The sequence below is a fragment of the Acipenser ruthenus genome, chromosome 13 (assembly GCF_902713425.1).
Source record: "Acipenser ruthenus chromosome 13, fAciRut3.2 maternal haplotype, whole genome shotgun sequence".
Lineage (NCBI taxonomy): Eukaryota > Metazoa > Chordata > Actinopteri > Acipenseriformes > Acipenseridae > Acipenser > Acipenser ruthenus.
In genome coordinates, this window is record NC_081201.1 from 35,803,407 (window position 1) to 35,927,876 (window position 124,470).

At 35.5% G+C, this 124,470-nt stretch overlaps 4 protein-coding genes across 20 annotated transcripts; 3 read left to right on the forward strand and 1 right to left on the reverse strand.

The window, feature by feature from the left end:
• Positions 1 to 38,160: 38,160 nt before the first annotated feature.
• LOC117418429 (serine/threonine-protein phosphatase 2A 55 kDa regulatory subunit B delta isoform-like) lies at positions 38,161 to 54,671 on the forward strand. Its single transcript, XM_034031479.3, has 10 exons — positions 38,161 to 38,362; positions 38,519 to 38,593; positions 47,948 to 48,045; positions 48,502 to 48,667; positions 50,125 to 50,237; positions 50,595 to 50,772; positions 51,444 to 51,608; positions 51,781 to 51,950; positions 52,212 to 52,303; positions 52,523 to 54,671. Exons 1-10 carry the CDS (start codon positions 38,356 to 38,358, stop codon positions 52,800 to 52,802), a joined length of 1,344 nt encoding a protein of 447 aa, XP_033887370.1. The 5' UTR covers positions 38,161 to 38,355; the 3' UTR covers positions 52,803 to 54,671.
• Positions 54,672 to 58,270: 3,599 nt separating this feature from the next.
• Positions 58,271 to 63,493, reverse strand: LOC117418430 (BCL2/adenovirus E1B 19 kDa protein-interacting protein 3-like). The gene is made up of 6 exons (XM_058985240.1): positions 63,266 to 63,493; positions 61,223 to 61,400; positions 60,282 to 60,360; positions 59,979 to 60,085; positions 58,830 to 58,979; positions 58,271 to 58,623 (listed from the first exon to the last, which is right to left on the reverse strand). Exons 1-6 carry the CDS (start codon positions 63,306 to 63,308, stop codon positions 58,578 to 58,580), a joined length of 603 nt encoding a protein of 200 aa, XP_058841223.1. The 5' UTR covers positions 63,309 to 63,493; the 3' UTR covers positions 58,271 to 58,577.
• Positions 63,494 to 65,847: 2,354 nt separating this feature from the next.
• On the forward strand, positions 65,848 to 103,086 carry jakmip3 (Janus kinase and microtubule interacting protein 3). 14 transcript variants are annotated; one of them, XM_058985232.1, is made up of 24 exons: positions 65,848 to 65,961; positions 74,466 to 74,695; positions 79,275 to 79,760; positions 85,262 to 85,477; positions 87,417 to 87,536; positions 89,397 to 89,543; positions 90,155 to 90,286; positions 90,678 to 90,713; positions 90,946 to 91,005; positions 91,221 to 91,340; positions 91,458 to 91,586; positions 91,838 to 91,921; positions 92,564 to 92,626; positions 92,779 to 92,877; positions 92,976 to 93,074; positions 93,164 to 93,223; positions 93,342 to 93,407; positions 93,833 to 93,901; positions 93,987 to 94,064; positions 94,523 to 94,726; positions 95,713 to 95,778; positions 96,427 to 96,468; positions 96,979 to 98,029; positions 100,951 to 103,086. In XM_058985232.1, exons 2-23 carry the CDS (start codon positions 74,561 to 74,563, stop codon positions 97,081 to 97,083), a joined length of 2,616 nt encoding a protein of 871 aa, XP_058841215.1. In that variant the 5' UTR covers positions 65,848 to 65,961; positions 74,466 to 74,560; the 3' UTR covers positions 97,084 to 98,029; positions 100,951 to 103,086. The 14 variants fall into 14 exon arrangements, with proteins under 14 accessions (XP_058841215.1, XP_058841214.1, XP_058841218.1 ...); XM_058985231.1 differs by lacking the exon at positions 65,848 to 65,961 and adding an exon at positions 66,015 to 66,299; XM_058985235.1 differs by lacking the exon at positions 65,848 to 65,961 and adding an exon at positions 66,015 to 66,299 and having other exon boundaries at positions 87,423 to 87,536.
• Positions 103,087 to 104,155: 1,069 nt separating this feature from the next.
• LOC117417657 (dihydropyrimidinase-related protein 2-like) lies at positions 104,156 to 121,504 on the forward strand. Of its 4 annotated transcripts, none has more exons than XM_034926130.2 (15): positions 104,156 to 104,625; positions 108,269 to 108,357; positions 109,266 to 109,450; positions 112,089 to 112,253; positions 113,385 to 113,446; positions 113,545 to 113,625; positions 114,375 to 114,443; positions 114,562 to 114,682; positions 115,032 to 115,188; positions 115,619 to 115,760; positions 117,115 to 117,285; positions 117,485 to 117,664; positions 118,578 to 118,749; positions 119,294 to 119,338; positions 119,990 to 121,504. In XM_034926130.2, exons 1-15 carry the CDS (start codon positions 104,260 to 104,262, stop codon positions 120,079 to 120,081), a joined length of 2,097 nt encoding a protein of 698 aa, XP_034782021.2. In that variant the 5' UTR covers positions 104,156 to 104,259; the 3' UTR covers positions 120,082 to 121,504. The 4 variants fall into 4 exon arrangements, with proteins under 4 accessions (XP_034782021.2, XP_058841224.1, XP_034782024.2 ...); XM_034926133.2 differs by lacking the exon at positions 104,156 to 104,625 and adding an exon at positions 106,377 to 106,701; XM_058985241.1 differs by lacking the exon at positions 119,294 to 119,338 and having other exon boundaries at positions 104,161 to 104,625.
• Positions 121,505 to 124,470: the final 2,966 nt, after the last annotated feature.

A 124,470-nucleotide genomic window follows, 5' to 3' on the forward strand; every position in this document is an offset into this window, starting at 1 on the left:
GAAGTTGTATATTGTAAGTTAAATATTTAAGCTTTATAGTTTCAACTTTACTGTTTTTGCAGGATAACTGAACCATATTTATAGTCCCACAGTCATATCTCATTATAGCACTACAGATAATAATATTTCTTATAAATAATTAAAACATGCAGCAAGGAAAACACATCTCTCAAAACAAATGGCTACTGCCCAATTCCTTATAGTGGAGATACATAACTTCATACATACATGTGGGAAAGCAAGGTAAATTGTGTAGATTATTTTTATTTAATTATATTATGCCCATAGTTTCCAGTTTGTCATATACCTTTTTGTAGTTCTCCCTGCCCTAATTGTGAAGTAATTATTATATGCTAATCCAAATTTTACATTCTCTAAATAATCAGTGTTGGGGAAGTTACTTTTAAAAATGAATCCATTACTTGAACAGTACCAGTAACTTATTGCTTTGAAAAAAATGTAAATAGTTACAGTTACTGTTACAAATAGTTACTTCTCAGGCTAATTTACATTTCACAGAGATATTTTTTCAGTTTGGTCAGTCTGCAACTTGAAATACTCTTTTAAGATTTTTCTAGCAAGATGATATGAAAAGCGTATTCATGTGATATGTATGGTTTGGCACGCACTATTAAAGTGCTTTCTAAATTTAACATCATGCATTAGCAGTAGTCCTATTTTTAAAAGTAACTAAAAGTTACTTTTTCACCTACAATGTAAAACATTACTACATTTTGTTATATGTCTGAAAAAGTAAGCATGACGGATTAGTGAAAAATGTTATCAGATTACCTAATGGGTTACATATAGGGGTAGATATAAGTATAGGCACAGTGCAAATAACTGCAGATGCAAAATTAAATATGCATTGCGGCCAGACAATTATTTTGCACTGCTTCCTATGTAAGCTTAAGAGCAATGCAAATTACTCAACACGCACAAATAATGATCCTCAATTACGATAATAAGAGTCAATGAGTGCATCAATCTATTTAGCAGCCACACTTGCAGCCCAGAGGTGACGGAGTTAGGTGTACAGAGAGCAGTAGGCGCTGCATGACATTCGTGGAGCATGAAATATGTCAGAGGAAGGGCAGCAAAGTCCGCTTGGCACACGGAAAAGAAAACACACGTTTTCTGAGAAGGAGTAGAGAGTCCTTAAGGCTGAAGTCACAGCAAGAAACGGAGTTTGGAAAAGCACAGAGGTGGGTGGGTGTACCACAGCAGCCATCCTGAAGCCAATGATAGGTCTCTGCACGGTGTGTGCTTTGATACAGCTCTTAATTACTCGCTTCTACAATGGTTTGCACCTTGTAAGAAGAGGTGTAAAGTTTTTGGATGGTCAGCAATTGCCTAAGTGGAAGGCAGAATCCTTACATCACATTATAATGTTTGCGCCCACTTAGTATCCTGCCCAATTCCATGCTCTTTTCTTCATTTGAATGCATTCCAATATAATTTTAATGGATTAATGATGGCAAAGTGAAAATTTAATAGCGGGTGGAGAATGCCAGGTGAACACCATTCTTTACACACACTGCATTTTTAGCTTCCGCAAAATCAGACTTTACAGCTGCTAAACACGATTTACAGTATCATTATGGGGGGTTTGCACCCGCAAATCACTTTGTGGGTATCCTGACATCTACCCCATAATGTGTTGCTCTCCAACGTATCAATGCTTCATTCACTGAAGTACCAGTCTGCATCATAGGGTAAATAGCTACAGGATAGCATACCAGTGAAAAAAAAAAGTTGCCTTATGTAGTTAAGGTTCTTTCTTGCCAGCAAAATACCTCATACTGCTGTGCAACTGTTAGGAAATGCTACAGGGCAAAGCTATGAACAGCATTTTTATTTTCTCTATGGTGTAAAATCTTTTTGAATGTATGAAGTTAGTGCCGTCTTTACTTTGAAAAAGTGACTGCTTTTTTATTATTTTTTTTGTTGGTGTAACTGCAAATATCTAAAATAATATGAATTTCTACACTGTGTACACTATCAAACATTTCTGAATATATTGTAACCCAACATTGAATGGTATACAGTATGTGATAATCAGTTATGAAACTTTCTGTCTTTTCAGTAGTTTTATATATAACTCTGTCCTTAAATGTATTTCATCCAGGCGTAGCTACAGTAGCTCTTGCCAATACAAAAGGTAGGAAGATAATATGCTTATTTTGTCTGCTCTCCACATATATTTGTAGTTTTTTGGGGGGTTTTTTTGCGTGAAAACCTGTATTAATTAAACAAAGTGGAAGACCCAGTAGTGGCAACCAATCTAGAAATTTGTGAAGAAAAAAAAGCAACAGCATGTATTTTGATATAAATAAAGGTTAAGTTACTAAGATAATGATACATGCAATTTTGGTAAATGGTTCCGTTTTTAAACTGCTGTATTATCAATCACGGTTTGAATTTGTATTTATAAATCAGAATGGTTTTCAAGAACGCCAGCACATTCTTAAAACACAGCTCCAGCCAAGAGCTTGATTCCTAAAATGGATTCCTCTTTGCAACTCGTGACCCAGATACAGGCAGTAATAAATGAACTTCATCAGTGTCTACAAGTGCAACATCTGTACAGGGCAGCTGGTGTGAAGTTAAACTCAATTACCACAGCTTTGTTTCATGTGCCTTATGCATTAAGACTGTAATTCATTAACACCTGAAGACTAAGGCAAAATATAAAGTAACAATTGATTCAGAACAAATGCTCATGTTACACACGTAGCCTTTCAAGTCTGGTTAATAAAAACTGTTTCACTGGCTGTTTATATTCATCCCTCGTGAAAGAATGACCTTCCCTTCAACATCTTTTCATGTTTCTGGCTAGCTATAGGACACTTGGACATTTCTAACTTTCACACAGAAAATGTAGATGACTCACATTCTAACAGTGACCAATGACCACGGCTCTTTTTTGGTCTCAAGCCAAGTCCTGTCAAACAACTGTGGATCAACAAGAATGTGTAAATGAAGCACTCTCTGGTCAAATTAAATCTCCCAGTGCTGATGGTGAGGGTGTCTAACTGGAATGTGAATACAACATTCATTAATTCTAGTAATACTCCTAAGGCACCCTGTGCATGTAACAGTGTAACATGTAACATATTCACACTATCTAAATAAAGCATGATCAGAACATTTTGAAATGTAATTAGGAATGAGTGAAGTGAGTAACAATCGTGTGGTTATTTTGGAAAGAATGTAATAAACTAGGAAGATATGCATTCAACAGATAGGCTGCCATATGAATTGTAATTGGCCCTCTAACTGTTAAAAGTAAAATAATAGAAAATGTACCATATGAAAGACATACTGGTAAATTGACTCACTGCAGAATAGATTGATCAGCCTTCAATAGAATCGAATGGCGAGATAGCTAGCAAGTAGACCGACACAGAATGAATCAACTGACTCAGAATGATGGATGACTTCCCATTGCAGGCTGATATAGTCTATTATCTAACCATAGCATACAACAGCTTGGTGACATTTTTTTAAAGATTATTATAATAGCCAGAAGAAAGTCTACATACTAGATTAACACAGTGGCCCTTTTAGATTTGGCAACAACAAAGATCAATGTTATATAGGAATATACATGATATATTGACACATCTGACAGATTAAGAACCAAGTGAAGTGTTTTATCCCTTACACTAAATGACTAAGAATAGGGTACACTGACAAGATGACCAAGTAAATTAACAAGCGATATATCAACAATATAGGCTGCTGACAGTCAGTATGAAACACTGACTAGACTGATGACAAATCAGACTCCATTACAGTCTGTGAAAGAAAATAATTTAATGCAAATCAAATCAAGTGCCTAAATATTTAGATACATATTGAGAGGGTTGCCATCAAATAAAATGTGGTTTCAAAAGGTATCCTTTCAATAAAAAAAAGAAAATAGTTATAAAATGAGTTTATCTAGAACTGTAAAACACTCAATCATAATATATGCAGACTTCTAGTCGAAACTTTAATCAAATATTTGTATTAGATTATTTTAGTATTTCTTAATTACTGCAGAGTGTTACCTACTTCAGAAACAGCTTTTACAATATAACGACACTTACTGTAACAGGCTGCTAAGAGATGAAACACCTGATTTGCATACCATATTGTAGTAATGAATAGATTTGTGGGTCTGAATGAGCAATTTAATAGAGTTCACAGCTTTATTGTAGAAATGTGTGCTGTCAAACTACACTGAATTTTTTTTATTGCTTTTACTTACAAGCTGTGTGCCAAGGAACAAAACAGTGTAAATGAAGATATACCTTATTATCCTGGGCAAGGATGAATTGAAGGCTTCCATAAATTACAAAAATGTGACTGTTCTGTAATGTACTGGAATCCATTTTCTTTACCTTACATTTGACTTTAGTATGTTCCAAAATCATTACTTCTTAGCAGAGTAAAGAAAACCTGCAAAGCCTGAGGTATTATGGAATTTGCAAGGGAATATGAACATCACTCAGTCCTGTTCTGAGCTGAATCAAAGACAGAGAAGAGAAAGGTTATTTAACTGAAATATTTCAAAGCACAAATAAATAAAAAAAATCCCTGATGATGAGTAGATACGAAAGCTAAGTAAAGGCAAGACAATGGCTTTAAAAATGTAGCCTTTAGAGTACCTATAATTCCTTTTGTATTAACACAAATTGTATGGGATTGTAACAAATACATGTGAAATCTGCGAGTTGTATGTTTCTTTCTGCATCAGCAGCTATAGACATTAAAAGAGTTGTTTGCTTTTCACATACATACTGTATACAGCATGACTCACTACTACAGCATACTGTGTGCTTTCATTTGTATGTGTATGAAGTAATTGCTATTCATCGTTATTATTTGTTTATTTAGCAGACGCCTTTATCCAAGGCGACTTACAGAGACTAGGGTGTGTGAACTATACATCAGCTGCAGAGTCACTTACAACTATGTCTCACCCGAAAGACGGAGCACAAGGAGGTTAAGTGACTTGCTCAGGGTCACACAATGAGTCAGTGGCTGAGGTGGGATTTGAACCGGGGACCTCCTGGTTACAAGTCCTTTTCTTTAACCACTGGACCACACAGCCTCCTATAGCGTTATCATTGTTTTCACTTAGAGTGAATAAGTGTAGTAAGTAAGAGTAAGTAGCGAGGTTTCAAAAAATATAGCATTATACACCCCCACGTGTTGATGCAACTGTTTAAAAAATATAGCGTTTACACCCCCATGTGAAAAAGTATTCACATTGCTTGAGTGTACAGCAAAAATAGCAATTTTGACTTCACTGTCCCAATAGTTATGGAGGGCACTGTATATATATATATATATATATATATATATATATATATATATATATATATATATATATATATATAGATAGATAGATAGATAGATAGATAGATAGATAGATAGATAGATAGACAGATAGATAATCATGTGCAAATAAACCTTGTGAAACAAAATGAATATGAGCAGTTTGGAATGTCACATTGCAGCTGGAGAAAAAACATATACTGCATACACATGTAATAATAATCTCTAATATAATACTGTATATGCCTATCTGTATAGAAAAAGATATCAACCATGTGATATGACCATATAGGCTTCAACATGCTCTCCATGGCTTGTACTGGTATGCCAGAAAATCCATCACTCAGCAAGGTACTGTACCCTGAGAGTCCTTGCCCCTGCACATATTTCAACTCTCAGAATCAATACTGTTTATCCACTTTTCTGTAGCTTACAAAAGAGACCTCAAACCTATCAAGATGCCTTTAGACTGTTAGTTAGACTGGAAATCAATTAAGAGGTAAATAGGTTCCATATGCTTCTGACCAAGTCTGCTTTCACAGTGCTCTCTGGACACAATCATTTTAAATACATCAGTGTGCAGGGCTTCGTCATTCACATCTCCCTGAATCTGCTGTAGAGAACCACCCCAGACAAAAGAACCAATGAACCACAGAAAAAAAAACACATGGTGGACAAAAACACTGGGATTGTAAATGCCCTGATTATAAAACAATGAACCATGTCTTGGTTTACATGCACTTGAAAATCTATTCTACTGTCATGACTCTGTGACGTTGTCACGCCAATACATTGTGAAACAGCAAAAGGATGTCCTTTTTGCAGCGCGACTTTAAGGGCAGGGTCAATCGCTTTCTCACGATTGAAAATAGCTGTAAAAACCCATGTAAAAGAAGCAGGAATCGTGCTTGTGGCTCACGAGATTTCACCTAAGTCTTCTGACTTAATATCACATAATCTGCAGCAGAAAGGCTGAATAAAACAGACCCCACCACCCCCACCCCCCTGTGTGTTGGAAAGATAACCAGACAAACAAGTAGCTAATACCCAGCATAATTCAGAATGTGCGTGACAACACGTGAATTAATTCCTCTTGTTAAATGTTTTTATCTTCAAAGCAAAATAAGCTCTATTTACAATATTCAGAGCCGTTCTTTTCTTACTTAGTAAGCAGACACGGACATTTAAATATCCCCAGCCCTAAATGACTATGAATAGAGTAATCTGCATTGATACGGCCGATTTTTTTCCTAAATCAGAACTGCATAGCAACGCATTTCCTGAAAAGTACAGCAAACCCGTTGTGAGGAAAACTGTCATGACTTATGCATGTAAATGCCGCCCATGATAGCCTTGTAAAAGAGATTGGTTAATGGTTAGTTGCACTTGAATGGAGTAACAGCTAAAGAGCTAAACTCTATTGATAATTAGTAAGATTACAAAAATAAACTGTAGTCCTAAGCCCATCTGGTATAAAAACCTGGCATAGAGGTAACATAGACAGAGAAGCCTCTAATACCTCCAGGACCATCGTGGACCATCAGTGAATCAGTCTGAGGGCTCTCTCCAGGGGTTGAGGTAACTTGATCAATTGCCTATTTCTGTTAATACTAGTGGCACATATTGTATCAAAATAATAATGTTAAATGAAGTTAAAATGTGAAATATGGTCTGGTCTTATCCTTCTAACATAACAAAGTAGTTAATTCCATGTTTACCTGAATTCATAAACATACACAAAATAACATATTTCCACAGTTCCGTAGATATCTACCACATACTGTATATAAAATGAGTACTCTATTCTTTAAAAATAAAAATAATAAAGATTTAACAGCCATAAATATAATGAAAAATGTTACACAACAGAGGCTGTTAACTGCAGTTTTATTGCCATCAATTTTGTTACAATAGCAAGCCTTGAGCCCAATAAAGGACAATATGTGCTTGCACATAGCTGTGGGACTTTGAGGCAGATTCCTGCACATATTTCTTCTTCCGTAATTTCTTTATCTTCTACACCATAACAGAAGACATGAGTTAAACATACAACGAGATCCTTATGATCTTATCTTTCAACACTACCTCATTATTATTATTATTATTATAATATTTTGTTCAGAAAAAAGATGATAAAAAGTATGACTTGACAAAAATATTTCTCCAGTTTCACATAAGTGACATCCTGGAAGACATACTTTATACACTCGGTGTGAGAATTATCCCCAACAGGCATGCAGAAGGCAGGCAAAAACAAAAGTACAAAGCTTTTCATTTTTTGGATGGACAGCTCAGGTGTCTTGGGTAGCTAAAGCTAGAATCTGTCACACAGTGTTTGATTGAAGAAAGACTATGTAAATATGTGGCCCAAGGCAGATCTGAATGTACCTCTTGCCCATCCTCCAACTCCCCCACACATACAATATAATATACAAGTGTCTACTCTCTTTTTCTAAAGCTGCACCATTTATCAAATAAGAAACTATATTTAATTATCAATATTGTACAGTACTATAAATATACAGTAGGCTCCCCCACCACAATAGGGTCATTATGGGCAGTCAACACTGGTTGGATGAATCTGCACGGTCTTTAAATGATTTCAGAGGGAAACTTTTCCTCAATGACTTTTATTATTTAGCAGACACCTTTATCCAAGGTGACTTACAGAGACTAGGGTGTGTAAACCATGCATCAGCTGCAGAGTCACTTACAACAATGTCTCACCTGAAAGATGGAGCACAAAGAGGTTAAGTGACTTGCTCAAGGTCACACAATGAGTCAATGGCTGAGCTGGGATTTGAGACTTCCTGGTTACAAGCCCATTTCTTTAACCACCAGACCACACAGACATCCACCTATAAAGCCTTAGATGAAGATTGAGTGGTAAAATATATACAGCACAATGTATTATTCAGAATGGTTAATTGTGAGGCATCAGTCATTGGTGCAGCACTGGATACGGACAGACCTGATAGCAGAGAATCCAAAAAAGATATAGTCTTAAATGTTTATAGATATTTATTTTGTAAATAAAGTTTTGTTAAATGTGTCAAGGTTGGGGTCAGAATTCGCCCCCTGCTAAAACATGTGTGGAATGTGGCCAGGTGCTAATTGATTCATTGATGATCATTAGACCTGCCCATGTGCTATAAAAACTCACTCACTCACTCACAGCGGATTCACACACTCTTTTTACAGATACCCTAAATAATTATTTTTGCATTGCTAAATCTTAAAACCTTCTCCTTTAAAAAAAAAACCTTACCTTGACTCCCCAGAGTTGTCTTCATTTCCAGGGGGAATTGGCATTCTTCATTCTGGGTTGTCTTGTTTTTGCAAGGTCGTGGCTTGGCAACAAACAAAGAAAAAGTAGCCTTAAGTATGAGGCCATGGGCAAAAAGTCTTCAATGTGATTTTTATGATTTGTAGCATCATTTTATATCACCAGGACGCAAATGTATAAATGCATCCTAAAAATGTGACAGCTTTTAATGCCAACGCAAAAGACAGAGCAGATATTCCAGCAAGTATGATAAAAGTCGATGTACAATCAGAATCAGGACATTTGCTTTAATAAAAAAGTTAATGGGTGACAGGGGATGACAGATGTTTTTTTTTTCTCTTCTGTTTTACAAATTGAACTTGTGGGACTTCAAATTCTAGCTGATTCCCTGAATCATCTACACACTGCTCTCCTTTCATATATCTAACCTACTTCACGGACTATGTATTTTCTTATTGTGCTGAAACTGTTAAACATAATTCAGCCTTTAACTATGAAATGAAGAATTGTAGAGTGTCATACGTGAATTGAAGCCAACAATTACATACACATTAATTGAAATGCTTATTATTATTATTATTATTATTATTATTATTATTATTATTATTATTAATTTGGCCTGGTAACAGTTTGTCTTAGCCATATTAGGAAGTGCAGGGAACTGTTAAGTTTAACATAGATATTTTCTTTGCTATTCATCTTTTAATTATGGGAAAATACAAGAGGGTTTATTTATTTACCATATATACAGTATAAACTAAAACATTTATATTCTCCTTGAGCACATAGCTGTGAACTGAAAACTGCTGTTATTGCTAATACCTGAAAGCATTTCCAGTAACAAGTAATTTCTGTGCAGTGTTTCCTAATAGAAGTTAATCAATAAGGTCAGTAACACAGGGAACTAAATCAGGATGTGTAGGGTAAGCAATAATGAGAAGTCTCAAAGGAGAACAGTGGGCAGAGACATTACATACAAGTATCTACACAAGCACAAATTATTAGAAAGCCGTTCTGTATTGCCAAGCACACATTATTAGAAAGCTGTTCTGCATTGGCAAGCGCAAATTATTAGGAAGGTATTCTGCATTGTGAAGGTCATTTTATTTTTAGGATTTTAAGGCACTTAGGACCACATACACTCACATATGCGGCTTTTAAAGGTGTACTAACCCAGACTTTTCAGTTTGTATGATGACATTCTCACAAATCCGTTATAGTTTTTACTACCACAAGTAAAAACAATTAGCAATACTCTTGGACTAGCCACTGTTCATTTAGGTAAGGCTACTTCAATTGCATCAGAAAATGCAGTCAACAGATTTAACTTTAAATAGGTGATGTTAAATAGATTAAATGTTGACACATGTTAGAGGCAATAATAAAAATAACAATATCCTAGCTTGTACTTTAACCTGTGATTGTAAAGGTAAAAATGTAAACTCCTCTCTTAGTGTGCATTGACTGTTATTAGGACAGAAAGTAGAAGAACAGACTAGTTTTAAAGCTACCATGACTATGTAAATGTCATCTGCTTCAGCAATATATTTTACAGCAAAATAAATAGAATTATGCAGTACAAAAGGATGAAGAGATGTAATTTATTCAATGAAAGCTGGAACACACTTAACTGTGGTTTCACAACTCATTCCAATTGTGAATGCTGGAAATTAATAGTAACAGCACACCGAATAAGACCTAATTGGTACAGCTGTGAATCTGTAGATAACAGCTTATTAAGCAAAACATCAACAACATTCAAAACAACAGATGTCCTTTACAGGTGACTTTTAAAATTGCAAGGTCAACAGAAAGCTTGTGTTTCATCTGCAATAGAAATTATTGTACAGAACCAGTTTTTGGAAATTCAATTTGGATATAGCTGGTGTTTCATGTTATAGTTTGAATCTGTTCAACAGAAAGCATCTAGGCTTACCGGAAAAACCTTCATTTTGTTCTATAAATCGGTATCTCCATGGTACATGCTTTTAATTAATGACCCATGTGAAATATGCTGCTTTTATATCATGCTAAGCATCTGGAGTTAACTTATTAATTATTTTGATTTATATTAGCAGTGGATTAATAAGTTGATATGTACAGTAAGACTGCAATCAAGACATTAAATGTCTGAAAAACACACAGAAATGCCTGCAATTTACCTAAGTAAAATAAAAAGGTGATGGCAGATTATTAGTTACATAGCGAAGTGTAGTATAGATGACATTGTTCGACCCTATTAGTTCTCTGCTTCAATGTAGGTGTAATGTAAAAAGACAAGTGACTGTGACTCCAATGGACTTTTCCTGACCTTGCTAAAACAAGCCTTTCCTTCTTTTTATTACAATGTCAAATCTGAGTTATCACCACTGGTTCACACATGGGTCATTTCATCAGTAAACTCAACTTGTTCAGGAAATAAATAAATAAAAAAAATAAAATAAAATAAAATAAAATAAAATAAAATAAACACAAAACTACAGGCTGCTGAGCCAATATAATGAAGTATCTGCAGTAGCTGACTTAAGTTGAGCATTTTAAAGATGCATCTGTCACTGCTGTATGCAAATGGAGCCCAGCTCTTTTGGCAAAGCATGCTTTGGTTACCGAATCTGAAGACAAAGATTCAATACTCAGGGTCCCCAAGTGGCTCCATAGTTTACAGTCATACAGTCAGGTGAGCGCAGGTTTGCCTCCTGGCTGGCACTCCCGCAGGTTTGGGAGACAAAACCATGCTACAGCGAATCCTACCGGCCAGGCCCATAGTGAGCTCAGGCTGGCCTTCATCCTCCAGAGGTCAGTAGCTTGTTGACATCTGCTCTCGAGTTCCTGGGTGTAAGAGGAAACTGGCTCGGTCGTGGAATCGGGGGACACCCACTGAACCTTCAGTTCTCCTCAGCTGTGAGATGAATTGCTGCGGAGAGGGGCAAAAAATAATTGGACATTCTAAATTGGGGAGAAAATGGTTTGGTCTAAGACATACCTTCCTAGCAGGTAATGTGTAGCTGTGGATGAAGGTAACTATTACATTCAACATAAAACTGTTTTCTCTTTTCTTTCTGTGCTACTGGGAAATAATTATCTCCATTTAAAACTTGTATGCAAATATACTGATTTCAAACAGAATGATGTTAGCTGTGCATACAATTATATGTTTCCAATTGAATTGAGTTGACTACATACACCCAAATGATGGTTATAACTAGGTGGCAGGGGGATAAAGCAGGTGGATGACACTGTTACTGATTTACAGAAAGGGAACTGCAGCAGTCAAACTTCAATTTTATAATGGTAACAATGAAAAGCAGCACCTGAGTTGTACATTCTAAACAGAAATAGATGGCAGCTGCTGTGTTTGACAGAATGAAAGCAAGCTGCTATTGACAAAATAAGTGAGTGAGGGGTGAATGGAAAAACATCATTTGCCATCTTTTCCATCTATTATTAAAAGCGAGCTGTTAATAATATTTAAAACAGAGGTATTTATGTTTGGATATATCTCTTTTAAAAGTATGGTAGGAATGGGATCTAATGTGCAAGTTGTGGGTTTCACTTTTCTAAACAAGGAATCCAGCTCTACTTCAGACTTCAAGGAAAAAAAACTCAAGGATCTGTTTCGGTTCAGTAACAGTAATTTTGTTTGCTGACAAGTCTCGATTTAATACAGAGTTACTAATCTGATTTCTAATGTCAGTCACTTTTTTGTTAAAGTGATTCATAAACTCATCACAGCTTACTGAGAGAGTATTCTGGGTGACACATTCCAATTGAGGAGTTGTTAATTTTGCTGTCGGCTCAAAGAGAAATCTTGGGTTATTCCTGTTTTTATCAATGAGATTTGATAGATAAACTGATCTAGCTTGAGACAGTGCAGCCCTATATTTAGAAACACTGTCTTTTCAATTAAGATCCAGTAGCTCTCCATCTACGTTCTGCTTTACGGCAAATATGTTTGTGTATGCGTGTTGTTTCATTAAACCAGGGAAAAAATCTTTTCGTTGATCATTTCTTAAGTTTATAAGGTGCAATACTATCGAGTGTATTTGTAAGAGTTGTGTTATAACTATCCACCAGCTCCCCAACTGCTCCTGAATGGGTGAACGCTGGAACAGTCAAAACTTCCGGGAACTTATCAGCTGTTGATGCATTCAGTTCTAGTTTTAACACAGCGTGGGGGCTGTTTTATCGATACTGGCAATAATATATCGAAGATAACAATGATCTGAAACTGTTAGATCCTTAATAGAAAGATTCCGGATAGTTAAATCACAAGATACCCAGGTCTAGAGTATGGCCATGAACATGAGTAGAACCCAGTGACATGCTGAGGAAAGCCAAACAATTCATGCACTCCCATATTACAATGCAACAGGATTGAAATATGAATCTTCATTTGTCATCTAAAATTAGTTTTTAAACTGTATTATACTTTATTAGATTTCAAAATGAAGGGAGACAATTACTTTCTTACAAAAGAAGTCCATGTCCTTCAGTTCCTTTTCACTGGATTTATACAAGAGAGAGGTTTGAATAATGTAATAAAAACAGGAGCTCGTAGGATTGTTATTCTCTTCTTCCCTAACAAGAGAAGAAAATAATCTTTATAAATGGTAACATTTTATAATGAAGGGGAATCTTCTATGTACTGTATTCTTCTTATACTGTACTTGTTTTTTTTTTTCTTTGGTGAGATTGGAAGTATGTTTATTACTGCCTTAAAATAACACTACCAACTGTCTCTTGTTATTAAATCCCCATCACCCTTGTTGCTATGATTTGCAGTGAAGAATACTATTTCCAAACACAATACCCATTTAATTCTGAAGATGCAGTTTGGCAGTCATGTCCTGACTAGTTCAATTCCTTCCGAAGAAGAAGTTTGAGTCATTGGCCCTGGTTTCCAAAACATTCAATCCCTCTCCCTCTTGTGTTTTTGTTCTTGTTTTGTAAGAGCAAGTGTGTACGGTGCAGATAATGGCTTGCTGTACTTTTACTGCACTGTTCTTGCCTTAACGCACAATACAATACTTCAGGCTTAATTCTGTAGAAATGCTACCTTTGGGGTGGCATTGATTAATTCAGGAGTCTGGGGAATCACTCCATATTCCTGTAATGCGAAGACAAATGGTAACGAGCCTAGCCTGAGGGAGGTCTCGCTACTGTATTAAAGCCTAGTGTGAAAACAACATGTATTTATTTTTTGCTTGTAGCTGCACCTATTAAATTAGTGTAAAGGTGTAATAAACTTTAAAGTCATTGAGGTAAGTGTGGGTTAAATAATACAATAAAGATGATTGTACCATTTAGTAACCTCAGTATCTGCCTTATGCCACAAATCCATCTGGTACTCTATTGATTCTTCTCGACAGCAGCAATGGCAGATCCTCAGTGAGTTCAGCCTGTTTTATGCATCTTTAAAGGCAGATCTGTGAGAATTTGTGTAAGAGGGCTTAGGCTTTCATTGCAGCAAATTTAATTAAAAAGATCAATTGAGTTGAGTTTGATCACCACAGCAGCTATGTCCTGGATGCTGACTTTATTATCCCTAAAACGCAGTGGTATCAAATATTTATGCCAAGAATATATCTTTAGTTTTCCTTAGTACTGCAGTAGATCTATAGAGAGTAGGTTGAGATTCATAAAGAAACTCACCAAGAAAACCCCCACCTAGCTGTGTAGGATTTTAAAGACACTGTTTAGTGGTCAGAAATGTTCTTTCTTTCTTTTTTTAATGCATTAAACATCACCACAGGCAATACATTCACTACAAAAGAAAATGTATCATAATATCAGAAAACTCATCTTGAATCAGAATTGCAGATTTTAAAGATTGCAAGTATTTACATTTGAATAATGAAGTAATTTAATCCCTAGACTCTTGCATTAATAAAGAGTCCACCAACACACCTCAGATTGGCATATTCTGTAGAACAGCATACACTATGTTTGATGCATTCTGTATGATAACAAAATGCAAAACACACTGTCTGGCATAAGTCATTTAAACCTATAACCCTAATTGTGAATTGTATTCATCATTATAACTGTGGATCAATAGCTTGTTCCTCATCAATGTCACATATAACTAGATCAATTTAAGCTGAAAGATCAAACTTCATAAGCTTTAAAAAGTTTAACTTGCATTTTCTGTTCTGTTATTTCAATTTGCCATATATACAATGTTGACACCTTCTCGTTTACATGTAGAAGGGTCATTAGTTTAATTTGGTACATTTGCTATATATAGTCTGTGCAGTTCATCTGTTGTGTTGCACAAACCTATTGTATACTATCATCATAGTGGAATATATTGAATCCTATATCCTATAATGCTGGTATACTGCACAGCTAATTTACAACCCATATACAACAAGTGCATGTACCTTGTTAATATACAGTACCATATCTAATGGTATGGTAATATTTAGATTTCTTAGTAATTGTAGTAGTAGTAGTATTCAATACTTTCTCACAATCTGAAGAGCTATTGGATTTTAGCCAGTTCGTGTAAATGTATGTTATATTGAATTATACTTGCTGAATTAACTATTTGACATCTTGTTAACTTCCATTCTCATTGTTCTTCTTTATATATATATATATATATATAAATATAAGTTGGCAATTTTAGACCTGAGAGGTTCAAGAGGTATAGATAATTGCAACATGTCATTAACTTGTAGAGAGGAAGTTGCTGACTCTGTTAAGTCTTTTAGAAAGTAAATCATCTGGGCATTACTTGCTGTGAGGATGGCAGCTGCAGATATAAAATGTGATAGATTTCTAACATTCATAAACAGTGAAAATAGAACACCTTCTATCAATTTCGTACACTTGGTTGAATAAGAAAATAGACTTTATTTATAAATTTGCTTAAAGTTTAGACGTATGAAGCAATAAAGTTTCCCTCATTGATAAGTTTTGTTCCGCAATCACTGATATGTGGTTGAAAAAAAGAATGATCTAAATCTACCAAGGTTATCTTAGGTATGCCCTACTTATTGTACTTAATTATTCCTTACAGAACTGCCTCATGCAACAAATGTGTGTTCTAAAGCAAGTCAGTGCAAAAGTTGATGGTAGTGTGTATGAATGCTATAAATTTGGGCATTCAGATTGTGCATAATGATGTCTCTTATAATTAATTAGTCATTTAGCAGATGCTTTTATCCAAAGCGATTTAGAGAGATTTGGGGATGAACTGTGCATCACAACTGCTGCTGCAAATTCACTTTCAATACAGAAAATTACTAAAATAAACAGGACAGAAATCAGGGAGAGAAAAAGTGTCTTTAAGGTAGCTGAAACAGACGAAATACAGTTAGTCAAAAGCATCACATCCAAATAATTACAGCAATTGTTTGCTTGTAGTCTTTAGTCTTATTTTGCTTGGTAAAAAAAAAAAAAAAAAGATCCACTTGTGCCACAAATCAAATATACTGTATAGATCATAAATCAATGTGACTTTTCAAAAATAAGCCAAAGCCTGGATCTTATTAAATAATTAAGCCCCTGCTGTCTAAAACAGGGAGACCCCAACAGGTAATCAGTGGATGGGCATCCCTTACCTAGGTTTTCTTAAAGCATGGGCTTTATTTCAGTAACCCAACTTACTGCACGTAGTAACTAATACATCTTATTGGATTACCTCGTCAGACAAATGCTGATACCCAAACAACCTAATGAACTATAAAGAAAAATAAATACAGTATTTACATTTTAACATGATCATTTTTTTCAAGGCCATAATATAACCTTCATGCAGTAAATACATTTTTGTACTGCACTGCAAGAAATCAAACTAATCAGGATATGACGGTTAACTTTTTACATCAATGACTCCAATCCAATACTGCATCTGTTTCCTTCAGTAATGATAGATCAGAATGGACAGAATTACTGGGCGCAGATCTTAGAGAACAATCTCTGTTCAGTGAAGCAAGTGGGCCTGCACTTGCATTTTAAATCTGCTAGCATGCATTTTCATATTGAATGATGAGCACAATCATTTTCTAAACACCAGCGATTAGCCTTTTCATCCATAAGGAAGAACATTAACGATGAGAAGATGAGATGTGTCTATATTGCATCACGTGTTAAATTCACATGTTCATTTTCTCCTGGAAGAATCTTGAATACATTTTCCTCTAGGGTATAACTGAACAAAGACAATGATTTGAAGTCTTCCCAACAAAGAGTTTGGGTTTGGAAATGCCATCTGCCACCCCATTCTTGAACAACTAACCAGAAGAGGATTAGTTAGAGGATTAGTTATGCTAATAGCTGTTAATCCCCACAGGAGGAATCAAACAGCCTAAAGATGTAGCAGAAAATCTGAATGCATCAAGTGTGGGATATAAACTTTAATTATAACAGTGTTGGAAGAACCTTTTTAGGTTATGATTAATGTTGTTTGAAACTGGCTTGCAAATCCAAATACATCACTGGTTATTGAACTTGCGTGGATTTTCTTGAATAATGTTTTTTTTTTTTTTTAATTCAAGACGATGCATAAAACATCATTCATCATCTAACCCTGTCAGCTCTTCTTTAAAGTTGCACTCCAGCATTAATGGTTTGTGGATGTCTGGCTTTGGAGTAGCACTTGCTCTCCACCTCATCATGTGTCCAGATGAGTTATCTGATAAAGGAAAATATGCACTAAAATAGATAGATGTGTCTTGAATTATATGTCCTGAGTGACAAAATTGTGAAAAAACAAAACCGCTTGAATAGGGGAAGATGTCACTTTACATCAGATGGTATGAAATAATTGTGAAGGGCAGCACTGTGCAAAATGCCAGGGGTAATAAAATACAGCAAGACACAGAATGGACAGTAACATTAAATCTGTGTTCATATAGCCACCATCATTTCACATTGATAACTCCAACTGATAATGAAAGCTAGTATGTTATCTTTCTTCTCCCTTGTTTAATGTGCATGTGTTCAGTAATGTCATATTGCAAACATATTATGTTCAGTTTTTGATGCTTGGCTTTGTATTTGTATATGTTCTAAATGTATGTAAATTACAGACCCCCTATCATATCATCCATGATATTAAGGATCAAGACATCCAGACAGGCAAATGATTACTAGAGAGTTTGCAAGTTGTTACTGTCCTTTAAATCAAAATTTGTATTGCTGATCAAAAAAAGATTTTCAATTATAATCTCCTTATTATTTCTATTTCAATTTCTCATCCTAATTAAAATGATATATTCATCTTTCATATCGTTCTACATGTCTGCATAAGAAATCTTTGTACCAGTACCTGGAATTTAAACATTTTGCTCTTAGATGTGTATGCCATCGTTTATGAAAAATGAATCAAAGATGTATTTGTTCTCTCTTTAGGTTTTGTTATATGAGCATGTTGTTGAGTATCTCACTTGTTGAGAGAGAAAGAGCTGGCAGATTCATCTGTGCTTATTAGGGGGTTAATTAGAATATACAATGGAGATTTCCTTTAAAGAGATAGAGGCAACTGAGAAAGAAAGAGTAAGGGGAAGTGATAGAAGTGCTAATTACCAATTATAAGATGTCGTTGACTTTGAATTTAAAAATGTAATTTCCACCAGAGGTAGTCATTTAAATACTTTAACTTCACGTCTGGTAAAGCACACCACATTATTATATTAAACAGCATAGGGAAAGAAAAGTAAACGGCACCAAAATGATGTTACATATAGTGCTGAATGTATTGTTTATCCAAGGGAAATGAAACACCTTTAGAAGAATATGGGAGATTTACGGTTGAATGCTAAGTTAAAAGCGAATGGTGATGTTTCTTCTGTATTTAGTATATTCATCATATATCTTGACTCATTTTTTTATTATCTTTCTTTATGTACCAGTGGTATTGATTTTCAAAATGCAGGCCATGGAATCATCATCCAGCTGCTGTGCTCTTGTATTCATCGTAATCATCTAAGGAGCTCTGATGAATAATAATTTCTGCATCATACACTATCAGCCAACAGGGATTGTCTGTGGTCTAGTAATATGGGTACTGCATCGAACAACTCTTGCATATATTCAACATTGGAAATACCATCTGGATACTGGCTTCAGACTTCTGCTGTATCCTAAGAGAACAAGACTTGGATGTAACTTTGATATGCTATTTCATATAAAGAAGTGTGATAATGATTGGCTTCAACCCTTCATTGGATGTGCATTGATTTGTTATAGTCGCTATACATGCAGTACATACAGCCTTATGCAATATATGGCACATATTGTTTGCAAGCAGAAATAAATACAGGATCAGCAAGTAAGACAAAGCATATCAGAATAGGATAGTTGTGCATTGATACCATGTTAATTATACTACCGGTAACTAACTAGAGTCACATGCTTTTTCTTAAGGGTTTCATAAAGGAGGAACAATTTCTCGCTTCAGTCAAAACATACCCTCATTATTTGATTAATAACCATTAATAAATATGTTCATTTTTAATATAGAACATGCATTTCACATTAACGTAGGTCCAGAAAATAATTAATTGCTGTAGAGGTATGGAGGACATGCTATAACCAAAAGGATGCCAGAAGATTCTGAAAATGAACCAAACAAATCCCTAATTGGCAAATAAAATTCATGTGCATTCATCTGAATAATGTATTCATTGTTCATATTTTTTTGCACTGTGAAGAGCTGGCAGGTGCTTGATTAGAAGAGTGATTTTACAACAGCCAAATGGATCCTCTTGTTTTGCATACTATAGCCATAGATTTTATATTTTTCATTAGAGAGGACTCTGAAAGGCACACTTGGAAGGTAATACATGCAGATATTTTTGGTTTCTTTGCCACTTGCAGTTTTATCCATAAGACATCAAGTTGATGAATGCTGTACAGATGAAATAAGGATTTTTTAAATAATACATACAGTTTGATATTCATGAAAATATCTGAGATTGTTGTTAAATTATTTGGTGCAAAAAAAATGTTTCTAGAATGTTTTAACAAGCATATCAGTGACATTCATCCCATCCCATACTGTAAATTCAAGATTAGAGCCATCCGAAGCATGAAAAGGGTTTATAGATTCTTATATTATATATATATATATTATATATATATATATATATATATATATATATATATATATATATATATATATATATATACACACACACATATACACACAGCTTCCTAGACAAGCTGGTGAGATGCATCAAATGGGGTAATTCATTCTTCAATGCCATATCAGCTAACTTCTGCAACATTGAATTCAGTTTGTTAAATATTTTAATCTACCTACACTGCATCCTTACTTTCATTATTTTTTCCTGCACTACTGCAGCATCCTGACTTAAAATATATATTTTTAGGATTTTCAAAGACCATGTAACTTACCTGGTTTGTTATAACTTATATATGCCCTTTAATGGGTTGCAGTCTGTCATCAATTTCCAGTGTTTATCACAATGCTAGGTATCAAAAAATGAAGCTGTATTCCACACAAACAGGTATTTAATCACAGCAATGCAAATGCTTGATTGTGAGTCTGATAACTAAGACTGAGAACTAATCTAATAAGAAAAAAATAAGGGGAAGCTGCTAAAAACACAAAATGCAGACAAACTGCCTTCAGATAACCAGTTATAAATCCCTCAAACCAGAAAGACAGGTCTTCTGCTCCCGTGAACAGCGGCATACAGATTCATTGCTGCTATCAGACCTACGTCTCTGTCCTTATCTTATAATGCCACACAGGCATGTGGGACAATGACAAAAAATAGTGAGACATAAATTTCATTGAATCGCTTACTCAGAAAAGAAGCAGTTATCTTGAATAATGTCACTCAAAATGCTTAGTATTCAGATCTAAAGACAGCCCCTGTCTTTTCTTCCATTCTCATTATGGTATGATAGTTATTGTCGATGCATTGCATATTGTTGCACAGTAAAGATAGTGTTGTTATTTTCATCCTTGTGACTAGGTTCCTTATTTAAAAGATTCAATGCAGTTTGTTGCTGCCCACCTTCTGAATCATATATTGCGGCATACTTCTGTGTAAGTCCCTTGTTATTGAAACAAAGAAAATAGAAATGTGACTGATACTGTACGTGGATGCTGAAAGTACTGTTAAATAAAAATAAACACAGATGGCTAGCCAAAATTGTACCAGGTTGTGTGTTACCTTTTTGATACAAGTAATTGTTCAATTGGGATTAATCTCTCCCAATGCATTACCCTTTTACTGCGAATGCATGCAGATAAAAAGCTTTTTTTCAGCTGTTCTTACAATATACTTGTACAGGTAAATGGTGTGGGTTTTTACAAATTATATATTTTAAATTTGTTTGGCAGGGATGAGGTTACATTTTCCGCAAACAATTACCTCAACAATTACCCAATAAATAAAATTACCCAATAAATAAAATGTTGACAATAGTTAGGATCATATTTTGAAGTCAGTGCAAAGGTAAAGGATCTCCACCAGTACCTCTTACTGTAATTTGTCTCTTTAAGAAACAGAAAACATGTGTGCTGCTTCCTCGTTAGCATACTGTTCCTCTATAGAACGTTAGGTGGCTGGGCTTTAAACCAAGGGTTTAAAATCCTTAGGGTTTTTGGTTTTTATCCTTTAATTCAGGATATACATCCATTTCAAATTCAGATCCATAGGTGAAAAGTTACTGATTCTTTCTGGTTCCTAATCACTCCTTGTGTTGTAGTTGAAAGTCAATCCAATTTCATTCATTTTGAACTTCTTAAAATATATATTCTCCTCAGTAAACACAGAATGTCTCATTTTATTTAATGCAGCAGATATAAACTGTGCAAATTCCATTTGTATCTTATATGTTTAAAGTTTTTAATGCAGTACATTTGATTCAAATGGAGACAGTCACAGCAGCCACCTTAGATACATATTCCCATCTGCAGCGGTGATAAAATGCGGAATGCGCCATGTTATAAAGCTAGGGACATTTAGATACTCTTTTGAGGACTAGCATTGTTTATACATTTAAAAGCCATAATTATTACTTTGGAAATAAAGTCAGTACAGAATAAAATAATAATAATTTAATTAGACCTGGGCACACATTTATCTTGATGAAGGTCCAGCTATTGAACAAAAGGGTCAGCTTATGTCTTAAAACTATTTGGCTGGATCACTGATTTAAAAAGATATGGCTGTACCAACAGCTTGCTTTGATGAGCGCAGATAAGTTATATAGGTACTTGCATGTGTATGTTGCAGAACATACATATAAATAAGGCAAAGGTAATGTATTTGTACTGCAATTATTGCCTCTCAATAAATTAACGGGACAGTAATGACCTGTTTCATTGTAATACTTGATTGGGTTTAAGGTTAGGGTCACAGATCAGGTGGGCTTTGATACAATTATAGAGCTGCTAGCCTTGGAAGCTCATGGAAATATATGGACTGTTCTGACTATTATTCAGAGGAAACAACAGTATATTGAGTTATCTTTTTGGCCTTTTTTTCTAACATTCTTTATAAATTATAAATTAAATGATGTAGTACACATTTTAAATGGTACAGTTTGTACATTTTCTTATGACTTTAATACATGCAGCTATAATAGCCTGACACAATGGAAAAACGCTGTCGGAAACAACAGGTTTGGGCTGTGCTAAGAGTGCTTAAGTGTTTCAGGTAATGCACAAAATGTTACCAATGTTATATAAATGTACTTTTATAGCTGTCCTTATCATGGTACAACGAGCAATTGTTGAGTTGGAAAATTTGTTTTCAGTCAATGCAGAGAATTATGAGTTAATTAAATATACAAGCACTGAACAAATAAATGCAATTACATTACAACAAGGCAATTTGGCTTCATTTTCCACTGTGCTGCAATGATAATTATAAAGTATTTTGAATTTAGTGGTGTCAATAATGTATGCTATAATCACACTAATTCCCTTATACTCTTAAATGATATTTAAATCACTTGAAAGATCATTCACATGTACTTGAAACCCCAGGTTAACAATACAATGATGTTTTTCTATGTTTCTATTTCCATGCAATTAAATATTCAAGTTAAAATACAGTTGTTTCACCCCCATTGCAAGTCTTATTTTATTGTTGTAGCCAATGCCCTGTATCAATTGTTCAAATCCAAACATAATTCCACTTGCAAGCCATTGACTTTTGATGTATTGACTGACAAATACTTCTACATAAACACGTACACATTTTATAAAAAAGACTCCAATCCCTGAATAGCAACATAAATCTGCTGTATGAAAGGGGAAAATGCAACAGCAGAAGGAAAAAGGGAATGGGAAATGCTACTGACTTGAAAAGCCACCGTGCAGCCAAAGAACTGCTCATAAAAGAGAAGATTACCATCTTCTTCAGTCTGGACTGCAAGTAAACAGCATCCCAGGCAGAAAACCATGAGCATTCAGGGGATGAGATGTGGCAGTATGATGCATCTGTTTGTCTGGGCAATTGCTCTTCTTCTTCATCGCTTAATATATTAATTCTGTAAAATAAACCGTTACTTCTCCAAGAGATACATTTGAGAGAGTGTCCAGATGAATATTACAATACATCTGTTATAATGGCCATATGTTAATCAACAAGACACAGCTTGCTGGCATCTCCTTTTTTTACACTAACACTTAAGAAATACTAAGTAAACAGGTAATTATGTTTTTTACACAAAATGTATGACACACACGCCCATAAAAAAACCTATGTAGGATGAAGATATTGTATTTACTTCCAATAACAGTGATACATTTTCTAACATGAAACAATAGATCCAGTCATTGGTAACACAGTACTACTAAATACCACATGCGTTTCTCATCTACTGGGAAAAAAAATGATATAGAAAAAACAATCAAATCATGTCTTGATGAGTGTGGCAAAGTGCCCCGCCCCTGTGTGCATTTGTGTGTTCTGTGTATGTATGTATGCGTGCGTATGTTAATGTCGGTGTATAGATTGGTACACGGGATATAAACGGGTCTGTGTTTCACGTGTATTTAAAAAGTGTAGATTTGTATGTAGGCACGAGGAGGGCACAAATCACTTCACGTGCTGGTTAAATGTAATATGTGAGCACGGGGTTGCACAGAATTAATTCACGTGCTGGGATTCAAGTGAATAATTAATTAGTAATTGAATCCCAGCACAACAGTATAAATATGCACATTTTCACTCAGTCGGGGTTGGGTGTTCGGAAGAGGAGAACGGGTGAGAGAGAGAGGAGAAACTAAATAGTGTTAAATCATAATTATAAGTGTTTTGTACTCACCGTGTTTGTTTGTCTCCGTGCACCGTTTGTTAAGTGTTTAGTCGTTTTGTCTGTCTGTTTATTTTGGCGTCAAGTGCCGTGTCCTGTTTTGTATTCCATTGTTTAAACCTTTTATTTGTTAATAAACGCTGAGTGCAGCCATTGCACTCAGCTCATCACAACCACCGTGTCTGTGTATTCCTTTTCTGGTCTGACGCCACCCACTCTGGCCGTCTTTGTGACAATGAGTTATCCACCATATTCAGTAGAGAAATATGCAGACATACTTTGCAAAGTAATATCATTTTTGAGAGTTTACAGTTCTTTAATACAATCAGGAGAAGATATGAACACTAATCAATATGTTTTTTTTTTCATGGCAGAAATATCCCCTCTAGCTATATAATTGCATATGCTTTTTGGATATGGATTTTCATGTATGATTGCTCATTTATATTTACAGATTGCTTCTGCAGTAATGTTTTTTTTCTTTCTTGTTGTTGCTCAAAGCAATGTGTACTCATACAGTATGCAATTTTCTACTATGATTGAAGTCCTCTACCTCTAAAATAAGACACATTTTAATCCAATTTTACGTTTAAAAATGTTGGGGATTCCGAGGGGAGCATTGAATTGGCTCTGGCGCTCCCGTGGGCTAGGGAGGCAAAACCAGCAGGGACTGTTTCTACTCATCACGCTACAGCAAACCCTGCTGGCCAGGCACCCAATGAACTCAAAGGTGGACACCTGCAGGGCTGGCCTTTGTCCTCCAGAGGTCGGTAGTTTGCTGACATCGACTCTCGAGTGTAAAGAGGAAACTGGCTTGGTTTTGGGATCAGAGGACGCCCACTGAACCTTCAGTTCTCCTGAGCTGTGTGGGGAATTGCTGCGGTGAGGGGAAAAAAAATATTGGACATTCCAAACTGGGGAGAAAATTGGGGGTAAAATAATTGGGCACACTAAATTAATATATAAAAAAAAAACCTACAATGTGTATAGTCCTTTTCAGCAAGGATGTCAAATATATGCAGTACACAGTAAGATGGTGCTATTGGGCTTTAATGCATTATAATAGTCATGACTTTTAATTTATCTTAAACTCTGTTCTTTTGTTGACTTTTTCCGCTGCATTTGTGTTGTTTTAACCGAGTGTAAGAAGCAGTTAAATAAATCACCGATCTGGAGCCAATGAGATTACAGTGAGGCAGCTGTGAGAGACGATCTGGAGCCAATGAGATTACAGTGAGGCAGCTGTGAGAGACGATCTGGAGCCAATGAGATTACACTGAGGCAGATGTGAGAGACGATCTGGAGCCAATGAGATTACACTGAGGCAGATGTGAGAGACGATCTGGAGCCAATGAGATTACACTGAGGCAGATGTGAGAGACGATCTGGAGCCAATGAGATTACACTGAGGCAGATGTGAGAGACGATTACAGTGAGGCAGATGTGAGAGACCCAATCAGAGTTTAGGATTATTTTGTTTGTTGTTTTACATTTTTGCAGTTTACTGGCCTATCAGTAGAAACATGTTTCAATAATCAAATACACAGGGAAATAAATATAAAACAGGAAATAAAATTCCTGGCTTACAAATCAATTATGAAATACAAAAAGTTTAAGTGAGTTTAACAAACCTGTGTTACAAACTCAAAGACAAAATTTTAAGTTTCATGCCGTAACAACTATATATGCTGTGTGTGAAAGGAAAAATAACAAAATCAAATCCGATCGAACCTGTCTGTCTCACACCCCAATACCATAAAGAGTTCATGTACACACTAGATAGCTATGGTTAATGACCTTGGTATGTTATTTTTATTGAGCATGATTACTATATTTAATGTATTTATTGTCTTCCCCTGTGCTAGGGGATAAGATGCTGACACAATTCTTCATCAAAATTTATGGATATGCACTTGCATAGCTTAGGTACCTAGAATAAAATTTATTTTGATTTTAGTGAGTCATTTTAAACGTTTTATGATAATGTCATTGTAGGTCAATTCATTAAACTTGGCTTTTAAGATGTACAATTAATATTTGATTCATGTGAGTTTAATGCATTTGTGCTTCCATGCTATCAATCAAAACTTTCCAGTGGGTTTGCCTTCAATGCCCTACTTGTAGCTATAAAAAACTAAACACAATACCATTTCACACACATATATATATATATATATATATATATATATAGACATACACCCTTTCCTTTCAGTATGTGTGGAGGTTGTCATGGCATTTACAGCCCACTGGGGTACAAGTTGGAAAGGTTGGCATCCACATAAAGCTGAGGCACCCAAATGAAGAAGAAATGAAAATGAATGCCTGGTGTTCTTCTGTAGCACATAAACAAAGATCCTGCCCAGTGTTGATATAGATAGATAGATAGATAGATAGATAGATAGATAGATAGATAGATAGATAGATAAATATATGCACACACACACACTGGCAGGGTGAAATTCACAACAAAAAAGTACAGGTACTCATATGCACAGCTGGGTGTAAACATTTTAAAAATTCAGACAATTTGAGTGCCAATGAATAAATACTTACTTAAATACAATACATTTATAAATACAAAATAAGCCATAAAAAGAACTGATCAATTATAACCAATTCACCATAAACAAAGAAGCTGAAAATACTGAAAGCGTTGTACCCTCTGCTTAAGTTAAACCTTAAATGGCAAGCATTAAGAAATATTACACTATGCAGTAACTGCTGTAGAGAGAGATATCCTAAAAAAGGGATGATGTTAGAAAAATGGTATAAAGAAACAACTGTGCTATGAAAACATTATACAAAAAAGTCTAAGTCAAATAATGCACAATAGGGGCTAAAATACCCCTCAAATGTATTATGTAACAGGCACTACTACTACTAATGATGTACTTGGCCATTTTAATCTCCATAGTATTCTTTGAAATCATCCCCATACTTTCCAGACCCTGGGTACTCACCTACAACAGGACATGGCCATGCTACAATAACAGCCTTGGATTAGAACATATATCCGTTTCATTTATTTATTTAGTACTTATTACGTATCATACAATAATATGTTCTGTGTGCTTCCCTGTTGTGTTTCTGTGTAGATTAATTACCATGATCTATTCCAGAAAAATTCAGGCAGAAACAGTATAAAAGTAGACTTTTTATTTTATTTTATCCCTAGCATTGTGGTTTCTGCACAAGAAACAAAGTGGCAAAATACACATTTTCATAAAGTAATATCATTACTGTTGTTTACTTTAATGAAAGCGCATTTGAGAAACGTTGCATTAGTGGACTGTGTGAGTGGATGGAATGCATCCGCGTTGGATGAAAGCAGATTAAATAAGTCCCGGTATCCAGTAACAGCATCAAAATAAGTCCCAGTACAGAGTACCGGTAGAATTTCACCCCTGTATATATAAATATATTTTTTTTTTTTTTTTTTTTAACTGAAGATGCTGATTATTTGCTTTGCACAAACTGCAGGTACTTTAACCCTTATATACTGAATATGTTCAGAAGTCCAAACGTTTTAATTTTGGAAGGGGGGGTGGTTTCTGGATCAGGGAACAGGTGTAACTTTTTTTGCTTGATCAACGTGAAATCCCAGAAGGCTCTACAGGTCATTTTAGGACTCTGTATAAGGTATACAGCAACATCAATGATTTTCCATTTTGTTAAGTATTACCAAAAAGGTGACATGCCCATTAAATGGTGTGCTATACAAACTCCCATAGGCCATTTGGTGTCAATGTTCTGTTTTGAAATAACTTCAATCATGTGAGAAAAAGCATAAAGCTTGCAATATTAAAGGGAAAAAAAGCTTTTTGCTGTGGTTTTGTTCTCAGAAATGTTAAGAGAGAGGTCTCTAGAGGACGTGTTACTTAATGATCCAGACAGCCAAACCATTTTATTCTCCTTCATGTTTTGAAGATGTACTTTCTTAATAGAACAGCCCTCATGGACTGCAAACTGCCTTCATCACTTGTTTTATACTTCTCTTAATGATCATTGTGTTTCTTAAGCCTCTTCTGGAGGTGGTTTACTTGACTTCCAGAATGTCCAGAGACCTGCGTCATACATCTGCTTGATGTGGCTTAAATATGTGTTTACTTTGCAAGAAGGAGGTTTGATGCTATGCTACTATTTGACTTATAAAAACAAAGTTCCAACAATCCATTCTAGTACAATCATCTTGCAGAAAGAATTGCTCAGTTTTCCTTTTTAATCAATTCCAGCCATATCAGCAACATTATTCATGGTTTTGCCAACAGTTCAAAAGCAATGAAAGACAAACATAAATCACATAACTTTTTTTGGCAGCCAGGGAACTGGCTTTTATACAGTATCAACACATGTGCGATATTCTTCTTTTTTAACATATTGAGCTAGATTCTGAATGATATTTCCTGCAAATCATTTATTTGAAATGACCGAAATGATTTAGGTTGTTTATTTCAGTAACTTTATTGAATGGGATTTTCCTTTCACAATGAAATGCACTAACATGATTTGGATTAAAGAGTGTTGTGAATCTAGCCCATGGTGAATGTAGGTTAACTTTTTGCCAAATACAAATATTTCTCTGAAAATGATAGCTGTACAGTAAAAAATAAAAATAAAAAACAACATTATCTTTCAGAGAGAGAGATAAAATGGAGCAAGAAAATATTCCTGACACCCTAATGCAAGTTGGGTTAAAGCTCATTTTATTTGATAATGATCCCTTACAAAATCTGGGCATCAGTTTCAAGAACATGACAAATGACATTAAGTGCTGTTCATATTTGCACCACATACTGTTCTTAATGGCTCCAGTAGTAAACAAATTGGCTAGAACCCAGCAGCCCCTAAATGATTTACAGAATCGAAGATTTGTGTGATTAGTTCTTAATTGTATCTTTAACGATAATGTAGATAGAAACTCAATCATGATGAAGAGGCCTTGATTAGACTGCAAGGCAAAAGAGTATTAAAAGCAGCTTTCTGCCCTCGAACCATTGGTTACATAGCCTTGAACACATTTACCATGATACAGCAGACCGGACAGACCTGACCAATCAGACCTGGCGAAACAGTTCCATGTTCCATCCCTGGAAGGCGTTCCCCTTATTTGGATGAACATTCCTGTCTACTCAATGAGCAATCCTGAATCGAGAACCTGTGAATTTAGTTAATCTAAGGTATGAGCTATGAGGAGAAGTAAAAAATAAAAGTAATTTGTATTAAAACCACGGATTAAAATCTAAAAATACTAGTGTATAGCTGCCATGTCAAGTTACTACTTCAGATTCTTCAGAGAGTACTCAGTTAGAGGGTAATGTTTTCACTCTGGTAATAATAAATGCGTGGATCAGGGAGGACTGTAGGGTTCAGACACTGGGTTCATGTAAGAAGCAATTAAATTTTATTCTGATCAAAATGATGAACTGTAAAGGAATGAGCTTTCATAGGCCGTGGCCTCTCCTCATTCCCAGCATTTCTTATGTTATGTACCCTACGGCTCATTTTCTGAAGGTGTACCAAAGGAGTATGGCAAAGTCTACTAACATGGATACTTATACCATGTATATATCATCACATTTGGTAAAATAACACTTAATAATGCTGCACAAGGTTTCAAACTCAACTTCTTTTTTAAATGCTACACTAGTGTAATAGTGGAATTGATCATTTGACATAACACTATATTCATTTGGACTTTGGTAAAGCCCATTTATACCAACCAATAAATTAATGTTAGAAAACAATCAGTTTGCTATATTGTTCTATTGCAATGCACCGTTTGTTTCAATACCAGTGCACACATGGGGCTAGTTGCCTGGACCTTGACTTGAAGATGCCATTAACCATTAAGCATTTTCAAATACATAATAATAGTTTAACATGTACTGTACTGGATGTTTAAACTTACACTATACTGTACCATAGAGTATTGAAGCCTTGGTTATTAAGTACAGCAGTAGCATGAACAAATGTGTCCCAAGTAATGCACTGCACTACAATACAATGCACTTTAAAAATGTACAGTATATGCAATTGTGTAGCATAGCATTAGAGTGTAACATTACAAATCACTTCAAGCTGTATGAATTGCATTTATTTACAATCAGAAACTGGAAAACAAAAAGGGTACTTGAAGCCACTCACAACATTAGTTCATGCTGGACAATGGTAGTGATTCTTCTTAAAGTTAGATCACCACTGTCAAAACATGTTACTTAAAAACGACTGTGCTCTGGATACCATCCTGAAGTGGGGCACCGGTCCGGATGCACATTCATCATGTCACTTCAGTTTCCTGAATGTGCTTTCAGGCTACAACTTCTATTTTTAGCTTATTTTTTGTCTAAACCAGATAAGTCATTATTGAATGATTACACATGCCACAGCATATTTTCACACGTTACACAATCACTGCAATTGCATGGTGGCATCTGATGTAGATGCTAGTTGTCCTGATTACTGTCAAGTGTAAATCGTGAATGATCACCATCCAGTTCTGTTGTTTGCCAGATTATCTGGTGCAAGTCAGAGCTTGAAGTGAAGCACACAGCTCGCAAATTAGCAGCCAAGATTTTACTTACAAATCCTGAGCATTTTTTGTCAGGAGTCAGGAACATAAGAAAAATGTTGCTGGTGGTTAGACGTTGCTGTCTGATTGATCAGCCATCCGTGTCCACATAGCGAGACTTGAAAGCAGGTTCCTAGCCAGTCTCTAATGATGGAGTTTGGTACCAAGGCACCAGCTATCATATTGGATGTGTATACTGTACTACCAGTCCCAGGTGAAAAAAATACAGAAATGAGACACTTCAATAATGAGCTACAGTATATTCCAAAAAACTATTGCATTAAAAAAAACAAGCATTTTACTTTGAGAATGTATTTGTTATTGCTTTCACACTTTTTAACACCTGCAGTAAAAAGCTTTGTAAAAAAAAAAAATACAGTATATGATTGAGTTGTTCTACAGTAAATAAGGAAGTATGGAAGTCTATGTAATATATATATATATATATATATATATATATATATTGTCTTTTTTTGGACAGATTTTCGATTAGATTCAAAGACAGCGACAGACCAATTCCAACCATTGTCAGCCTTGGGATCAATGTTGGCATTCTCTACCCTTTTAGGCTAATAACTTGAATCAAAATGGGATTGTTTATTGCAAATTAACATGAACGCATGGTATTCAGCTGGGTTATATTTCAAATGTAGAGTTTTGTGGTTGAACTCTTGCTCCTCCCACACTCAAGATTCCATATAATGTATCTGCTTTATAGGAGCTATTCATTGCAAACACCCCCTCTTGTCATTCAAGCCTCTTCAACCTCCACCATACGCACACTGTTACCAGTAAGGTGTTGTTTTTTTTTTGGTCAGGACAGTTTGCCCATCAGTTAATATTCACAACATTTAAATGTACAGAGAGCATGGGGGTGATGTTGATACACATAAACTGTACAAATGCATAAAGGACCCTTCCAGTTGCAAACACTCACTGCTGAATACTAATGAGTATCAATATAATGTGTTATACTGCAACAGACATTTTAAAGTCTAGACATTTCTAATCTCCCATCACTTCTCAGAGCAAGAAATTTAATTTGCATTTTTCTTCTCATTATATATTTCAATATACACCCGTCTCTTTTAATATCTTCACTTCATATTTCCATCATGATTAAGGACCATGTATTCTATTGTAATGGCATATTTATTTACTTTATATAGTGAATATTCGTTAATATTTCTGCTTGTTTCTCCTATTGCACTGTCATTACAGAAACACAAGGTTTATTTCATTATTCAGTAGGGAATGTATTGGGCTTTTAGGAAAAAAATGCAAGTTGCAAGTTGTATAAATAATTAATCAAGCAAACAAACTCCTGCATAAATATGCCTATCAGTGTAAATAACAATTATGTGAAGCTGTTGTCATAATTCTTTATCATAGAAATACAGATTAAACTTTGTCACCTTCAAACATGCCTTTTGAGGAAATATATTTAAACTACAACTGCGTTGATAGTTGAAGTTCTAAGAAAAACTCATTGTGGTCTGTAAAGAAGCAACCGACAGAATTGAAAGGTGTGTTTTACACCAGATAGTTCCATTTTTGTCTCAATACTGCCATCTGTTGTTAACATTTTGTCTTTTTTTTTACTTTGCAAATGTGTGCAAATTTGGATTTTATGTTTTTGTGGAGATTACTGTTATTATTGATAGTATTTAGTAGATTTTTAAATGTGTCTACAAAAATAATATTTCCTTTATAAATACATCAATTCACTATTTTTCTTTAGATACTTTCCAGAGAGTTCTGATGTTTCAACACTTTATTATTATTATTATATGTTTTGCATATCAACTGATGTCTACTGAGAGCACAGTTGAGACCATGCTGTACAAGAGTCTCAAACTAGTCCTCACTTGAGACCTAAACTGGATTTAAACCCAAGTGGTGATGGACTAGTACATTAATGCAGTTCCCCACCCAGCCCACTCTGCCCTTAGGGCTAAATTCAATAAAAAATAAGAATGTGGTCATATAATATTCTTATTAGGGAGTCACATTCCCTTAGCTACAACTTAATTTAGGATGAAATTGTGGCTTGTAAACTCCCAAAAATGTTGACTTTGTACAATTCCACATTAGATGTACACAGTTGAATCTGTTACTGAACAGAACAGGGTCTCTTTGCTGCTCATCATTGACATCTAGTGGTCATAAACAATGTAGTTACTTTATCAAAAATGGCAGTCGTGATCTGCTGCAGATTATGGGGCTGATGTAAGGATACCTGCAAAATGACTTGCGGCTGCAAAACACCCATATTGCGGCCAAAATCAAACGCAAACCGTGTTTAGCTGCTGTAAAGTGGGACTTTAGCGGCCACTAAAAAAGCAGCGTATGTAAAGAATGGTTTTCACCTCCGTTCTGCACCTTCTATCAAATTAGCATTTAGGCATTATTAATCCATTTAAATGATTTTGAAATGCATTCAAATGAAGAAAAGAGCATTGAATTGGGCGGGGATCTGGAATAATAAGCGGGTACAAACTTTCTAATGAGATGTAAGAATTTTGCCTTGCACTTGGGCAATTGCTGACCCTCCAAAAACTTTGCACCTCCTCTTACAAGGTGCAAACCATTGTAGAAGCGAGTAATTAAGAGCTGTATAACAAAACACACCTTCAGAGACCTGTCATTGGCCTCAGGATGGCTGCTGTGCTACACTTCCTGGTGTGACGACGGGCAGGAAAACCATCGGAGGAGAAGGGCAAGAAGGAGAAGACCCTGCATATTCAAACTCAGGGTCACTTTATTTGGGATGCCGGAGGTAAAGCATTATCATCTCACTCCGCAGGTCATCCTAGACCTAATAGCTGAATTTCACCTTTCAATCACCTGCTTGACTGTCCTCCTGGTAACACCGACATCATTGAGTTTCTCCTCTTTGGTAGCATAACTGATGTTGGCTGAGGCTTTTCCAAATTTCATGCTGAGCGACCTCAGTCGTAAGGACTCTTCTTTTCCGTGCGTCAAGAGGACTTTACTGCCCTTCCTCTTACACATTTTTTTTGCTTGCTTTGATTTTTGTACTCCACAAATCTCATACAGCACCTACTGCTCTCTGTACTCCTAATTCACCTCACCTCTGGACTGTAAGTGTGGCGGCTGAATACCCAGATGCACAGCCGGCGCTCATTGCAACCCTCATCATGATTGCAGATCTTTATTTGTGCATGTTGAGTAATTTGCATTGCTCTTAAGCTTACACAGACCGCAGTGCAAAATAATTGTCTGGCCGCTAGGCAATTTGAATTTTGCAGCCGCAATTGTTTGCACTACGCCTATACTTGCATCCACCCCTATATGATCATTGAAATCGCTGTGACAGTCACTTTCATTTGGGTCCAAAAGGATAAACACAATACAGTACAGTCCATTGATATCAAAGAAAAAGGAGCCTGTCACTGAATGACTGCATGACTGATTCACAAAGATGAAGCAGTGACCTTAAAAAAAAATGACTTCTCATATACAGTAGTAACATCTATAACTAGAGGATGCATTTAGTATATTTGGAGACAACTGTCTCTCTCACCAATATAACATCCTTAATGTTGACTATCGCCATTTGGCTCTTTAAGAAATTCTAATAACAAAAACAGCTGGATATTAGATCATTTCCCAATCAATGTAAGATGCTGTGTTGTGAATTTTCATAAGGAATGACTTCTGCTATATGGATTTACATCATTAATTTTTACAATAAAACCAAGTGCTGGGAAGAAAGACGAAAAATATATGCAGCAGTCATAACTCTCCCCCTGAGAAAGACAAGAAAAATAATGCAGCAATTTATTCCAATAATTAGGAACATTCATTATTTAAACTGCATTCTAAAATGTAGAACTTGGTTCTACCAGACCTGTGATTTTGCATAGACGAGAGGAGAGAAAGCCTTGAATACATTGTTTAACCCCATGTGAAGACTATTTATAAGAAGTTTTTTGACACATATCAAAAATCACCAGGGTTAAAGAAGGAGCTGTTACAAATACAATAGTTATTTAGTTGTATAATGCTCTCACTGAGAAGCATAAAAGGTCATCCCAATAGGACAACTACAATTTTCTGCCAACATGGCCTAATTGTTAGTCAACCAAACTTGTAAATTATTGAATCATCATGTACACCAGCCATGGCTCAAAGGACATTCTTCTGGACTGTCATACTTTGCTTGCCAATTCGTCAAAGACATTTTGTTTTTGTTTTATAGCTAATATTTTACATTGGAGCCAAAAGATGTACAATATGTACCGTAAAGCCACAATTACATGATCTATTTAAACATGTGTTACCTTACAAGACAGCCAATGAACTTAGCAAAATACAAAACACATTTTCTGACTTTGCTTTGGAAAAAAAAGGTCTTTACAATAAAACACAAGCCTTAACTGACCATCTGTTCATAAGTGGAGAAAAAAAAAACATAACAGATTGCACTGAAATACTAGATAGTAAATCAATGTTCCTTTAACTTGATAAACTTTATTGGGCTTCCTTTACCAATTTAGTTTGTTGTTTGCCCAAAGCCAGTACATCTTTAAGGCTGTCGTTGGTCATCCTGGTAATGCGTTTTGATTTACGGGGTTAGCAGTGTGGAGTAGTGGTTAGGGTTCTGAACTCCTGACCGGAGGCTCGTTGGTTCAATCCCAGGTGGGGGACACTGCTGCTGTACCCTTGAGCAAAGTACTTTGCCTAGATTGCTCCAATAAAAACCCAACTGTAATGGGTAATTGTATGTAAAAAAAACTAATAATGTGATATAATTGTAACAATTGTAAGTCGCCCTGAATAAGGGTGTCTGCTAAGAAATTAATAATAATAATGTAGTGTGGCAGACTTGGTGGAGGAGGAGAGAAAATGTAGTCCAGGAGGGGCTAAAGGACTCCATGCCACAGGAGGGAGCCAGGATGAGGTTCACCTGGCTCAAAGATTTAATGATTATCACCTGCCTGTGATTTGCAGGCAGGCATATAAACAGGAGAAATGTTCGTTCAGGGCAGTCTGTGGGAAGGCAAGAGGCTGTGTTATAGTAGCTAAAGAAGACAGTAATATAATGAATGAAACACACAGCACATAAAATCCATCCATATATATAAAAAATGGATGAAAGCAGATTAAATAACGAGCTTCGATGTGTTAGCAACCAGGCCTTACTGAATGAACCTATTGCCAGCAGGTAAATGTGGTGGAAATTAAAAGTGTATGCAATTAACATGCATTTCCCTCTATGTACAGTATTTCTCAGGTGGAAAGTTAATTGAACTGAACAAATCAGGCCCTATTTCAAAGCCAGTACAAAGACAAGTGAGGCTATTCTATGAAAATGTAATGTTTGTTACATTGTGTAAGTCCTCAAAATCAAACTACAGGCAAGCGCACAACTTCGTGATGAATATAAATGTCTGTCAGGGCCGACCCATCAATCGTTACATGGCAAGTAAACACCCAATAGAGTGCTACATTCAGAAATACAAAACACACAAAAGGAATTAAGAAATATTTTGGCTAGAAGTGGTTTTCAATGTCTTCAAAGACACTGAAAATACATGTAGTCAAAACATTGGTCATTCAATTTATTGAGTTTCTTCTTGTATTTCTTGACGTATCGGGGTAACAGATACACCATTTTCAAGGAAAGGCCCAAAGGCAGGTTTAATCTGTTTTAAAAAAAAAAAACAGCCTATTCCTCTTTAAAATGTGACTTTTCAGTGCACAAAAAGACATAAGATATAATAAACAATCTTAAAACAGAGGGGGTAACATCAGTTTATTCTGAGGTTGCTACATTATAACACACAGCCATCAGTGCATCAATACACATTGCTTAATGCTGGGGAAAGTGTAAACATCAGTTGACTATTGCAATCTGAAGTAAAGATCATATTCCCGTGTCAGTGGATTATTTTGAAGCTTTCCGTGATAGAAAATCACAAAATTAAACTATTCAAGAGAACAATTCTCATTTAGATTATTTTATTTGTATCTCAATTGTATTTTCTAGTTCATTTGAGACCAAAGATACAAATGTAATACCCAAAAGAGACAGATCATGTTCTTTTGAATGTTAAGGTCTGACAGTCAAAATGAAATGCGGTTTATTCTGGTGGAACAAGAAAGGCTCATTTACTTACACACTATTTAGTCAAAAATAAATTGTCCTGACTTTTTTCATAAATTCACAGTTATGCTAGTGATTACATTTTCAGATTTTTATTGTTAGGTTTGTATTAATATATTTAAAAACAGGAGGGGTTGGTGTTCTATCCCCCAGCCTTGATTGACTTTTGACAGTTGCTGTCAGTCTTGGCTGCAGGAGCCAGAAGGCACAACCTGTCTAGTATTGTAGCATGCAAATACTAAACTCAAATGAAAATACACTCACCCATAACAAGCACAATAAGTCATAAACAAGTCATTTCATTCACTACGATTAGTTCCTTAATTTCCTCTTACAGGTGTATCATTATTTTTAAAAGGTAAATTAAAAAATGTATCGGTGACTTTATAAACTGACCGCATTACCTCTGACAGAGCATAGCAAACACAGATATTAGAAATGAGAAAAAATCATCTTTCAACTGACCTGAGAAACAAAATTGCTGAAATGTTAAAATTAAAATGCTTTCAATAATAAACAGTTGTTGCTTGCCATCTTGATGGTTTGAATCAAGTATAGTCAGAGAGAAAGACAATATAATGAGGGTTTAAAATACATTCTTGTGCTGTGTGTGGGTCACATTTAATTCAATGGTGTAGCTGCATCTGAAGGTGCCACCCCACACACATGAACATTATTCATTTGAAGGAACTTTAATAATATCCTTTATTCCTGAAGTAATTTGTTTCTAAAGCCAAACTCACTGTTACTTACCAGCACTCGTACAAATCCAGATATATTAGTACGCAAGTCCAACAGAACTGTATGATGCATAAATAAGAGGACGTTCCTTTACGTTCCAAACAAAACAATAAAAGACACCCTTCAAATTTTAAATAAATGACAATTACTGTTTGTTTTTTTTGTTTTGTTTTGTTTTGTTTTTGTTTTTTTGTATCTAAGATTACGAAAAACAGTAAATATTAGTTCTGAACTCATGTTGGCCGCAGCGTTAATTTGGAAACAGGAAAGAATAAGCTCATTAAACTTTTATTGTCAGTCCAATCCACCAGAGGGCGCAATTGCATCATGCGATGCAAGCCAATGTTTCAGTTTTCTAAAATTTACAAAACCAAATATACTGTACTTTGAAACACTTCACCAATAGGTATAAATCGCCTCATGATCAAGACCCAAAGATTCTAGGTATTTTGCTCTGCTGTTTATTCTTTTTTTGTGGCACCAAAAGTCCAAAAGCATAGCACATGTATGCAACTTTATTTTACTTTATTTTTTAAAAACTGTATAAATGCATTTTTTGCATGTCGGGTACATAAAACAGGTTTATTATTCAGGTGAGTACTGAGGTAGCAAAGGTTCCGCTTACATCTTTAGAAAATAATAATAATAATAATAATAATAATAATAATAATAATAATAATAATACCTAGTGTATTTTATTGAGTTGATATTATTTAAAGGTATATTTGGTCAAAAGTCATTGTCACATACCAAATATATATTATAATAATCTTACGACTCTGCCTTCCCACACACACAGCTTTCCTGTTGTCTCACTAGGCATAATTTTTTTGAAGCAGGCTTTTAAAATGACGTCATCGTATCATGTCGACTTGCAATGTGCGCCATTTTGAAAAAAAAAAATCACAGACAGCTCCATCGGCTCTGATTCCTGGCTCTTTAAACGCTTTCCCCTGCAGCGCCAGCCCTGTTGCAAGCTCAAAGTAAACACCTAAATACAGTTCCACTGAACCCCTAGCGTCGCCAAATCTGCTCCCGGAGGAAGCAATGGCAGGTAAGCGATTAACTTTAACACCCGAGCGGGAAAGGCCTCTTGCTGTTTGCAGGGCCTAACAGCAGCGCTCTCAGTGTACACGGGGAGAGATCTGCAAGGAGGCTGTGTTACGAAACAGTATCCTAATCTGTATAATTCCCATTACTTGTATTTTAGGAGTCGGAGGAGGGAATGATTTACAGTGGTGTTTCGCACAAGTGAAAGGTGCCATAGACGAAGATGTGGCAGAAGGTAAGCTTTGTGTTTTTTCAGACATATCGTCAGTGTTACCTTTGCTGTTGAATTAGGGCAGTGGCGTGGTGCTGATGGTGGGACAGGGTCACTGTCACGTGAGGTTGGGTGTGGGTTGCAGAGGGTCAGATTTTTGCAAATTCCTGAACTCTTGGTGTTCCGTTGCAGATTGCATCCCTTGGATAAATGCCAATGCTAGCTTTGGCAGATATATTATAACCATGGCAAGTTTCTCGTAATTCTCGTGACGTCTAAGTGCTGCGTCCATTCTGTGAAATGAAGCACACAACATGACTAAGCTCGTAACTGTAACTTTTCTGTATGTTGTTTTAAAGCAAAGGTATAGGCATTGTTTTCTAACGTGTGATGAAAAGGTGTTTTTTGTTTTTGTTTTTTTTTTAAATAAAAAAAAACGTATGTTTGGAGAAAAGGTCCTTAATTTTTACAAGATGTGCACAGCATTTTAGTTTGGCCAACTACTGTTGTAACCTGCTTTCGTTTCTGTTACCAGCCAGTGGCCCTATAGTATCTCGTATACTTATATTAGTTTAGTATTGTTTGTTGCATGGATTGGAAAGGCCACAACAGAGGAAACGGTGTGGTAAAATGTGAGGTTACCATTTGTAATATATTACTGTTCATCACGTTAGCGGGTAGTAAACAATTCAATCAATTAAAAACGAACATTGAGGAAGGACGACGACGACACCTTTGTAATTTGAACAAACGATAATAGAGGATGTCAATGTTCTTGGTTGAAAATGGCTTCTATCCAATACTGTATACAGTATGAACCTTTGCTATCTATTTCCAACCCCAAACTAAGCATGAAAGAATTAAGTTGGTAAAAATGAGAAATGCTGCACAACACACTTTGCACTTAGCAGTCACAATCCTTGCAACCCGACTGTCTAGTATGAAAGCCCTACGCTGTTAAGTAATGCTGTGACAGATGTTTTAAGTTCTGCACATTATGCCAGTTACAGTGATGCTGTCATGCTGTATTCTAGTGCAACGTTTCTCAAATGCGCCACCGCTTGATGTTGTAAGAACACAGCAGCTCCCATGTAGCCCACCATCAACTCCTTAATCCAAAGGTGCGCAACCAAACTTTTGTCATGGCCGGATATCCAGAAAACTAGTTTAACCTAATGTGTATAGCGGGCCGCACGTTACTAAAGAATAATCCGAGTTTAACCCTTAGCTGCAATATACATATAGGCAATTTCCCCTTAGAATTACTGTTAATTTTATTTCGTACTGCAGGATACAAATCACAAACAAATATATCAATTAAAAACAACACATTAACATCGTACTGTTACCATATACACATGCATTGCAAATAACACAAAGCAAATTAATTATCTACGTGCTGAAGTGGTTTTTATTGTAGCCAACACGTTGTTCACAAAAGGCACAGGGCAGTGACGTCACCTCCCTACCAACAAGCCTCCTATGTTGGGAATGGGTTCTTTTAATGCAGCGGGTTTGTGCATTTGAGGAAGACTTGTGAAATTATTTGGAGACAAGCTGATGAGAAGCAATTACCCTCTGCAGTACGAATTAAAATGGTGTGCTGCTTTATGCGAAAAATTAGAAAAAGCAAGTCAACAAAGTTTAGAAAAATATTTACGATATATTCTGAAATGGAATTAACACACTGAGCCGCAGTCAGACGATAAACTGGCCGCGGGTTGTGTGTCCCTGCCTTAATCAGCGCTGCTGTGCTGCACATGAAGGTAAAATCGTACCGTGAGATCTGTTCTGCAGTGCATACAATACTCAGTAGCTGCACATAATACAGTGTAGTGCTGTGTTTTCTCATGGTGTCTTTTAACGTGTACAAGAGGTAGCCAGAACCTGGGTCCGGACCCGGGTACGAGTGCCGGTGTGAAAGGGGCTTTAGTTGAGCCTGCAGACTTTCCATTTAAAGAATGCTTAACCTTTGCAAGTAGCGAGTCAGATCCACACGCAGTTCACTAACAACTTTTGGCACTATTTCATGGGGGTATACAATTAATTACTATAGCATATTTATTTATCGTATACAACTTGCATCGTTTGTTTTCTATCCAATATATTGCAGTTCTGAACGTTTTAATCTCGAGACCCATTGTGAAATGTGTAGGTTATGTTTTTCAAGATAGTTTCTGGGGTGTTAAGTGATCACAGGCAGAATTTTTTTTAAAATCTGAAAAGTGTGTTATACTAACTCTGGCTGTTCTTTTTTACTGTGCAAGTTTTGTGCAAAAAAAGTATTTGTAAATGTCAAAGTTTTAGAAAGGTTTAGGTTACTATTAGTTTTTTGTTAGGTTCTTTGTTGCTATATTTCTGTGTGAGCCAGTAATTCTGGGCTTGTTTGCATATTTCTATGCCCTTGTTTAGAAGGGCATAGAAATAATTGTTATGGAGTTATGCAAAAGCATTTTTCAGTTTAGCTCTGAAATATGCAATAAGTGATTTGATTGTTTTATTTTGTCTGCTGACAGACACCCACGTTTTACCTGTTGTCAGTGCAATAATAATACAGCATGAAGCTTGCAGTACCTGTTTTACATCTCCAGTTTATTGTTAGAAGGGTCTTAGAATTAAGATCCAGTAGAGAGGGAGTGTTGTAATTTAGCTTTATTACAGAAATGATTGAAAACTATGTAGATGTGCTTATGTCTACATATTCTGTATTTTATTAATCGATTAACTCATTATATATAGGAACAATTTGCAGTGGGGCCACCAAATTGTTAGAACCGCTGTTCTATTGACCACTTTAATGACCAGCTGGGAGAGTTGGTGGCCTGGAGGCAGTCAGTGATATGTTTCCCTGCCCTCTGCCAGGGTTGTTTGTTATTATTTAGATTGTCTTAAATAAATAAATAAATAAATAAATAAAATAAAAAAAATAACCCCCTTTCAAACGATTTGACCTTTTCTTTTATGAGCAAATGCTTTGAATCATGTGTTTAGTACAGGGCATTTCTAGAGATGTAACGACTTGTAACTCAGTAACTATTGAAATTGTTTTACTTTTAAAACTGTCCACTTTAATACACAGTACAGTATATAAAACACATTCAGTTTGTGGTTTGTGTTACTGCTTTTGTGTACAAATGTGCTACAGAGATGTCTGTGTTTATTGATATCTGGATCTGATCGGAATTGAGCACTGGTATTGTATTGAATCTAAGGTTGTTTGACTGTCAGATTTGCCTTTTTGCATGCCATTTTAGAGTTCTGTGTAATTTACTCTCCAATTATTTAAACACTGTGTGTAAAATGTATTTTACCGTGGTCACGTGTACTTCCAATAAATACAGTACATACTCTTGGGCATTGACTACAGCTTTACATTAACTGTAATGTTACTTTGAACTACTGTACAAAAAAGTGGGTCTTACAATAAAAACGTCCCTTTCCCTTTTCCACTTTTAATAAAATAAAAATAAAAGAATCAAACAATGTCTTTTCGTAGCTTTTTAGTCCTGCCTCTCGATTGTAATTAGCTACTGCGTTCACAGTCTTCTCCTGTTAGTACTAGGCTGTTAGTTGTTTTTGTTTTCTGTAAATCTTCCTTTCTCTGTCTCCTTGTGCTCTCCCTTTCCAAGTCGAAAGACATGCTCCATAAAATTTAACAAAAATCTATTTTTGTTTATTAATTGAAAACCCGATCTTACTGGCAATTCTCAGGCAAGCTGCAATTAGCTGTCCAGCATTTGTTTGATCCATTCTCGAGATACCACTTGCAGTACTTTAATAAATGGCCATTGAGATGCCGGGAACCAGCGAAGTACAAGAAGCTTGATAACTTGCAAACTCAAGCTGTGCATATTCTTTGAGCATTAAATGTAAATATCGTGCGTAAAATGATATTTTTTTAGTGGAGCACTGGATGTAACTACATCTACACATTTCTTTCAGTATCTTTTATTTATTCTATGTCCTCCACTGGTTTTACAATCAGGATTTAAATCTGATTGTTAAGCTAAATATTTCAAGTTCTGCTAGAGTTTTTGATGTTTATCTTTTTAGGAGCACACACAATACTAAATAGATCACTCACCTTTTACATTATTTTGAATGTATCACTCTGCATAATAGGCAATGATATCCAGGTGTAATAAGTTGGATGAAAAAAAAAAACCACCCAACACTTATTGTCTATCATTAGCTTTTGACTTCAGTTCTCCAATATTCATGTTATGTAATTAATACATTCAATATATTTTACTATTTTTTGTTATTAATACTGAATAGTCCAGTACAGATTTGTCTGATGTACAGAAAATGTATAGTAGTACTGTTGTGTAAAAGTATAAATGTGTATACAAGTATGAACACACTGTGTCTTTTTTATTTCTCAGACCTTAGTATCTATATTGAAAATATATGTATTTGATTATCTGTAAAAAAAAATAAAAAAATACACACACACACACACACACACAAAGATTGGCATGATCTTGTCATTATAAGCCAATAAAAAGCATACATCCTAGTTGTCACTGTATGCTGTGAGAGAAATAATTGATTTCTGCAGTGCGGTTTGGAGAACGATGTACAGATGGCTTGAAATGTCCAGCTAGCTTCTGAGGAACGGCAGGTGCTGCATATGGATAAGGCTATTTCTAATTCAAGCTTTCTTGCTCAAAAATGACAGCAACTAAAACTGTCGTGGGGGGGAAGGGCAACAACACTAAGGATTCGTTTTAAGAAAATGGATTGCTTCCTTTGTAGGAATGACCTATAGTAATGCCTTCTGTGAACTTCATGCATAAATTGTGTGATGTCACAGTACAGCTAAATGCAGCCTGCCAAGCCTATAGCTGCACTGTTTTTTTTCCAAGTGTGATTTATTGGCAGAGAATTGGCTAGCTAGCTAGCTCAGATCAGTGTACGCTCTTTGTATCAGTATCATGGGAATAGCGGTATGGACTGACACACCACTGTCAATGTAAAATTCAGCCTTGCCATGCCCTTTCTTTCTGGTCTGGAACATTTATTTGGTACAGTTTGCCTAGATGCCTGCACACCGTGGAGCAGAAGGAAATCTCACAAAAGAAAGGGCTGCTGGGCCACCCATATTGTGGCTTTATCAAATGAGGAAATCCGGACTACGTTTGCATTCTGCAGAAGATGAAATGCTTTCCCTGCAGTTTCTCGCTGGCATTTAAATCTTCCACTGCTGGTGCTAGCACGCTGATGTCAGCCTCATCTTTTGACCAAGGTACGAGAAACTGAATGGCACGAAGATGAAGTATTGGAAAATAAAATTATGGAAATATTATCCAATTTTTTTAAGCATGTTTTCTTTTATTTTATTTAACAATTAACTTAAAATAAGACCAATATTAAATTCGATTTAACAATATTTTGGGTAGATTTGTTTATGAATATTGATTTTTTTTTGTTTTTCAGCCGATTGTATTACCAATGAACATTTCATAAATGACTGCCAATAGCAGCGACTGCTTAATGTAGGGGTTAATGTTTGTGTGGCCTTGTAATTTGTGCAGTTGCTGTAGCTTTCTGTTAGAATTCCCTACGTTTAGCTTTTTTTAATTTTTTATTTAACCAGTAAAATTATTTTACACATTTATTTGCAGTGTTCACATTCATGTATTTATTTAGCCTATTTGCTTTATTTACTGGTCGTCTTGAATTTTTTGCACACACTCACACTGATCTTTATAAACCAACACCCCTCAACCCTAGTAGGCGAGCATTCAAAACTACAAGTGGTTTTCTGTCTGTTGTTCAACCCTACTGTTTTAAACCCAGGTTAGTGTATCCACATTATTTACAGAATGTGTTATCAGTTGCAGTAATGGGTGGATGTCAATTTTTAATTACCCCCCTGTGAGGAGAGATTATATAATAATAATTCTACCGCTGCCACTGTACGTCAACTGGTAATATGTTGTAAACCATTAGATCAAGATCATGATCTTGACCCGGTAGTCGTGTGACTTTTTGGTGTCCTGGTGATAAAGACCGAATATTGGATAATATTATTATGTATTTATTAGCAGACGCCCTTATACTCCTCACACAAGTGTGTTCTTTGAATCTCTTGGTAATTGTTTTACGGAGTCCTCGCATGTCCCAGGGCTGATCAGCTTATTTTGCAATTCCTAAAGCAGAAGCCACTACCGTTATGAAACATTTGGAGGTCCTATCAGTATATGAATAATAATTTCTCAAACAAACACTTGTATGCATAAGAATTTTAAACCTACATTTTTAGCTTAGACGCATAACTTAATTTGATAAGATGTTGTTTGCACAAGAAGTTCTTCCATAATTTGTGAATGTGATCTACTTTTTTCTCTGTAGTGACAACCGATTGGCTAAACCAATAAGGTGTATGCATGGGATTGTAATATTTATATGAACATATTCTTGGTGTGGGGGGTATACTGTTAGAACCTATTTTAAGTAGATATTTCACAAAGCAGCAATTGTGCTTGTTTTTGTCTTTTTTTTTTTTTTTTCCCCTGAACTTTCCCATGCTTGATGTGTTTTCAAGCATTTTAGCACTTTTGTTGCATACAATAGAAGGCAAAAATTAAAAAATGAGGGGCCTGTTGTAAGTATATTTATAATAATAATAATAATAATAATATCTACAGTGTAGTAATCTACGAAATGAGGACATGGAGGTCAATATTGGTGACAAATGCTTATATTCTCAGCTTCACAACTCCCTCCCTCCCTCCCTCCTTACTGTATAGTACACTCACTGATTTATGATCTACCTGGGGCTATTTTGTTTCTGAAAAAAGTAAAATACTCGGAAAATGAGAAAGTAAACTGCAGTATCAAACAACTGTCTAGCTTGATTAATGCTTAACACAAAACTATTGAAGAAAAATGACAAATAAGAAAGTATTTTACTTCGGAGCTGCAGACGTTTTATTTTAGAATGGGTCATATTGGCGGTGTGTGGATAAAACTTGCATACATTAGGTGAAGTTAGACTGACCGTTGTCTTATAAAATTAAATGGAAGTGTGTTTTATTGGTGCTGTCGTATGAGTTTTTCGTTGTCATATTTTAGAAATTGACCGTGGACGCCATACTGTACATATTGGAGAAGGACAGAGAAGAATCTTTCATCTTTTGTGTTTCCTACTAGTGTTATAAATCGAACCCTGACGTTGACATCATCGTGCAAATCCTAACGACGATTATCAATCCTTATCGAGTTAAAATGCTTAAAAAAATAAAAAAATAAATTAAAAAAACTTCCCTCACAGTAACAGTTTAAAGGAACAGTAAGTCCTCTTTTTTGTATAGAGCATGGTATAAAAAACTTATTCAAACAAATCCTGATGTTTTAAGACACGTTTGATAAATACATTAGCATTTAAATATAGTACTCTCCAGTTTTCATATTCCTGTCGTCACTAGCCTTTACCTTGTTTTGTGTAAAATCTGTAGAGCTGTATTAGAAGGTTCGAAGGTTTGTTCGCTAGCCAGGAATTCGAAGATTGTTTTCACACATTAAATGTCACTCGCATGCACAATTCGATCTTTTGATTTGTATAATGCATATTACTTAAACAAAAGTTGTTGTATTAAAATCCAACCAAATCTTTATACGTAGCAACTCTATAGCAGGGTATATTATCCAAAGCACTGGGGCGGTACCTATAGCGGTTTAGTGCTTCAGTAAAATATGTACTGAAGTGTACAAGACAGTGTAAGAGAAGTGCTATGGTAGAGTATGTTTGAAATATACAAAATATACACTGATACTAATAATTTTAATTTTGAAAAAACTGAGCACCGTCTGTCCCTCCCCCCTCCAGCTCATGTTAACCTGCGGCAAATTTCTTCATTCACCATCTCGACAGCAAAGCGCTGTATAGTGTAAGCTGTATTGAAAGAAATGTCTCGAAACCGCTGCTGTTTGGGATTTTTTATATTAAATGCCCAGTCGACCAAAAAAAAGTTGAATGCAAACTGTGCAAGCGACTGTTGATGTATCATGGAGGCACATCCAACCTCCGGGGTCACAATCGTAAATTCATATTATTATTATTATTATTATTATCATTATTATTATTATTATTATTATTATTAATAATAATAATAATAATAATAATAATAATAATAATAATAATAATAATATTTAGTAGTAGTAAAATGTGACTGTGACTGATAACCTGCTTGGAACGATGACTGTTAAATTAAGTTTGTTTTGCCTAAATCAGCTGCAGTTCGTGCTGCTGCAATGCAAGCTTACTTGCAAGCAGCATCAATTACGTGTAAATAAATAACGTGTATTTCTTTTTATTTAAATTATAAAAACATGATTACTGTTATATATAAAGCATTTTTAAACTACAGAATGTTTTATTCCATTTATATGGCTTACCTGTAAAATAATAAGGTTTTCAATCAAATATAAACAAGTAGCTATGGTGACGTCACCAGTAAATTATGCAAATTAGTACCATCGAAGGTTCGAACCATCCTTTGGTAATGTGTTCCAAACCTTCGAAGTTCAAAATGTACCCTTCGTTGCAGCCCAAAAATCTGACAAATTTCCATTGTAAACAAGGTTTGAAAACTACATTAACATTATGGCTTATTCATATGGAAATAATTTAATCTCTCATTTTTTGTAAAATTTGCTGTTGGTTACAGTCCCTTCCAGTGCGCCGTGGCTGCTGAGATGCATTTCACTTTTTGCTGTCATATTTTAATCAAAACTTGACTTGACTTTGCATAGCCACTTAAATTTGTATTATCTTCAGAGAATACAACTATATTGTCATTTTTCCAAATAGTACATTAGAGGTAGCTTACCCTTTTCTGCAGCAGAACTTTCGACAGTGACAACTGTGGTTGATAATTTTATTTTGCATGTCCATACTTGAATATGTATAATATCTTTCATACATGTATGTGGATTTATTATTAATTGATTTACTGCCCACATCGCAACTAAGATATGTAGACTCTTTCATACATGTATAGGTCTGTCTAGATATCTGAGTGTACTGCAGATATTGTACATTTTTGTGAAGTCCATACCAATAAAAAAAGCTTTAAATGTCACCAAAACTGATGCAAAGTTTTTACCCTATATTTGACTTTTTATGAATGGTCTTTTTTCCCCACTTGTTACATCTCAAGAAGAACAAATTATAAACAGGAACATAAATAACGGAAGCTGTTCAGTAAATTACTGCATTGCTTGGTATTGGTATCGGTGGGGTTGGATTGGAATATTGCACCTGATTTTGATTTCCCTAAATGAAAAGAAGTGTAATTTTTCAGTCACAGGAATGCTTTGTTTAATCCATTTTAATAGTATATTGATATACTTGTTTGTTTCTTTTTACAGCTGATATTATTTCAACAGTTGAATTCAACTACTCTGGAGACCTGCTTGCAACTGGAGACAAAGGTGGTAGAGTTGTCATATTTCAAAGAGAACAGGAGGTTAGTATTCCATGAAGGTACTGTACCCTACATCTAGTCAGAGCATGATCTGGGTTTAGGGTTGTGTGTGTTTTTTTTTTTTTTTTTGCACAAGCGAATTAATTAAAAAATATGTATGGCCCAGTGTAGTGCCTAAAATTAACTTTGTAAATTTAGACAAGGCTTTATCGTCTATTTGCATTGTGTTTTTGAGCAGATTTATATCATTGATGTGGCCTCCCTATGGTGATTCGTTAATATTCCAGTAACAGTCCCATTGGGGGAAAAAAAGTGTAGTTTTAGCGCATGTATAATTTGACCTCTTGATGTTTCATAGTGTTTAGCCTGTGTGGTCACACAGGCAGATACAAAGTAAAAGGTAAGGAAATAGTAAAACGATAATAAAGTGATACTATATAGGTATTTTTCTCTGTGGTGTGTTTTTTTTTTTTTACCAATATGTATTTTGTCTTGTAGAGTAAAAACCGTCCTCATTCCAGAGGTGAATACAATGTTTACAGCACTTTCCAGAGTCATGAACCTGAATTTGACTATTTGAAAAGTCTAGAAATTGAGGAAAAAATTAATAAAATTAGGTGGTTACCCCAACAAAATGCTGCTCACTCCCTGCTGTCTACTAATGGTAAGAGATTTTAACTTGTGTTATTTAATTTTGTCTTGATATTTGGGTTTTTAGTACTGTCTAATTCTTCAAAACATTGATACATTTGGACAGTACTGAATAATAATAATAATCCTTGATGAAATAAACCACGGTTGTTTTACAACTTCTTAGTTAACATAATTATTTTGCACCCAATTATGTAGACCCACATTAGGAGCATGTTTCTGTCCATCTCCACACCCCATGTGGCATATAGTTTGGGCTGTCATATATGTCTAATGATGTCAGTTTTAGTTCTCTTAAATTGTTTAATATCTAGTGTATGTCAGTGATTACAACAATAGCACATGCATTCGTTGTGGACATTTTAAATTAAGGATTCTACTACTGAGTGTGTGTGTGTCTAATATATATAAAAATATATATGTCGTCTCCAGCTAAGAGAACACCCCTCAGGAAGCAAGCAAACTTTTCTCTGAGCCAAAGTGTTCTTTAAGACGGAGTTGACCACCAGACACAATATGAGTGAATAAATACATATGTATTGCATGTCATGACGTACGTGCATCAACATATGAAATGAGCAGAATAAGTAAGAGAAAAGCAGTAGGCAAGTGTATGTTAATAAACTATAATAATAAAGTAACAGACAAACTAATGTTAATGAACTTAACTGTCAAACCTAAATTAACACAGCACCTCTACTAGGGATGTCACAGTATTACATTTTTACAGTATGATAACCGTCAAATATACCACGGTTATCGTTGTACCGCGGTATAATGTCATTTTTTTGTAATCCATTTTTTAAATGGCTATTTAAAGAAATACACTCAAGTCAAGTCATTTTTAACTCCAGCTCACACAGGCTCAGCAAAATAATGTTACTTTTTTATTTCAAATTACTGCCCACTGATCTCTCAGCAGAGTGCAAAATTGTGGTTTTGTGGTTTATATTAAATATGACGTCACTTATTTAATAGCCTACTCAGATAATCTCATGCATGGCAGCTTTCAGAACTTGAGATGTCTGTTCATTAGTTAATGAAAAAAACACGCCCATACAAAACGAGGCAATGATATGATGGCAGTTCTGGAAAGATTGAATAAACCAATCACAATGCCTGAAGACACTGGCGATAAGTCAGATTTAAAACGATTTAATAAACAAAACATTTGAATTTAAGTTTATTGCGACGATGAGTTTTCAGGTTACAAAACAGTAGTGTATCAGTTGTGAATGAATCGCTAGCGGTTCCAAAAAGGTCTTTTAAACGAAGTTCCTTTAGGTGGAGCATTTACAATGGGGAAAATTCAGTTTCACCACGAGGGTGTTCTCTTAGGAGATGTTCCTATATGCGGAGACTACTATATATATATATATATATATATATATATATATATATATATATATATATATATACATATACACACACACACACACACACTTTGAGCTGGAAAATTTCTTTTTTCAGATAAAACTATTAAATTGTGGAAAATCAGTGAAAGGGACAAAAAGGCAGAGGGTTATAACTTGAAAGAGGAAGATGGCAGACTTAGAGATCCCTTTAGAATTACATCACTACGGGTAAGTCCATGTTTTGTTTTACCAGGCGAAACAATACTGTACAACATGACCACGGATACAGTTAGTCTAAAGACATTGAAAAGTACTTTTTAGTTATGGATGATATATCTACATGTTCAAAATAGTTTTACCTTCTTGTGTTTTTTTCTTTTTACGCTCATAAAATGTTACTATGTATTGACATACAGCACTGGGATTTTGTGGAGAAGCCCATAGGGAAGTATGTATGTCATAGATACTTACCTACAGATGGTGGTGGATGTAGGCCATAGTGATCTACTTATTCATGTTTTTTCTGCCGTGACTAGAGTGTATGTTACTAACATACTTTTTCCTTTTTTTTTTTTTTTGTTGCAGGTGCCTGTTTTACAGCCGATGGACTTGATGGTAGAAGCAAGTCCCCGAAGAATATTTGCAAATGCGCACACATATCATATTAACTCGATTTCAGTAAATAGTGATCATGAAACTTACCTTTCTGCAGATGACCTAAGAATAAACCTATGGCACTTAGAAATCACAGATCGAAGTTTTAGTATCCTTTTCTGGTTAAACAATTTTAAATGTTGTTTTTTTTGTTTTGTTTTTTTTAGCTAATAATGTGTGATTTAGAAATAAATGCTCATTGATTTCTTCTGAGATACAGGAAGAGGTAGAGATTTCCCTGAAACTGATGTACTTTGTAGTAGAAATTGTATAATATAGACCTCTCTATGATAAATAGAAAATAAGCACAAATAAAAATGATTTATCTTATGTATGTTATATAAAGTAACATTTATGAATATGTATTTATTTATTTATTTATTTATTTAACTTTTTATATGTCTGGAATCATTTGTCTGAGATTTTCTAACTGTGAATACCTCTAGGGTGGTGGTGTTCTCCATTAGCCACCTAGTGGGGAAACTTGGAGCTAAAAAAGGATTCTGTCTTCTAATAAAGGAGAGCAGTTTACATTTTTAAAAGAAAGTGAACATTTGGGATGTGTGGGAGTTTTGGTATCCAAGTGCTAGATGTAATGGTTTAATAGGTTTTTGCTGAATGTACTTTCACAGTACATATTTAATTTAGTATACTATGAACACTACCGATATCTGAACATGTATCGGAGTATTCAACGTTGCTGTATTCATATATATTGTGTATTTTAAAAAGGAAACTTGAGTTCTTGAATAGTTTTTATCCTTACAGCGTGACCTTTAGACATTGTAGATATTAAGCCTGCCAACATGGAAGAATTGACAGAAGTCATAACGGCAGCAGAGTGTCACCCGAATCAATGCAATGTATTTGTCTACAGCAGTAGCAAGGGAACTATACGACTGTGTGACATGCGTGCAGCAGCCCTCTGTGACAGGCATACAAAATGTAAGTGTTTGGAAGCCTAACGTTCCTTGGTTTTGTCTTGTAAAATTGTTTATTCTTTGATCTTAAAGCACTGGGTTACAATGCTATCTATTTGCTGTTTTACCATGTTACTGTATGTGTAGAATACAGTGATAGAAATAAAAATGTATAACATTTTTTTTTTTTATTTTAGTTTTTGAGGAACCAGAAGATCCAAGCAGCAGATCATTCTTTTCTGAAATCATCTCATCAATATCTGATGTAAAGTTCAGTCATAGTGGCCGATACATGATGACAAGAGACTATCTCTCGGTCAAGGTGTGGGATCTGAACATGGAAAATAGACCAGTAGAAACATACCAGGTAGGATTATTTTAATAAATACTCAACTGTCATCTGTCTATGTATGTTTCAGTATTCTCTGGTAAAGTTGTTCATGCTGAAAACAAGTTTACTTCTATAATTGTATTTCTCATTTTGAAATATTGTAAGCCGTATGTATTCAGTTGTACTTAATGATATTTTATTTTGCTCTGAAGACACTTTACTTTTATAATTAATTAGAAGTATTTTAAAACAAGTGTTTTTTTTTGTTTTTTTTACACCATGATTGTATTGTTACAGGTCCACGAATACCTTCGCAGCAAACTCTGTTCATTGTATGAAAACGACTGCATTTTTGACAAATTTGAATGCTGTTGGAATGGAACCGATAGGTAAGAAAAAAAAAGAGAGAAAAAACAATACACAGTATATTCCTGTGAGTCATAGTGGAACACTATATAAACCCTTTAATTGTTTTTTTTTTTTTGTGTGTGTTGGAAGTTTTACTATACATTACACATTTTGAAGACATTTGCACATTGATGGGCATAGCTAAAATTACCTCAAAATCTCAATTATGTGTTCTAATCTTTTTTTTTTTGTTCTTTTAGTGCTATTATGACTGGCTCTTACAATAACTTCTTCAGAATGTTTGATAGAAACACCAGGAGGGATATCACTCTTGAGGCATCCCGAGAGAGCAGCAAACCCCGCGGCATCTTGAAGCCACGCAAAGTGTGTACTGGTGGCAAGAGGAAGAAGGATGAGATAAGTGTTGACAGTCTGGACTTCAACAAGAAGATCCTCCACACAGCCTGGCACCCTAAAGAAAATGTCATTGCTGTAGCTGCCACCAACAACCTGTATATATTCCAGGATAAAATTAATTAAAATTGGCTTGGAAAGTCATGAGGGCACAGTTTCGTTCTTGCATAGTTAAGCCTATTTGTTTATCTAAAAGAAAAGGCCATCTTGTCCTCCTAGTGAAGAATTCGACGCACTCATCTCCTTTTGTAGCTAATGGAGAAAAGCTGGCCTGATTCTTTGAGTCAGTGGTGTATTTCTGCCTTCAGTGGAGGACATAATTGTGTTCTCTAAACAGGAGAGGCCCAACAGAAGCAGAATTGATGGACAGTACTCGAAAGAGGTAAAAAAAATAATAATAATAATAATAAAATAATAATGTATTTATTCAAGTCTGAGCCTTTTTGTGATTTACAGACCAAATTATGAAACGCCCAAGGAATGACATTTTATTGTCAAAAGTGTAGTCTCTTTACTGTAATTATGGGCCTTTCTAAAACTTGAGTTGTACTTGATGTCGTCTGTTAACATTCCTCCTCTGGTTTTCCTTATTTTAAGCACTTCAGACAGATCTCCAGTTTGGTCAGTGGACAGGTTTTTTTTTTGTTTTTATATATATATATATATATATATATATATATATATATATATATATATATATATATATATATATATATATATATATATATATATATATATATACACACTCATTGACTATCTATAACCACACCATCTGGTGTAAACCACTTAATAAAAATAACAGAAACTATAATGAGATGTGTTTTTAAATTTTTTTAAAAAAATATTACATTCTTACATCTATTTTATTTCTTTGCATGTGTTGACATTGTGGATGCAAATTTCAATGGGGGAAAACAATAAAAAAAGTTACCCTACGCTGTCTATTTCGGTAGCATGTAGGATAGTCATATAATGAACTACTTGAAGCTGCAGTTGCGCCATTATAAGCTGATTGTTAGTTTAAGTGTAAATAATAACAATAATTGCTTATCCATACATATAAATCTAGGTGGAGGCTGAATGAGCTGTAGAAAACAATAGGTAGTAACAAAAAGGGAATCAGCAGCCTTAATGCCTACATATGGGTCTATTTTAATGATCTGAAAAGTGGAAGACACTAATATGGTCTCAAATTTGTAAACACTTTTTTGTGAACCCCATTAACCTTTTATTTTTAACTATATAATGGTGTTAATAAGCTGCTTTAAAACAAAAAATGGAAAAACACTAGTGAGATTAATAAAGGGGTGGCAATATTTAACTTCACTGCATTTAGATTATTAAAATAGACTCCATACAACCGAATAGGTAAAATAATTTGTAAGGCTACCATAATTAAACAGTTAAATGTCCAAGTTGCCACTTAAATGTTTGACTATGTGACATACCTTATGTGCATTATTTGTATACATTATTTTTTTTCTTTTTAATAAACTATTTTTGTTTCCTCTCCAGAACATTGAACTGTTGCTATTAGTGGCTCTTCAACAGGCAGTCTATTTACAAATTTAAGAGTTAAGTGTTGAGTGCCTCCCTTTTCAAAGAAGTTGTGAAAATAATACAATTTCATTTACAAAATAGTGGTAGCCTTTATGATGACTAATTTGAAATGGAATATTGCTAGTAATGAACACTATGTGCCCCTTAATTGTTGCCAGTAGGGTGCCACTGTGGTTAACATTGTGCTTTGCAAGTGCACATTTTTAGGTTTTTAAAATTTAGTTATTTGAGGGTACAAAAAAGTTGTCAATATATTGTATATTGGTTGTGACACTATTTTTTAAATCTAAATTCAGGAAGTTTTTGGTCAATTAAGCATTCTCATTGACCTTGTTCCCGGATTTAATAATGATGCTCAACTAACATGGTGAAATTGTATACTTGTTTTTATTATTTTGACCAAAGTTTAAATAAATTTGATTGTGTTTACTTGAACTTAGAACTGTTTATTTGAACTTGTCTACTTAACTAGGACTTAACAGTAGTATTTGGATACCAGCAGTAAATGAGTAAATTCTTCTTTTTTTTTTTGTTCTGGACTCCACAGAAAGTGTGTAGAGTATGCTGACAAAGAATGTGACTTGTAAATTTGGAATGTCATTTTATAACAGAAAGCCATTAAAATATTAAGCCATCTGTTTACTGTTAACTTATTTCAATACTGAAGCTGTTAACTATATGCTTGTGGAGGGCTCATCAGTGGTGGTATTACCTCTTCTCGATGAAAATTAATTAAAGCATTTACCATAAAATACTGGCTAGCTGATGCTGCACATACTGGGACAAAAAAAAAAAACTTAAATGAAGACAAAGGCAGGAAAAAAACACAAAAACGTTGTGTATTCATACTGGAATGATGTCATGTAGGCATTTCTTATTGCAACGTGTTCAGTTGAATGTGTTCCCATGCTGAAATCAGGTTATCTAGAGCGCCTTTCACACTGGCACTTCTACCTGGGTTGTGGCTACCCAGGTCACAATCCTGCATAGTGTGAAACCACGTACCTGGGTTGTACCCAGGTCACAGCGACCCACCTCAGGATGCGGGTTGACATGCTTTGACCCGGGTTGAGCGAGACAAAATGCATGACGGCCGATGAAATAACAAACAGCCACGCCTGCGTGAAGGTTTCATTTCCGCAAGGAACGTTTTTGTTTATTCTGTTTAGCCATATTTTAGTTGCTTGAGACACACCATGAGCCAGATTGCAGCAGTAGTAAAGAAACATTTGGGCCAACGGTTCAATCCAGAGAAGCTTGGCTGGAAGCGTCTGCAACAAGCTGCTTCCGATGCATTGATCCACATATTGTTTACTTGCGTCTGTCACCCAAATCAACCCTACTTTATCAAAAGCAGTATGAAATCACATAGCTGACCTGCATGACACCGGGTCCTGATCCGGGTAGAGCATGCCAGTGTGAAAGGGGCTTAGTACTGCTTTGGAATATTACTATGAATAGGATTCCAGAGCAGCGGAATGGAGATTGAGTATTGATTGGAGCACATCCCCATTGTGAGGAGTGTGGGCATGCAACATGAACACTAGTCTTCTCATCCACAGCATTCTGCACTAAATGCACTACGGTAGCATTGTGTGTTGTCATTTTTTGCATATAATACTACTTTATAGAAAGAGCCATGGCATGTCTCCGGGGGATTATTGTGCTGGGGTTCATGTAGATCTTATAATGTTTGCAATCTCCCAAAGACGACCAGAAGGCTGTACAACCTGCCTGATGTGAATCATGTTAATTATTTTATTTGGTTGCATCTTCATTTTTAAGTGTTTCTGTTGTTTCAGGGGAAAGGTCCACAACTCCCATTGCCACTGCTGCTGAAAATGGTAATATAATATAATGATAATGGTAGCAAACATTTAAGAACATGCCTTAAAAAATTATAATTATAAAGAATTTGGTAACAAAATCAGGACATTATATTAAGATTAATATTATCAAAATGGTTGTGATTATTACCTTTCTATGTCCCCTATAGTTCATCCATAAGCAGTTAACTGAAAAATATAAATTAAAGCCAATAAATAAGTCAATTGAATTCAATTAACACATCATCAATAATTTGCTGAATTCAGATAAAACCGCTACACATTCTGTGTGAATTATATTGCATTAAGGTGGAAACCACTCATTATTGTGCTGTGAATAACTCCTCCTGATTAGTCAAACTATCAAAAGCTACACCTTGGGACACACCTTTAATAGGTCAGTTGTCATTTATGCCTTGTAACATAATTGAAATTAGTCACATGATAAAAATGAAGACTATATTACTGTCCAGTCTATCAGTACAGCATAGTGCTGACCAAGTTGCTGAATGTGGTACTACTGTATTTCTATGTGATGCACAAACTGTATGTTATGCCATCTTGTGGCTCCATAGTGAACAGTTCTTAACTTACGTCAAGAATGTACTTGTTTAAGATTAATGGTATATTTCTTGTATATGATATAAATAAGTATTTTCAATTACAAATACAAGTATCAGTATCCAACTTGGTTGTGTTTTTGTACTAACAGTTGTAAGCAGATGGTGTTAAATTGTTATAATTTCTAATAAGCATTGGAACAACGAAGCAGTCCTTGTCATAAAATACTAAAAACTGACTATAAATGCATTTTAGTCCAGTATTCTTCAGATTAAATTGATATAATAACATTGAAATAAATGTAGCTTGCTGTCCTTTTTGGAAAGCCAAAGGACTAGCAGTCTGGTTGCAGAACAATGTGTATATTTGTATATTACTCAAATAAGGCAATCATTCTGTAAATGTCTCACAAACAAGAATATTATTTGTATCTGTCAACAGCAAAGTGATATTTAAATCTAAATGCCTTGCTCTTATCTTTTTTTGGTTTAACTTTATATGTAATAGCTCACATTGGGCCTGGTTTTTAAACCCCTTTGTTTAATAGCATAATTGTCAACATCAGACATAACAATTAGCTGTTGAAAACGAATGTGTAAAACACATTTTAAAGGAAGTAACTCATTAGAAAATATGCAGTTTAAAGGTAGGTATATTTGCTTTTATAAATAAAAATGTACATTTGGCAAAAGGCCTTCAAAATTATTGTTATCTTTGACTTTATTTGTATATTTCATAAGTCAGTAACTTCCCTTTCTGACTGATCTTTTAAAAAAAAAAAAAAATCTAAACTTAACAAGATCAATTTTAATGCACAATGCATGTCAGGAGTTTTAGATATGTACAGATATGTACTTCTGCTTAATTGAAATTATGATCATCTTTTTTTTTTTTTTACTTTTTTATATTTTAATAGATACATAAACATGGCAACAGTCACCAAGCTACAGTTCTGGTTCTGGGGGGGAAAAAATATTCAAACAAACATTACATTGTATTTTTAAACTAGGTGGATATGGATGTAGAAAATCTCACTTTCAATGCTGGACTCCAAGTATCTCACAATTACATTGTATTCTTATATTGTGTGGATATGGATGTAGGAAATCTCACTTTCAACGCTGGACTCCAAGTATCTCACAATATTTTTGTTCCTTCAATGCGTCTGTTTAAGTATACATTCTGTAGTCAAGTTAATGCTAACTGTTGGTACTGTAATATTTATAAAACTGGTAAAACCAAAATCTGAGTAAATAATAAAGCATTATAACAGCCAGTATTTAGTTGCACATCTGGTCAGACATGGTTGAATTGCACGGTTTTAAGTCACAGCATTGTTCATTTGTGAGAAATAAAACATTTTAAAAAAAATGCAACATTAAATACTTGCCCTTGTTTTGGGTCCTCCCTTGTCATTGTTTTTTTTTTTTTTAGGCCTACAAAATGAACAGCCTGAATACATGCTTGGCAAGATACACGCACACCCCCCTTTGATTTTTCACCTGTATTAAAATAAATAATAAATGGTTGTAATGATGACAGAGCTTGCACAGTCACCAACACCCAGCACAATTAACACTATGTAAATACCTCCGTGCTTAACATTTGCACTAATTTATTAAATGAGATCATTATTAAAATACGTGCTCCAATAAACAAGGTGTTTAATAGACCAAGGATTGCAAGAGCTTGCAAATAACGTACGATATATATATAGGTCATGATGTTCACAGTGACAATTAAAGATGTATCAAATGGACATCAATTGAGTCCAGATGTTAGGCTAATAATTAGTAAATAACATTCATGAAGGAACACAAGCAGTGCAGCAGTCCATAAGAACATTTCTGTAATTCACAGGACCACTTGTACCCATGTCTACAAAGCGTTACATGAAGGCATGCCAAGCTTTCAGTGGTAAATGAAGTCAGATGCAGCTGACAACAGGTCACATTTAGAAGGCACTGGTGGAGGTTCTTAAACGTCTCCCAATGAAGATCCTTTATAAAAAATAAAAAAAAGGTAAAACATCAATTTAATTTGATCATTTCATTGCAAGATTAATTTCATAACTCTTCGTTTTTGATCTTTTCAAAATATGCAATGTAAAAGGTAAAAACCTATTTAAATAAAGAAACAGCTGCACATTCTTTCTCTATTCACAAATAAGTGTGGAGTAATACATGACTTTTGAATTTTTACTTACCCCAGGCCGACAGCAAGTATGTGAGAAATAATTAAAGAAGGAAGGAACACCTTCAAAAATTCTGCAGAAAAAATTCCTCCTTTCTTCATAACACTGGTGTTCCTCATACTCAAGGTCACTGGGCGTTTTGGATGTTTGAACAGAAATTCCCTTTTTTTTATGGAGAGAAATCAGAAAAGTAAAGTTGTATTTTCTCTCTCTCATTTTAAATACTGTAATAACTGAAACATCGTGTAACCTGTAAACTACTCTAAAATGTCCAGCTTGTTTCTCATACTCTGATTGACACTAAACCATCTTACCGGGAGTAACATTAAGCAGTCATGATTAGAACTGGGGTTATGTGAAAGGAGTTGTTAATGTGATAACTTTCAATGTATTGCCCTTAACCGATCAGCTGTATTAACACGGCCTGAATTCAAGAAAGATGGATGCCAGTCATGTTACAACCTCCCTTATCTGAAAAATTCTCAAACAAGAGCCTTAAGATGAATGCTTATCTACCTTAAAGCAAATCTGAAAAACCTGTAGCTGTAGTACCAAATGTACATTATAGGCAGGTCCTCATTTGAGAAGTGTGGTAATCATGCAAGCATGGTCATGTGCCTTCAGAACAATTTACACCATGCAGGTGTCATCACATTAGATCAGTCCAATCCTGGGTGCCCAGTGGCATGCACCCTATTGACAATATAGGTTACTTGTTTCTATTTTATTGTCCAATCCCTGTATATGATTATTCCTCTGCTGCCATCAACAGGACATTTCTGGAATTATCAAATTTAGAGAAATATATCTAAAGATAAACTGAACACATTTTTCACCAAAATATGTTTACTTTAAATTGTACAAGCTTTTTTTTCTGAAAGGAAAAACAAAAATTGCAACATTAGCTTCACAGACCCCCGATTAGAACTGGACTACCTAATGTTACCCTCTTAGTCAAGGTAGTCCAATACTAGTTACAACTAGTACAGTTACAGTGCAAAACTAGCCATGAAACAAATAAGACACAACTTGGTTTATTTTGGTGCATTGTTCCTTTCTGAAAAGAAAATATTGCTAATAACAATTTTGAGAATCGAGTCTAATTTGTTAAAAGCAGGGGGTCCTTTTTTTCCCCCCAGGAAACACTGATAAGCAACTTACTTTGGTGGAATGTTTTCTGGTCGGCTTGACCAGTCCCAAATCCAATCAGCATTTTTCTTCATAAGATTGTCTACTTCTCTTCTTCTTTCAAGATAATCCTCTTCGGACTGACGCAAAGTAAAATCTTTCAGTATTTTATAAGAATAACAGTAATACCTCTTCTGCATATATATTTTGTAATAATTCGAGACTGTTTTATTACGTATTATGTGTAAATTGAAAACAAATACCCCTGTAAGAACAATGACAATGATATATCAACAGACTTGACCCAACACAATATATTAGCTATTCTTTTTCTACCTGAGAGCTGTTCTTTTCTCCACTGCTGGGCACCTCTGAACCTCTGCGCCGGTGGAGTGGAGTCTGTGATCTTGGCGGACTTAATAAATAAAAAAAAAAGATTACTCTAAATATTTAATTCAAGGAAATCTACATATTATGCAAAGCTACTTGTACAGATAATACTATTCAGATACTATGTAGAGAAGATGCAAAGTGGACATGTCCTTTTCTCCCAAATACTTCACTTTGGTTATTTAATTAAATATTGCTTGAAGTCCAATTTGATATTGACAGGGTAAATCTTCAAACCCTAAAAAGCAGCATCTAGAATAATACAAACTGGTAAAGGGACAACTTCAATTAGGCATAACATTATTTGCAGTCTTTGAGAACTGTAATATCTTGGACTGGCTTCAAGAGTTTACTGTGCATGTGTGGTAGCATAGCAAAGTGAAAGTCCTGAAAAACATGTAGGGAAGTGGCTGGAGCCGTGAATTGAATAAGTGATTAAATGATGAATTAAGGTTCCAGCCACAGGTGTATAAATAGGGTGATCATTGGTGTTAGTTTAGGTAGTGATGGTGAAGGTACTGTGTTTGTTGTTTTATGATGTATAATGTAAATAAATGCGCTCAAGCGCTTAAACTACAGTGTTTCTGGTCTCTGAGTCTCCTTGCCAACGCATCCCGTCATAGTATGCTGTTGGTGTTTCTTGTTGACTAATTTTATAACTGTCCTTGTTATATATCATCTCTGCTTTAGGCAGCAATGTACGAGCACCTGTCTAAATAAGTTCACAGTAAAACCTGGATTTCTGGAATGGTATAAGCTTTTATGTAATGTGAATCTACATGCCATCACCTGTTATGTAATCTCAGTTACAAAGACAATGATATATGTATCATGAAATCTTTGCACTCTACCCTTTTGCATACAAAACATTATGACTGCTGTTGTACCTGTCACTGTGAGAGCTCCCTCTGGAACTGCTTCTGCCAGATTCATGCTGGGCATCTAGAAGCATTTTTTCCAGATCACCATTGTGAATGGAAGCCTGCACCTGTTCCTGCCCTCCATTTTGTGCAGGGCTGCCATTGCCATTGGCATTTCCACTGAAGTGCAGTTCCACCCAAGAGCCTGTTTGAACATGAAAACAACACCAGTAATACAAGATGCTGTTGCACACTTACACAGCTTGTAAAAGAATGTATCGGTTACCCAGTTTTTACAGCACAACCCTAAAAAAACCTTGCAATAACAGGTACACCCCTTTACAATGAATATATGAAGAGGTTGCTATGAATGTGTTAACTACTGCATATTGTACATAAAGCATGGCTGGGGTAAATCAAAACCTGTTTACTTGTGATATGATTTTTTGTAAATTATTTGCTACCTCTGTGTGCATTTAAACTGATCTGACAATCACATGCCTTTCTACATCAAGGCACTCTGATAACCAACGGGGAAGAGAAATGGAAACCACTCCCACCTAGTATTACATCTTCATAAACACCCTGCTGGAGAGATAAAGGCCGAGGTTATTTTTGTTCTGCATCAAATAGGAAACGTATGGAAGCCCATTCCCGCCACAAAATGAAACAAAAAAATAAAACTCTCACAATTCTGAATTAGTATCTCAAAATTCTGATTTAGTAAGTCAGAATTCTGACTTAGTAAGTCAGTTTTTTTTTTTTTTTTAATTATTTTTATTTTGTGGCGGGAATGGGCTTCCATAGAAACGAGCTAGAATTTGCAAGGTCAAAACAAGCTTGTGTGCTTTGCTGATCCTTCATACAAAAATACATTTGCCAAAACTGTAAATAACACAGCACATTATAAAAATAAGAATGTTGTTTTCCTATATAGAGCACTTTTACTAACTATGTACCAAAGTAATAAAATTACATTACATAAGCCATCATAACATTGTCTAAAACACTGGCGGCAGCGTGTCGTGGGTTCTCGTGCTGCGCGTAAGCAACTCTAGTGACACCGACTGTATTTAAAAATACTTTTAAAAAAACACACACACTTTAAAACAACAAACTTAAGTTCTTCTCAGTAACTATCACGTGAAATGAAAACTATATTCTAAACATCTTTAGATTAAATAAATGGTTACTACTTGCATTTAATCAAGAAAGTAACGACTGAAACAGTTAAACGCTATTCTGTAGGGAAACTAGTTAAGAGTGGTCATGCAATAACTGCACACTCCGGTGCTTACCCTGCAATTTCAGAACACTGTTTCGTAATCAGAGTATTATTGGCAGTGTTTATCTAAAGCCCCCTCTAAAGAAAAGCACTGGTCTTCAATCTGCATCAATCTGTCCATGACTGCAGCAGTCTGCTTAAAGATATAATCCCATGCTGGGGTGTTAAAAATACCACCGGGGTATCCAGTAATGTGTTATATATAAAAGCGTGCATTGAACAACTTTTTGCAGGAACAGGTATTGTTCTCGTTTCTACATATTTTTCATACCGTCAAAATGTCATTCAAACTTGTCCTTCAATAGGGCTCTAATCCTTTATGTTGCTGCAGTAATGAAGTCAAAGATTCCAATGAAAAATATGAATGTGCTACAGGTATTACACACGATACGACTTCGTAATGTAATTGTACATTCTTAAACATGGTTTATTTTAAACAAGGACTTGACTTGTAATTTAATAAATACTTAAAATATAGTAGGTTAAAATGTTTCCAGATTGAATACATTAACTCGTGTGATCTCCTGAATAAACCCATATAATGCATACAACCCAAATAAATCGAAAGGTTTTCATGCTTTCATGATCACACACAGAGGCACAAATATATGCGACAAATTATATTTAATTTCTTAAAAAAAAAAAAAAAAAACATTCTGTTTTCATTAAAACGTGTCATTAAACAATCGAATATGTTCATACTGCAGCTCGAGGCCTCATCTGTTCTGTAAACAAAACAGTGCGCGAGCATGAAAAGGGAACAGCTGCCAGCTCACTTCACTTACCCTGCAAACTCTCCTCCTGGTTACTTGGCTTGTCCGTAGACATGTTTATATATGACTTTCGTACAATTTAGAAGAAATATTAATAATAACAATATTAATTAAAGAATGGAGAAGCGACACATAAATATCAATAATAATAATAATGATAATAACGTCAACCTTTCTCTAGAAGAAATCACAAAGGAAGGCTCAACGTAAACACAGTGATGCAGTTACTGTTGACATCAGGAAACGCGTGTTTTGATTGGCCCAGGAAGAGTTTCGTCACGCATGGGTTGTCCTTCCAAAACATTCTCAACAGCAAAGGGAGTGATTTGAAATCCAGGTGGCAGTCTAGATTACAATTAGGAAATGTACAAGATGCAACCAACCACGCATTTAGAATAGACAAGAAGGCAGAAGGCATAGGACGAGACAGAAATAGCTTGACTTTTTCGCAAGTCATTATGTGGCCTTAGATAATTAGATTCAAATGTATGTCACTGATCTACAGTAGATACCATTTGAAATTGACACACAATTCATCTTTTGGACTACAGTAGCATTAGTGTATTTATTGAGCTATTCCAGATATAGCCGCTGCAACAGTAGCCCATTGTTTAATGTTGACCATGTCAGATGATCAAAACAGTGAGGTAATGGTGGAAAACAGTACAAAAACCATGTTGATGGAATAACATTATAACTGTAGTATTGTTTTATGAGTAAAAAAAAAAACTGTTATATTCATTTGTATTATTCTACCGACTATGCGTGAATTTGGTAGCAATCGAGGCCAGTTGTGTGACCACCAAGTATTGTGCTAACACTGACATATTTAAAACACGTTCTGATCTTGTCTGATTAGAAATATAGTGAGACGTTACGTAAAGATGTTTTTTGTTTGGTTTGTTTTTCAACGCAAAATAACTCCAGTTCACTCATAGTTGGGCAGTATGATAGTTGTAATCAGGGGTGCAAATAGGTTTGGAAATTGGTGCTAAACTGTTTTGAAAGTTTAGCACCAGAGAATATTCTGGTTGAGCACCAGTGATTCTATCTGGGCTTTACAGTTCTTACCTATGCTTTATCTTGCTTTCACTATGTTTTTACGATGGGAAACTTTTATAAGGACGTACAAAACCGTACAATAAAATACAAAACACACTTTGTATTTTATTGCATAGAAGAAGCTAGTGTAATCTATATTAGTGACCTAGCATCTCAACCAAATGCATTGTTCCATTGCACAGACATTTATCTGAATATCCTTCAAATTGCTTCAGGAATAAACAGTGACATGTATGATTTAATTACACAAGACTGCACGAAAATGAAAATCCATATATTCTGTGTAATAACATTTTAAAACATTTCATGTATGTATTTCTAAATATAGTCAAATGTAATTCAGCCTTGAGCATGACGTGGCAGGTAAAAGCTATGCAGAACATGATCAAGATGAGAATGAAAGAAACTGAAAGGGGTCTGCACGCTAGAGCCACCAAATACAACAGAGAAAGATGGCAGTGACAGAGAACAGAGGCCAAGGCTGAAGAGAGAAGTCAAATCTCTTTCACGTGCCAGTAGTCAATGTGAAGAGCAGGTAGAGAAAAGCTGGTCTCATGGTGTGTCCTTTACCATGTGACAACATGACTACCTGTAGCTGTAAAGCATTACAGATGTTGTTTGAAGTCATTGTGAGTTGAGAGAGCAAGTTTTAGAGGTCAGCATTCTTGCAGTGAGTTATGCAGGACCTGATATTCTGTGATATCTAGTGTATCAATTGCATTACATTGTAGAGCACATGGTGATGTACACTATTGTGTTCTACAGACACAGAAGCGTTAAATATTTTCCTTCTTAAAGCACCATGCTTCAAACATAATCACACAAAGGGTTAAGTGGATTGTTACCACTCTTCTGTGTGTCATTAGACATTATGTTATCTACCAGACAGTCATAAAGATGTATATCTCTGCTTGCAAATTGTATCTAATTCTGAATCTGAGAACTGTAATTACTGTACATTCTTATTAATAGTAAAGTGTCTGCCTCTTCCTAGTGCATATCTATACAATGTAACAAAGGGTTATTCTTTATAATGATTCCCAATATCAGAAGACTACAAATAAATGGTATATATATATATATATATATATATATATATATATATATATATATATATATATATATATATATATATATATATATATATATATATAAATACATTTTTTAAATCACATTAATGCACTTAATAATATTAATAATAATATTGCAATAGCATGGTAGCACTGTGTATGATGTGACACATATCCAAGCCAGACACCGGCACAGTCTCATGTATATTAAAATATTCTGCTCATCCACTTGAATGGAGATGATAAGCCTCATTTTTCTCATGTATGACATTCTCAAGATTCCCCAAATCCTGGTTATCTGTGGTATCAGACTTTGTTTTTTTTTTTTTTTTTTTTCTTGCTGGGTGGATCTCCAGTGTGCTCTTCTGATGGCGTGCCTGCACTCAGCTGCTAGCTGCAGTGACACTGCAATGGCTGAGGAGCGGCTGTTGCTCATTCTGCAATGAGCTCATTCTCCCAGGAGGGAGCAGGGCTCACAGCGCATCACTGGCAAACTGCAGCCTGTGCGTGAAATACGTCCTCAGTCTGTCTCCGCTTCTGCTGGCCTGATTCTTTACTTTTGGGGGTGTGTACATGGTAAGCAGATTATCCGGTTTGGTTGATTTTAAATGGTACCCTGGGCTGTTTTTTTTTTTGATGAATCATTATCCAGTCCTTGCATTATTCAAGCAATTTGAAATGCAGCATTAGATTTCATGCTGCTGTAATGGATTGTTTTATTTGCAATGTGATGATTGTTGTGAATGGTAAAGTCCCTTTAAACGTATCTGGTAGGAACAGCCTACGGGTTTTTTTTGGTTTTTTTTAGAATGTATATTACTGCATACAACAAATGGCACTACTTCAAATATTAGAACAGCTCCCCAGATAAAGCAGGCAGACAGCATACAGCATAACAGGATCATGGCTTTAAGGTTGGTCTTTGCATTTTTGGTTTTCAGAAAAGAATAAAAAAAAAAGGATTTTGCATGTTAAATGTTTTAAAAATGTCCAAATGATGTTGCTGATTTAATCTGAGACGTCTCGTCTGCAGTGCATTGAAAACCTGTTACGGATCCAGGCCTTTCTATGTATTATTATACCTGGCTGAATCAGCTACAGCATCTTCTACTGTAAATATTCTTTAAGCATTAAAACACTGGTTTTATGTGTTATAGCATAAACTGTATTTCATGTTTATTTTAGATTAGTAATTGATAAACAGAAAAACACTTTTATATATATATATATATATATATATATATATATATATATATATATATATATATATATAGAAAGACAGCATTTGCATGTGTAGGTTAGTAGTTAGCAAATCTTTAACCTGTTACATTCAAGGGAAAGTGTCCGTGTTGCAGCTGTGTTCTCCCTCGCAGTCTATAAGTGTCATTTATTGTCATTAAGCTTCATTTTCTTGCAAATGTATGTAGATGGCCGCCAAAGTGCAGACTGCAGCCTTGCAAAAGGAAACATTAGACCACAAATAGAGCATGTGTGCTCAGTCATGTCTCTGAACTATATTGCTGTGCTATGCCATCAGTTTAACTGCATATAATACTTTATTTGAATCATATTTATATAATGCTTTATTTGAATCATATAAGTAATTAGTGGATAATGCACAATGCACATTCATTGCAATGTGTTTATTTTGTGTTCTGTTCAAGTCATATTGTTATTATTTTATTATTATTATTTTATTTCTTAGCAGGCACCCTTATCCAGGGCGACATACAGTCGTAGACAAAAAAACATTTCAAGAATTGTTCAGTATGTTCAGTTTTGTAAGAGTGCAATCAGGATTTATATGTAAAATGATTTTGTTTTTACTGATGAAAATCTGCATGAAAATCCATACATACAATTGAGTTTTCTTTTTTTAATATAGAACATGGCCTACCTTTAAATATTATCTGTCATAGGTTGCATAAGTTTGCATCTTAGTTACTTGCAGTTTGCATACAACTTCTTAAGAACAAAATATAAATATATAATTGTGGGCAGAAGCTCTCAGGGTTGGTACAGAATTCACATTAATGAGATGGGTAGTTGTTCGCTGCTTCTTCAGCAGAAACAAGACTTGAATGTTGCCATTGAGAACTCATCTCATCTACAGGGCAGCTGTAACAGTTAGTGACTCCCAATGAAAGTCACCAGGGAATAATGGGGAGGAATAATGGGGAAGAATCAGTCTTTTACTTGACACAGTAAGTATTGCCAGAGACTGTATTATGTTCCAGTCATGCTGAACATGAAAAACTCTTACAGGCCATAGAAAGAGCTGCTTGTCCATCAGAATGGATATTCTGTAGATACTGAGGAGTAAAGTAAATCTAAATCTGCAGTGTTATATGTTGTTGGTACTGTATTGTGTCATGAATGTATTCATTTATTCTTGAGCAATATCATATTTTTAAAAAATATTTAACTCATTTATTTGTAAACATACAACGGGTACTGTCTTATTGGTGTTTAGTTTTTTGTACTGAACTTTTTAGAAAGCCTCTGGCAACGCTACTCACTTGTGGTTCTCTAGTCCATTCTAATCCAGGACCTTGTTCCAACAGGTCCTTAAATACTTAATTTAACACTTAGGTTAATTAAACTATGAAAGTTATTTGGAACAAAGCTGAATTCTCAATATGCCTGGAACATTATTAGAGTATGACATGTTAACCAAAACATTATAAAAGATTAATATTAAATATGAATATTATAATATGTATTTTTTCCAATACTAATAGTACAGCTATATGTTTGAAATAGCATTAGATTGAACAAAAGTGAAGATAAAAGGAATGTAATTAATTTCCAGTTACATACTATAAACTGAAGCTCAGAATACATACTGCATCAGTAACCTCCTTCCTGTGAAACAATGAAGAACAGAAGCCATTACTCTGTGGTATGCAAGCATGTCATGTGACACTCTGATTGATGTTGGATTACAGCTTTAATTTGTAATCGGCAACACTGAGCATACATTAGCACCAGAGAAGATGCAGATGAGAGCATTGGATAGATTATGGCATGTTTGGACCTGTTATCACTCCATGTCAAACATTGGCTTGTATATGATTATATCAAAATAATAATAATAATAATAATAATAATAATAATAATAATAATAATATACTCTATACAGCACTCCTGTTTCCCAAGACCCAGTTTGGTTTAATTAGATTTAGGATAGTGGGTCAGTCAGCCCATATCAGACAATTACTGCTTTATTTTGAACTGCCTAAAAATTGATGGTTTGAAATGGGTTTAAAACTACTTCTGTAGTTATCTTGATCAAATAATGCCTTTGAACACATTATAGTCTATTTTAATGATCTGACACCCTCCCTCCCCTCCACCACTTATTAATGAGTTTCAGAACGGCAGTATCTAGATCTGCCACTGTTTCGATAATGAAAAGAAGATGCAATCATCTTCTTAAGGCTTCTTGGCTGCTGGACTTTGCCAACTTTGTATGGTTCATTTTACCTAATTATTTAAAATTTTTACGCTATGTAATTTAATTTGTTATTGCTTGTTAAAAAAAAAACATACAAAATATTATTTTCAACTGATACATGATACTTATAAATTCTGTTATTAGTTTTTTTTTTTCATAAATCAACCTTATTATATTTTAGTAGAGTTTGCATAATTAAACATCAACATGTAATGACAAAAATAATGGTCATTATCTGATATTGTCCGTACAGTGATATTGCTAATTGACAGGAAAGCACCAAAACCCATAAACCAAATAGTCTGAATATGTTTATTCATCTACCATGAACAATGCCATGCCTGTTGTACTTCTGTATACCAATGCAATTAAACACTGTGTCCTTACCCTACAGTAAGTAAAGACCCAGTAATTTATTATTTATAACACATTACTATATACTTACTGTATGTGTTACATAGCTGAATCAAAGACTGGAGTCTTTAATTTGTTATTACTGTATTAGTAGTAGTAGTAGTAGTAGTAGTAGTAGTAGTAGTAGTAGTAGTAGTAGTAGTAGTATTGTATTTTATTCATATAAGATCAAACTCTGATTGTAGAGTTGTTTTGGGGGCAATACAATGCACAATGTCACATTTCATAAATGTTTTTGATAGAGATGCAACTTCATGGTGCATTATACCTTAGCAGTTTTACTGGCCAGTTCCACACTGCAATTCAATTCTCTGTTTAATATTCTAGAATGGCTACTGTGAAGGAGGCTGAAATCAGACATAATTGTCCTGCCTCCCAAAGTCGGTTCTGTTATAACAGGTTTGGGAAAATTTATTTTTTTCCCCTCTAATTAAAGGATGAGTATTACTATAAAGATTTTTAATCAAAACATCAAACTTGACTTTATTTTCCAGCTTTATAGATCTGCTTATATGGTCTGTGGTAAACAAAATCCATAAAAAATAAATTATTTCTTATGCAGCTATTTCTGTTAAGCCTGTCATTTTCAATTATTCTTTTTTGGTAATGTGTTCTGTCTAGACAATAGATACTTAGAGGCTATTTGCAAACTGGAAATACTGTGCAGTACACAATAATTAAGATGTTATAATATGTTCCTAAACATATTTTATTTCACGCAATGCTCAGGAGTTCAATATCAGTTTGATCAGTTGAACTATTTTTAAAAAATCTTTTCAGGGCTTGAAATATCTCAAGCGACACTAAGCTGAAGATCAAGCCAGTAGATATTACTGTAAAACGTTTGATGGACACTTAGACTTCAATGCTCTAAGTGTCGACTCTCAACCATGTTTGCATACCCTGTAGCAAAAGTTGAACCATGCAAGAAAAATAGAAAGTACAAGGAGGACCAAATCAGTGGACCATGTAATCAAATTTCCAATATCTAAACCTTAACGTTAATCACATGTGGACTATATAAATGGAACTAGTGTGTATATAAAAAGCTCTGTCCACATTTACAAATCCACATTAGTACAGTAGCCTGTTGCTGCTTTTATAACTTGATTACATAACTGGACATAGAAAAGGAGCATGGTTTTATTTGTATTTCATTTTAAGTATCGTTTAAGTATTGTTTAAGTGTTGTCATTCTTTGAGTCAGTGTACCTGAAAAAACTGAACAAGATCATTTCATGCCCCAGACTTGCACTACATACTGTAAGAATTGTTCTCCATATATATCCTGTGGTAAAACATTTCAATATGAAACCCACTTTTAGATTATCATTTTTTTAAGCAGTTTTGACTGTTATGTCATTGTTGTTGTATGAGTCAATTTGGGTACATAAATGGTTTAATCTCAGTTTGTAAAAAAAGATTATTTACAGGCAAGCTATAGTACAACATATAACTACTACTTTTCACAAGCACTGTATCCATTAGACTGTTGTCATGTATGATATATACTGTAAATTATATATCATAGTTACTTTAGAAATGCACAATAAACATACAGTATAACGAAATTATCTAAAACCAGTTCTGATTCTAAAAAAAAGGCTTTGCCTTTATATTGCAATATGTTTAACCAAATGGAATGCATAATGAATGCATAATGAAACCACTAAAATAGTGATTGTCATTTTAATAGCCGTGATTGTCATTTTAATATTTAGCATTAGATTGACTTTTCACGCTTCTAAATTAGGATGGCAATCAATTCTTTTCAATCAATCAAGTGTTTTAATATGGTCAAGGTAGACAAATTGTTCCAGTTAGTATCAAATAATTAATTTTATTACCAAACCATTTTTTCTAAATGGAAGACTATTGTCTATCGAAGAATATGGTTAGGCTTGACTGAATGCATTTTTATTTATTAGTTCTTTACGTTAGAGATCATTATACTTGATTGAGACAGTCTACTTCCTCTTTTACTGTTAATGCTGTTCACAATTTCTATGGCAATGATAGCTTTTGTGAGAAGAATGTACTATAAACTCTAGATGTTTGAAGGTGTGTGGGCATGTATGAACACAGTGAATATGACACAACTAAGAAACTTCTCACTGCTGCTGTGGGAAAACCATTTAGTAATGAAGCTTGTCAGGTGGAGGCACCAAATGATAGCCATAGGTTATAGAGTGCATACTAACTGACATCTATATGTGTTATTGTGTTACCTTCTTAATAATACCACCTGATACCAACTCATAGACCGCTGCAGATGCCAGCTTTATATGCTGTGTGAAGTGTTGTGGAAACTCCTCCAACAACATTTTTATAGACAGTTTGAGAGCTTGTCAACGGCATGTCATGGTTACACAGTAATGCGGTCCCTGGTTTGGCATGTTGGTTTTGCTCATCCATAATATATTGCTTGAATTGCTTTGTGAATGAGGTGATATTTTTGGTAATTTGTGGGGCTGCATCTTAGCCAAGTCGCTCTGGAAAAGAGGTTTCAATTTCAATATTTTTTTTAACTTCACTTTTTCCATTAGTGTTAGAGTGGAGTGAATTCACAGTCTACAAAAGGATAAAGAATATTAAGATAAAAATATGTACTTAGTATTGATGTTATTTTGGACCAACAACAAATATTTTGTTATATATCCATGCTTTGCTGTGTTTGTTTGTTTGTTTTGCACATTTGGGCGTGTTTTTTTTTTTTTTTTTTTGCATTTGGTGCAATAGCCTGAAATGGATCAAATGTCCTGCAGCACTGGAGGTGCATCAAGGTAACATTAAAGAGACATGTGTACTGTTCAAATCTGGCATTATATTTCACCAGCTGTGAAATGGTAGAAGAATTTAAAAGGTAAAATGAAATGTTAAAAGGAATGAGACCTTTCAAGACAATAATTGTATTAAAATATGTGCTGATGTGGACATAGCCAGCACAAACCCCCCAAGCCCTGCATTTTAAAATGAAAGTACTGCAGTAGTTGCAGAAATCAAAATGAATGCAAGGGTGTCATCAATGACATTTAAATCTAATTGTACTCCTAATGTGATAGATGCCAGGTGTATTCTGCCAAAAAACACATTTGCTTTAGAATGTTTAACAGCACAGTAACATCTCACAGTGTCCAATTTACTTTGCCAGTCATTTGTGCAAGTCATTAATTACCGCAGTGATAATATCTGCGTATAATTATCAAGAAACAATAGCTCAGTCCTAGGCAAATATAAAGGGGTATTAGGAGGGAATCTGAAAAAAACACAACCTGGTAATCAGTTATCGGAACCATTTGCCATTGAATTAGATATACAGTAGTTATTTATACACATAGCTTGCATAGACTTTACTTATGACATTGAATAATAATATTAATTTTGTTCTAACTGTTGATTTTGTGGAGTTTAACAAATAGACCTACAGAAATGGTGACAGAACTAAATACTACTGGCATTTAAATGTTTAAAAAGGACCCTCACTGAGATTTTACTGTATATATTTCTACTAGCACCAGACCCTCACACTGTTAGTTCTTTTAGAGCCTAACACAGACTAACAATAATGTCAGAAGGACAACACAGCCCTCCTAAAGCACAGTACCTCTATACACTATAATGGGGCATTGTGTCCCTGACTGAGCCACCAACCATACCTCCAGTGACACAATGATTTTTCTTTGAGAATATACATCAAGGCTGTTTATGACTACAGGCTAATAATGGTAAAATGACATCCAAGTTTAGGCTATACTTTATAGCTAACTTTAACAGATAACCATATTCATTGTAGAGCACTCTAGCACTCTGGTAAAGAACCAGGGGAGTTGGAGTACAGTAGTCTATAGTTATCAGTCACTCTGTTCAGCAAATTCCCAGAAAGGCGTCAGTCCCTATACATAAAGATCAGTCCATGAATGCATAGCAGACGTGCTACACTGTTACCTTGGGGAGCCTACAGATCTGTGTGTTTTAAAGAGGTGCACTTTTATAAAGGTCTTGGTAACAGGGTGAAAGCAGCAACAGGAATGATTGCATTTAAGAGCTGAGCTGTAACACTGTATCAGTGGTGGACTTGTGTCAGACTTCTTTTGTAAGGAGGGGCCTAGGTAACAAATACATTTGCTTTACATAACCATAACCTCAGCCATGCATGTTTAGAGTACAAAAAAGTTTTGCCAATTTATTATTTTTTTCAAGGTAATCTGTGCCAATTGTAACTTGTAACTCGGTAAATCATTAGGTAATTTACATTCTCAGTACAAACTTTTTTTTTTCTTTTAACAACACATTTTTTAATTAACAGTTTTATAATTGAAAGCATATTTTCAAGTGCATGGATTTAACAGACCTACTTAGATGTTTGGCTTTTAAAATCTGTAAATTAATATTATCTACATGCAAAGTTACAATCTGAATTGCTGTGTAATCAATTATAAAATAATTAAACTGTTAAACACAATATAATTTAGTACTGCAGTACTGCAAAGTTATTTTTAGATGTTACCATTAATGTGCAACCCACATCTACTCAGTTTTTTTTTTTTAATTATTTTTCTTGTCAAAGGTCAGGGTTTGAAAAAGAAAAGTGATATCTGCTATGTGTAGAGGGATGGTTACACTCCACTCACAAGACTGACAAGATATTGAGAATTTATTACAAATTGCCCTGCCAAGATAAAATGCCAGGTCTATTGCACTCCAAGATTTAAGTTCTCAATAACACTCAGAAAAGCTTATACGTTTGATTGTTTATACAATTTAGTAATTTAAATAGGCCAATTTATATATATATATATATATATATATATATATATATATATATATATATATATATTATCACAATTACTTCTGTTTGTTATGATTTAGTTTGCAAATCTTCTATCTTTCCAATTAAAGTTCACAGACAATTCTCAGATAGAACCTGGTGATCAATCTGCCAGTGGCTCTTTTACCTTTTACCTCGTGACTTCTTTTCTATCACATATCTATCTGCTTGCATTGAACAAGGCCTGGCCATTTGGATTCATTTCAAAGCCACATTGATTGTCTTTGGTATAAAATGTGTTGCAAGTAGTGAGTAGACTTTCCTAACCGCTAGTACCATATATACTGTATATATATATATATATAAAACCACTGCACTCATTAGCATGTCCATAGGTAGTTAATTGCTAATCCCTGTGATTTTATCCCTGCTGTGATTTAGGTGGGAAAGAAAATGTAGATGAAAAGCAGCAGGGAAGAGAAACCTCAAGCCTCAGAACGGAGGGCTCTCTCTGCTGGGGATCACACCATCTCACAATGTCAAAGAAAGGTGCAGGCAGCCGAGCTAAGGGAGACAAACCTGATGCCTTAGCCGCTTTACAAGCTGCCAATGAAGAGCTCAGGGCCAAACTGACAGACATTCAAATCGAACTCCAGCAAGAAAAGAGTAAGGTGCGCATCTTTTTCTTTTTATTCCACTCTGCTTACTAAAGACGTAGCTCTGCTTTGATCTGCTGACGTACCACCTGTTATAAGCCAGACTTTCTGTTTGCTTTAAAGTGAAGGATAAAAGACCAGCAATGAAGATGTAACTAAAGTATACTGGAAAGGTATAGACAATACCTCCTTAAAAAGTATGTTTTTATAATTTCTAGTGCAAGATAAAGCTGTGTATATCTTTACAAAGGTTTAAATGTCATCCATAGCTACCATCACAAGTCAGGACATGCTTTACAGATGCTGTGATCCCTCTCAATCTTATAACAACGGATAATCCCATGGGAATAAAATATGCATGGTAAAAAATGGAGGGCTATCATGAGCCTGTCTGTCTACAACTGGCACATTGTTTTGTTTAACAAGCCTGCTTTGGTAGCTGCTTTATAAATGAAAGGCTTTCCACATTCAAATACCTTTCCCCTTATCATACACAGCCACCAAAGACTTTATGTGCAGAACTGTATTGAACTATACTCTAGTTTTTACAGATTAGGCCCTTCATTGCGCTGTGGTTCCCAATGGATGGAAGTGGGATTTATGTTCGTATTTGTGACAGTGGAAAAATACATACCTGTGCAGTTCTCCCTGATTATTATTTATTTATTTATTTTTTTATTTTTTATTTTTATTTTTTTTAATTTAGTCGTTGCCAATTATTTTTATTATTTTCTCCCAATTTGGAATGGCCAATTATTTTATGATCCTCAGCTCACCGCTACCACCCCTGTCCTCCGAAGCGTGTGCCGTCAGCCGACCGCTTTTTTTCACGCTGCGGACTCACCATGCAGCCACCCAAGATCTACAGCGTCGGAGGACAACGCAGCTCTCGGGCAGCTTACAGGCAAGCCCGCAGGCGCCCGGCCAGACTACAGGGGTCGCTGGTGAGCGGTGTGCCGAGGACACCCTGGCCGACCTAACCCTCCCTCCCCCCCGGGCGATGCTTGGCCAATTGAGTGCCGCCCCCTGGGAGCTCCCGTCCTCGGTCGGCAAAGGAATAGCCTTGAACTCGAACTCGCGACCTGATTATTATTATTATTGCAATTCGATAATTCACGGATTTGTTTAATTCACACCACGGCCATGTTGACAGTAAATTGGCTTCACCAATTTGCTGTTTTCACTGTTTGTCTTTTTTTCTTTTACAAAAAGCACTTTATATTATACTACCACAAATGCAAACAGTCCTAATTTGTAATTTTGGACCTCCATCAAAGTAATAAAGTAATTCGCTTTAAACAAATCAGCTCAATTAGATATTATATTACCCCAACATTACATGAGCAATACATTATTATAAACCCCTTCAGGGGTTCTGGGGTTATTTAACAATCCTCATTTGTGAAATAACTACAGTATTCTATGAACATTCGAGGGGTAAGCTTTGTGTAATGATAAAGAAAATCTCTCAGTGCCACATATATATATATTATTCCAGAGTCATTTAAATGTAAACTGGTCCCAAGTTAACTGATTTATGAAATATCTATTAATTGAAAGTAGAAATAAGGATTGCTTGCACAGTGATAAGAAATTAAACTGAATTTCAATTTCAGAAGGAGTAGCATAGAGTTCTTCAGCTGAAAACAAGTTGTAATGTCTAATGGGGCATTTTTTTTATAAGAATACAACATTCATTGCATTAATTTCCAGCCTCTCACATCAAACTTGCTTTACAAGTGACTTACAGGGGACATCATTTAGACATGGCATAGTAGTTAATGTTGCCCTATAGACTTACTTCTACAGTTTGACTGTCTTTACGCTGCAGTAAAATGGTCAATTACTTGTGACATCCATTGTTCTATTGTACCAGCAAATAGCATTAGATTACACTAGTGTATTAAATGTATTTTTTTGTACACCTCCCACTTTTCAATCATGCTGTGGAGAAGAAATGTTCACGTGTCATAATTTCATGTTCCATTGATAAATCATCTGACTATCCATAAAGGGGAAGCAATGTTTTCATTTTTGTTGAAGGTAGTCCGGTAAGTTACAAATACACATTTGATCTGAATGTAATACATGAATCAATAGTTTTAAAATGGTGCTGTAAACATGTTGCTATACTCTCCAAAACACACACACACACATACACACACACACACACATCCATTATTGAAATATCAGTTTAACCCTTTTGAGGCTGCAGGTTGAATAGGTCATCTGTTAATAAATGATAAAAGTGAAAGTTTCAAATCAATATTCCACAAGCAACTATCCTTGATCTAGGGGGATGGAGATTTTGAAATTCAGAGAGATTTTAAGCAAGACCTTTATTTTTGAATTGACAGCAAGTATCATATGTTAGGTCAGTTGAATTACACCACTTATTAAGTATACAATATATTGATCACCAATTGAGTTTTATTGGCTACATTTTAATTGAGGTTAGTAAAGATCATCATAATGTAGCACAGATACAACTTTTCTACATCACTTTTTTTTTCCACTCTCAAGAGGAATATTAACACACGTAGTAATTAAAATGAATGCTCACTTGAAATATCCTGCAATATTCACACTCAAGTGCAGTTTGTTTTGGAACCCAGTTTGTTTGGTTAGCAGTTAGCAGAGGATTACATTCTAGGCTTGTTCAGCCCAGCCAAACACTTGTTCATGCATGAAACATTCACAATGAATTTGTCCAAGATCAATATGTTATGATTATAAAGAATGCCTTTATAATCAAGAACGCATCGTAACATTTACAATTATGTCTCTAAGGGTTTAGACACTTGCATTGCTGCACAGCACCTCAACAGAGCAACTTGTTTTGTATTCAGTAGACATCCTGGGCAGATTCCCTGTGGCAATAGACAAACTGCAGAGGCTGAATCAGATTAATATTCACAAGCTGTTTCTTGAGGCTCCAAACCAAAATCTTGAATAAAATCTTAACAAAATATAGATGTGAAACTGATACTTTACGTAAACTATACCTGCCTAAATTGTAGTACATATACAGGGGTGAATAAATATGTACTTTGTTGTCATCTGTCGGTGAGCTAGAAGAGGCTGACGCACAGCACACTTGATCAAAAGTACTGCTGATATCCATGATTTACAACCATTTTGTGACAAGTTACTGTAATATTTCAATGGACAGTGACAAGCAATCAAAACTCCCTAGAACTACAGAGCGTTCCAGGACTAAATTAGAACTCTGATGGGTAGCAAAGCAAGGATGAGTGATGCAGGAAACAAGCAGTAAAGTCACACAAGCCAGCACTAGCTTCATATCAGACTCTGAAGATTTTATATGGCACCTTTTTTACAGTAATGACTTTCTTTTAGACATTTGAAAATCTGTTGTTTCCACTGTACTCAGGAGATAATCCTGGTAAAACTAACAAATGTTTTTAATGGAGTGATGGAGAAGGATTTACAATCTATTGTATTTTTCTTCTTATTTTGTAGCATGAACTACCTTATCACAAGTCCCTTTTTATTGTGATTTCTTTCCTTTTTATAATTAAGTTTTATTCAGGATACTCAGTTTATTCATACACTATAGATAAAAAAAAAAGTCTCTTAACAACTAAGCTTAGAACTTAACTTCTAATTAAAGTTTCAGTGAAAGTTTCAGAATTTAAATATAGTTATTTAAGCAAGGTAGCCACATGTTCATGAATGCTGTATAATCCCTTGGAGCATTGTAACAAAATGCATTAAAAAGGATAAGGAATTCATGAAACACAAACACAAAGGGATGAATTTGACATATGTTGTTCCCTGCTGCTGAATTATGCTGAATTATTTTATTTTTCTAACCCTATTTAATCAAAAGTATACATGTTTTTTTAGGTTTTTTTTTTTTTTTTAGAACTAAGTACTGTATCAGAAAGATGTATTTTAATATTGTAATGATTGTTTGTAAAAGAATTACAACAACAGCCCCAAACAGCAATGTTAAGATTAAAAACATTTTTAGAACTGAAGCTGTAAATGTATTCTGGGCAGGCAACAAGTAGGAAGCAATACAAGTATAGAATGGAAAGAGGGATTGGCTGTTGACTTACAAAGTAAAGCCCCTGTATTGTTTCTACATTTTTTTCTACATTGTTTTTACGCAGTGCAACTCTTGACATGAGATACGCTCCATTGTGTGTATATCCTAACTTGGCAATGTGTAACTTCATATGTACATCTACAGAGCTCAGTTGAACTGGTTGAGACAAATGCCATATCATTGGTATATATTATATGTACACAATGAAAGGTTTAGTGGAATATACATGGATGTTTACAGTACATTGAGACGATAGTTTCTTTATGTGTTTCATGATCAAAACTAACCACGTATTATGTTGGACTGATTTCACAGTTCTGGATCTGCACCACCCTGTATAACAATACTCACTGTTTCTTAGTGTAGACCTCATGATACTGTGTGAAAGATCCTAACACTGAACAATGTAGTAACTTAAATTGCAGTTAAATTGCAGTTTAACTGCAGGTCATAATTCTTTTAACATGGCTACGTACATAAATGCACTTGTCATGCTTATTATAATGTTTAATCTTTTAGGTGAGCAAGTTGGAAAGAGATAAAACACAGGAAGTGAAGCACGAGCAACACAAGTCCACAGTGGTGGTGACGGAACTCAAAGCCAAACTTCACGAAGAGAAAATGAAGGAGCTGTACTCTGTGAGAGAGACGCTGTTAAGGCAGCATGAATCTGAGCTTCTCCGGGTCATCAAAATCAAGGACAGCGAGATCCAGCGGCTGCAGGCCCTTGTCAACGCCATACGGGATGGAACCACTGACAAGGTGAAAACAGTGCTGTTCATCGAAGCTAAGGAGGAGGCCAAGAAGGTATTTGAGTTTGAGAAGATTCGAATGCAACAGGAGATTTCTGAGCTCAAGGGAGTTAAGAAACAAATGGAGGAGACTTTAACTCTGGCTATTCAAGCTGACAAAATGAAGGCTGTAGAGATAAGGAGTGTCTACCATCTGCACCAGGAGGAGATCTCCAGAATCAAAAGGGAATGTGAAAGGGAAATCCGGAGACTGGTATGTGTTGATTTCTTTACTTTAGTTCATGTACTTTAGCAGGTTGTGTTTTAGATAACATTAGATACGATTACTCATCCCTCCACACTCACTCTTAAATGTTCTGTCATATCGCACAAGCCAGGCTAACTACCCATCCCTTTAGTTATGTCTGCTCTGAAGTATTATTGTAACTTCTGCAGTACATATTGATTTGCTTTTTACAATAGCTATTTGGGTTACAGGCAAGACAATTTAATTAAATCCAGGGAAAAATAAGAGTGAAGTAGTCTCTGGAGACTGGCAATGAAAAAAACAAAATTGCAATACACACAATATGTTTGAATGCCTTTTTAACCAGTCTGGGCTTCTCTACACATTGTTAACTTTAAACATTGTTTAATGCATTGTAACTATTCAGAAAGTGTTATGGTATATAAACACCATTTAAAATAATCTATGCATTCAAATGTTTACTTCAGTAAAGTTTCACAGAACGTCGATTTGCAGAAGGGAAGACTCAAACAGCACAGATAATTGCTGCTCTGTGCAATACACGATTACCAGGGCTAATAAACATCCCAGCTTGTTTTATTCTTTATATTTTATAAAATGAAGACTACCTGCTATGAGAGGTTACACCCCTGTATCCCCTATGCAAAGTTAATATCATATTCCATACTACTGACAAAACACCTTAGTATAGTCAGGTATCGTCTTTCATATATATTTTGTAAAGCCCTGATTGCATTCTGTTAGCTGTACTGTGTTATTTTCCACTGCACTATCGACCCTGAACTGCTAGAGAGAACTGCTGAGCATGAAGTGCTGTAGTGTGCACAGCAGAGGATAATTTATAGTGGTATAGATGCAGTAAAACCCCTGAAATAAGATCTGCTGCCTGGATTTTAAAAGCTCCTGGATTATTTTTGTATTTATTGTTTGAAAGAATCATTGATCTTGTCAAGTGCTTTCTGTTTGGTCAAGACATCGGTTCTATGTCTGCAGTGACATCCTTTTTTATTTCAGAAATGATATTAGTTCAGTAGAACACACAAACCTCTTTGGGGCATTTTCAGGCACACAGTAATCCATGTGGTTTATCACAATTTGCTAATATAGGACTGGATAAATGAATGGGGTTCATTCTTAAGAAATTCCATAATTCAGCATACAATTTTTAAAAATCAATTTATTAATAATAATAATAATAATAATAATAATAATAATAATAATAATAATAATAATAATAATAATAATAATAATAATAATAATAATTTTTCAAATAGCCCGGCAGGGCGTTCTATTGGCATGGGGCTAAAGAGCAGAAAGCCTGATCACCCACAGTGCGCAGATGAGTCCTAGGCACAGACAAAAGAACATTGTTACCAGATCTCAATTTTCATTTAGGTATGTGGTACTGAAGGACATCCCTAAAACAGGCAGGGCCTTGAGAATGTAAGGATTTATAAGTTAGTAATAAAACCTTAACATCAATCCTATATTTGGCTGGCAAGGAAAGCAAGGACTGGATATATATATATATGCTCATGTTTCTTGGTCTTAGTGAGAATACGGGCAGCACTATTTTGAACGTGTTGTGACCTGTTGATAACCTTAGAGGAGATGCCTGCAAAAAGAGCATTACAGTAATCCAATCTTGATGAAATAAAGGCACGTGCAAGCTTTTCTGCGTCAGTCATAGATAATGAGGATCTAAGTCTAGCAGTGTTCCTAAGGTAGAAGAAAGACACTTTGCAGACATTCTTAATATGATCCTCAACATAGGGTCAAATCTCACACCAAGATTGGTAACCAATGAAGTGGGACTGATCTCATGTTCATCAATTTCAAGGCTAAAATCAGCTACCGTTGAGATCTGATGCAGCGAACCCACTAACATTACCTTATTATAGCTTTAAGAAGCTTGTTCATTCTTATTATTCAGTGTCTTTTATAAAGAAGACCTTATAAACCCCGCACTGAAGAATTTAAAGATCTCATTAATTGTACAGTTTTTCCTTTTTTAACTTCTAATGGTTCATAGTACTGTAATGTATGTACCAACATGTTAATTAAAGAGATCTGGACATTAATTGTGCAAATCAAGTCTGACTGTGACTGATGAATATAAAATACTTGGATCCATGCTATCCATTTCTAATGTATAATCTATTTCTAAATGTAAATGATTTTTGTCTGATGTTATATCTAGGTGTTTTGAATATATATATATATATATATATATATATATATATATATATATATATATATATATATATATATATATATATATCCAAGTCCACCCACGTTCTCCAGCATGACATTATCCCACTGAAATACATGAATGACAGTCCAGAGTGTCATTAATTATATTAGCACGTTAACTGCATCAAGCCTTACACTTAAGATATGAACCTTAACTGGGTTACTTGAACTGATAAATAGGCTAAATTACAAGTGCATGCATCTCTTGATGAGCCCATTGTACTGTCTACTGATTTTGTTAAATTAAAAACAAATGGGTTAGTGGACCACAGAATAAGGACAATTACATCTGATTAACATTACAGTATATTCTGTTTTATCTCACACCTTTCTACATCGCTCATTAATTCATTCAACTTACAATAACCATACATAAATGTATGTCATCAAATATAAAAATTTCACTGAAAGCACTTACTATTCAAGAAAGCCTGCTAAGGGATCACACATCATGACTCCAGTGTGAAAATCTAGTACATTTTTATTAACTGGCAGAAAGCTTAGGCAACATGGTGGAGACTAACTGTTTTTTGTGGATAGAGTGCCTAATATACAGTATTCTGTATCATTGCATGTTCAAGAAGCAAAACACAGTACACTTGAACAAACCCTGGGATAATCTGCAAGATAACAACTGGAGCAAAGATCCAGTGTCTATGATGACAGATTTCTATAGAAAAGCTTTTAAGAAGTAATCTGCTGATAATGAAAGGTTCAGCTGGATTTGCTGTGAGGCTTTTGTCTCTGAACTATCACAAATAGGTTAAATTCGAAACTGAAAACAAACAGCACTCAAACATTGGATCCATAAATGCAATAAATATGCAGAGATGGAAATAAGACTCCTATTGCATAGCAGTTTCACCCATTCCAGGTTTTAGTATGAGCTTGATTAGCCACAGTGTGTAGGTAACAAGCTCAGGGGTGTCTTATTAAACTCATACTAAAACCAGGATTGGAGCAAACTGCTATGCAATGGGAGTCTTATTTCCATCTCTGCATATGCCATGACATTAAGTCAAGGACAGATTTATGTTAATAACACTAGACCAGTTGAGTGGGCCTGGTCTTGGGGCCCCTATATAATTGTTATATGTACTGTGAGACACTGAAAGTATTTAAGTAGTTTACATGTTGCAAAGTTAATTAAAAAAAGATAAAGCTGTAGAAAAAGTAGGAACAACACAGTTGAAACTGTGGTTAAGAAGGAACACACCAGAACAAATGAACAACATTACTTAACCATTTTAATACGGCATTTGGTAGAAGTGCAAATAATAAAAGTGAAAAGAAAAAGAGAAAACAAGTGGAAATGTAGTGAACACGAAGAAGAAGAAGAAGAAGAAGAAGAAGAAGACGAAGAAGAAGAAGAAGAAGAAGACAAAAGCTCTTCTCTATAATTACACTTTTGGTTTGGTAGCACCTTCCCTCTCGTGCCTTGGCACCTGAACATCAAAAAGCTTTATATACTGTAAGTGGTGACACATTGCTTATAATGGAGTGAGAAATTTCACTTCGATGGGTGAGTGACATTCTTTTTCCATTAATATTAATTATAATTGATGCTACAAGAGTGTTGCTTTTTGTGCTGAATGAACTGTCTTCTTTGTTTTAGGGAATTTGTACACATGATACAGTACATGTCACGTTGACTGGTTTGGATATTTACTCAAATGCTGAGCTGAATATTTAAGTGGGCATTTTATTCTTGTAAAATGAATGAATTGTGTTATATGAAAAAGTCAGTACTTCTGTTTTACTGTCTTTTTGTGTTTTTAAAGAACTAAACCTTTTCTAAATGTAAATGGCAGGATTTCTAATGACATTGGGATTAAAACAATGAAGGTTTCACTAAAATTTGTTTTTACAAAATGCTTTTGAATCATCAATATGTTGTAATATTTTGTCTTCTCTGGAATCATTACATGTAATTTTCTAGAACTCCCTTTCAATAAATTTAAGGTAACATTTACTGTAAGTTTTTAAGCATGTTTTTAAAATGTCATCGCTGCCTTCACTTCACCTACCTTCTAATGAATGCACTTGTGAATCTCTGAAACAATCAAAACAGAGATGAAAAGATTACAAGTGATTGTTTCAAGTGTTGGGTCAATAGACTGCCTTTCAACAGTAGACAGTCAGATTTAAATGTAAAAAAATCTTTTTGTGCAGTTCCTGGAATGTGATAATTGCTTGTTCCAACCAGAATTCCAAATTGAATTTCTATTCACTGAAAGCATTTTCAATTCATAAGAAAGGAAGGGTGAAAGAAAATACTTTTGATGAAAGTATGTCAGGATGTTTTTATGAGCACTCTGTTGCTTGTTTATGATGGAGAGCTGATTACATTTGAAAGTGAACAGCTGTGAACAGATCCAGTAGCTTTAGGGTATAATTTTGTGAATGCAGCTCAATATAGGAGTCCTTTGAGCTATTTCTAATGTATAAAGTACAGTTGCTCAAGAAAGAAGTACTGGCACCCATTCAGGGTATGTAATGCAATGTGGATTTATTACAGCTTCTAGACAACAAACAGTAGCACACATAAGCTTACACAGATGTTGTGGATACATTTTGTCTCCATTCTTAATAGATCAGTTTCAGCAGCTCAAAATAGGTGTTTACACATACACCCATTTCCTTCCAATAGTTTTCAGAATTAAGGCTGTGATTGAATTGTATTGACCATACAATTACAATGCAGTCATTTAGTAATATTATGTGTGTCAGTAAGTTTCCCATGATAGCAGTGTGACACTTTATTATTGATGTCTGGAGATTCCATTTTTTAGACTAATCCCTGCTTAGTTTTACATGAACCAAAGGCCAATACAAGTGAAAATAGATTGTTTGTTAAAATATACCAACATGGTGTTAAACTGCATAGAGCTGTTTCTTTTTATTGAAGAGACAATTGTAACCATTGCAGAATTGAAAGTTTCCTTTCACTTCATCCCCATCTTCATATGTCTAGAACCAGAACTAGCATGAGGAGTGCTGACCAGCTTCGTGCTGGCCTTCAGTGACACATATCCAACACAGTATATCTTTCCTTATCCAAACCATTCACTGCCCACCATTCCTTACTATAGAATAATAATGTTTTTCTATACATGCTTCAGAACTGTATAGATAGAAGGTGTTACTATCTTTAGCATTGTGGTCTACAGTAGTATGCTTACCTCTGGTTTCCATGGTAACTGTAAGATGTTTACAGTGCACGCGTGTGTGATTGTGTTCTGTTCTCCTTATAGATGGATGAGATTAAATTAAAAGACAGAGCAGTCTACGTGCTGGAAAAAGAGTTGGGGGTTCAAGCTGGGCAAGCTCAGAGACTCCAGCTCCAAAAAGAGGCTTTAGATGAACAACTTGTCCAATTCAAAGAGGCTGATCGACATCTGAGTAGCCCGAAACGAGAGGTTCCTTATACAAGTGGTGCAGGAGACGCCTCAGATCACTCAGGAAGTCCTGTAAGCACTTTCATCTGATCTTCCACTAAACCAGCAGCAAAAATCTTGATGAGGAGGAGCCAGCAAAGCTAGATAATTTATCTTACAATAAAACGGCAAGGGAAGACTAACCTTATCATGCTTTTTTCAGTTTTATTGCATTTTGTAATCATACTAATTCAGTTGTAGAATAATGTTAAATCTGCTAAGTGCTTTATTAATAATACTGCTCAGGGCTCCATTATCAGATTCTAATACATGTTCAATGTAAACCCCCCATGTGTTGAATAGTCAGGTTTTGATATTGTCTGTAAGTGCAGGTAGGCAGTCAGCATTGCTATGTTGTTGGGGATCTACGATAGCCATGTCTGTCACCTGATCTGAATCCCTGTAACTTTTCCAATGGGAATGTGAAGTTATTCAACAATGGGATGGTAAAATTGAACATGTCATTTTAGAATCTACCAAAGCTTTGTTGCCATGTTAAGCATCGTTATTGGTTATTGAAGAGCTTTCAAAAATAAATTAATTAATTAAAAAAATAAATTGTGCTTATAATTGTTTAGAAATAACTTTCACTAGCCATTTCCTGCTGTTTCAGTCCTGGGGATTAGTTAAATTGTTCAATGAAGAGGTTTAGTAAAAAAAAAAAAAATTACTTGGCAATTTATACAGACTTACATTATGGTCATATGTCTTTTTTCTTTAATCCAATACTTTTGGGACCTGGTGTTTATTTTTATTATTATTTTTTTTTACAATCCATTTACAGTAAAAAAAAAAAAAAAAAAAAAAGTCTCAGTTCACAAAACTGTTGCGATTAAACACCAAGGCAGACAAGCTCCAGTAAAGTGTATTATTATTCAAAGACACATCCTGGTCTGTAGAAAAGCTATGTTTAACTATGCCATATTGCTGCTTCTGCATTAATTTGCTGCTACTATAAAAATCGCTTTCGTTTTTTAACTAACACTCATATGTCTGTGACATATGATAACTTTTCTCATTGTTGCCTCATCAAGATATATTTTCCAATGGCAATTTTTTTTTCTTAATGAATTAGACAAGCTTAATTATTGATAAAAACCTCTCCTGCACCTGTTGAATAAGGACTTTTTTTTGTATGATTATTATTTTTATTTATTTATTAGGATCATAGCTTTACTTATTAGTTATTTTCATTTTTTTAGACTACAGCAGCTCAAACAAAATGTATATTTTTGAAAGTAAATATGCCATTTGTCACTCTTTAAACATAGTAGCATTAAATCAGTAAGCTGAATTTGCACTCTGAATCTACGCTCTGTCATGCCTTCAGTATAAGACATTATTTAAATGTAATCGGTGGCCTTTTACTGTACTTAAGTTCACCAAGCCTTTCATTAATTTGATTTATGTTTGCTGCAAATGTTAATGATTAGAATACAGAAATATTTCTATAACAAAAAGAACTGCATGATCACATTGGCAGTAGGTGGAATTTGTATCTCATAACTTATAGTCTTTTCCAGACTTGCTAAGCACGTTTATATATTTTAAAAGCAGGCCTAGTCACACATCTAGTGTTAGCCCCCCAATATGCGAATAACAAGAACAAAAATACATTGTCACAGAAAATCATGACAGAGCACATTTTAACAAGATATTTCTACAATTTAAAATAGTTTGTGTAGCAGTGACATCTGGGCAGGCCTACCATACTGGGTGCATTCATTTTTAAGTTTATTAAATTAGTTCACATGTCATTTTTGCATTTCTGTTCATGCACATTCTTTCTTTCTTTTCTCTTTTGTTCACAAAACCATCAAATAAAGGCATAGTTAACATTTGACTATGTCAAATGCTTACATAGGGCTGTACAGACACGGACTAGTACTGCAGTCTCTTTGGTCGTGGTCAATGGACAGTCCATTGGAAAACGAACCGATGCTCAGTTATTTGCAGTTGATCTTTGTTTCAGGAACAGCAGTTGGATGAAAAAGATGCACGGAGATTCCAGCTTAAAATTGCTGAATTGAGCTCAATCATCAGAAAGCTGGAAGACCGAAACACACTGCTGTCGGAGGAAAGAAATGAACTCGTAAGCATTCTGCCCTTCAATGACATTCATTGTGTTTCCAATCTACCTGTGATTTGCTAAACAGTCCTCCAATACTGGACGATTTTAAAGACAGCTTGAAGGAAACCAACTGCCATGATGTATTGTGTGTCCCCTTGAGTATGTTCTTCACAATGGAAACCTTCCATGAGACATATGGTGCCCTTACTAGGCAGTTAATATAGTGGCACTTAGAAAGGAGCTGCAGGACCCTCTGTTTTTAAAATGAATTTTATTTTATTATGAAACTGGTGGTTTCAAAGTATAGCATATACAAATATATAGCCTTTCACATGTGGTTAAGTGTGTTGGTGAAAAATGCTTTTTGGCACTGAGCTTGCAATGTTCAATGCCTTCTGCATAATGATTTAAAAAGGTTAATGGACATGTTTTTTTTTTCTTTGGAATTAACACACTTGTTGAATATATTCTTAATTAAACTGAATGTATTATTTCCTCTTAAATTAATTACAAGAAAGCCCAGACATTTGAGGCATCATCTGCCTTTTATTTAGTGTTGTAATAATGACACCATCATGGGTAGCTATCTGCTCCAACCAAAATCAATTCAATATATTTTTCTTTAAAAATGTTTCCTGTAACATGGCCACAAATGCTGAATAGCCCATTTGAATAGTAATGTGTGTTTAATGTTTCAATCAGCTCATAGAATATGTACAGTATATCTAACACATCTCTGTGACCTTTTCATTCTCTAACAAAAATGTCAGCGTTAGATTAAAAAGTTACAAATAAAAATGATGTTCTGAATAATTGAAATATAATAATCGTCGCTTTACTTTAAGGTGAGCATATTCTTGCCCTTGGGTGATATGGCTAATATCATTATTATACCGAATTGGGACATGTCTTCATTTGCATTCAAACCTAAGGGGGGATATTTAATCTGCCTATGTATTTTTTTGCAAAATCAGAGAGTGAAAGTATAAGTGGAAAATGATTACTGGTGTTTATGTATTTTAAATATACAGGTTCCTGATATGGTTGCCCTTATAAAAGTTTACCACAGTACATTAAGTACACAGTACACAGTACATTACATATGTTAAGAAATAAATAATAATTTGCTCAGTATTTTTGCAGTGTTCCCATTCTTTTTCAATGGTTAGACTATGCATTTACCATAGCTTACCATGTTTTTAAAAAAATTACTTTAGCATACCTCTTTGGGCTTTACAATTACCTACACTATGCTTTACTATGCTTTCACTATGCTTTATTACACTTTGCTATACTTCTACTATAGGAAACTTTTAGAAGGGCATACAGGAACGTTTGACCAGGAGTAATGGCAGTTTGAATAGGGGCTTTCTGGTCACTTGGTGTGATTACATGGTGTGTCGCATTTCATACTAGCTCAGACCAACCTTTATAAAACTGCAGCAAGTGTGAAATTATACAGCAGCATGATATAATGTCTATGAAATCAACCTGGTGGTAATATGACACAGCCATTAAAATATTGCAGTGGTACAGTAGTTCTGAAGAAACATATTCTGTGTTCAAAAATTATTTTATGGAGGACCATTTCCTGATAAAATGTGCAAAAACCATTTAAAAACTTTCTTTGCTGCGTAAGATAATAGAATGTTTAAAAGTGAATACATAAGGAAATATAACAGTAGCTATAAACTGTATGATTATGATTGATGCAGATACAATAAACATTTTTGTTTTGAATACTGCATCTCAAAAGAATATTTCCTGGCAGTCAGTGTATGTATTTATATGTATCACAAGGAACTGCAGGTTCATTTCTGTTCTGTTCTGAGCTGAGCTGCTGCCTCTGTGTTCATTCCTAACTCTTTGTTGATGTTTCAGCTCAAACGGTTACGGGAAGCAGAGAGTCAATACAAGCCGATCCTGGATAAAAACAAACGACTCAGCAGAAAGAATGAAGAGTTCACCCATGCCTTACGTCGTGTGGAGAACAAACTGAAATTTGTCACCCAGGAGAATATGGAAATGGTAAGCTGACTGGCTGCAAATAGGGCCAAAGCTGCAGGATTTTGTTTTTTTCACAGAAGTGATTTAGTTATTCACACGGCACAGTACTAAGCTGCAGGATTTTGTTTTTTTCACAGAAGTGATTTAGTTATTCACACGGCACAGTACTAAGCTGCAGGATTTTGTTTTTTTCACAGAAGTGATTTAGTTATTCACACGGCACAGTACTAAGCTGCAGTCATTTCCACACTTTTCTATTTTTAGGTTGCAGGCCTACATGTAGTATGTAGATCAAAAAATAAAATGGCTCACCTGAGCCAATGTAAGTTATGGTATATGGCTAGCACTGACAGAAGCATTTGTTCTTGTGGGCTATATACAGTATACTTGGGAAATGTATGTGTGTTTGTGTTTGTGTTTGTGTTTAGCAGTTGCTCATTTTGTATCATGAAAACTAAGTGTTAGCTTTAATCACGTGTCACATTACCCACCTAGAGTACTGATTTCTTTAGAATGACTGCCTATCCACTTTAATAAATATATAGTGATACTGCATTCAAAAGCATACTGTGATAATGGAGCAAACATTATGTGAATGGATTTATAATGCAATGGTTTGTTTACCTGTCCAGAGGGAAAGAGCAGGAACGATTAGACGTCCAAGCTCTTTGAATGACCTCGATCAAAGTCAAGAAGAGCAAGAGATTGAATTTCTGAGGCTGCAGGTTATTGAGCAGCAGAATATCATTGATGATCTTTCTAAGGTATCTAAATGACATGACTTATTATTTATTGCCTTTTAATATTATTCTTATTCTTCCTTACTTGATTGAAGTGCAGCTATAGATCAATACATATTGAAGATGGAATAAAACCTAACTGCAAAACGAATGACTTGAATTCCTGTGTAAACTAATTGCAATTACAGTGTACACTGCACATTCTGTTTGTGCATGCATGATAGGACACATCACCCAAACTGAATACAAAAGTCTGCTTCGCAAAATATTATTGTGATATCTTTTAGAAAACTACATCTCTCACTGTGAAACTATTTACAGCTGCAAGGCAGATGGGAATATTAAAACTCATCTGATATTTAAATGAGGGAGATTTTTAATTCATAAAGCTCAATTTTGTTTGAATTTCTTTCAGGCAATGGAAACTGCTGGCTATGTCAAGAGTGTCATAGTAAGTTTGAATTGTATCACCAAAGATCTGTATTTATAAAGTAACAACACGTAATTGATCAACCAATAAACATAAGCAAATATGAGTGTCCGGGTGTTGGTCTCAGTGACCTCACGCTCTACACCTGCATTGTGTTACTTGTGTTTCCATCTGTTATACATTGAAAACTGTCTAAGCATGACCTTTTAGATTGTTATTCTGAATGTCTTAAGAGCATCATATTCCATTATAGGAGCGAGACAAGCTACTGAGGTACCGAAGACAGAGAAAGAAAATTGTAAAGCCATTTAAGGTGAGAGGAAATTGTCCATATGTTAGAAAATAAATATGGTACCAGATTTTTTTAAAAAATCTACATGAATGATAGTGTTAAATAAAAGCGCACAACTTTGACCCTTAACAAAATGGAAACTAAAAACTAATTGAAACCAAATATTTTTACAGTTAGCACTAGTTGATGTGAGAACACTAACTGCCAAAGCCACTAACTTTCTCTGTTGCCCTAAGAAGCCAGTGGTTGAGACATTCTTTGGGTATGATGAAGACGCCTCCTTGGATTCTGATGGTTCTTCAATCTCATATCAAACCGACAGGACACCCTGTACTCCTGATGATGACATGGAAGAAGTAATAGCTCTCACTATGTTACATCTATTACATCCATACTGTGACGTAATTGTAATACTTTTAGGTCTTTAATATTTTCACGAGATCTGCAGCCTCTGTTTCTGTTCAATATGACAGGGCATGGCCAAAGAAGAAACTGAACTGCGTTTCCGCCAGTTGACTATGGAGTACCAGGCTCTGCAGCGAGCATATGCACTATTGCAAGAACAGGTTGGAGGAACATTAGATGCAGAAAGAGAAGTTAAGGTAACTTAACTTACTGTGTTTCAACCTAGGTGGAGGAGTTAGCTGTATCCCTCCTCCTTAGATATGTATACACGTTTTTGTTTCCAGATGTCACCAATCTTAGTGTCCTAGGTTCTCAAATTGAAAAAAAAGTGAGATAGCAGGGTATAAAGCATGCTTGTTCATTTCTATTCTGTAACCATGTATGTATCTGTCTATTCAAGTTACATAGTCATACCGTAATTCATAAATCTTTCCTTTTTGTCTATAAGACACGCGAACAACTTCAAGCTGAAATAGTTCGATTTCAAACCAAAATAGAAGATCTTGAGAAAACGCTGGCAGAGCAAGGGCAGGTAATGCATTTTTAAATCTTTTTTTTTGTTTTAAAGCTTGAACTATTAAGAATGTATGTCTAGTCAAAATAGATGATCATTTAAATAAAATAAAATGATACAGTAGCACACTTCGTAGCCAAATACATTATAGATTGCTGGTCACTGATAGTGTAAGGATTATTGCCCACATTGTCAAACAGGTAACACAGCAATAACAGTCCATGATGAGGTACGGAACAAAAAAGCCAGAGCACTTGTTGTTATGTTTTTTTGTCTTTTTTATTGTTCTTCCTGCGGTTTAGAGGACAGATCTCAAACCCCAGTGCACTAGAGCGGCCATTTTGAAAAGAGCTTTGAAACAGACTTTAAAGTTATAAGTGTAAAACTTTGCCAGGATGTTAACAATAAAAAGAAAAATGATATGTACGTTATTTTACCAGTTGTAGCATCACATGTGGACGTAAAACGCTATATTTTTCGGAACCCGCTATTATTCTGTGTCATCTCCTCTTTTAATCACTTTGAAATACATTATAATTGTTCTCTTTTCATATATTCATATTCATTGCAATGACCAAGAATTAAGGTCATTGCATACCAGACCCGTTATTCAAGAAATTCATATATTAATTAACAAACATGTGCATTTGTTATTTAAAGGACATGAAATGGATTGAGGAGAAGCAAGCTTTGTATCAGAGAAATCAAGAGCTTGTGGAGAAGGTCAGTCACAGTAATGTTAAGAATGTATTGTCTTACAGTACATTATTAATTCCTTTACAAGTTAAAGCAGTGGTATTTTGAACCATGACATTATGTGCTATAGCAGTACTTTGACTGGTGCTGATCTTCTTTTCTTTCTCTTTTATTTATAGATTAAGCAAACAGAGACAAAGGAGACTCGCCTAAAACATGACATCCAGGATGTTAAAGACCAAAATGAACTTTTAGAGTTCCGTATCCTTGAACTTGAAGTAAGATAAAGACACTGTTCTTTCATAATCCTTAATTTAAAATTGTTTTATTTGTACTGGAGGTCACATCCATCCTGCAATTCAACATTTTATTATAGGAACGAGAGAGAAGATCACCTGGGATCAACTTTCACCATATTCCATTCACAGAGGGGAGGAGTCCACTCCAGGTGTACTGTGAGGCAGAGGGGGTCACGGTAAGTGAGTAATGTCAGTATCGGCTATTAAAAAATAAATGTTTAAATGAAATACAGAAGTAAGATTCTTTTTTTCTCTCTTCTATTAGGATATTGTAGTAGCTGATCTGATGAAAAAGTTGGATATTTTAGGAGATAACGCCGTAAGTGTATGTTGCATTTATAAATTGTGCATGTTTATAACAGTAGGCAGTATTTTTATGAATATATTTAATATAGCATATGTTTAAATTGATCATGTGTAATATTTTTGCACCTTACATGCAGAACTTGACCAATGAAGAGCAAGTAGTCGTCATTCAAGCAAGAACGATCCTGACCTTAGCGGAAAAGGTAACAGTCATTTTAATCATTTCAGTTTCAATTCAATTTCAATATGTATGGCATGATTGGGATTTAAAATGCAAAGAAAAAGAAACTACTGGGAAATTTAAAATGAACTGTCTCACTACTGTCCGTAACGTATTTTGTATTTAGTTGTTTAAGGAAAGTCATGTGAGAACTTTTTTTTAATTAATTTAGAAGACATTTCAGTTAATCACAATTAATGTTGTTTTACACATTTGAGACCATCTTGTTTGGAAAATATAGAAGCGTGTTTTCCTCTTCAATATTTTTAAATTAAAAAGTAGAAACAATATAAGCCCTTCAAACAGTTTAGTCAGTTTGCTTGGGGGTATTCGTTTACACATTGCTGATAAGGCTTTGAAAAGATTAATCCTCTGGTTTTATTTATTTATTTTCTTCTTTTTTTGTAGTGGCTCCAACAAATAGAAGTCATTAAATCGGCTTTACAACAAAAAATGCTGGATCTTGAAAATGAAAAGGTAATTGACTGTAAAATCCTTATCTTCATTCACTTTTGTTCTTAATTTGAATTAGTAAGCAATTGAATTATTTTTCATTTGTAAGGAGCTCTTCAGTAAACAGAAAGGATATTTGGACGAAGAACTTGACTACAGGAAGCAATCGATGGATCAGGCTCACAAGGTGAAGAAAATATTATAAGCATTTTTCCCAATTTGTGTTGTCTTTTAATAGGCTTCATTTATTCCCATTTGTGTTCATTTAATTCACTGAGTTTAGATAATTGCTGAAGCTTCGTTTGTATGTATACACATAAACTCTTCCTGGCAAGGTACAGTGTAGTTATGAAATGCATTCCTACTGCTTTACTAGACTTTTTTTCCTTGGTCGCACTGTACAAATATGCCACATAGATCAGAGCAGTATTTTTAGAGAGTCCTGGTGGACATTAGACATTCTTAACTTATGACAAAGTGATCTGAGTCTGCATGCTTAACAAAGAAACAAGTTTACATTTACAATTTAAACACTCTGGTTTACAATAAGTGGCTATGCTTTTTATGTGATAATGAATAAGATGATAGAGATGCCAGACACTTACAGTTTTTGTGTTTTTTATCGTTCAATGAATGCTGTGTTAGCGGATCCTTGAGTTGGAGGCCATGCTGTTTGATGCACTGCAGCAGGAGGATGGTGCTAAGATGTCTGAGATCCTGTCCGAAGAGGAGAGGGGGACTCTGAAAAGAGCGGTGAAGCAGTGGAAGCGGCAGGTCATGAGTGAGCTGAGAGAGCAGGACGCTCAGATCCTGAGGGAGAGGATGGAGCTGGTTCATCACGCACAAAAGGTGCTCTTCCCCTGTCATCGTACCTTACATACGATTAGATTGCAACATTCCAGGATCATAACTTTGCAATTGCATTCATCGATCTGCTGATACCCTCTCTGAACCTTGTTTGAATCTTTTTTGGGGGTCCTACCATCGTTCTGAATTTCTGAATGGAGTCCTGAAGTTTGTAAGATGAAATGACACCTGGTGCTGCCTCCCTGGAGGTTATTGTCAGTTTCAGGACCACAGCATCTATGTTAGAATGTTGACCCTCCACTTTGACAGCGTTCTTTTGTTCTGATAAACACTGATAACACCACAAGGCCATAGAGAGTTCCTCTGACTGGTACCAGCTCTCTGTAATAACTACATTATTTAAGATTTTCACTCCCGTTCCCACTACTATTCCACCCACAGACTTTGCCTATCAATGTCTGTTTCATTTCAGCAGCATACAGTGCAAGGACCATACATAATCCATACAGCCATCACCCCTGTGGCGAAAGAAAGAAAGACAGACGCCTCCTGTCCCAGACCGATCAATCTCACACATTGAGAAGACAATGCTTTCTGTCAGAACAACCTTGTGTTAAATAACCACCTTTATTTATAATACAATCTTACAGATTTCCAAAAACATTAAATCCAAACAATGGTTGAAGAAAAAAAAGTTTAATAAAAATGGAGCATCCAATAAACAATAAAATAATAAATCTATGAAGTGTTCATACCGATGAACAAAAATATTAGGCAGAGGAGCATCGTATACCCATTTGGTGGTAACTTGTAGTATAAATAACACAAGGGAGTTTGTAGTAAGGACTCAAAACAGTGTTTATTTAAATACGTGATGAATGTCACCTTAAGTACTGTGTAGCCTTCTAAAAGTCCAAAATTAGAGAGATCAGATAAATAAGATTAATAAAATAGGTACGATGTCTGTAAGTAACCTCCCCGCTCTCTGAATAACCGAAATAAAAAGTACCTTTGTTAACATTTTGCAGAGAATTAAAGAACTTGAAGAAAGAATAGAAGCACAGAAACGACAGATAAAGGAACTGGAAGAAAAGGTAGACATATTACACTGATTAAAAAGCATATTTGTAAATACCAAAATGTTGCTGAGTACCACCCTTCACTTTTCACGTGTGTAGTTGATGGAATGGAATGGTTTCATCTATTATGAATCCAGACCCTTTCAACTCATGTTGGCTCTTGAATACAGTAATGAAAGTCTTTTATCTTGTATATGTCTGCACATCAGCTTTGTTTGTAACTTTGAAAAATAAGATGTGAGAAGAATAATCTACAGTGCTAAATGGGGTGGGAGTAGAATGTAATAAACTACCTGGGTAGTGTGACAGATGATATAAATTAAATATACTGCATACTACGATTTTTAACAAGGTAGTTACAGTGTTATATTAGCATTTTTTTAAATATGTTTAAATATATATATATTGAGAAATACAGCAGTAATTATAGTTTTATATGTGCAACATGCAATAAAATTGTGATTTTAAAAATGTAAGAATTTAAAAAGAATAAAACGTGAAGTTGACTTACTACCACATCAATGTTTAACTATCCCTCTGTAAATAGTCTTTTTAATCAAGTCTTTTACTTCCTTTACTAAACTCTTATTTTCTCTCTGTTTTTTCCTTTCATTTTTCCATTCATTTTTCAGTTTTTATTTTTATTTTTGTTTTTTTCTTTAGCTTTCATTCTTTGGTCATAGTTCTTCCACACTGCCAGAGAAGGTATGTCTTCCTTTTCTAAAAGAACACATTACTGGTACTTCATAGTGGATTAAAGATGAAGTTATCAGATTCAGATATTAACTCAGTGTCATCCCTCTACAGCAGAGCTTCCCTGCCCACTGCAGGGTTTTAGTGTAGGTCTGTCGCATCAAGCCCCCAAGGAAGTTTACTGTATGTTAGTAGATTTGACCATTCCTCAATGGTTCTTGCTGTCAGAATCCTTTAGAGCAGTTGAGGGTGGAACTCTGTTCTCAGGAATAGCCCAGAGAGGACCTTTCCTTATTAAATATCAGTATTGGTACAGCTTCCACCAGCAAGCCCCTTGCTGTCTTGTTTATTATGACAAGCAACAGGGTGTTGCAGCTTGTATGTATTACAGAACACATGTCAGTTAGACAATTTGCATAACAAATCAACCAGTCATGTGAGGGACGGTCCATTTTCACATGCAAAGTAAGAGTATGCTACATATGTATCTGTTTGTATTAAAGCAGTGTTTTTGTTTTTTAGCCAACAGGTGAACATAGACATGTGTGTCTCTTATTAAAGTTGGCACTAGTTGGCCAAGGCAAGAAAATAAAAGAAAAATATAAAAAATTGGAAAGACACTTGTGATCTTCAAAGAAGAAAAATCAGACAGACCGAAGCCAAGAGAGCCATGGAGCTTTTTTGTTACCCCTACAAAAGAACTGGCCAAGTCTGTAAACACAGCAACAACGCTGGAGTGTGCGTTTACCTTGCAAAACAACTGTGGCTTTGGAAGAGAAGAAGCTGATGCAAATGATATTGTGATGAAACATTTTCTAAAATCAAAGACCAGGAAAGCAGTAACAGTATAAAGGTGCTGATTAAAAAATCTTGGATTTTAGTGAATGCAATTTAAGAACTCTTAAATTGATGATTTTCCCTGCTGAGCAGGTTAGTAAGCACAACTGCTTTTGTATAGAAGCATGAACAAATAAAAGAGACTACTTCCAACCTGTTTACTCAGAATATTCTCAGTAAACATGTAAAGCTAATGATGACAGCCTTCCTCAGCTTGAAAACACAGTCAATTTTATTGAAAGAATGACAAGATGAATAAGTCATCTAAGCAAGTTTCTTTCATCTGACAATAAGCCAACCAACAGTCAAAGTACAGCTGGAAAAACAGGATATTGAACATGTTTTTAATAAATATATCAGAAGATTTTTATCAAGGGGCTGTATGTGTTCCTCTGAGTGACTGTGCAGCAGCATTTCACAGTATTCTGAAGCAGAGAAGGCTCAATATGTAGATGTTTACATCAATTGTGTGGTGTTTCTGAAACTAAGATCAAAGAACTAGCAAAAGGAAATCAGTTAGCTCTCTCTTATCGACAAAAGGCAAGGGCCTCCAGTTGAGAACAATTTAAATGATGAAATCAGGACTGTAACTGAATTTATATGTAATATAAATCAGATCAGAAGAATGACATTTCTACTGAAACCAAATCATGGAGACTTTGTGCTCATAACCGGATAACTGTCTGTGGTAGAACTTAGTGATATAAGTACACCTGACAGAAGAATGTCCTTCAAGGTAAGATACAATACAGCCGCTCTTTACATCTATTTAATCCTGCTTGGTTTTTGCCCCACTTATTATTAACCACATACAGTGAATTTATACATGTTTATACAGTGGATTTATACATGTTAGGACGGTGGGATTTATATCATCCACTGTTTCATTAATTTAAAAAAATAAGAAAGGAAATATGTGCAAATTCTGCCAGATTCACATTGCTTACAGAGGGTAGGCTCATACATGGGAGGTTGAAGTCTTTCAGTATTTTCCACCAGGTGGAGCTCCTGCATTAGACTGGTATGTGATTGCAGACACATATACTCACAACAAACACATTCAATAAATATACATTTAAGTCATTTTATTAAAGGCTTGTCAGCAGCTGTAGCATAAAATCAAGTACCTTAACACCAACATATTTACATTATTATTATTATTATTATTATTATTATTATTATTATTATTATTATGGAATGGGTCGCTTTAAGTTGCTTGGAATTTAGGTTTCTGTTTAAAGTGTGTGTTCGAGGCCATCTTCAGTAGGTTAACACAGCTCTACTTAGAAGCTGATTGACTAAGACACTCCTTGAATTCAATTTTTTTTTTCAGTCCTAAAATATTGAGGATAATGTGTTTGAGGCACTTACTATTCATTGTGATGAAATATGATAGGACAGGAACACTTCCAATCTGTGAAGAAAAGTACCAGTAGAATATACCCATAAAAAGATACTGGTATGTTAACTAGTCAGGTATACAGTATTTAAATTATTATGCTATCCAATATAAGGGAAAAAATATTCTTAAAGCTTTTTACTTCAAATGGTTATCAGTTACAACCAATTATAAAATCTGAAAAAAAAAACTGTTGCAATTGTAAAATGAAGAAGATTTTGTGATTTTGTGTTTGGGTGCCTTACTAACCATTCAGGGTTAAACACTGTTATTAACATAAAAAAATACATTTCTATTCAGTCCTTGACAGCTGTTGTGTTTAGAGCAGTGTCACATTTACTGAAGGAGAATTGATTGATCCCATCTGCCTGTGACTCTCAATACTGTCTATACTGAGATTCAATATTGTCAACTTGAAGTATTCACTTGAGCTCCTTTGAAGTAGATATGCTATAAAAGTTATAAAGGCATCAAAGTTTAACAGCAAATGGGATTTTGTTTTCCTATAGTAACAACTGTCATAGAAACCTAGACATAGAAGTCCTGTATTCCCAATCACATATCTGGTAATACCTTCTGCAAAAATGCAAAAGTCTCCCACTTTCATAATTAGAAAGAATTAGTGGTAGATAGCTTTTTACAGTCACATCAGCATGACCCAAAAACATTGAAACAGAATAGATACAAGTAATTAAGAGGACAAGCCCTTGATATAGTCATGGACTAATTTAACATAACAACTTGCTTGAGGGTGTAACTCAAAACAGTATTCAGTATTGCAATTGCAGATGACATCATAAGCCTGGAAGACCAGGCACAAACTGGAGAAAAGAACATACTACCTCCATATATATATATATATATATATATATATATATATATATATATATATATATATATATATATATATACTGGTATTCACTTTATTGCATGTTCAGAATGTTATTGCTTGGTGAAGGTTGATTTTGCTGATATCACAGTTTTAAAAACATATCTATGAATCATTTGTTGGATGTCTACATCTGATGCCATTGAAAGGAGGCCAGTATGTCTGATGATGCTATGTGCCCATCTATCCTCATTTTATTGCAGTTCGGCAGCAAACTGTAAATCTAAGAAACTGTTAAGGTCTGATTTTTTATTTTTTATTATTAGCTTCATTTATTCACAGGCACTATCCTAGCAGAACTGCAGCTGGTTTGCTGCTTTGCAGAACATTTCCTGAAAATAGTGCCACAGCTTATTTCAAAAGTTTGATGTCTTCATTCTCTGAAACAGAATTAGATAACGTACAATGAAACCACTCTTAATTTCCTCCCAAAAGACGTGCTGGCAATGCCTGTGGCTCAGAGCCATATGGTGATAAAGTCATATGGCCCAGTAAAGTGTCAGCAGAATGGACACAGATGGACTATGACAGCCAGTCCATTCCCATCTGCTGAATGTGAATATGTGAATGGGAAATTGCATTGACAGTGCTTGATGCATTATAGATTATCCACTACAGGAGCCTAATGGTGGAATACTGTATAAATTGCAATGTGAAATGTAATCTCTCTGACAAAATGACATGTTCTATAGCAGTGTAGTGTTACAGCTCTCTTAATGGTGGGGTCAGTCCTTTGGTGGACTACCAAGAGCTGAATCAGCAGAGAGGAAATTTAGAAAATAATATACTATACAAAATACATCTTGACCAGTGCATGCAGATTACTTATCATAATGCTTTTTAACAATTTGAATTTGAACATGCTAAAGTTGAAACTTAATTAATATGTGATTGGACTGTAGAGGGATTTCACTGTTATTATATGCAATACGTTGTTCTTGTTCAATCAGAATCTATATATTTCTAATTTCATTATAGTGAAACATTACTATAGCTCCTCAAATTGTACTCATAAAGCTGAGGATTTTAATCAAGCACTGATCTCCAACCACATCCACTGAAATGTATGAGAAGTGTAATCCTGCTCCCCAGGGCACAGCGGGCAACTGAAGTTTTCTCTTCAGCAAAAATTACACCACAAGGAGGCAATAGTTTTCATTCCACATATAAGGACTTTCAGTAAATTTAGCTCGAGTGTGGCAAATGACAGATTGATAGATCTGCAATCAATTAACTTTAAGTTCAGTTAAATTCAGCAAGAATATTTACAGCTGAGAAAAAAGTAACATATAATGTGGCTTATTAGATCATTTTAATATACATATCCTAGTGCATCATGTAATTCTCTGTGTGACATTGTTTCTTCTAGGGAGAATACAACTTTAGAGCGATCTGCTGTCTTACTTTCTTACCAGCTGTGTAAAACTGCCAGTTCACCCATCAACACTGAAATCTTACCAACCAGATCATTCACTGGGTTTGATTATATCGTCTTTTGTTAATAACCTACAATAACAAACTTGTCATGGACTGCTAATTCAACGGTGAGGATTACCATCTCTCTAAGAAGCATTATCAGTCTGAAGCAGCGGGCTCTTATGTGCTGTTCCAGCCCCAACAGTCTCAACCAATCACTTGAGAACATAAAAGTAAGAATGTCCAAAAGAGGGTTGTAATGAAACCTACCATGGTCTGGTAAATCATACTTGTGATGTCTCTGTGGGTATAATTTGTAATCAGATGGCCATATAGTCCAATTAAAAGAATACTCATTTAGTAAATTGTGTACTTTTATTATAAACACATTTATTTACAGTGGCTATGTTGTTTTAAAATATGGTACCTGAATTTGGTTTAATTTTTCTCATTGCATTATTATTTGCAGATGTATCATACTTTGTCTTATAGGCTGTGATACATGTCCATGTGTCTGTTTGTCAAATAACACAATGTTTGGGTTTGGTTGCCTTCAAACATGTACTCTATGTGTGCTCTATAATCTAGCTGTTTAATAGAGTGATTGAATGTATGATGCAGGCACTTCTAAAACTTAATTTAAATTTTTCTCATGGGGACCTTAAGTTATTGGCCTGCTTGGAAAAAAACTAACAGTGCTGCAAATTGTATGACATGTTTTTGCACGATATACTTCAGCACAGGGTGCATTTTTATATGCACAATATGATGAGAAGGCAAGTAATATAAAGGTAACACATTTCATTTAATACTCAGGCCATGCTTTTGCATGTTGTATGTATGTGTATATCATGGTGTCATTCAACAGTATTTTGCACAGAACAAAATGAACGTTCTTGACTACACAGTTGAATAATCATTTGATTGAGGAGAAAAAACTGTAAAGAAATAAAAAATACAGGCATGTAACATGAAGTGGTGATCGGTACAGAAATATGTTTATTTGTATACAAGATGATATTTGTATAGAGATAATTTAAAGGCCAAATGTGTTGTTTTCCATCATTTCCACTAGTCATGTGGCACTCACAAGCACCAAATGTGTTCTAAAGATGACTGAAGAGTCTAGTGAAACTGCATCACATCCACGTGTGGATTTGATTTACCAAAAAAGGGTTGTTTAGATTCCATGTACTGCGTTCGGTGTAAGTAACTTAAAATTGATATTAAACATAAATCTAAATCTAAGATTTTGTCTCTCTCTTTGCGGCTGTTGTTGTAAATGTACAACGTCAAAGTCATCATTTAGAACGTAAATATAAGTGTGGCTCTGAGTGTGTCTAAATTAAAATCCATTTGAGCTTCAGACTCCAATAGCTGACATCTGGCATGTACTCAATGGTGTGTGTTGGTAAACATATTGTTGAAACATATTGTTGAAGCTGTTAAAGGACAGAAGCTGTTATTTGAAGTATTCTAAACAATAATTAAAAGCCTTCACTAAACCCCCCGAGTGCCTTACACAGCTTGAGAACAAAAACATTCAACTTTCTTTAATAAACCTTTTGACTTGCAAAACATGCTGTGGTGCCAGATCCCCTGCATGCTTTGGTCAAAGGAAGCCACACTTTGACAACGCAGTGTCAGCACTTAAAAGGTTAATTTACATGCTACATTTTTATGGATTTAGTTTAGACTCAGGAAACCATATTGTGAATATTTTTTTATTAAATCATATTTATTTCTTGTACATTTTATAAAAAGGGCCTATTGTAAATTTATGCAAGAGTTATATACATAACAAAGAAATGTTCACTTTTGGCCAAAACAGGCCAGAAGTAATGTGTTTAGGTGATATACATATATATTATAACCTCTTAATACTCCTTAATCCAAAATATGTAATGTATGGTTAAGTGATAAACCAGTAATTTGCAGCCCTAAAACCAGGATTATTTGTTGATCAGATACAAATTTTACACATATTTTTGTATTGTGATCCATGTATATTAGCTCTTTCTATTCATTTGTAAAATACATATATTATTGTACATTTTTAATAAAGCATAATTGTTTTATTGCTTCATGACACCTTGGATGTATTTCAGTGTTTTATTTAAAGCATGTGTTTTTGTTTGTTTGTTTTATTTTTTAAATATTGTTAATATGAAAGTAAAATGATAGTATTTATGTTAAATCATCAGCTCAGTGTTTGCCATTGCAAAGTGTACAGTATATTGAATACTGGAGTCAGTACTGGCAAGTAATCTTTACAAAGTAAACAGATGCACCCTAGCTACATTATTTGTATTGTTCTCAGACAGTTATGTTACCAAGCATTCCTATATCTGCACAATAACAGTGTAGCAGTGTTAAAAGCATGCTGGTAAAGGCACTTGAACACAATTACATTTAAGATGTTATTATACTTTTTCAAAGACTGCATTACACTTGTATTACAGTTATCTTTTAACAGAACAATGATTAATGTTTGATACTGTTATGAAGGAGCAGTCAACGCAGAAAGTACTTCATAAGAGTCCACGACCTGGAACAATGTCAGTGTACATCTATGTTAACTTTTTATTTGTACTGTACAGTATAACGTGTTTTCAGTATGAAGTGTTATTGTATTTAGTTCAAAAACGGTGTGCCTAGACATTTTTATGTGAATGTCTTTCAACAAAGAATATTACTTTACAATCTCAGCAGAAACTTCATTATTCGGGACTATTCATTTATCCTATTTTTCATGTATTGCTTTTTTTATACCGCGATGTTGCTCACTGAGACTGAATAGTACATTTTCAGGTGGCTCCGGGTGATCAGATTGTAATGAACTGTTAAGAAACAACGTTAATCTAAAATCTATTTGTAAACAATTGATCAACCTGTTAAAAGGTGTTCGTTTTATTTTTACTGTTTTCGTGTCTCACTTTGGTAAGAAAGTGATAACACGTTGGATGATTCCTTAAACATTACTTTAAAAAGACAACAGGTTTTATTCGTATAACAAATTCAATAAACTTTTCTCGACTGTATTGTGCACACGACCTTACGCCCCGCCCTGATATTCGGGACAGCTCTCTCTCGAGAATTCCGAGTAGAGTGGTTTCAGCACCACACCACATGGACAGCTCATCCCCAGCTCTTTTAAGGAAGGCGTCATCTGCGTCTTAATAGAAGATACTGTACATGCTCGCCGCTTTAAATCAAATTAATCCAACGCACAGGGAAACTTATCAAACACCCCAACAAGAAAATGGCAGAAAGAAAGCCTAAAGCAAGAGAAGACGATGTATCATTGTTGTCAAAACTTGGGACCAGCAGTCCAAAACCAAGAGTTAAATTTGGTGGCATGTTCTGTAACGTGGAGGGAGCTTTTGAGAACAAAACCATCGACTTTGATTCGTTTAGTGTCGGGAGAAGAGGTGCCAAGAAACTTCATCGTAAGAACAACAACCAAGTATCTTCCATAGAGACGGATGCTGTGTGTGAAACTGGCAGTGGTGTCAGTGAGGTTTCCAGCTTCAGTGAATCTCCAGGTCGAGTTGAACCAGTCCTAACCCCCGAGGGACAAACGCACACTTCACCGGGAAATGGTGTTATAGGGAGTGGAGGAGATCAGGTAAGTTTCGCGTGAAACAAGTGCTGTATGTCTAAGAAGAGGTGCACAGGTCAGTAAAAATATATGCAATTCTCCCGAAACGTTTTATATACCAGCTGAGTTTAAAATGGTGTAATATATCATATAAATGTACACATTTAAAAAAAAAGCATGTACAATGTTTTATTTAGGAGTTGATGTGAAGTAAAGAGCAATACAACTAATTAATCTAGGGCTGGATGTCCACGTACTCTATGATTGTGTTATCACTGATGTCTTACAGAAGCCAGTATGAGAAGCAGATCAGATGGCTGTTTATTAACTTTTGAGCCAAATGGGAATTGAATAGGCTCGATAGCTTCTTGGGTGTTATCTACAATTTACTGTATGTTACCAGTCTAGCCAAATTCCATGTGTATAGATATTTGTCGAATCAATTATTTGTATTAGAAAATGAATGAATTAATCATAAAGGTGAAATATTTATTGCATACCAAACACATATATACACATTTTAACTGTTATTATTGAACACTACATGTTTTAAAAACACCACGTTAATGCCACGTTATGCCTCATTATTCCACTCAGCTAATTGAAGCCTGGTCTACATGTATGTAAACAGTGACATGTTGCTGCAAGTGAACCCGCGTGTTGATTAAAATAAGTTGCAGAAATATACAAATTAAAGAAAGTTGTACATCTGCTGGTTCTTCCATAACTATAAACATCCAATAGTGTTGGATTAAGAAATGCAAAAACTCAATTCAACGACAAACATTTCGACTAGAGGTATTTTTCAGTGTTTCCAAGTTTGTCATTACATTTGTGTTCCTCATAGAATGTCTTTACATCTGGTCGCAAGACGTTGTTCAAATTCACCGCCTATGCCTACCTGTTTCCGCTAACCATAAATTATTCCTTTCACATCGAATCGTAATCCTCAAAACTTTGCATCTCTTCACCTGAGTACAGAATACAGATGACACCCTCATCACCGACTAACCGTCAGCTGCCCTGTCCAGTCTGGTTCCCCTGTCTCATGCAAATGTTTGTTCTTTAGCTAATAATCACAGCCAGATACAGTACCTAGCAGAAGATCTTAAGTTTGCCCTATGGCTCCCTCTACATGGCTTCAAATGATACCACAGTCTGCTGCCTGCTATTGAAATACAGATTCTGGAACATGAATGATTATGCAGAGGAATACTGGAGTATCCCTATGATCACCCTAATGGAAGCATAACCAATAGAGTCAATGCATTTGATTGGTCTTGCTTTTTGTGGCCAATACTATTTGCCTTAATAAATGGTTCATAATAAAACATCAGCAGGTGAGATTATTATTACAATTATGAAGATCTAATCTTGGTCAGGGGATAGTGTATGTAAAGTGCATTCCTCTGTATTTTATAATAGTAAGAAGAATAAGAGGAAAAGGGCCTTGTTCATCTCACACTTGGAGTACACTGAAAACTATATATACAAATGCATGAATCTGCTGAGCTGCAATAATAATAATAATAATAATAATAATAATAATAATAATAATAATAATAATAATAATAACATGAATAATAATAATAATAATAATGTGCAATTGCTACCACATAAAGGAACATACTTAATCATGACGCCATATGATTTGATGTTCGAATGGATAATGGTATATAGCCCTAGATTTGGCTTTGTTTGAGAAAAGTCTCGGACCTTCCTTTTGTTTGCAGTTAGCTAAAAGAAAATCCATGTGAAAGGCCTGGCTGCCTGTTATTAACCGCTGGGGCGAGTCTGGAATGTTAATCAGACAGATGGTAAGCGAGCCAGCATTGTGAGAAGAGGGGGAGCTCAGAACCATTTACTCACAAGCTGCAACAGAACATACTGTATATAAAATCGCAAATTCGGCGAGCAGACGAAGAACACGAAAAACTAAGCAATATTGTAGCCGATATATCGCGTCATACTCATTTTATATACACAATATAAACGGTGTTGTTGTCTTATATTTACTAAATCTCTGATACTGAAATCGGTGTTGTTGTTCCCTAACCGACTGGCATGTCTTACCAAGGAAAGAAGAACATTCCTCGGATAACGGTAAGAAGCCATTGAAAACACAGTGACAGCCATGATTTAGGGATTTAATACGGAGATGTGTTACTCTTTATTCTTGGTCAAGATATCCTTATACCAGATTGAAGATAGACTGATATGAGTGTCATTGTATAAGATTGCCCTCAATAATGTTATGTAATTGTTCATGTACAGTAAGCATGTTTTTTGTACTGAATACTTTATACTAAGACGTGGGATGGTCGGATGTGATTAATTCAATAGCATGTGAACTTTAAACAATATTACCATCATCGATTCTTAAACATGCTACAATTAAGATGCAATTCTGTTCTTAAATGTCCATGTATGATTCGTTTACATTTTTTATCCCCAAAGCTATACATAAATAAAATAAGGACGGTAGTATTGTGTAGCTATTCAATATAAAACAAAAGTGTAAAATGAAATACATATAGTTCATCGTAGAATTATTGTTTTAATACTGAATAAAGCGCTGTCAGGGATAAGCTAACCCTGATTTGTATAATGTAATTTAAGTTGAAACGAATAAGGTTAAATGAAGGTTACTTGATATTCAATAATTTTACAAATGCGCAATTACATGTTTATTATTATTATTATTATTATTATTATTATTATTATTATTATTATTATTATTATTATTTCGGCAACTGAGTTCCATTGATGTTTGTTTGACCGTTTGCTTAAAAAACAGATCCCACATAATATTTTAATGTCTTGGATGGGCTGCATGAGAGGCGAAAGAAGATGTGTCTCTTCCTAAAGACTGAAGCACAATAAAAGACAGCCATTGGATTATTTATATATATATATATATCTCGGAGACTTTAAAACACCAAAGCAGGGTGTGTGTCTGGTCTGTGTGTCACTGTGTTTTCATGCAGAGTCTGCCCATCTCCCTAATGGATTGTTGTTAACATCACAAAACAAAACCCTGTCACTTCCGCCCAATTTGGCACAGTTGGCAGTCTGATTTTAAAGAGTTTGAATGCCAAGATCTAGGAAAGGAGGGATAAATCACGTCCACAATTTAACAATTAAATGCACCAAACATTGTTATTCTCTGACATTTTATATGGCAACAATTGTACAAAGTTTGTTATTCATTTAAGTTAAATGGGGGCACAAAACATCATTGTTTCTCTTCTTCCCATTGTTTGTGTTGAATTGCGCTTTAAAGAGTTTGAATGTGGACATTTCAAATTAGTGCCATCATCCCCAGTAAGATCATTCAGAAAATGAAATGTCCCCAGTCTGTGTAACTTGCTGTGTCTCAGAATCAGAGGCAAGTCTCTTTCTTTTAGTTGGTTTTGTGACATCCTGGATGGGTGTCATTTTGAATTACATTGTACTTTTTAGCTAGTCCTTGGTATTAATAGGCCCTTTAAACACACCCACACTGTTAAACTGATTTCAAAAGAAGTCTATGTAACTGACCAAAATAGCAGTGGATTTTAAATCATTAAAATGGGGGTCATTCTGACATTTTACATACTTTTACAGATGCACTAGAGAGACTCCACAATACTGTGTTGCAAACAGTAGCTATATTTTGTATTTTATCTAGAGTGACCGGCTGATTATCAAGGGTGGGAAGATAGTCAACGATGACCAGTCTTTTTATGCAGATATATACATAGAAGATGGCATAATAAAGTAAGTATACATCAGCAATAAAATATGTCTTCCATGCTTCCTATAGAACCATACAAACCATGTCTTGAAAGAAAAATAGATCACTCATATTTCTGCTCATAGGAATGTCACTGAGAGAAGCCATCTCTTTTTTCAGTGTTGTCCTTGTCAGTAAGTCAATTTGACCGCAGAAACTGACTGAAACTTCAATTTTGTGTTTTTCTTTTGTTTATGTGAGAGGTTGAAACCTCCCGGCTCATTTTGCTTGTCAGCTGAGCTGGATTCAAGCTCTGGTCTCTAGAATGAATGCATACATAACCATACATGAGACTGATATAATTGGTATGGCTAGTTTCATTTTTTTATATTTGACAGTTCTGAAGATCAGTTCTCCTATACCTATGTTCAGGTATGTCCTGAATGGTTTCAGTGCCTGATCTGTGTTTTAGGTAGAAGGTGAAAAATAGATATTTACAAAACCTTGCACATTCTATGAGCCATTGATCATTGTTTTTGTTAGGGTTAGGGTTAGGGTTAGGGTTAGGGTTAGGGTTAGTGCTAGCGGTAGTGTTAGTTTTAGGGGTAGGCCAGCTACTGGCCAAAATCAACAGACAGAACAAATGAACTGGCTCCTGTTTTATACCATGTGACCATGTCTAATTGACAATCTAATTTAGATCCTGGCCACATTTTGCACATTGAATTTTGCCTCATTCCTGCCAAACCTGAATTAAAAATCCATACAACTTTATTTACAACCAAACACACACACAATATATACAATTTGACATGTGCAGGGCCTCAGCTCTGCCGCAGGTCAATATTCGAGTAAACTGCATACAAATAAACAGATATCAGAATTATGTTGATCTAACATAACAAGAATAGTGAGCCAAAGCAACTGAAGAACAAATGTATTTGATTTTCAGACAAATAGGAGAAAACCTTATTGTTCCTGGAGGGGTGAAGACAATTGATGCCTATGGTCACTTGGTGATCCCAGGTGGAATAGATGTCAACACCTGTCTTCACATGCCGTACCTGGGAATGACCCCAGCCGATGGCTTCTACCACGGAACAAAGGCAGCGCTGGCAGGGGGAACCACCATGATCAGTATGTAATAAATGATCAGGAAAACAAATTCTGTGCTGCAATGTAGACTGAAGACTAATTCATCATCCCCATAGCAAGCATTGCTTAGAGAGAGAATAAGAGGATTTTTTACCAGTTCATTCAAGCTGATAAAAAGGCTTTAGGAAAACATGTCTATTATTGTTAAATCACTTTATAATGGGTCTCCCTGGGCTGTCAGATTGTTTTTATTAAAGAACTGCTAAATAGGCCACATCATTTATATTGTATTTGAAGACATTTAAGGTGGATAGATCTTAAGGTGTAGCTTTGTGTTTACAAGCTGCCATGCCTCCATTCACAGCGGTGGGGGAATTAAAGACTTGTTTAACAATTAGCCAGAAACACTTTCATAACTGCATTGCATTCACCTATACTGGAATATAACCAGGACACCTGCTATTGGTAGAAAGAGTGCCATGGAATATCCGAGACCTTAGCTTAATGTCTTACCCAGCAAATATCTCCTATCACTGCACAGTGGTCCCTAATAGCAGATGGGATATTGACTGAGCCCTGACCTAGAAGGAAGAGTGCTCCCAATGGGCCAGCCCACCAGCAACGCTGCCTGCTGCACTTGATATTTCTTGGCAGTCACCCATTATTATTATTATTATTATTATTTATTTCTTAGCAGATGCCCTTATCCAGGGCGACTTACAATCATAAGCAAATACATTTCAAGTGTTACAATACAAGTAATACAATAAGAGCAAGAAATACAATAACTTTTGTTCAAGCAAAGTACAAGTGTGACAAACCACAATTCAATAATACAGCAGGTAATAGTGATAGTTACATCAGGATATGATTAAATAGTGATAGTTACATCAGGATATTATTATTATTATTATTATTTATTTCTTAGCAGACGCCCTTATCCAGGGCGACTTACAATCGTAAGCAAAAACATTTCAAGCGTTACAATACAAGATATGATTAAATACAAAGTACTACAGGTTAAACACTTGGCAGATTACAGTATTCTGAAGTACAGGATTAAATGCAGTAAAATAGGGGGCAGATAAGAGCAAAATAAAGCACATTTACATGAAGGGTGATAGTGTCCCAGGATACAAACAGAGGAGTTCTACAGGTGCTGTTTGAAGAGGTGAGTCTTAAGGAGGCACCGGAATGTGGTCAGGGACTGGGCAGTCCTGACATCTGTAGGAAGGTCATTCCACCACTGCGGAGCAAGGGTGGAGAAGGAGCGGGCTGTGGAGGCAGGGGAGCGTAGCGGAGGTAGAGCTAGTCTTCTAGTGCAGGCGGAGCGGAGAGGTCGAGTGGGGGTGTAGGGAGAGATGAGGGCCTGGAGGTAGCTGGGTGCAGTCTGGTCAAGGCATCTGTAGGCTAGTACAAGAGTCTTGAACTGGATGCGAGCGGTGATCGGGAGCCAGTGGAGCGAGCGGAGTAGTGGAGTAGTGTGGGCGAAGCGAGGCAGAGAGAACACCAGGCGGGCAGCAGAGTTCTGGATGAGCTGGAGCGGACAGGTGGCGGACGCAGGGAGGCCAGCCAGGAGGGAGTTGCAGTAGTCTAGGCGGGAGAGTACCAGGGCCTGGACCAGGAGCTGGGTAGCATAGTTGGTGAGGAAGGGTCGGATTCTTCGGATGTTGCTCAGGAAGAATCGGCAAGTGCGTGCCAGAGTGGAGATGTGCTGGGAATAAGAGAGGCAGGGGTCCAGGGTGACTCCAAGGTTCTTAGCGGAGGAAGAGGGAGAGAGTGTGGTAGATTCCTCAGGAACAGAGATAGAGAGATCAGAGGAGGGGGAGGAGGAGGGAAAGAAAAGGAGGTCAGATTTAGAGAGGTTGAGTTTGAGGTGATGCGAGTGCATCCAGGAGGAAATAGCAGACAGACAGGTAGAGATACGGGAGGAGATGGTGGAGTCAGAGGTGGGGAAGGAGAGGAAAATCTGAGCATCATCAGCATAGAAATGGTATGAGAAACCATAGGATGCGATGAGGGGGTCCAGGGAGCGGGTGTAGAGAGAGAACAGGAGAGGACCCAAGACTGACCCTTCGGGGACTCCAGTTAAGAGAGGGTGAGGTGTGGAGGTTGCTCCATACCAGGTTACCTGGTAAGTGCGGTTGGAGAGGTAGGAGGAGAACCAGGCCAGAGCAGTGCCAGAGATACCCAGGTCAGCAAGAGATGATAGTAGAATAGAGTGATCAACAGTGCCAAAGGCAGCAGAGAGGTCGAGGAGAATTAGGACAGAGGAGAGAGAGGCAGCTCGGGCACACTTAAGTGAGTTGGTGACAGACTGGAGGGCGGTTTCAGTGGAGTGAGCAGAGCGGAAGCCAGATTGGAGAGGGTCAAGCAGAGAGTGGTTGGACAGGAAAGCAGAGAGCTGGCGGTGTACAGTCCGCTCGAGGGTTTTGGAGAGGAAGGGTAGGAGGGAGACAGGACGGTAGCTCTGGAGGGAGGTAGGTCACACATAATTGAGTTGCTTCTGAAAGTTCATAAGATCAAACCCTAGGGTGGTATAGCTGCACGCCATATAGAAAAGCATTCTGAAATATAATAAAACAAAAAAAACTATTGTAATATCCTTATGGGACAGTGCACCATTAAATGTAATACATTGTGTACTGTGGCTGTACTGAATGTGTTCCTGTTCCTGCAGTTGACCATGTCCTACCAGAGCCTGGAACAAGTCTCCTTGTCGCTTATGATCAGTGGAGAGAGCTGGCTGATAGCAAGTCCTGCTGTGATTATTCTCTGCATGTGGATATCACACGCTGGCATGAAAGCCTCACAGAAGAACTTGAAGCTTTAATCAAGGACAAAGGTATGCTAGATTGGTATGCACCCGTGTCTTCTGAAATGTAAATATAAGCAGTATTATATTTCTTTAGAGTACATAGATTAAGAATTATGTTGAAGGAAAAAAATAATCTTTTTGAAAATGTTATGTTCTGGAAACAAAATAAAATTTGGAAAAAATAAACTAGGATCAATTTAATTGATCTGGACTCTGGCAGATCTAAATACAGCCTTTATAAGCGGTATGCATTTTGCTAACGTTTAAAAGACCCACCACTGTTTAAAGGGCTGGATTCATTTGGATTGAAGATTATTTGTTCAGCAGAACATACTCTTTCAAATAACTGCCACTGGTGACTGATCATATTTTAGGAACAGAAACTGCAGCAGTAATAGATGTTTAATAACCATGGAGCGGGTTCATTATGAATAATAGAAGGCTGAAGTACACAGTTGTCATGTTTCAGGGTTTCTTCTTATTTAATAAGTTCCTTGGATATCAGACAAGCTACTGTTAGAGGAATTACAGGACAGGCAATGACCTCTGAATCTAAATGAAGGCTGGCTTTCTGTAAAATCTTTTTTTTTTTTTTTGTGATAAAAAGTACTGAGAGGAGAAAAATACAACTAGGATTATTGTGGTTTGAAATATAATTTAAAAAATGCTTTGTATTTTTCCAAGCTTCCAAATATTGTGGAACAATTTGATTAACCTTGCAGAGCTATGTTTTCCACAATGATTTAAAGTCATTTGGTGTTTTAGTATTTTTTTTTTTTTTACTTGGATTGTCTTCTGCATACTTAACTCTCTCTTTGCTGATTGAGCATGATGACTTGAAGAGACTGACTCTTACACAGCCCCAAGGGTTATTTGCACGAAGCCCATACTAATTAATTCACAAAGACAGCAAAGAACCCCCATCCTCCCATACAGCATTGCAGCCTGCTAGTGGTTTTCAGGCATCAATCCAGCATGGTTTTGCATTCAATATTAAATATCAACATAGGAAACAGAAAACAGCAGAGTTGTCGTTTCTTAGTACAATTACAAACACACAATTTTGTGTAAAATAGCATAGAGAATGCATTCCACTTCAACGTATAGACTTATGTGTGTTTGGATTCATGGTCTTGTTCTATCTTTGTTACTTAACAGGCGTCAATTCCTTTCTTGTGTTCATGGCCTACAAAGACAAATACCAGTGCACGGATTCCCAGGTACAAGGAACTCTACTTTGAGCATTGTGTACTCTTTATATAATTGCCCCTGAGCTGTATATGTGAATAAAGCATTCTATTTTGTTTCCTACAAACAGATGTATGAGATATTTGGAATTATCAGAGACTTGGGGGCCATTGCTCAAGTACATGCAGAAAATGGGGACATCATTGAGGAGGTGTGTTTCAGCTTTTCCTTAAAAAGATCCTTTCTGATTTTAAATTGTATTTATTTTGGTTTTATGACTTTTAAACAGATTTGTATAAAAAAAGTGGTCAGATTTGTTGAGAGATGTGACCAATGCAAAGTTTCACATGCCAACAGAACTTCACAGCAGACTTGTGTATAAAAAGTTTGGAGCTGTGGAGGAAAGTAAAGCTTGGAGCCTCAGAGGAAGGTGACATGTCAGAAACTGCCATTCACAAACATACCCTGTACAGAAAGGTACAGTGCTGTCCTTTCATAAGCTTTAGCCAGTAACCATAGTTAAGATGCCATGCTATATGTGTCCTATAACACAAATGGTAGCAGAATAGCATTATGCAGCAAACAGGATCCATAACCATAGTGCCTTATATGCTGTCTGTAGTATAAAGGACCACATTATATGGAGGGATACAAACAAAAAAAGACATGATTAGATTAAGTATACAGGCCCTACCAGTTGATTATTTACACACTAGTTGATCTTAACAAATGCAAATGTAATTGACCACAGTTTGTGTATCGTTTTTAAACCCTTCTCTTAACAGCTTTAACAGGCATACATTGAGGTGAACGTAATGTTTTATTTTATCAGCTGATTAAAATACTATCATATTCAGCTGCAAAGACCTGACATCTGCCTGTGCTTTGAATGGTTACTTTTTTATTTTGAAGAACCTGCTCTCTTTCTGATTGGATCTTACTTCTGTTCTGTCTCTCCAGGAGCAGAAGCGATTGCTCGAGTCTGGGATTACAGGTCCTGAAGGGCATGTTCTCAGTCGACCAGAGGAGGTAGGGGCTCCATTATACAGCTGAAAGGATAGCAGTTAAGGATGTACAGGAGGCCATGTACAATATTTTACTCAAGAGGACATTGCTCTTATGTGTGCCCTGGTGTTTTCTTCTCTAGGTCGAGACTGAAGCCGTGTACCGTGCAATAACCATCGCTAAGCAAGCCAACTGTCCACTGTATGTCACAAAAGTTATGAGCAAAGGTGCTGCAGATGTCATTGCCCAGGCCAAAAGGAAAGGTATAACAGCTGAATCAAATGTGCTCTGGGTTATTTATCATTTGTTTAATGTGAGTTAAGGTCTGTGTTTCCATTTATTAAAGCAGGAGATAACAATTCAGTTATTTTTGTTTCTGGGTGAATGCTTTATATCTTTAGACCAAACCAAAAAGGCATTCATGGTCTTCACCATCAATTGAAGTGTTATGCTTGAGCATAGATTTGTTAGGGACAAATAATTCCATTTAAAACACCCTTCTATCTGCTATCACTGATGCTATGCCTACAAACAGAAGATATACTCAATTGCAATATACTGTACAGTACATGGTAATACAGTCCTATTACTGTTTTATCAATGGTTTCTTAGGCATGGTCGTTTATGGAGAACCAATCTCAGCTAGTCTTGGTACTGATGGATCACACTACTGGAGTAAGAACTGGGCAAAAGCTGCTGCCTTTGTCACATCCCCTCCACTAAGCCAAGACACCACGACTCCAGACTACCTCAACTCACTGTTGTCCTGGTCAGTATTTCCTAGCAACTGTCATTGAGAAATAACTACCTACTTTATATCCATGTCGTGTTTCTATAACTTCCCTATATTTGTTATTATGCGTTAGCTTTTGTAACATTCCCTGGTAACGCACCTATCTTAACAAGTTCAGCTTTCCTTCAATTTCCCTTATTTAATTGGATTGGTTAAACTACTGTAGCATCCATTTCCCCCAAAATTCTGGGAATTATGTAATTTAGCACATGTATAGTTTTCCATCTGTAGTAAGGTGGTAAACACGGAAGAGATGCCTCCCATTACCGGGTCTTTACTTGAGCACGTACAAGTACTATATGGGGAATACTTTTTGGTAATAAATATATTTTATATTACTGGTCCCATTACATAGTGTACAGAATGATATATTGACCTGTATTGTATTCCTCTTTCTTTTCAATAGTGGAGATCTTCAAGTAACTGGCAGCGCCCACTGCACATTTTCAACAGCCCAGAAAGCAGTAGGCAAAGATAACTTCACACTCATTCCTGAGGGGACCAATGGGATTGAAGAAAGGATGTCGATAATCTGGGACAGATCTGTGGTATGCTATTTAATCAACCATGCCCAACCCATATTTGCACTGCAATCACTGTATGTCATATTGAATGCACGTTGTATTTATTTTGTCAACTAGTTAAGTAAAAAGATGTTTATTTCTGGTGTGTTTTACTTGTAGATTATGGGGATTTATAATCCAGGGCTGGCAATGGAATGTGAAACAACCAAATATGATTGGTCGAGCAAGGTTCCAGCTGTCCATATATTGGATGGATATGGACAGCTGGAGCCTTGTCACATATTCAAAATGACTGCGCTGCCTCACAGAATTGAAAGTACTGTTAGCCATCTTGTTTACAGTTACAGATTTACAGTAACATAAAACTGAGTGACCAATTACCAGCAAAAAAATCCCAAAAGTAGTAAGCAGACATGGATGAAGAACAATTAAATGAACTGTAAGATAGCAAAATGGAAAAAATACAAAACTAAACAAAAACCGCTGTCTTTCATGACTAGCTGAATCAAAAAAATATATATCTCAACTGTGGAAAATGCACATCTTAAGAACATTTTTATAAAATACTAAGGGATTTCTATGGAAATGAGAAGAATATAACATCTCAAGCTACATTTGTCTCTGAGCTGGAATAAACTGCTGTCTAAATGAAAACAAAACTGGGGAATCTGTCAATGCACTCACTTACCCTGACTTTGTCACTTCAAAACGCTACAGAAAACCACAAAAAGACACGTCTGCACATTAGCCACCCCTCATCGACACAGACCTTAAAAAATGATTTAAATCTGAGACAGCATTGAATTTATTTTTATTCCTCCCATCTGTTCTGCTCAAATAGTGTCTTGCAGTTGCACTGAGAGGGGAAAAAATAACGGGATTATAAATGCAATAAGGCCCTTGAGGGTGTCCATATATGTTCTCATACAGACTTCTTGGTGGTTGGAAGCACTGTACTTCGTCTCGTGCTGCACAACGCCCCGAGGCATCAGTATATTCGACGTATACGGACACCCTGTTGGGCCTTATTGCATACATAACCTGGGGTGCATTGGGATAAATCTGGTACACCTCCTGGAGTTGAGGTCATCGGTAGGTTACCAGGCATTACAGATTTCTATTGTTATGATACAACACAAGAAAAATGACAAAACCAGTATAACCAATGTTATAGGCTGGGTGAGTTACAGGCAAACCTTTACAGGTATATGCCTTGCTTAAACACCACTGGTAACAGTATGTCTACAAAGTATAATCAAACAGGGACTGGTAAGTGAGGTTAAACTGGTGACTACTTTGGCAAGTGTGTGTACAGTACATGCGTTATACAACAGACTTGATGAATCTGCACTCAACACATTTCTGCTTCATTTCTAAGACAACGGGGAAGATGGATGAAAATGAGTTTGTAGCGGTAACGAGTACCAACGCTGCCAAGATCTTTAACCTGTACCCCCGGAAAGGGCGGATTGCAGTCGGCTCAGACGCTGACCTGGTCATCTGGAATCCCAAAGAAACGAAGATCATCTCAGCAAAAACACATAACTTGGTACACTGTTCTACTTAATGCACTCTCTGCTGCCTGATTGGTCAAATGAAGGATTTTGGATATATATATATATATATATATATATATATATATATATATATATATATATATATATATATATATATATATGTGTGTAACTTCAGAAAATGTGACTTGTTTTGCTTGTTTAGGTAGAAGTTGTCTGTCTTCTTTTTTCCAGGCAATTGAATACAATATCTTTGAGGGGATGGAGTGCCTTGGGGCTCCAGTGGTTGTAATGAGTCAAGGCAAAATCGTCTTGGAAGATGGGAAACTCCATGTCACAGAAGGGTCTGGACGCTTTATCCCTAGAAAGACCTTCCCAGACTTTGTTTACAAAAGAATAAAAGCAAGGAACAGGGTACGAGGATGTTGAAGGGGATCTTTGATATTTGAAAGACACTTCTCGTTGTGGAGATTATTAGACTGTGGGGCGAAAGCTAGATGATTTGAGATGTTTTTATAAAGGTTCCTGTTTTATGTCAACTGTTGAAATCCCTGTAGACACAGCAATATAATAATAATAATAATCTTTATTTTTAAAATAGCACCTTTCACAATAAAAATTGCTGCAAAGCACTTCACATGAATAAAAACATTGACAAATATTAATAAAAGAATGCAAGAAAGGCAATAAAAACAAAAGAAACACATAGAACAGTAAAACAAGGCAGAGAATTAAAGGAACATCATTTTAGCATAAAAACGCCACATTATCAAAATGTGTTTAGAATCATCACTTCTGTTTTATCTGAGTTTGCCATTAAAAAGTTTTCAAGCATCACTTTTTTATGTCAGCAAGACAGTCAAGGTGTCACCCTGTTTCAGGGATAAATATAGCTGTGTGTCATCAACGTGATAATGGAAATTAACCCCATAGCTACACATAATATTGCCCATAGGCAGCATATACAAAGAAAACAGAGGTGGGCCAAGAATATAAATAGATCTCTGTCCTATATTTACTTTTTGAATCTGCTAGCATTGTTACCAAAATTGGTCAGTGTCTATACTGCCAGACCTTCTACCCACGTGCAGATGGATATTCCATTCCTGAAACCCAGTTGCTGAGTTCTCACATGCTAAATTAAGTGTTAGAAGAAAATGCCACGGAAAAAAAAAACACCTAACAATTTGTAACTGACCAAGGAGTCTACAGGCTCGTCTGATATTTTGACAACTCCTAGATGATAAATGCTTGTCATCTTTCGCAGTACAAAGGCTAAAGTTGCATAATTGTATAAATTTTATTCTTTCATGTTTTCCTTTGAAAGATGGCTGACATCCGCGGTGTACCAAGAGGCCTTTATGACGGACCAGTCCATGACGTCACTACGGCAACTAAAGCCGTGGCATCCACTCCGTCATGCAGAGGGTCATCCTGCCCTGGCAAGGCACAGATGGCTCCCCTGCGGAACCTGCATCAGTCTGGATTTACTTTATCTGGTATTCATATTTTACATGGATAATTCATTTGTGATTGTATTTGTGAATTTTTTATGTGAAGTTGTGTAATGGATTTCTGGAAGATCTGTCCACTCTGCAACAACACTGAGGGACATTTTTGTGGTAAATAAACCTGGTAACGTTGTAAGTATTGGAAGTTGTTTTTTAGGTCGTGCCCTCTGTTCTATCAGGGATAGGCTCCCATTACATAGCAGTTTCAACCATTCCAGGTTTTACTTTATTTAAAGTCAGGTCCAGATAGATTGTGAAACCTGGAATGGATCAAACTGATATGCAATAGGGGTCTAATTTCCAACCCTGCTCCAATAGTACATGAAGCGAGATACAAGGAGCTTTAAATGTTTATCCTAGTGTAGATAACTAGCTGTTCTTTAAAGCTGCTTGACCACACTGCAACAATACATGTAACAGTTAAGGTACCAGGAATGAAATAAGTATGTAATACTTCCACTGTAGTTCCTTAGATGTCTCGTGTTTATCTGTAGAATGTGTCTAACCACACTGTACTTTACTTTCTCAAAAGTAGCGACATCTAACTCTCAGCAAAACCCCAAAGGCAGTAAAGGAGGTAAGCGTGGATTGAAATGTGTTATTTACATAGATTCTAGAATGGAGCTGCAATCTCCTTCTAACTAACCAGTGCATACATGGATGACCAACATAACTAGGAGAAATAGACCTGGTCCAGCTGCTCCTCTCTTTCAAGCTAATGTCCATGAAAGTAGATTTTAAAATAATTAAAAGTAATGAAACTGACACCACAATCGACACAACCTACAAAACTCCAAGCAGGTTTTTACATGAATTGAACAAGGTGACAACATTACCTAATCCTCGTCTATTGTAAAGTACCTATTAGAACACCTTTCCGCACAGACGCGTAGACTAAATAATCAAATAATAGCAAAACAGTGGTTTATAAAACAAGCCGACTGCTGTCCTTCCACAGCTGTGGTTTAACAAAGAGTCACTGACCACTGAATAGAGCTCAGCGATGTTAAGCAGGGATCTTTAAACATTGGATTACACATATTTTCTTTTTCAAAACGCACCAACACAATCGATCATTGGAGGTGAAAATGATAATTTGATTTTGGCTATTCTGTATATTCATACATATTTATTCACAAGGTATGTGTTCATGCAGCTTTAAAGAACATAGCTGTAATAAAATGTATGTTTAACTCATTATGTTATTGCTAAACGATGTGTGTTGCAGGAAATCAGATGGACGACCATATTCCCAGACGCACTACACAACGGATTGTTGCTCCCCCTGGAGGACGATCTAATATTACCTCGCTTTCATGATCTTTGCCATTCATTTCTTCTGACCAACAACTCGTACAGTATTTTGGCTAGTCATTTCAAGTATGAAAACACTGCCAAGAGTATTATCCAGGAAAAACAAAAATCCCCCCCCCCCCCCCCCCCCCACTTCTTCTGCTTGCTCGTAGAATACTCATATCAACTGCCAGAATCTTCCAGGCATTCATTTTTATATAACTTTGTTGCCTATAATCCCAGGCAGTTGGATTTTTGCAATGGTTTAACAGCATGCATGTAGAAAGAACTGCTCATAGTTACAGTGTATACAGAATTGCAGTACTTGGTATAAATATTCCGGTATGCTCTAATGCTAACTTTATTCCTATGCATAGATTTCAGAATACAATTAGATGCTAAGCTAAACGATAATAACTTTCATGTACTCCACTTACTGTGTTGTTAACAGATGTGTACCCTCTGCTGTAAAAGACTAACGGGTTAATTGAATTAACTTCTGGATGGGAATTCATAACTTTAGGAAAATGTAAATGCATGCAATAATCAGAGAAAGTATTATCTATAATTATAGTTGGGGGTTTTCTCATGAATTTGAATTCTCTTAAAATACTTTTTCCTAGCTAAAATGTCCCTAGCCAATAATGGCTATAATAGTGCTATGATTTTTATTTCATCCAGGCAAACTTAATCTGATGGTTTAACAGTATTAGATTCAAGCTTTAACTGCTCATCTTGGTATTAGCTCCAGGTTAACCCTCAAGTCACACCATGCATTATATGATATTAGTGGTAAAATAAAAAAATAAAAAATGAATGTATGTCCCAAGTCATAGCACTGTATCGTCTCCCTGTTTACATTGTGATTGTACAGTAGATTGTCTTTACGTTCCCCATGTACATTTGGAGCTTCTTGGATGGTAGATTTGTCTAGATTTTAGAACCAGCCCTTGCTCCTGGCTGCAAAGTGCATTATCACAAGGAAAACGAACCCCCTTTGTTCTGTGGGCATGATGTTTTGATATTCTTTTTAAAACAGATTTTTTTAAATTGGTGCTGTCAAAAAACCATACAGTCAATGCGTTGAATGACTGTCGTCTGTAAATTTATTTGTCGTTTTAAATGTCAATTGTTCTTGTTCTTCTACCTTTATAAATTTGATATTTGTACTTTGCAACTTCCTACTAAAGTAACAGTTTTTAAAACCAACATACCACTACTAAGTTTCCTTGTTTTCTTTCAAAAGCTGTATTTTACAAACATATTTACCTTTTAAACTAGGATCCTAATGGGTTGGTGTTTACTGGTATGTCAAAAACGAATGCCTCCATGTACTTGAAATAGTCATCTACCTCTATCAATCTCTCTGTCACTCTGTTTATCTCATGTGACCATTCCATTTGAAATTACATGTAAACTATCAATTAAAGGCTTTAAAAATAACTGCCAATACTTGCAATTCATAGTTTTGTATTCTTTACACTGTATATATTTTTAGTTAGAGAACAATATCACAATGTGTACCATAGCAAATTTGCAGAGTGGTTTTGCACCTTTCTTAAGCAGCCCAGGTTCCATAGTACATCAAAATGGACCCATGTTTAGTTTGGTTTTATCATTCTTCTACTTCTTTGTGCTTTGCCATTCTTGGCTTCATTATGCTTTCTATCTTGTTTGCATGAGCAGTAATAGTCTTTAACTGGATGTTATCGGCAGGGGGCAGATCTGCAACAGCAGTGCATGTTACACATGCAGTAACTATGTAAAAGGGGTTACAATAAAAGGGCATAAGGGGTCCCCGAGTGGCTCACCTTGTAGAAGCGCAGCCACGTGGTGTGCAGGGTGAGTCATATAGCACAGGTTCACGTCCTGGCCGTGCTAAGTAGGATAATCTTCACTGGGGACGCCGAGCGTCGCATTGGCTCTGGCGCTCCCATGGGTTAGGGAGGTAAAACCGGCAGGGACTGGTTCTCCTCACTGCTACAGTGAACCCTGCTGGCCAGGTGCCAGTGAGCTCAAAGCAGACACCTGCAGGGCTGGCCTTTGTTCTCCAGAGGTCAGTAGCTCGCTGACATCCGCTCTCGGGTTCCTGGGTGAAAAAGGAAGCTGGCATGGTCATGGGATCGGAGGGCGCCCACTGACTCTTCGGGTCTCCTGAGCCATGTGGGGAATTTTTGTGGTGAGGAGAAAAGCATTCAAAATCGGGGGGAAAATTATAATTGGACACACTAAATTTAAAAAAAAAAAAAAATTAATTAAATTAAATAAAAATAAATGGGCATGTTTTTATTAATTTAAATGCACTTGAATTCAACGGGTTCTCTCCATGACATAGAAATATCTGTAAGGATATGTGAATGTCCAGTAGCAGTGTCTTGTATACTGTGGATGCTGTGTGAGCAATTAGCACAGTGAAATGAATTCATGAAATGGGTTAAAGATAGGATTAGGGTTATGGAATTAGGGACATTAAATAAAAGACAATTTCCCCACCGAATCAGATACAGTATCCATATTAACATGGCAAATGTTTCAAGAACAGATCCCAGGGAGTATACAGAACAGAAAATGATCAGCCATTTCAGAAAAGAAATTAACTATCAACAGTTCTCTACTAGGCAACATGCAGCTATAGAATATGAACATTGTCTCATCTACTGGCATATGTCAATAGTCCACATGTTAATATCTGGGAATTAACTTCACCAGAACACAGAAGAACATCTTTACACACCAAAAGGACAACAAAGAAAGAAAATGAATGTCTACCCTAGCAAAGAATACAAAATCTACAAATGTCACAACATGTTTAGCAGGAGAGAAAAGATGTAGTGTTAATTGTTAAGGTTTGTGCATTAGAGTTAGGGTTAAGTGTCTGGAAATGAAAGGTAGTTCTCCACAAACCAGACAGAGTACCGCTAAACACAGCATCATAAATGTTTTAAAATGGGACCCAAATCATTAAACCTTTAAACTTACACTTAAATCCACCTTCAGTATACTATATATTATTACTTCTGATTAAAAGAAAAAAAAACGAAAGAAAAAAAACACTGCCATCTTGTGGTTGTCTGGAACATAGCAACAATAATATCACAATTCACGCTGAAGACATATAGCACCATCTATATATATTATAGTAAATTATTAAGAAATCTATAGGCAGTGTGGAGGGAATTGAAACTAGTGCTTTCAAAATGCTCCTGCTGTGTTTGTGACACGGTCACTTTATAAAAGTACTGTAAAACATCCTTACTGGTAATATCATAAGTACATATTGTATTGTACTGACAGGTTACAGGGTCCAGACCTCATTATGTCGTACAGTATATTCCTAGGAAGCCCTTATTGACTAATGAAACTTATGAAACTAAAAATGATTTCCATATTGTCTCCAAAAATATGAGAGGATTATTTTTTTTCTAAAAATACAAAACTAGTTACAAATATACAACTATGTGCGATTGAGCCCTTGAAATAAACGGTGCTTCTGACACTTGCGTTTGTATTGATCATTCTACACAAAGCACCATTTCTATGAACTTGGCATCATCTGGGTCTTTCTTAAGTGGCATCAGGCACCTACTGTCTGTCTCTACTGGCACAGCACATGATTGTCAGGACTGAGTCGTATCAGTGACGTTCACTTTGATCAGTGAAATTGAGCTAATTCATAACGAGGGGACCAATACTGGTTTTCAATCGGGAATAGACAGATAGTTATACATGATTTTACTGTATACACACGCGTGGCCAACATGACATATCCCATCTAAAAAATGTGCAGGTTTGTATGTGCTGTGATGGAGTGTATGTACATACATGAAATTATAGGTCACTTTGACCACGGGCTTCCTGAGAAAGGGTGTTGCCCACAGTTCCATGGAGTTATGCAATGCATTTTAACTTCTCTGTGGGCTGAATTCAGGACAGGCTACGAGATTGGCAAGTGTTAAAAAAAAGACTTCATAGATGAATTAAGCCATGCCAATCATTTCGCTTTTCCCTGAAAAAAAAAAACATTTAAAAATATCTCAATAATGTAAATGTATTTTTGAGCCTGCATTATGTAATAACAGAGAAATGAACTACTACCACATTTGTGCACAGTAAAACTGATGACGTCATTTGCTCTTTTTTATCATTTCTAAATATTGTATCAAGCTAGGGCCTGGCAAAGACGCAGTGGAGTAATCGCGTTGTTGTTTCCGTTTGAAGAACTCATTACTGCATATTGTATAAGAACCACTTTCATGCAAGAATATAGATAGGAGGGTGCGAGTACTTTTTAGGAACCACTGTATATAATGGATCGTAACAACAAAAAAACATTGTGCAAATCATTTTGTTCACAAAGGCGTTGCAAATGCACTAACAGGGAACACTGTGATTTCCAAATGCCTACTCTTTACTAGC

Coding starts and splice junctions, on each gene's coding strand:
- jakmip3 (XM_058985232.1), top strand. CDS start 74,561: ATGTCAAAGAAAGGTGCAGGCAGCCGAGCTAAGGGAGACAAACCTGAT. Junction 91,341..91,457: donor CTGATGATGACATGGAAGAA/GTAATAGCTCTC, acceptor TCAATATGACAG/GGCATGGCCAAAGAAGAAAC. Junction 93,224..93,341: donor TAGGAGATAACGCCGTAAGT/GTATGTTGCATT, acceptor CCTTACATGCAG/AACTTGACCAATGAAGAGCA.
- LOC117417657 (XM_034926130.2), top strand. CDS start 104,260: ATGGCAGAAAGAAAGCCTAAAGCAAGAGAAGACGATGTATCATTGTTG. Junction 113,626..114,374: donor ATGGGGACATCATTGAGGAG/GTGTGTTTCAGC, acceptor CTGTCTCTCCAG/GAGCAGAAGCGATTGCTCGA. Junction 117,665..118,577: donor GAATAAAAGCAAGGAACAGG/GTACGAGGATGT, acceptor TTCCTTTGAAAG/ATGGCTGACATCCGCGGTGT.
- LOC117418430 (XM_058985240.1), bottom strand. CDS start 63,308: ATGTCTACGGACAAGCCAAGTAACCAGGAGGAGAGTTTGCAGG. Junction 60,086..60,281: donor GAGAAAAGAACAGCTCTCAG/GTAGAAAAAGAA, acceptor ACTTTGCGTCAG/TCCGAAGAGGATTATCTTGA. Junction 58,624..58,829: donor ATACTTGCTGTCGGCCTGGG/GTAAGTAAAAAT, acceptor TTTTTTATAAAG/GATCTTCATTGGGAGACGTT.
- LOC117418429 (XM_034031479.3), top strand. Junction 48,046..48,501: donor TATTTCAAAGAGAACAGGAG/GTTAGTATTCCA, acceptor TTTGTCTTGTAG/AGTAAAAACCGTCCTCATTC. Junction 51,951..52,211: donor GACCAGTAGAAACATACCAG/GTAGGATTATTT, acceptor GTATTGTTACAG/GTCCACGAATACCTTCGCAG.